Below are 139396 nucleotides of genomic sequence, written 5' to 3'. Positions count from 1 at the left end.
CATGCAGGCCGGTTCCCTGAGGGGAAAAGAAACAGACTTTACTAGTTGCTAGGGCCTAGCTCAATCAAGCTCCAATTATGGAATTAGTTAACAAATTCTGACTACTGAAAACAGGCCCTGAGCACATATAACCCTGGAATAAGCATTAAAGGAACCAGCTGTTTTTGCCCTGGCAGAGAGGCATCAGGGTTAATGGAAACAAAGCAAACAGAACAAAAACTAGAAGCTTTTTAAGTTGAACAGCACAAAATACTAGAAAAAGGCTGAACCCCAAGAAAAGGGGGCACATAGAACCTGAGGATACCTAGAGCCATGTATCAACTCAAGCTTTTGACTAGTAGGCTTGGGGAGCAGGGCATCCAACTCTGGAAAGACTTTTTTTTTTTTTAAAACATGGGCAGGCAACGGGAATCAAACCCGGGTCCTCTAGCATGGCAGGCAACCATTCTTGCCTGCTGAGCCACCATGGCCCAGGTTTTTTCTTGTTAAACCTCTTAACAGCTCATTAGATAGAACTCCAAGCACTCTCAGGCTCCAGCACTTAACCCAGGCAAGGGTGGAACTAAGGTGTGTCTGAGAGACAAAGTAACCAGTCAGGTGAAAGAAGTTAATTTCCTAAAGGATATATCTTCCCCTAAGAAAAGGGAGATGGGGCCTAGCTCAGGTGGAGGACCTCCTTCAAGGAATTCAGGCCCTAGGGTCTAGACAACAGGAACAATCAAAGCTATTGCAGGTGGTCTCAACTATGCCCCTGGCAGGGAAAATCTGCTGAAACTAAAGACACTGCATTGCTTTATGCTGGTGGGAAACTGCGGGTAGGCAAGCGCCACATGCTGGGCAGGATAGGAAAAGCGCAGAGTCTAGAGGCTTCACAGGAATGTCTGACAACCTGCTGGGTCTACCCTCAGGAAAACTGATACTGGCTACTCTCTCCTGTTGAGACATGGGCCAGTCTAGTCTGGGAAAATCTGACTGGGATCAATAGTACCTGAGGAGAACCTCCTAAAAAAAGGCTCCATATAGGGAGGGCAAGAAACAGAAAAACAAGGACTGAAAAGTTCTGATTAATTAAACAGAGCCTATGCTAGAGGTCTAGAATAAGTTGCACTGAATGTCAAAGAACAGATGGAGAACAAAGCCATCCAGCAAGAAAACCTTAGGTAAAAGAGTGAAAACAACCTCCAGAATAAACTAATTAAGTAAATCAAATACTAGATGTGAACAGAAAATAATGAGTCATATTAGGAAAATCTAAGATATGGCCCAGTCAAAGGAACAAACCAACATTTCAGATGAGATACAGGAGTTGAAACAGCTAATTAAGAATGTTCAAACAGGTATACAAAATTTCATCAGAAATCAAATCAACGAGTTGAGGGAGGATATAGAGAAGACATTGGGTGAACATAAAGAAGGACTTGAAAGTTTGAAAAAAAATCATAGAACTTATGGAAATGAAAGGCAGTAGAAGAGATGAAAAAACAAAACAATGGAAACCTGCAACAATAGATTTGAAGAGAGATTTTAAAAGGCAGAAGAAAGGTGTAGTGAACTAGAGGACTAGACTTCTGAAATCTAACACACAAAAGAAAATACAGGGAAAAGAATTGAAAAATATGAGCAGGTTCTCAGGGAACTGAATAACAACATGAAGCATATGATTATACATGTTTTGTGTGTCCCAGAAGGAGAAGAGAAGGGAAAAGAAGCAGAAAGATTAATGAAGGAAATAATCACTGAAAATTTCCCGTGTCTTATGAAAGATCTAAAATTACAGATCAAAGAAGTGCAGCATGCCCCAAAGAGAATAGGTCCAAATAAACATACTCCAATACTCTTACTAATCAGATTGTCAGGTGTCAAAGACAAAGAGAGAATGTTTAAAGCAGCAAGAGAAAAGCAGTCCATCACATAAAGGTAAGCTTGATCAGACTGTGTGGATTTCTCAGCAGAATCCATGGAGGTGAGAAGGCACTGGTATGATGTGTTTAATTTTCTAAAAGAGAAAAACAGGCAGCCAAAAATTCTATAGCCAGCAAAACTGTCCTTCAAAAACAAAGGGGAGATTAAAATATTTTCATGCAAACAGTTACTGAGAGATTTTGTGACTAAGAGACTGGCTTTACAAGAAAAACAAAAGGGAGCACTACAGGCAAATAGGAAAAGACAGGAGAGAGAGAGAGAGGTCTAGATAAGAGTATAAAAATGAAGGATATCAGTAAAGGTAAAAAGATAAAAAAAAAAGATATGAGACATAAAATCCAAAAGATTTTATGGTAGAAGAAAGTACTGCCTTTACAGGAATAACATGTTAATGGATTAAACTCCTCAATAAAAAAGCATAGATTGGCAGTATGCCTCTGAAGGTCAGTGTGGTGGTTCTACATGATGCTAGGGGTGAGGTTGCCATACGATCTTACTAACCTGCTGCTAGGTCTGTACCTGGAGGAACTGAGAGTGGGGACATGAATGAACATTTCCATAGTGGTGTTTATGGCAGCAGTGTTCCTGACTCTCAATGGATGGAGATGGCCTAAGGGTACAATGACTGAGATGGAGGGGGGTACTGAGGTGTTTCCATACAGTGGACTACTGAGCGGCTGCAAGAAGGAATGGAGTTATAAGGACTGCAACTAGGTGAATGAACTTTGAGGAGAATATATTGAACGAAATGGCAGAAACAATAAGACAAATATTATCATGCCTCATTCATATGGACTAAATCTCATGTACAAACTTGGTGAATTGAAGTTGACAGCATGGGTTATTGGGTTGGGAACTACTGTTAAGGGTCCTAGATTGTAAGCTCTTACAGGAGTCACATATATTCAGGAGTTGTAACAGTTATTTTTAAATTCTGAGATACTGAGTTGTTTCTATATAACCTGGTCATTCCCAGAAACTTTGGGTATTTATGCAACACCTGAGACTTAAGAGTTAGAGCTCTGAAGCTATGAAAGTCAGCATTACCCCATGCAGAAACTGTTTAAAAAGTTGAAAGAGTGATCAGACTTTGATTAGAGATATGAATGAAACTGATCTGGTTATGACTAAAATAAATCAAAATACAGGGTAAAGGATTATATGGTCCATATTTTGAAACTCCAGCTTCTGTGTGAAATCAAAGGGAGAGACGTTTATTTGGTGCAAAATTTATATTTTGGATAGCACATTACCTAATTTAACTTGTATAGTCAATTTAGTTGAACACCATAAGTACATGGAATCTTGAATTGGACATGAGATCTTATTGGTTTGTACAAGTTAGTATGATGCCCCATTATATCCCAGAGTAATTTGGGCAGTGAATGAAAAAGTATTTGCAACGTCCCCTTCAGAGACTAGGTAGAAAGGAGGAAATATTCAACTTCTCTATTTGGGGAATTCCTGATATTCTTGCAAGCAGTGGGACAACCAAAACAATAGGTTGAGCCCTTGATCTTGGGGTTTGCCTTTATAAAACGTATGCCTGAAAATGATAAGCTAAGTTTGGTTATAATTATACCTAAGAGTCACTTCCAGAGAACCTCTTTTGTTGCTCAGATGTGGTCTCTCTCTCTCTACACCAACTTGGCAGGTGAACTCTCTGCCCTCCCCCCATATGGGACATGACTCCCAGGGGTGCAAATCTCCCTGGTAACATGGAACAGAAATCCCAGGATGAGCCAGACCTGGCATCATGGGGTTAAGACAGCCTTCTTGATTAAAATGAGGGAGAGGGAAATGAGACAAAATAAAGTTTCAATGGCTGAGAGATTCCAAACAGAGTTGAGAGGTTATCCCAGAGGTTATTCTTATGCATTATGTAGATAGCCCTTTTTAGTTTATGGTATATTGGAGTGGCTGGAGGGAAGTACCTGAAACTTGTACTCCAGTAGCCTTGATTCTTGAAGATGATTGTATAATGATATAGCTTTTGCAATGTGATTCCGTGGTTGTGAAACCCTTGTGTCTGATGCTTCTTTTATCCAGGGTATGGACTGATGAGCAAAAAAAAGGGGGGGGGATAAAAATAAATAATAGGGGGAATAAAGGATAAAATGAAAAAAACTTGGGTAGACAGAAATACTAGTGGTTGAGAGAGAAGAGTAAACCCATACATATGGGATGTATGTGGTTTTTCTTTTTTCTTCTTTCTTTTTGGGGTGATGCAGATGTTCTAAAAATAATTATGGAGATGAACACACAACTATCTGATGATATTGTGAACCATTGATTGTACACCATGTATGGACTGTGTGTGAAAATTTCTCAAAGAAAATATTTTTTAAAAAACAAAAACACAGACTGGCAGTATAGATTAAAAAACCGGATCTGTCTATATGCTCTGTACTGGAGACTCACTTTAGACACAAGGACAAAAATTGGGTTAAAGTGAAAAGATATTTCTTGTATACAAGAATCAGAAAAGAGCAGGGATATCTATACTAATATCTGAAAAATTAAACTTCAAATGTAAAACAATTAAAAGAAACAAAGAAGGACACTGTATTAATAAAAGGAACAATTCAATGAGAAGACATAGCAATCATAAATATTTATGCACTGAGCTGCAGTGCTCCAAAATATGTGAGGCAAACACTGACAACACTGAAAGTAGAAGTAAAAGCCCCTAACGTAATATTTGGAAACTTCAATTCCCCACTCATCACTGGATAGACCACCTAGACAGAGGATCAATAAGGAAACATTTTGAATAATACAATGAATGAACTAGACTTAATAGATATTTACAGAACATTACACTCTGCAACAGCAGGATGCACATTTTTCTTAAGTGCTCATGGAACATTCTCAAGGATAGATCATATGGTGGGTCACAAAGCAAATCTAAATTTTAAAATATTGAAATCATACAAAACACTTAGATCATAGTGAAATGAAGTTTGAAATCAATAACAAGCAGAGGGCCAGAAAATTCACAAATATATTGAGGCTAAACAACACACTCTGAAACAACCAGTGGGTCAAGGAAGAAATTACAAGAGAAATCAGTTAATATCTTAAGGTGAATGAAAATGAAAGCACAACATATCAATATTTATGGGATGCAGCAAATGCAGTGCTGAGAGGGAAATTTATTCTCTTAATGCCTATATTAAAAAATAAGAAAGGGGTTAAGGACAGTTGAGTGGTAGAATTCTTGCCTACCATGAGGGAGGCCCAGGTTCAATTCCTGGCCCATGCACTGTTTTCCTTCCCCTAAAAATCAACAAACTGATTTCCAATAATGGGATAGTCACATAGAAAAAGAATGAAATGTGACCCCCCCACCATACAGCATACAAAAAAGAAGAAGAAGAATGAGAAAAAACAAAGGAATTAACTGCTCACTTGGAAGAACTAGAGGAAGAACAGCAAACTAACCCCAAAGCAAACAAAAAGAAAGAAAGAATGAAGATTAGAACAGAAATAAATGAAATTGAGAACATGAAAACAATTGAGAAAATCAACAAAACCAGAAACTGGTTGTTTGAGGGGGAAAAAAAAATCAATGGGCCCTTAGCTAGGTTGAAAACAAAAGAGAGAGGATGCAAATAAATAAAATCACAAGTGAAACAGGAAACATAAAGCCCCATAGAAATAAACAAGGTAATGAGAGGATACTATGAGCAACTATATGCTAATAAACTAGACAACATAGATGAGATGGACAACTTCCTTAAAAGGCATGAACAACCAACATTGACTCCAGAAGAAATAGATGACCTCAACAACCAATCACAAATAAAGAGATTGAATCAGTTATCAAGAAATTCCCAATAAAGAAAAGTCCAGGACCAGCTGGTTTCACATTTGAATTCTACTAAGCATCTAAGAAAGAATTAGTATGAATTCTGCTCAAACTCTTCAAAAAAATTGAGGAGGGGGGAATGCTACCTAACGTGTTCCATGAAGCCAACATCACCCTAATACCAAAGTCAGATAAAGATACTACCAGAAAAGAAAATTACAGACCAATCTCTTTAAAAATATATACATGCAAATATCCTCAACAAAATATTTGCAAATCAAATCCAGCAGCACATTAAAATAATTATACACCATGACCAAGTGGGATTTATTCCAGGTATGCAAGGCTGGTTTGACATAAGAAAATTAGTGAATGTAATACAACATATCAATAAATAAAAGCAGAAAAACCACATGATCATATCAATTGATGCAGAAAAGGCATCTGATAAAATTTAACATCCTTTCTTGCTGAAAATACTTTCAAGGTTAGTGAACATCCTCAACATGATAAAGGGAATATATGAAAAACCCACAGCTAACATCATCCTCAATGGGGAAAGACTGAAAGCTTTCCTTCTAAGATCAGGAATGATACAAGGATGCCCACTGTCACCATTGTTATTCAAAATTGTGCTGGAAATTCTAGCCAGAGCGCTTAGACGAGAAAAATAAATAAAAGGCATCCAAATTGGAAAGGAAGAAGTAAATCTCTCACTGTTTGTAAATGACAAGATTCTAATATTGAAAATCCCCCCAAATCTACTAGAGCTAATAAATGAGTACAGCAAGGTGACAGGTTACAAGATCAATACCCTAAAGTCAATAGTGTTTCTATACATTAGTGATGAGTAATCTGAGGAGGAAATCAAGAAAAAAATTCCATTTATAATAGCAATCAAAAGAATCAAATATTTAGGAATAAATTTAACTAAGAATACTAAAGAACTATACGCAGAAAACTTTAAGAAATTGCTAAAAGAAATAATAGAAGACCTAAATAAATGGAAGGGCATACCCCTGGATTGGAAGACTAAATATAGTTAAGGTGTCAATTCTAAACAAATTGATATTTAGATTCAATACAATACCGATTAAAATCCCTACAACTTACTTTGCAGAAATAGTAAAGCCAATAACCAGATTTATCTGGAAGAGCAGGGTGCTCCAAATAGCTAAAAATATTTTGAGAAAGAAAAAGGAAGTGGAGGTCTCACACTACCTGACTAAAAGCATATTTTTAAGCTATAGTGGTCAAAACAATATGGGACTGGCATAAAGCCAGATCTACCAACTAATGGATTCACATTGAGCGTTCAGAAATAGATCCTCTTATCCATGGACAATTGATCTTTGATAAGGCAGTGAAGTCATCCTACCTGGGATAGAGCAGCCTCTTCAATAAATGGTGTTTGGAGAATAGGATATCCATATGAAAAAGAGTGAATGAGGATCCATGTCTCACACCCTATACAAAAATTAACTTACAGTGGATCAAACACCTAAACATCAGAGCTAAAACCACAAAACTTTTAGAAGAAAATGAAGAGAAATATCTTATAAATCTTGTAATAGGAGACAGTTTCCTAGACTTTACACTCAAAGCATGAGCACTGAAAAAAGAAACAGACAAATGGGATCTCCTCAAAATTGAACACTTTTGTGCACCAAAGAAGCTTGTCAAGAAAGTTAAAAGTAAACCTACACAATTGGAGACAATATTTGGAAACCATATGTGCCTGTTTGAAGGGATTTATGTGCCCTAGAAAAGCCATATTTTAATCCTAAACAATCTTGCGAAAGCAATGGTTTCTTCTAATCCCTATTCAGTACTATAGGTTGGAAACTTGATTAGGCTATATCCACGGAGATGCAACTCAATTAATTGTGGGTATTAAACCTGGTTAGATGGAGATGTGTCTCCACCCATTCTACATGGGTCTTGATTAGTTTACTGGAATTCTATGAAAGGAGTATTTTGGAGAAAGCTTCTAATGCTGCAGAACCATGAAGCAGAGAATCCACTAGCCAGTGACTTTTGGAGATGAAGAAGGAAAGTGCCTCTGAGGGAGCTTAATTAAGCAAGAGGTCTGGAGAGAAAGCCAGCAGATGCCACCATGTTCACCATTTGCCCTTCCAGAAATGCTGAATGCCATCATCCTTCTTGAACCAAGATATCTCTCGCTAGATGCCTTAGATTGTATATTTCTATAGACTTTTTTTATTTTTAAAAATATATAACAACAAACACATTCTTAATTTTTGATCATTCTGTTCTACATATATAAGCAGTAATTCACAGTATCATCACATAGTTGCATATTCATCATCATGATCATTTCTTAGAACATTTGCATCTATTCAGAAAAGAAATAAAAAGAAAACAGAAAAAAATTATTCATACATACCATACCCCTTACCCCTCCCTTTTATTGATCACTAGCATTTCAATCTAAATTTATTTTAACACTCATTCCCCCTATTATTTATTTTTGTTCCATATGTTTTACTCATCTGCTGATAAGGTAGATAAAAGGAGCATCAGACACAAGGTTTTCACAATCACACAGTCATATTGTGAAAACTATATCATTATACAATCATCTTCAAGAAACATGGCTACTGGAATACAGCTCTACATTTTCAGGTAGTTCCTTCCAGTCTCTCCACTACATCTTGACTACCAAGGTGATATCTACTTAATGTGTAAGAATAGCCTCCAGGATAACCTCTTGACTCTGTTTGGAAACTCTCAGCCATTGGCACTTTATTTTGTCTCATTTCGCTCTTCCCCCTTTTGGTCGAGAAGGTTTTCTCAATCCCTTGATGATGAGTCTCAGCTTGTTCTAGGGTTTTTCTCAATCCCTTGATGCTGAGTCTCAGTTTATTCTAGGATTTCTGTTCCACGTTGCCAGGAAGGTCCACACCCCTGGGGTCATGACCCACAGAGACAGGCGGAGGGTGGTGAGTTTGCTTGTTGTGTTGGCTGGAGAAAGAGGCCATATCTGAACAACAAAAGAGGTTCTCTTGGGGATGACTCTTAAGCTTAATTTTAAGTAGGCTTGACCTATCCTTTGTCGGGTTAAGTTTCATATGAACAAACCCCAAGATTAGGGGCTCAGCCTATAACTTTTGTTCTCTGCACTGCTTGTGGGAATATCATGAATTCAACTTGGGGAACTTGAATTTTCTCCCTTTCTCACCATGCCCCGAAGGGGACTTTGCAAATACTTTTTTATTCACTGTTCAAATCACTCTGGGATTTATCGGGGCATCACTCTGGACAAACCAACAAAATCTCCTGCCCTACTCAAGGTTCCATGTACCTATGGTGTCCAATTAAGCTGTCTACATAAGTTATATTAAGAAATGCACTAGTCAAAATGTAAATTTTGTACCAAATAAACTTTTTTTTGCTTTAGTCTCACACATAAGTTAACATTTTAAAATATTAATTACCGTCTATTGTCAACATCCTACAGTAATGACATTCCTTTGTTCTTCCTTATGCAAAAACATTTTTTTTAATTTGTACATTTAGTCACTATCATTATACACTCTAGGCATTCCTAGATTATACCATCTCAGTCTTTATCATCTAACTTTCTTTCTGATTTCATTTGTGCCCCAGTCTTCCTCCCTCTATCATTCTCACATTCAGCTTCATTCAGTATTTTAACCTAATTATATTACAATTAGGTAGTATTGTGCTATCCATTTCTGAGTTTTTACATTCAGTCCTGTTGCACAATCTGTATCCCTTCAGCTCCAATTACCCAATATCTTACCCTATTGCTATCTTCTGGTGGTCTCTGTTACCAATGAAATTCTCAAAGTTTATTCACTAATGTCAGTTCATATCAGTGAGACCATATAGTATTTGTCCTTTTGTTTCTAGCTTATCTCACTCAGCATAATGTCCTAAAGTTCCATCCATGTTGTTACATACTTCTTAACTTTATTCTGTCTTACAACTGCATACTATTCCATTGTATGTATACACCACAGTTTGTTTAGCCACTCATCTGTTGATGGACATTTTGGCAATTTCCATCTCTTCACAATTGTAAATAATGCTGCTATAAACATTGGTGTGCAAATGTCTGCTTATGTCCTTACCCTCATGTCCTCTGAGTAGATACCTAGCAATAGTATTGCTGGGTCATATGGCAATTCTATATTTAACTTTTTGAAAAACTGCCAAACTGCCTTCCACAGCAGTTATACCATTTGACATTCCCACCAACAGTGGATAAGTGTGCCTCTTTCTCCACATCCTCTCCAGGACTTGTAGTTTTCTGTTTTATTGATAATGGCCAGTCTGGTGGATGTGAGATGATATCTCATTGTGGCTTTGATTTACATTTCTCTAATAGCCAGGGAAGTTGAGCATCTTTTCATGTGCCTTTTGGCCATTTGTATTTCCTCTTCTGAGAAGTGTCTGTTCAAGTCTTTTGCCCATTTTGTAATTGGGTTGGCTGTCTTTTTGTTGTTGAGTTGAATAATTTCCTTATAAATTCTGGATACCAGACCTTTATCTGATATATCATTTCCAATTGTTGTCTCCCATTGTGTAGGCTGTCCTTTTACTTTATTGATGGAGTTCCTTAATGCGCAAAAGTGAAGAGTTCCCATTTATTTATTTATTTCTACAATGCTCTTGCTTTGGGTGTAAGGTCTATAAAACCGTCTCCATGTATAAGATTTATAAGATATTTCCCTACATTTTCTTCTAACAGTTTTATGGTCTTAGATCAACTGTTTAGGTCTTTGATCCATTTGGAGTTAACTTTTGTATAAGGTGTGAGATATGGGTCCTCTTTCATTCTTTTGCATATGGATAGCCAGTACTCTAGGCACCATTTATTGAAGAGATTGTTCTGTCCCAGGTGAGTTGGCTTGACTGCCTTATCAAAGATCAATTGTCCATAGATGAGAGGGTCTATATCTGAACACTCTATTCTATTCCATTGGTCAGTATATCTGTCTTTATGCCAGTATCATACTGTTTTGATCACGGTAGCTTCATAATACACCTTAAAGTCAGGTAGTGTGAGACCTCCGACTTCATTTTTTTTCTCAGGATACTTTTAGCTATTTGGGGCACCCTGCCCTTCCAGATAAATGTGGTTATTGGCTTTTCTATTTCCGAAAAGTAAGTTTTGGGGATTTTAATTGGTATTGCATTGAATCTGTGAATCAATTTAGGTAGAATTGACATCTTAACTACATTTAATCTTCCAATCCATGAACATGGTATGCCTTTCCATCTATTTAGGTCTTCTGTGATTTCTTTTAACAATTTCTTGTAGTTTTCTTTGTATAAGTCTTTTGTCTCTTTAGTTAAATTTATTCCTAAATATTTTATTCTTTTGGTTACAATTGTAAATGGAATTCGTTTCTTGATTTCCCCCTCAGATTGTTCATTCCTAGTGTATAGGAACACTACAGATTTTTGAGTGTTGGTCTTGTAACCTGCCAATTTACTGTACTCATTTATTAGGCCTAGTAGTTTTGCTGTGGATTTTTCAGGGTTTTCGACATACAGTATCATATCATCTGCAAACAATGATAGTTTTACTTCTTCCTTTCCAATTTTGATACCTTGTATTTCTTTTTCTTGTCTAATTGCTCTGGCTAGACTTCCAACACAATGTTGAATAACTGTGGTGATAGTGGACATGCTTGTCTTGTTCCTGATCTTAGGGGAAAGTTTTCAGTATTTCCCCATTGAGGATGATGTTAGCTGTGGGTTTTTCATATATTCCCTTTATCATTTTAAGGAAGTTCCCTTCTATTCCTATCCTTTGAAGTGTTTTCATCAGGGAAGGATGTTGAATTTTGTCAAATGCCTTTTCTGCATCAATCAAGATGATCATGTGGTTTTTCTGCTTTGATTTGTTGATATATGGTATATTACATTAATTGATTTTCTTATGCTGAACCATCCTTGCATACCTGGGATGAATCCTACTTGGTCATGATGTATAATTCTTTTAATGTGTTGCTGGGTTAGATTTGCTAAAATTTTGTTGAGGATTTTTGCATCTATTCATTAAAATGATTGGTCAATAGTTTTCTTTTCTTGTAATATGTTTGTCTGTCTTTGGTATGAGGGTGATGTTGGCTTCATAGAATGAGTTAGGTAGCTTTCCCTCCTCTTCAAATTTTTTTGAAGAGTTTGAGCAGGATTGATACTAATTCTTCCTTGAATGTTTGGTAAAATTCACATGTGAAGGCATCTGATCCTGGACTTTTCTTTTTGGGGAGCTTCTTAATGACTGATTCAATGCCTTTACTTGTGATTGGTTTGTTGAGGTCCTCTTTTTCTTCTTGAGCCAAATTTGTTGTTCATGCCTTTCTAGAAAGTTGTCCATTTCATCTAAATAATTGCATTTATTAGCATAAAGTTGTTCATAGTATCCTATCATTACTTTCTTTATTTCTGTGGGGTCAGTGGTTATGTCTCCTCTTACATTTCTTATCTTATTGATTTGCATCCTCTCTCTTCTTATTTTTGTCAGTCTTGCTAAGGGTCCATCAATCTTATTGATTTTCTCATAGAACTAGATTTTAGTTTTGTTGATTTTCTCAACTGTTTACATGTTCTCAATTTCATTTATTTCTGCTCTAATCTTCATTATTTCATTCCCTTTGCTTGCTTTGGGGTTAGTTTGCTGTTCTTTCTCTATTTCTTTCAAGTGGACAGTTAATTCCTGAATTTTTGCCCTTTCTTCTTTTTTAATATAGGCATTTAGGGCAATAAATTTTCTTCTTAGCACTGCCTTTGCTTTATCCCATAAGTTTTGATATGCTGTGTTTTCATTTTCATTTGCCTCGAGATATTTACTGATTTGTCTTGTAATTTCTTCCTTGACCCACTGGTTGTTTAAGAGTGTGTTGTTGAGCCTCCACATATTTGTGAATTTTCTGGCACTCTGCCTATTATTGATTTCCAACTTCATTCCTTTATGACCTGAGAATGTTTTTTGTATGATTTGAGTCTTTTTAATTTTACTGAGACTTGTTTTGTGACCCAGCATATGATCTTTCCTTGAGAATGATCCATGAGCACTTGAGAAAAAGGTGTATTGTGGGGTGTAATGTTCTATAAATGTCTGTTAAGACTAAGTAATTTATTATATTATTCAAATTCTCTGTTTCTTTATTGATTCTCTGTCTAGATGTTCTGTCCATTGATGAGAGTGTGGAATTGAAGTCTCCAACTATTATGGTAGATATTTCTGTTTCTCTTTTCAGTGTTTCCCTCATGTATTTTGGCTCTTGCATAAATATTGATGATTGTTACATCTTCTTGTTGAATTGTTCCTTTTATTAACACATAGTATCCTTCTTTGTCTCTTTTAACTGTTTTACATTTGAAGTCTAATTTTTTGGGTATTAGTATAGCTACTCTTGCTCTCTTCTGATTGTAATTTGTATGAAATATCTTTTCCAAACCTTTCACTTTCAACCTGTGTTTCTCCTTGGGTCTAAGATGTGCTTCCTGTAGACAGCACGTAGATGGGTCTTGTTTTTTAATCCATTCTGCCAGTCTACCTCTTTTGATTGGGGAATTTAATCTATTAACATTTAGTGTTATCACTGTATGGGTAGTAATTTCTTCTACCATTTTGCCGTTTGGATTTTAAATGTCCTTCTAATTTTCCTTCTTTTTACCTTTACTGGTAGTCTTCCTTTCTATAGTATTCACTACACCTCTCTCTCTCCTGTCTTTTTGTATCTGCCTCTAGTGCTCCTTTTAGTATTTCTTGCAGAGCTGGTCTCTGGGTCACAAATTCTCTCAGTGTTTTTTTTTTTTTTTTTTTGGTCTGAAACTGTTTTAATTTCTCCCTCATGTTTGAAGGACAATTTTGCTGGATATAGAATTCTTGGTTAGCAGTTTTTCTCTTTTAGTAATTTAAATATATCATCCCACTGTCTTCTCACCTCCATGGTTTCTGCTGAGAAATCTATGCATGGTCTTATTGGGCCTCCCTTGTATGTGATGAATTGCTTTTCTCTTGCTGCTTTCAAGATTCTCTCTTTCTCTTTGACCTCTGACACTCTGATTAGTAAGTGCCTTGGAGTATGTCTGTTTGGTTCTATTCTCTTTGGGGTACGCTGCACTTCTTGGATCTGTAATTTTAAGTCTTTCATAAGAGTTGGGAAATTTTCAGTGATAATTTCCTCCATTAGTTTTTCTCCTCCTTTTCCCTTCTCTTCTCCTTCTGGGACACACACAACATGTATATTCATGTGCTTCATATTGTCATTCAGTTCCCTAAGTCCCTGCTCATATTTTTCCATTTTTTCCCCTATATTTTCTTTTGCTTGTTGGATTTCAGATGTTCCATCCTCCAGTTCACTAATCCTATGTTCTGCCTCTCGAAATCTAACATTGTAGGTTTCTATTGTTTTTTTTTCATCTCTTCTACTGTGCTTTTCATTCCCATAAGTTCTGTGATTTGTTTTTTCACACTTTTGATTTCTTTTTGTTCTTTCCTTGCCTTCTTTATATCCTCTCTCAGTTCATTGATTTGATTCTTGATGAAGTTTTCCATGTCTGTTCGAACATTCTGAATTAATTGTTTCAACTCCTGTATCTCAGTTGAATTGTTGGTTTGTTCCTTTGACTGGGTCATATCTTCAATTTTTCTGGTGTGATTCATTATTTTTTGCTGGCATTTAAGCATTTAATTACCTTAATTAGTTTATTCTGGAGATTGTTCACTTCTTTTACCTTTGGTTTTCCTGCTGGATGAATTTGTTTTCTGTATGTTCTTTGACATTCAGTTCAACTATTTCTGGACCACTAGCTTAGGTTTTGTTTAACAGCAGAGAATGTTTCAGTTCTTTTCTTATTTCTTGCCCTGCCTGTATGGTGCCTCCCCCCCCCCAACTCTTAGGAGGGTCTACTTAAGTAGTATAGATCCCAGCTGTATTTTCCCAGACCAAACTGGCCTCCTATCAGGAGGAAAGAGTCACCTGTGTCAGTTTTCCCTGAGGGTGAGACCCAGCAGGTTAAAAGACTTTCCTGTGAAGTCTCTGGAGTCTGCTTTTCTTATCCTGCCCAGTATGTCATGCTTGTCTGCCTGCAGGTCCCACCAGCATCAGATGATGTGGTACCTTTAACTTTGGCAGAGTCTCCCTGCTGGGGATGTGGTGGAGACAGAGGAGAGGTAGTAGGCTGGTTTTATTCGCTTCAAATTACCAAGCCCTGGGGTCTGAATTATTTGAGGGAAGGATTCCACCTGAGTTGGGCCTCACCCCTCCCCTGGGGAAGGCACAGGCTCCAGACAAGCTCTCAAACAAGCTTGTTTCTGCCTATGCTGGGACAGTTGCAGCCTGAGAAGCCCTACAGCTGTATCCAAAGGCAGTCAAGCCATAGCCATAAAAACCTGTTTCTCTTTTTTTCTTTTTCCATCAGCCATGTCCCCTTGGTGCTGGGGCAAAAATTAGCAACCTCTGCTTTGACAAGGTTCACCTCAGCTGGGGGCCTATTTTTAGTAGTCAGAATTTGTGAATTAATTCCACACTTGAAGTGTTGTAGGGCCCACCAAAAGAGAGACCACACAATTGAATGAAATCTGCAAGCCAGTTTGAAGTCTTTATTAGCCTGCTGGTGACTGCCTCAGAAACCCCCAAGAAGGGAGATTCAGAGAGGAACCCTGAGAGGTTCTCAAATGGGGCTTATAAAGGCAAAAAATGCAAACTTATCCACAGAAGCAGGAAAGGGGCATTGTCTTTTTAGAGCCACATCTTGGTTTGCAGCTGTAAGCAAGCAAGCTTATCTACAGAAGCAGGGAAATGCTGTTAGCTCTTGCACAATACATCCCATTCTTTTAGTGTCTTAACAATGATTATTGTTCAATTTTTAACTCTTGGAAACTTTCCGCCCTGGATCTTGTGACTCTGGATACCTTCTTCTTGCTAGGGCCTGATTTATTACTCCTGACCCATCACAGAAGCTTAGTTGCACTCAGACCCTGCTGCTGGAAAAGTCTCCTTTCTTTCCCCTCTGGGAAGCAGCCTGTGGGGGAGGGGTACCGGCCACTGCAACTTTGGGAACTCACGGTTCTGGGTGGGTTTGCATCCGGTCCAGCTGGTTCAGACTGGGGTACACTGTGTGTTGGGTCACTGACATGGCCCCAGGAGCTGTTTCATACTGTTTCTGGTTATTTAGTAGCTGTTCTGGAGGATGAACTAAATCTCACACCTGCTAAGCTGCCATCTTGGCACCTTCTCCTAGACTTTTAAAATTGGGACATTTTCTTGGCCTTAGAACTGTAAACTAGCAATTTATTTAATTTCCCTTTTTAAAAGCTGTTCCAATTCTGGTATATTGCATTCTGGTAGCTAGCAAACTAGAACACCTTATATCACAGAAGGGTTTCATATCCAGAGTATATAAAAAGATTCTTCAATTCAGCAACAAAAAGAGAAACAACACAATTTAAAAATGGGCAAAACACATGCTCGATACTTCTCAGAAGAGGAAATACAAGTGGCTAAAAGGCACATTAAAAGATGCTCAACTTCATTGGCTGTTAGAGAAATGCAAATCAAAACCACAATGAGATGCCATCTCACACCCATTAGAATGGCCATTATCAAAAAAAACAAAACAAAACAGAAAATAACAAGTGCTGGAGAGGATGTGGCTAAAGAGGCACACTTATCCACTGTTGGTGGGGATGTAAAATGGTATAACCACTCTGGACGGCAGTTTGGTAGTTGCTCAGGAAGCAAAGTATAGAATTGCCAAATGATCCAGCAATCCATACTAGGTATATATTTACAGGAACTGAGGGCAAGGACACAAATGGACATTTGCACACCAATGTTTATAGCAGCACTATTTATGATTGCCAAATGATGGAAACAACCCAAATGTCTATCAACAGATGAGTGGCTAAACAAGCTATAGTATATACATATAATGGAATATTATGCAACTGTAAGACAGAATAAAGTCATGAAGCATGTAAGAACATGGATGAACCTTGAGATCATTATGCTGAGTGAAATTAGCCAGAAACAAAAGTACGAATAGTGTATGTTCTTACTGATATGAACTAGCATTAATGAGTGAACTTTGAGAGTTAAATTTAAAAATGCAAGTTATCATGGGATAAAAGTAGGGTAGAGATTGAGCAGTTGGTGCTCAAGGAATACAGATTGTGCAACAGGACTGTGATGGTTAGGTTCTGGTGTAAACTCGTCCGAATAATTATGCCCAGTTGTCTGATCAGGCAAGCACTGGCCTAACTGTTGCTGCAAGGATAATTCCAGGCTGGTTGATTAAATCATCAGGGCTGGTGCATTAATTATTCAGTCAGTTGATTGTATCTGTGGCTGATTACATCAGCAATCAACTAAGGCATGCCCCCTCCAATGAGATAATCCAATCAGTAGAAGGCTTTTAAGGGAGAAGAGAGACTCTTTCAGTTCTTGTTTAACCAGCCAGCCTCTCTTGTGAAGTTCATCCAGACCCTTTATTGGACATGCCAGCTTCATAACGTGCTCTACAGATTTCGGACTCTTCCATTCCCATAGTTGCATGAGTCACCTTTATAAATCTCGCATTTATAGAACTCTCCTGTTGGCTCTGTTTCTCTAGAGAACCCTGCCTAACACAAGTAGTGATTGTAAAATTAAGAAACAGATAGCACAATACTACCTGAATGTAGCACAATGATATAGGTGCAGTGAATTCAACTAAATGTGAGTATGATTGAGGGAGAAGGGCTGGGGGCACATATGAAACCAGAAGGAAAGTTAGAGTACAAAGACTGAGGTGGTATTACTTAGGAATGCCTAGAGTGAACTATGATGGTGATTAAATGTACAAATATAAAAATGTTTTTGCATGAGGGTGAACAAATGAATGTCAACATTGCAAGGTGTTGAAAACGAATGGTATACAGGAAAAAATACAATCAATGCAAGCTAGAGTCTATAGTAAACGGTAACATTGTAATATGCTTCCACTGAATGTAAACTAAATGTCAACAAGTGGGGAATACTGGGAGGGGCATGGATTCTTTTTTTTTTTTTTGTATTTTTTTAATTGTGAAAAATAACATATATACAAAAAAGCAATAAATTTCCAAGTACATTTTAACAAGTAGTTATAGAACAGATTTTAAAGTTTGGTATGAATTACAGTTCCATGATTTTTCATTTTTTTCTTCTGGCGCTCCAAGACACTGGAGACCAAAAGAAATATCAATATATTGACTCAGCAGTCATATTCATTTGTTAAATACTATCTTATCTAATATACTCTTCCTTCTCTTTTTCTTTTTTGTGAAAACTAACATATAAACAAAAAAGCAGTAAGTTTCAAAGTGCATTGCAACAATTAGTTGTAGAACAGATTTCAGAGTTTGGAATGGGTTATAATTCTACAATTTTAGGTTTTTATTTCTAGCTGCTCTGAGGTACTGAGACTAAAAGAAATATCAATATACTGATTGCGCTCTCATACTCATTTGTTAAGCCTGGCATTCTCTGTATAACTCCACCATCATCTTTGAGCTTTCTCTTACTCTTTTAAAAAATTTTTTTCTATTATATAATATAACATATATACAAAACAAAGAAATAAAAAAGCAATAGTTTTCAAAGTACTCTTCAATAAGTAATTACAGAACAGATCCCAGAGTTTTTCATGGGCTACCATATGATCCTCTCAGATTTTTCCTTCTAGCTGCTCAAGAATATAGGAGGCTAGAGGGCTTAAATACTTTTTTATCATCACGATTGACTTTTTTTCCTCTTTTTTTTGTGAACAATAACATATATACAAAAAACCCTATAAATTTCCAAGCACAGCACCACAATTAGTTGTAGAACATATTTCAGACTTTGACATGGATTACAATTTCACAACTTTAGATTTTTACTTCTAGCTGCTCTAAAATACTAGAGACTAAGAGAGATATCAATTTAATGATTCAGCATTCATATTCATTTGTTAAGTCCTATCTTCTATGTATAATTCCACCATTACCTTTGATCTTTCCATACCTCTCATTGGGGTTGTCTGGGCTATGGCAAGTCTAAATTTTTGCTATTGGAAGGGTCTGATGTTCTGGAGAGGCTGGGCTAGGTTTCAGAATTTATCTGGACCAGAGGGGCATGGATTCTTTGTGGAAGAAAAGGAAATGTCTTCATATAGATTATGGTGGTGAAGACATGTATCTTTACTTAGGTTGGATTGTAGGATGTGTGAATAAAACTGCTTAAAAATAAACAGAGAAACAAGAGCTAGAGAAAATTTGAAGAAGGAGATGTACCTATTCACTGTTGGTAGGTGTCATGGTCAGGTTCATGTCAGCTTGGCCAGGTGGTGGTGCACGGTTGTCTGGTTGGGCAAGTGCTGGCCTGTCTGTTACTATGAGAACATTTCATGGACCTAAGTCATGACTAATTGGACCTAAATCATCCACAGCTGATTTCATTTGCAATCAGCTAAGGGGAGTCTTTTCTGCAATAAGTGATGCTTAATCTAATCACCCGAAGCCTTTTAAGGAGAACTCAGAAGAGACAATCATACTTTCTGCTTCAGCCAGCTATCCCCTCATGAGAATTCATTGAGGACCTTCATCAGAGCTGCCAGCTTATGGCCTGCCCTACAGACCTTGGACTCTACATCCCCTTGGTTATATGAGACACTTATATAAATTTTATATTTTCAGATATTGCCTGCTAATTATATTTCTCTAGAAAACCCTAGCTAATACAGTAGGGAAGCTGAGAGTTGCAGCCCCTCTGGAGGGCAGTGTGGTGGTTCCACAGGAGGCTGGGGTGGATTGTCATATGATCCTGCAATCCCATTGCTTGGTATATACCTGGAGGAACTGAGTGTGGGGATACCTATGGACATTTGCATACTTGTGTTTATGGCAGCAGTGTTCTCAGTTTGCCCTGCATGGAGGTGGTCTAAGGATAGAATGACTGAGGAATGGAAGTGGGTACTATGGTGTATACATACAACAGACTACTGAGAGGCCACAAGAAGGAATGAAGTTATAAGGCAAGTAGGAATATGAACCTTAAGGTTCATATTCAACCTTAAGCTGAATGAAATGGCAGAAACAAAATGACAAATATTATCATGCCTCACTCCTATGGACTAAATCTAGTGTATGGACTCGGTGAATTGAAGTTGAGAGCATGGATTATTGGATTGGGTCCTATTGTAAAGAGACCTAGATAGTATTATCTTACAGCAATCATGTGTATTCACAAATTGTAACTATTATTTGTAAATTCTGTGATACTGAGTTGTTTGTATATAACCTTGTGGTTCTCAGAAACTTTGAGTATTTGTGTGACACCTGAGACTCAGAATTAGAGCTCTACAGCTATGAAAGTCAGCATTACCCTGTGCAAAAAGTGTTTAAATAGTTGAAAGAGTGATCAGACTTTGACTAGAGATATGAATGAAACTGATCTGGATAGGACTAAGGTAAATCAGAATACAGGGTAAAGGATTACGTGATCCATATTTCAAAATTTCAACTTCTATGTGAGACCAAAGGAGAGATTTGTTTGGTTCAAAATTTATATTTTGGTAGTTGCATTTCCTAATTTAACTTGTATGGTCAGTTTATTTGAACACAATAAATACATGGAATCTTGAATAGGCTATGAGATCTTGTTGTTTCGTACAGGTTAGTGTGATGCTCTGATATATACAAAATAGTTTGGGCAGTGAATAAAAAAGTATTTACAGAGTCCCCTTGGGGGGCTGGGGAGAAATGAGGAAATATTCAACCTCCGTTTGAGGAATTCCTGATATTCTTCCAAGCAGTGGGGACACCCAACTTAATAGGCTGAGCCCTTGATCTTGGAGTTCTCCCTTATGAAACTTATTCCTACAAAGCATAAGCTAAGCCTACTTATAATTATGCCTAATTATCCCTGCTCAGCCCAGGAGTCATGTCCCACATTGCCAGGGAGATTTATACTCTTGGGAGTCATGTCTCACATAAGGGGAGGGCAGTGAGTTTCCCTGCAGAGTTGACTTAGAGAGAGGCATCCTGCTTTCTGAATTGTTGTTGCCCATACCATCATCCTTGAATGTAATATCATTCACATGATCAATTCCCTATTGTTGGTACTATTTCATCTGTGTTTCTCTTTTATTAAAGTATCTTTTGTTAAGTATATGTGTTTTAGTATCTTCTGACAAATTTCTTTGGGATTTTTTGATAACTTGAGGGGTCCAGAGGTTTTCATGGGAAATAGATCTCTGAAATTATCACTGTAATTAGATAATAATGTGTCAACTTATTGGAATAGTGATTTGACATATAAAAATCTCATTTTTTAAACAAAGCATACCTACCATTGACTTTATTTACTTCTCTATAGACCAGAAAGCAAGGCATTAGGGTGGAATTCAGTGTTTTTATGTCATTTTGAATTCAAACATTTGATGCATTTTCTTTGAATATAAAATTATTATTAACTGTAATAGTTTGAGACTTCACCATGCTCAAATGCTGTTCTATTTTATACTTTTACATTCTTTCCTCACATCCATTCCTAATAAACCTGTATATATTTTTTCTGATGTGTCTTTCATATTTTCTCAGTCTTGTCTAAAATTTCACACCTCATATTTGATTTATTTTCTATAATCTTACCTTCTGTGTTGTCCTCATACTAGTTACTAGCTTTTGTCTGTTTCATTTATTTTTAATTTTTTTTATTTTTGGGTGTATGGTCTGGGAATTGAACCCAGGTCTCCTGCATGGAAGACAAACATTCTACCACTGAACTGTCTGATTTATTTTATTTAGTTTTTTCATCTTTTTAAATACATAGCATTGTTACTAAAAAATCCTTTGCAAACTTTCACTTACCCAAATCTTAAGAATATGTTTTTAATTTTTTGTTTGTTTTAAACTGTTGATGACAAGCTATGAACTTATTGTGAATTTCCAAGTTGTCAGTTTTGGCCATCAAAGAATTTTTATTTTCCTCTCAACTGGTAATATCTGTTGTCACCACAGTTTAAAAGGGTTGACGTCAGCTCACTCCTGCTTCTTCAGTGATGTTCTTTTCCTCAAAAAGTTAATTTAGGTGAAAGGAAGGTAAAAGTTCCTGCCTTTTGACTTTACTTAAAAAGTATGTATATACTCAACATTTTCCTCTTCTCTTCCTCTCTGCTTCTACCACCCAATTCTGAGCCACCAAGGCTCTCACCTTATCTTTCTGCTTTAATTCCCCTTTCCCCAAAGCCTCATAGTGATGCTTCAAACATAAATCAGAGCCGAAATCCATCAGTAACTTTCAATTATATATAAATTAAATCATAACTTGCTACTGCGAGTTATAAGGCCGTCACTAAATCCTCCGTGTACTCTTTGAGCTCCAGTCACACTCCTTTTTCTTTTATTGTAATTCTCTGAGCTTATTCCCATCTCGAAGCCATTGTACTTGCTGTTTCTCTGCCTAGACACTCTTCCTCCACATTTTTGCCTGGTGCATTGTTCCTGGCTCAAAGGTCATCTTCAGAGGCCAGTCAGTCTAGAGCCAGCCTCCCAGCCCTAACCCACGAGTGACCTCAATCACATTACCCTGTGCTATGTCCTTCTCACTACTTATGACTATATACAATGCCCCTTTTGTTTTATTCAATAATTGTTCACTAAATTAAATATCAATTCTAAAATATCAAACTTATATTTTGTTCGAAGATGTTTGCCTTGCACTTGAAGTGCTTAGCATCTGATAGGCTTATAATAAATATTTGTTAAATTAATTACAGTGTGGTTGGCCCATCCTCCAGCCTCTTTATATGAATTTGTCCAAATATTAGTTGCTGCCAGTTACATTTAGACCAAGAGGGATCTGTGTCCCCCACGGGACTGCCCAATTTCAATGAGGAAATGAGGAATGTCCTGCTTTACTCAGGTTGAAATGCCACGTTACAATTATCTCAAGTTGCTAAATCTAGCTACTAAATAACCCTTCTTAAAAAATTTCAGACACGTATTTTATTTCTGTCTTTGCTGACAAGTGTTTTATTTTACAGAAGAAAGGGGATCTTGCCTGGGGCGAAAGCAAGAGGCTGTGTCTTTGCAGAGCTTTTCTTTCTGGTTTGGAAAGAATTTCTTTTTATCCACTCTGTGTCATGGTAATGCTGAGTCTCCATTAGAAGGCAAGGTCTCTTGGTTTCCCCGATGTTCCTAAGTGGAGGGTTTTGTTTAAGCTTTGTGTATTTGGAAAGAATATTTCCATGGTTACAACATCCTTGGGAAAAAAAAAAAGAGTAATCCAATTCCTGGATTACTACACAGATGTCTTTTGTATCTACCTACGCATGAAATTGTTGGACAAGTGCCATTTCCAAGCATTTATTCCATTGAACTATTTTTTTAATGCAACATGTTTTACGATGAGGAGTAAAAACCTGGGATTGGCAAATTAAACAGAGAATGGTCTATATTATGTTAATGGTCTAAGCTCGGTGTAGGATGAATTTAGAGGTGCAGTATATGAAGGGAAAGATTGTGTCGGGGAAACTAAATAGCTATTTCAAGAAATTATCACACGCATATGTGAAGAATTAAGACTCTGTGTTCAAAATTGATTTTCCCGTTAATTTATTTTCAAATATAAATCTTCATGTCAAAGTATTATAAAAACCCTAAGTATTTTTACTGACATGGAACAATAAAACTCACTTTCCTTTGGAATAGCTCATCTGCATACTGCTGCCTACTTCAAGCCTAGTCTAGAGGTGCTTCTCTAAGCATTGCAAAACATTCGCACAGACATGTTTGAATTTATACTCATGAGATAATTTCAAATGATAATGAAGGAGTAAGTGAGGAACCATCTTCTCTGAATTAATGGAAAGTCTAATCATGAAGTAGTAGTGCAGCTTCTTTTTTTTAATTAAAGTTAAGATGGTGGTTAATTTATATTACATTTCTTAATGAGTATATGAAAATTTTAATTTCCATATCAATATTTGTAAGCAGGCAGCCTTGCTGGAGTTTTAGTTTTTTAAGTGTATAAAAGGAACTTGAGGGTGGGCCATGGTGGCTTAGTGGCAGAGTTCTCGCCTGCTATGCTGGAGACATAGGTTCGATTCGATTCCTGGTGCCTGCCCATGCAAAAAACAAACAAAAAAAGGAGCTTGACAGTCTTGTGTCTGCCTCTATTTTTTTTTTTTTTGAGCAAAATGAGATCCTATCTCTTTTCCTCCCGAGAAATCACCTCTCAAACTTTACTATCCCCTGCTCCCCCAATAATTATAAATTATTAAAAATAAGTATTAGTTTATAAATGCTTGTTGTTTAAACATAAAATAGCATTAAAAGTAAAAACAAAAAGCTCTATAATTTTAACCTCTATAGGTAAATATTTTTCTATGATATGAATATATTTACATATATATAACTTTTCTTTTTACCTAAAGAATGTCTGTGCGGGGTTTCAGAAAACCTATAGTTTCTGCAACTACTTCTAACATCAACTATTATATCAGAAACGTCAGTTAATTCAATTATAACTCCCTGGAATTAGGCCTCACCCCACAGGAGAAAGGCAATCCTCTACAAGACTGTCCTTCAGATACCAGCGACAAGTTTGGGGGCCCTGGCTACCTGTACTTATGACCAACTGGCTACAAAGTTGGGGTCTCCCCTCCCCAGTTTCGATAATTCACTAGAAATACTCGCAGAACTCATGGAAAGCACTGTACTTACAATTATAAATTTATTATAATGAAAGGATACAAAAAGAACCAGACAAAAGAAGGAATGTAGGGCATTGCCTGGGAGGGTCTCAAATGCAAGCTTCTATGTCCTCTCCTTGTGGAGGCAGGATGTGTCACCCTCCCAGCATAGCGATTCAGTTTTTCTATCATGGAAGCTCACTGGAACTTCAAGGGTCCCAAGTTTATATGGGGTCTTATTACGTAGTCATGATTGATAGGATCATTGTCCACTTAGTTGAGTTCCATCTGAAGTCCCCCTTCCCTTCCCAGAGGTCAGTGAGATGGGCTGATATGCTGTAACTCAGAGTTCCCATCCCCTAATCACATGGGGTGTGGCTAGTCCCTCCCTGTTTCACATTAGCATATGAACTGTCAGGTGTGGTCCTCAGCCCACCCTGAAGAGCAAAAGACATTCATATCACAGGGATTTCCAAAGATTCAGAAGTTAATTTCCCAGGAATTGGGGGCAAAGTCCAGAGAACTTTTTCATTATGCCACAGAGTCATACTACACAAATTGCTGTACAACCTATTTTTATAGTAGATCTCAAATGTTTATAATAGTATTTCTCGATATACGTCATTATTTGTAATGCTTGGTTTTGCCTGAAACCATTCTTGTAAATACTATATGTTTTGCATCCTTGAATAAATATTTCTGTAGGATAAATTCCTAGGAAACTGTTAGGGAAACAAGTGGGAACATTTCAATTTTAATAAGCACGAATATATCACCTGTAAAAGGGTACCAATTTATAGTCCCAATAAAATGTAGGAGACTGATTCTTTCACTACATGCTTACTAGCTCAGGGTGTTATCACTTAATTTTTTTAATGTTTGCCAGTCTGATTGTACAATCATATATTTTATATTTCTAACTATTAGTGAGGTTTTGCATTTTTTCATATAATCCTTAACCAATGCTGTTTCTACTTATTCAAGCTGTTTACATACTTTATTCCTTTTTAAAGTATACATTGCTTTGTTTTTACTTATTAAAAACACTTATGGGTGTTTTTAATCAAATGTGTGATCTTTTTCCTTGCACATATTGAATTTTACATTTGCTAGACCCTGTGCTAAATGCTTTACATAAATTACCCCATTTCTTCCTCATATCAAACCTGTAGAATGTAGATAGTACGGTGTGACTCTCATTTTTCACACAAGGACATTTACTTAGAGAAGTTCCTAGGTGTTCAGAGAGATAGGGAGTTTGCAAAAATTCACAGCTATGTTTAGAGCAGGCATTCAAACACAGGCCTCCAGTGATAGCAGAGGTGTTCCTTGAACTATGCTGAAACATTGCCTCCCAGAAGGGCTTTTATCTTTTAACTTTAGGGAGGGCTTTTATTTTGTTTTGTTAGAAAGACATTTTAAATTATTAGTCAAATTCCCTTAAGACTTCTGCTTTCCATGCTTGTAAAACCCTTCCCTATTTCCATGATTATAAAAAGAATTAGTGGGTTTTTTTCTTATAATACTTTATATTTTCACTTCTTTTTAAGTCATTAATATATTCCAAAATAATTTATGGTAAGATTCATATTTATATGTTTTTTTCTCCAAAAGGCTAACATTTGTCCTATTTTTTCCTCTCTTACCACATATTATATACTACATTCCCTATATATTTGAGTCTATAGCTGGGCTGTCTTCTGGTGTAAATATTGTGGTTGACTTTTGTACAACAATCTTATACCTATCCACTTCGTTAAACTCTCTTATTATTTCTAACATGAAGTAAAATGAAATAGCCTCCTGCATTGGGTATGCCTGGAGGGACCCCTTTCCAAGAAAGAACTTTCCAGAAGACAAAAGCAGCTGACCTGCAGGGCCTTCCTGAGGAAACAGAACAGTGGAACATACCCTGCGGAAGTGCAGATAAATAACACCTTGTGACCAACTAGTATATATCTGCTCCCTACTCTGTAAGACCTCCCGCCCCATGTGAAATGGAAGCTTAATGTTATCTGTTTGACCCTGAACCTATAAAATAGGTTCTGCCAAAGTGTGATGGCACTAAAATCAAAAAACAAAGCAGGCCGCTCCATATAGCAAAATAATAACAGTTTATTAGGGAAGCTGGTCCTGGAAGGCCTCAGGATGTTCAGAATAGTGCCCTGCACCACCCAGAGCGTTACAGGGGGTTGGATGGGGAAAGGACAAAGAAGGCCAGAGCCACATGGGGACCTGTAAGATTATAAACATATTTCTTTGAATTTAGGGATAGGTAGCAAGAGTAATTCAGTGCAGATAGCTATTGTGCTTAGGAATGTGCATGTGTACTTTAAGACACACCTACGGGAATTTTTTTCTTTTTTTTTTTTGGTCTTATCTAGGAATTTATGGCTCCTCTGGTTTATGGTGTCACATCAGCTAATCAGAATATTTCCTCACTTGCTTCCACATTCACCATTGTTCCAATTAAAGCAAGTCTTTAATTGTTCCAATTAAAGCAAGTCTAAAAAAAATGTCCAAATTAAGGCACCAACAAGAGATTACCTTCACTCAAGAAATGTTGATGATGTTCAGGGTTTTTCTCTCAATTGGAAAGGTGAACATGGTGACGTCTGCTAGCTTTCTCTCCAGGCTTCTTGTTTCATGAAGTTCCCCCAGAGGCATTTTCCCTCTTCAAAGTTCTCTGGCTGTGTGGGCTCTCGTAGTTCTTGGGTCTCTTATGGATCTCATGGCTCTAAAATGTTTCCTCTTTTAAAGGATTCCATTAAACTAATAAAAAACCACCTAGAATGGGTAGAATCATGCCTCCCTCCAATCAAAAGTTAATACCCACAATTAAATGAGTCCCATCTTCATGGAGTTAATCTAATCGAAAGATTCCAATTTGCATTATTGAATAGGGATTAAAAGAAACCTTGCTCCCACAAGATTGGGTCAGGATTAAAACATGGCTTCTGTAGGGTACATAATCCTTTCAAATGGGCATAGCCATATAAGATCCCCCTTTCCATGCTCTCTGTGGAGCTCCCTTCTACTTTCTGAATGGGATGCTGTTTGTTTCATGAATCACTCAATAAAGCTGTGAACTGCAAAATGCATGAATTTTTTCTTTTAACATTAGCAATATGTCTGTAAATTCTTTTCTGGTTTCTATTAAATAATCATACCATTCTTTAATATATTTAGTCTTTAGTACTTTTCAATACTTTCCAATTCTTTTGATTTCAATTCATTTTTTTAATCTTATGTGTTAGGTTCTTCAATTTGGTGTTTTTTTTTATTTCTAAAAACAAACAACAAACAAAATACCTGCTTACATCTTGCAGCCACAAGGCTGAGGTAGCTGAAAACTAAATTTGAAATTACATTTTTTTAGGTTGAATTACTCTGTCAGTTAAGTATACCAGGTCATGTAAATAAAAGTTAATCAGTTAAAGTGAGGATTCTGAAAGTTGGAATGAGAACTCAGTGACCTCCAACACAGAAGCTCTTCCTTCTTCTAGCTCCCTCTCCCTCTTTAATAGATGCCATAACTCCTTTCTCTAAGGAAATTACTTTGCAAGAGAAAATAAATTTTCCTAATTATTCCCTCCAACCATTACGTAGACCTATAGATGGTGTTCCACTTGTATGGGGGGCCTTCAACCTTCTGTCCAAGGTAGTTACATTTTGAAATTAGCATGTGTTTTGATTTGCTAAAGTTGTTTGCATGCAATCTACCAGAAATGGGTTGGCTTTTACAATGGGGACTCTGGCAGTTTGAAAGGATGTATGTACCCTAGAAAAGCCATGTTTTAATCTTGATTCCGTTTTGTAAAGGCAGCTGTTTCTTCTAATCCCTATTCAGCACTGTATGTTTGAAGCTATAATTAGATCATCTCCCTGGAGATGTGACTCAATCAAGAGTGGTTGTTAAGCTGGATTATGTAGAGATGTGTCTCCACCCATTCAGGTGGGTCTTGATTAGTTTACTGGAATTCTATGAAAGAGGAAACATTTTGGAGAATGTGGGAGATTCTGAGAGAGCAGAGAATGACATAGTCATGAGAAGCAGAGAGTCCACTAGCCAGTGACTTTAGAAGATGAAGAAGGAAAATGCCTCCTGGAGAGCTTCATGAAGCAGGAAGCCAGGAGAGAAAGCTAGAGATGACGTGTTTGCCATGTGCCATTCCAGATGAGAGGAAACCCCAATTGTGTTCTCCTGAACTTCATTGGCCTTCTTGAATCAAGGTATCTTTCCATGGATGCCTTAGATTGGACATTTCTATAGACTTGCTTTAATTGGGACATTTCCGTGGCCTAAGAACTGTTAACTTGCAACTTATTAAACTTCCCTTTTTAAAAGCTGTTCTGTTTCTGATATACTGCATTCTGGCAGCTAGTAAAGTAGAACAGGGACTTTTTAGTTTACAAATGTACAGTTCTAAGGCCATGAAAATATCCAATTTAAAGCATCAACAAGATGATAGCTTCTCTGAAGAAAGGACACTGGCATCTGGCATACTTCTGTCATATGGGAACGCACATGGCTGGCATCTGCTGTTCTCTCCTGAGTTTCCTTGCCTTCAAGTTCTGGCTCTTTCAGTTTCTGTGGGTCCTTGCTTGCTTCTGCCAGGGTTTTTTCTCTAAGTCCTCTGGATGTTTCCTTCTCTGAGCTCTCTCCAAACTTCTCTGCCTTTTGTCCTCTCATAAAGGATGCCAGTAAAGGATTAAGGCCCCCCTGAATTGGGTGGGTCACCTCTCAGTTGAAACAGCCTAATCAAAAGGTTCCACCCACAATAACTCTGCACTCAAGAATGGATTAAAAGAATGTGGCCTTTTCTGGGGCATGTAACAGCTTCAAACCAGCACAGCATCCTACTCAATATCAGAATAGATGGGTGTCAACTTGCAATTCTTTTGATCGGGCCAAATACCCTTATAGCTAGTAAATATTTTTCAGTCTTCAGTTTTAGATTATGTTTATTCTCATTTCACTATAGTTTTCTTCTTCATTTGTGATTCATTTCCATGCATTTTGGGGAAAGGAGATAGATAAGAGCACACTTATCCAGCTACTCTCTGGACAAGAGTAACATTTTTCCCCTCTACTTTTTTTTTTTTTTATGCTGTATGGCAGGGGTCACATTTCATTCTTTTTCCATGTGAGTATCCCCTTATTGCAGCACCATTTCTTGAATTTTTTGTTTGTTTGGGCTTTTGTATGTTTACTTGTTTTGGGGGGAAGTGCATGAGCTGGGGATTGAACCTGGATCTCCTGCATAGCAGACGAAAATTCTACCACTGACTACCCTTGCACCCCTCCTCTCTACTTTTGAATATTCTTTGGATTCCTCTATCTTGGAAAAAAGAGGGGAATTGTTTAAAGATCACATTGTTAGAAAACCAAAAATAATCTATAGACATGTGTGCTGGTTTAAAACTATTGTGTACCCCAGAAAAGCCATGCTTTTTTTTTTTTTAACCCTGATTCAGTATTGCTGGGTGGGATCTTTTGATTAAGTTGGTTCTATGGAGATGTGACCCACCCAATTGTGGGTGGGACCTTTTGATTTGTTGGTTTCCATGGGGATGTGCTCCACCGTTCAAGGTGGGGGTTGCTTAATGGAGCCCTTTAAGAAGGAACCATTTTGGAAAAAAGCTTCAGAGGTCACACAGCCAGAGATCTTTGGAGTTGCAGAAGGAAAATGCCCCCTGGGGAAGCCATTTGAAGAAGCTGGTAGAGAATGCTAGCAGATGGTGCCATATACCTTCCCAGCTGAGAAAGAAACCTGGAATGCCATCAGCCTTTTCTTTGGAGTAAAGGTACCTGTATCTGGATGCCTTAGTTTGGACATTTCTATAGCCTTAGAACTGTAAACTTGCAACCTAATACATTCTCTCTCGCTCTCTCTCTTTTTTTTTTTTTGACATGGGCAGGCTCCAGGAATCAAACCCAGGTCTCCAACATGGCAGGCAAAAACTCTGCCACTGAGCCACTGTTGCCTGCCCTAAATTCTCATTTTAAAAGCCATTCCATTTCTGGTATATTGCATTCTGGCAGCATTAGCAAACTAAAACAACATGTTTTTAGGAATAATAAAAGAGGTTGATAAAGTGGGTAGGTATAAGATTGTTTCACAGTTTTTGGTATAGAAGTTAGTTTTTGTGGCCTTACTGAGCGCAGTTTTACTGACCTGGTGATAGCAGAAGCCACTTTGCAGTGGGTTGGCTGTAAAGAGGACAATGTGGAGAAACATGTGTCAGGAGAAGTTTTCTCCTTTAATGAGCATGGAGTGAAAGGAAGGAAAATGAGTGGCAGCTAGAGTAAAGCCAGGAGAAAGGAGTGTATACTTCCATGCTGTGCTAGAAAGTGATTCTAGGAACATTACTCAGCTGTAAAAAGGAATGAAGTCCTGCTACATGTGACAACATGGATGAACATTGAAGACATCATGTTGAGTGAAAAAAGCCAGACACAAAAGGACAGATATTGTAGGATCTCACTGATTTGAAATAATTATAATAAGCAAACTCTTAGAATTAGAATCTGCAATATAGGTTACCTGGGGACGGGATGAGGATAGGGAATGAGAAATAAAGGCTTAAAATGTACAGTATACTTATTGAGAATGATGGAAATGTTTTGGTAATGGATCGTGGTGATGGGAGTAGAACATTGTGAATACAGTTAACAGCACTGAAATATATATCTGAATCTGATTAAAAGGGGAAATATTAGATGGTATATATGGTAACAGAATAAAAAAATTTTTTTAAATCCATGGAAGTATATTATACAAATAGTGAAAACCAAGTTAAGCCACTGACTATAGTTAACAGTACAATTACAAAAATGTGCTATCAGTTGTAACAAATGCTCCACACCAATGCAAGATGTTGGTGGTGGGGCAGTATGTAGGAATCCTATATTTCGCATGTGATTGTTCTCTAAACCTGCAACTTGTTTAATAAAGAAAAATAAGTGATCCTAGGAGAGGTTGGAGTTGGGGGGACCCAGGGCACTGTGAAAAGACTTGGGGAGGGGGCAAGGCTCTTCCTTCTCTGCCTTGGAAATAGGGATGGGTCAGGATGCAAATGGATTTTTTTCATGTTAGGACTGGAAATGGAGGAAGTTTGTTTCCAGAATAGTTTGCTTCCATTCTCTCTCTCTTTTTTTAAACAAATGGTCTCTTTATTTGGTTAATGATGTAACTTAGAGATTGTTCCATATCAGTAGAGTTTCCTCAGTACTCTCTCTTTATTTTTGTAGTACTATCAGAAATCCTTTTTTTTTTTTTTTTTTTTTTAAAGAAAAGACAGAGAGAAGGAAGGAAGGATAGAAGGAAGGAAGGAAGGAAGAAAGGGAAACATTTTTTAAACATTTTCTTGTTTTATTGTATTCTGTTTCTCCGTTTTTGTTACATGGGCTGGGGCCGGGAATCGAACCGAGGTCCTCCGGCATAGCAGGCAAGCACTTTGCCCGCTGAGCCACCGCGGCCCGCCCCAGAAATCCTTTTTTAAAGTTTTTATGTATTTATTTATTTTTATTGATACAGCAACGTTAGTAACATACATTCTTAACATATAAACATTCCATACATGGTGTACAATCAGTGACTCACAATATCATCACATAGTTGTATATTCATCACCATGATCATTTTTTAGAACATTTTCATCACTCCAGAAAAAGAAATAAAAAGAAAAAAGGAAAAACTCATACATACCCTACCCCATATCCCTCCTTCCATTGACCTCTGGTATTTCCATCTATCCAATATATATTCTATTCTCTTTTAATTGGGAGTCAAGATCATTAGTAAGATGAGAGAAGGGACAGTAGAAATAGAAGAGTCACCATGGGGACTGAGAGGAAACTGAAGACAAGTAAGGAAATTTCTGCTATCAGCATGGAAGACTGAGCTGTGCTATCAGATCATGAGGGAAGTGCAATTTTTTTTTTCTAGTTTCCTCTAACAACCTGTATGAAAATGAAGAAGATAATGATGCTTTGGGTATGAGAATTTCCAGGATGGCTGATATGGGAAAACAAAGGCAATGGAATAACACAAGGTACCATTTCAGAGAGTGGTTGAAGAGATTTACAGTGAGATCTAGGCCAGAAGTTAAAGGTCCAAACAAGTAGAAGAAGTACTGTCTCAGTGGAGATATAAGGAAGAAGGACTAAGAAAACTATAGGCTGGAAGGTTGTGATTAGAGACCAGGATATTGAGAGTAAGATTTCAGAGGTAATATTTTAAAATAGAGATTGTTCCATAGAACCAAAAAGAGCTCACTGAATAATTTTAAAAATTGGTAATTTATGTGTGGTGTTTGTATAGCTTTTTGAGCAACAATACAACCTTGGATAGAGCTGTAAAGAACACAAGTGAAGGAAGAGAAACTCCTTCCAGCTGCAGCATGTTGATCCTTTAATCCCTGGTTCTTCATTTTGAATCCATTGCTATACATTTCACGAGAGCACTAATTTCCAGCAAAGAAGTATATGTTCCTTTGATCATATATTATTCTTACAAAATTAGACTCTCTAAATGCCACTGTTTATTTCAGTGGGCCTAACACATAAGGTCTTCTATACGTAAAAAGTACCACATTAGATGATTCTTTTTTTTTAAAATTTTTTTATTCAAAAAAAAGAAAAGAAATTAACACAACATTTAGAAATCATTCCATTCTACACATGCACTCAGTAATTCTTAGTATCATCACATAGATGTATGATCATCATTTCTTAGTACATTTGCATCGATTTAGGAAAAGAACTAGCAAAACAGCAGAAAAAGATATAGAATGTTAATATAGAGAAGAGAATTAAAATAATAATACTAATAAAATATATATATATAAAAAGGAAAAAGAAAAAAACAAAAACAAAAGATACAAACACACAAACAAACAAACAAAAAACCATATTTCAGGTGCAGCTTCATTCAGTGTTCCAACCTAGTTACATTACACTTAGGTATTATTGTGCTATCCATTTTTGAGTTTTTGTATCTAGTCCTGTTGCACAGTCTGTATCCCTTCAGCTCCAATTACCCATTATCTTACCCTGTTTCTAACTCCTGCTGGTCTCTGTTACCAATGATATATTCCAAGCTGATTCTCGAATGTCGGTTCACATCAGTGGGACCATACAGTATTTGTCCTTTAGTTTTGGGCTAGACTCACTCAGCATAATGTTCTCTAGGTCCATCCATGTTATTACATGCTTCATAAGTTTAGTCTGTCTTAAAGCTGCATAATATTCCATTGTAGGTATACGCCACAGTTTGTTTAGCCACTCGTCTGTTGATGGACATTTTGGCTGTTTCCATCTCTTTGCAATTGTAGATAATGCTGCTATAAACACTGGTGTGCAAATGTCCGTCTGTGTCTTTGCCCTTAAGTCCTTTGAGTAGATACCTAGCAGTGGTATTGCTGGGTCGTAATCCATTCTGCCATTCTATGTCTTTTGATTGGGAAATTCAGTCCATTAACTTTTAGTGTTATTACTGTTTGGATAATATTTTCCTCTACCATTTTGGCTTTTGTATTATATATATCATATCTGATTTTCCTTCTTTCTACACTTTACTCCATACCTCACTCTTCTGTCTTTTCGTATCTGACTCTAGTGCTCCCTTTAGTATTTCTTGCAGAGCTGGTCTCTTGGTCACAAATTCTCTCAGTGACTTTTTGTCTATAAATGTTTTAATTTCTCCTTCATTTTTGAAGGACAATTTTGCTGGATATAGGAGTCTTGGTTGGCAGTTTTTCTCTTTTAGTAATTTAAATATATCATCCCACTGTCTTCTAGCTTCCATGGTTTCTGCTGAGAAATCTACACATAGTCTTATTGGGTTTCCCTTGTATGTGACAGATTGTTTTTCTCTTGCTGCTTTCAAGATCCTCTCTTTCTCTTTGACCTCTGACATTCTAACTAGTAAGTGTCTTGGAGAATGCCTATTTGGGTCTAATCTCTTTGGGGTGCGCTGCACTTCTTGGATCTGTAATTTTAGGTCTTTCATAAGAGTTGGGAAATTTTCAGTGATAATTTCTTCCATTAGTTTTTCTCCTCCTTTTCCCTTCTCTTCTCCTTCTGGGACACCCACAACATGTATATTTGTGCACTTCATATTGTCATTCAGTTCCCTGATTCCCTGCTCAAGTTTTTCCATTCTTTTCCCTATAGTTTCTGTTTCTTTTTGGAATTCAGATGTTCCATCCTCCAGTTCACTAATTGTAGCTTCTGTCTCTTTAGATCTACCATTGTAGGTATCCATTGTTTTTTCCATTTTTTCTTCTTTGTCCTTCACTCCCACAAGTTCTGTGATTTGTTTTTCAGATTTTCTATTTCTTCTTTTTGTTCAGCCCATGTCTTCTTCATGTCCTCCCTCAATTTATTGATTTGGTTTTTGAAGAGTTTTTCCATTTCTGTTCGTATATTCAGCATTAGTTGTCTCAGCTCCTGTATCTCATTTGAACTATTGGTTTGTTCCTTTGACTGGACCATATCTTCAATTTTCCGAGCATCATCCATTATTTTCTGCTGGTGTCTGGGCATTTGATCAGATTTCCCTGGGTGTGGGACCCAGCTGGTTGAAAGGTTTTTCTGTGGAATCTCTGGGCTCTGTTTTTCTTTTCCTGCCCAGTAGGTGGCGCTCATGGCAGTCGTTTGTCTGCGGGGCAGTCGGCCTGGGAAACCGTGCATGGAGGCGGGGGTCGCTGGCCACGGCTTGGGGGAGTGCGGGTTCAAATTGCCCAGCTGGCCCGAGACGCTAAGCGTGATGGGAGGGCCCCGCTATCCAATGTTCCCAGTCAGACCGGGGAGCCACGTGCCTGCAGGGGACCCCAGTCGCCAGCCGCCCCGGCCGGGAAAATGTGTGCCCCTCGGGTATCTCACCGCAGCGGATTCTCCCTGCCCGTTCAGCCGTACCAGAATGGGGTACGCTGTCTTTTTGGTCTCTGTCGTGACTCCGGGAGCTGTTTCGTATTGTTTCTGTTTCTTTAGTTGCTTTTCTGGAGGAGGAACTAAGACCCGCGCATCTTACTAAGCCGCCATCTTCTCCCAGATGATTCTTTTTAAATATATAAATTATCTATAAAAACACATGGAAATTGAATACAAAACATCTCTCAAAACTGGTTAGGTTTCATTTCTTTTCAGGAAAGGGAAAGTACTCTAGTAAGGGGTCAGGGCCATATGGCAACACCGTAGACACAGATGAGATAAAGAAAGAGCTAAAAAATTCAGATAACGACATTCTATTATGTTTTTATTCAACTCACTGCTTATCCTTGAGCATGAGGTGGTTGTTGTTTTTAGTGAGAAAATATCAGTTTTCCTTCTTAAGTAATAAGAATGACACTTGCTGGGTAAGTTTTAGTGTATGGGACCCCTATAAAATAATTACATAGAAAACAGTGATGGAGAAGATTGGTAAGAAAATAACTGCTTTTTTTTTTAGCTTTTCTTCTCAGTTTTTTTTAAAACTTTTTTTATTAATTAAAAAAATTAACAAAACATTTAGATATCATTCCATTCTACATATACAATCAGTAATTCTTAATATCATCACATAGTTGCATATTCATCATTTCTTAGTACATTTGCATCGAAAATAACTGCTTTTTAAAAATGAAACTTTCTGTGAGAAAGGGCAGTATATTCCTTAAAGCAAAGATAAACAGAAAAAAAAAACATCATCCATATGACTGAATTGTAGATACCGTCAACAACTTGAATACTCTTTCACTTTGATTTAAGGTTCTTAACGGAACTTAAAACTATGACTTTACAACAGGGTGATTTCTCATCTTTGCATGGTGGTTAAAGCTTGCTTATTATTAAAATATGAGAGTCTTGGCCTTAGATAAGAAGCTTGGTAAGGGGCGGGTCACGGTAGCTCAGCAGGCAGGAATGCTTGCTTGCGATGCTAGAGGACCCGGATTTGATTCCCGGTGCCTGCCCATGTAAAAAAAAAGAAGAAGCTCGAAGCTCGGTATGCCTGTGTTCTGCACGTGGGCAAAACCTACTCCATTAGCACATTGCTATTCCAAAAACCTTAAAGAAGAGATGATATCACAAGTATGTTCGTTCTTTATTATTCTGCTAGAAAATCTGATGTTAAGTCCTTGAACTAGTAAACAGGACAGATATTTAGTAAAAGCATTGTATATAGGAGGCCTTTGAGTTACAAAAATATTTATCTCAGTGATCCAATTGGACATGTTTATAATTCTATTATTTTGACAGTGTCAACCTTTTGTTTCTGCTTTCATGAACATAAAGCCTTTAATTAACTCTCCTTGAAAGACACAATAGCACCATTTTAGTTAGAAAAAACAAGTTTTACTTCATCTGAATTAGTCAGTGAAGAACAATATGGCTTCTTTTTATAAAACACCAGTGTGCATTTTATGAGCTATTGGAATGCATCCTTTGGCTTCATACTTGCAGATAGTTTCAAGTTAAATTTGTGGCATGTTGGGGAAAATTACTGGTATAACACATGTCCTAATATTTATGTGTTGATGTTTGAACTGGAGCTTAACTTACTAAATAATGTGGGTTTTTAAGCTATATGCAACTAAACATATTTTTTTTCTCATAACTAACATCTCTATCAATGGATGTTATTCAGTGAGTGAAAATATAAGTCAGGTGCTCACAAAGCCCCTCCCCGCCTTTTTTGTTTGGATTCTTATGTCCTCTTTTCCAGCTCTCCCCTCCTGTAATTTTGTTCTCTCCTAGCTTATTTCTTTCACTCTCAGGAAAGAACCTCTATGCTGGGTTGCTGGGTGTTCTAGTTTGCTAGCTGCCAAAATGCAATATACCAGAAATGCTTTTTTTTTTTTTACATGGGCAGGCACCAGGAAGCGAACCTGGGTCCTCTGGCATGGCAGGCAAGCATTCTTGCCTGCTGAGCTACCGTGGCCCACCCGACCAGAAATGATTTTTAAAGGGGGAATTTATTAAGTTGCAAGTTTACATGTTCTAAGTCCATAAAAGTGTCCAAATTAAAGCATATCTCTAGAACTGTCCAATCTAAGGCATCCAGGGAAAGATAACTTGGTTCAAGAATGCCGATGATGTACAGGATTTCTCTCTCAACTGGAAAGGCACATGGTGAACATGGAGGCATTGGCTAGCTTTCTCTCCCAGCTTCTTGTTTCATGAAGCTCTCCCAGGGGTCATTTTCCTTCTGCATCTCTAAAGATCTCTGGCTGGTGGACTCTGTGATTCTCAAGCTGTGCCATGGCTCTCTTGTGGCTCTGAAAGGGATGTTCTCCAAAAATGTTTCCTCTTTTAAAGGATTCCAGTAAACTAATAAAGACCCACATGGAATGGGTGGAGTCAGAACTCCATGGAAGCCATCTAATCAAAGTTACCACCCACTCCATGGAGATAACCTAATCAAGTTTCCAACCTATAGTGCTGAATAGGGATTGGAAGAAATAGTTGCTCCCACAAAATTGGTTAAGATTAAAACATGGCTTTTCTAGGATACATAAATCCTTTCAAACTGGCACACTGGGCTTAACTCAACAAAGCATAGACTGACAGTGCTGGTTCAAAATCAAGGGAAATATGAAAAAGGAGAATTTCTGGATCTGTTTAATACTTCACTTGTTGAATAATATACTTGTATAGAATGCAATATCCCACTGACCTGTATGCATCACCCATTTGGGGGCAATTTCCTTATTGTATAAACTGAATTATGCATGTATTGCTCCTCATTTTGGCTTCACTTTAGAATGAACCTGTGTGGTAGATTGAATTATGTATCCCAACAATGATATGTTCTTAATCTGTTCCTGTGGGGCAGGAACATTTATAAATGGACACTTTAAAGATGTATTATCAGGAAGATGTGGACTCATTTGTGAATAAGACCTTCTAAGATCCTATTTAGTTGTGGCCAAATAGATAAACCAGACTTCATCAAAATGAAAATCTTTTGTGCATTAAAGGACTTCATCATGAAAGTAAAAAGACAATATACAGAATAGGAGAAAATATTTGGAAAGCCATGTGACTAATAAGAGTTTGATGTCCAGAATATATAAAGAAATCCTGCCACTGAACAACAAAAAGACAAACAACCCAATTTAAAAATGAACAAAAGGTTGAAGACATTTTTCTAGAGAGCTTATAAAAACGCCCCAAAAGCACATGAAAAGATGCTTAACATCCCTAGCCCTCAGAGAAATGCACAGCAAAACCACAATGAGATGCCATTCATACCCACAAGAATTGATAGTATTTTAAAAATAGAAAATAAGAGTTGGAAAGGATGTGAAGAAACAGGAACACTCATTCATTATTGGTGGGAATGTAAAATGCTCAAGTGCTATGGAAAACAATTTAGTGGTTCCTCAGATAGTATAGAATTACCTTATGACTCAGGAATCCCACGTCTAGGTAAATACCCAAAAGAATTAAAAGCAGGGACTCAAACCAATATTTACACACCAATGTTCATAGTAGCATTATGCATAATGGCCAAAAGATGGAAACAACCCAGATGTACATCAATAGATGAATGGATAGACAAAAATGTGGTATATACACACAGTGGAATATTATTTAGCTGTAAAAGGGAATGAAATTCTAACATATGTGAAAACAAATGAAGCTTAAAGATGTCATGTTGCATGAAATAAGCCAGAAATGAAAGAACAGATTTGTGTGATCTCACTGATTTGAAATAATTAGAATAAGCAAATTCATGGAGTCAGAAACTAGTATACAGTTTACTCTGGGAAGGAGCATGGCCTTCGGTGAGACTGCACTTTTCAGCCAAGGCAGTCCTTGAAGAGGGCTGGCAATTGAGGCTTTCTACTGGCAGCACTTGCAGCTGCTGGTGGAAAAAGCCTGAGTTCCAGTTTCCTGCTCTCATTAGGTAGCTTCAACCCAATCTCTTCAGGATAGTCAAGGTTAATTACCATACCACTAGCAGAATCATTTGTTTCTTTGCCTGCTGATCTATAATTATAAGGTATCCCAGATGACCAGGTGGCATGCATAACTTTAGATTTTTTTTTAAATACAAAAAACATCAAATAAATGCAAACATTCCTATTCTGATCATTCCGTTCTACATATATAATCAGCAATTCACAATATTATCACATGGTGGCATATTCATCATCATGATCATTTCTTGGAACATTTGCATCTATTCAGAAAAAGAAATAAAAGGAAAACAGAAAAAAAATTATACATACCATACCCCTTACCCCTCCCTTTGATTGATCACTAGCATTTGACACTAAATTTATTTTAACATTTGTTCCCCCTATTATTTATTTTTATTCCACATGTTCTACTTATCTGTTGACAAGGTAGATAAAAGCATCAGCACAAGGTTTTCACAATCACATGGTCACATTGTGAATGCTATTTCATTTTACAATCATCTTCAAGAAACATGGCTACTGGAACACAGCTCTACATTTTCAGGCAGTTCCCTCCAGCCTCTCCATTACATCTTGAATAGCAAGGTGTTATCTACTTAATGCATAAGAATACCCTCCAGGATAACCTCTCAACTCTGTTTGGAATCTCTCAGCCATTGACACTTTGTCTCATTTCACTCTTCCCCCTTTTGGTTGAGAAGGTTTTCTCAATCCCTTGATGCTGAGTCTCAGCTCATTCTAGGGTTTTTCTCAATCCCTTGAAGCTGAGTCTCAGCTTGTTCCAGGATTCCTGTCCCACCTTGCCATGAAGGTCCACACCCCTGGGAGTCATGTCCCACGTAGACAGGGGGAGGGTGGTGAGTTTGTTTGTTGTGTTGGCTGGAGAGAAGCCACATCTGAGCAACAAAAAAGGTTCTCTTGGGGGTGACTCTTAGGCCTAATTTTAAGTAGACTTGACCTATCCTTTGTGGGGTTAAGTTTCATATGAACGAACCCCAAGATTGGGGGCTCAGCCTATAGCTTTCGTTCTCTGCACTGCTTGTGAGAATATCACGAATTCAATTTGGGGAACTTGAATTTTCCCCTTTCTCACCATGCCCCGAAGGGGACTTTGCAAATACTTTTTTATTCATTGTTCAAATCACTCTGGGATTTATCGGGGCATCACTCTGGACAAACCAACAAAATCTCATGCTCTACTCAAGGTTCCATGTACTTATGGTGTTCAATTAAGCTGTCTACATAAGTTATATTAGGAAATGCACTAGTCAAAATATAAATTTTGTACCAAATAAACATTTTTTTGCTTTAGTCTCACACATAAGATGAAATTTTAAAATATTAATTACCATATATTTTCAGCACCTTGCAGTAATGACATTCCTTTGTTCTTCCTCACGTAAAAACATTAAAAAAAATTGTACATTTAGTCACTATCATTATAGATTCTAGGCATTCCAAGATTATACCATCTCAATCTTTATTGTCTATCTTTCTTTCTGGTTTCATTTGTGCCCCAGTCTTCCTCCCTCTATCATTCTCACATTCAGCTTCATTCACTGTTTGAACATAATTGTATTACAGTTAGGTAGTATTGTGCTGTCCATTTATGAGTTTTTACATTTAGTCCTGTTGCACAATCTGTATCCCTTCTGCTCCAATTACCCAATTTCTTACCCTATTGTGATCTCCTGATGGGCTCTGTTACCAATGAAATTCTCCAAGTTTATTCACTAATGTCAGTTCGTATCAGTTGAGACCATACAGTGTTTGTCCTTTTGTTTCTGGCGAATCTCACTCAGCATAATATCCTTAAGGTCCATCCATGTTGTTACATACTTCATAACTTTATTTTGTCTTACAGTTGCATAATACTCCATCATATGTATATACCACAGTTTGTTTAGCCATTCATCTGTTGATGGACATTTTGGCAGTTTCCATCTCTTTGCAATTGTAAATAATGCTGCTATAAACATTGGTGTGCAAATGTCCATTTATGTCCTTACCCTCATGTCCTCTGAGTAGATACCTAGCAATAGTATTGCTGGATCACATGGCAATTCTATACTTAACTTTTTGAAAAACTGCCAAACTGCCTTCCACAGCAGTTGTACCATTTGGCATTCCCACCAACAGTGGATAAGTGTGCCTCTTTCTCCACATCCTCTCCAGCACTTGTCATTTTCTGTTTTATTGATAATGGCCAGTCTGGTGGGTGTGAGATGATATCTCATTGTGGTTTTGATTTGCATTTCTCTAATAGCCAGGGAAGTTGAGCATCTTTTCATGTGCCTTTTGGCCATTTGTATTTCCTCTTCTGAGAAGTGTCTGTTCAAGTCTTTTGCCCATTTTGTAATTGGGTTGGCTGTCTTTTTGTTGTTGAGTTGAACAATCTCTTTATAAATTCTGGATACTAGACCTTTATCTGATATATCGTTTCCAAATATTGTCTCCCATTGTGTAGGCTGTCTTTTTACTTTCTTGATGAAATTCCTTAATACGCAAAAGTGAAGAGTTCCTGTTTATTTATTTATTTCTGCAATGCTCTTGCTTTGGGTGTAAGGTCTATAAAACCGTCTCCATGTATAAGATTTATAAGATATTTCCCTACATTTTCTTCTAACAGTTTTATGGTCTTAGATCAACTGTTTAGGTCTTTGATCCATTTGGAGTTAACTTTTGTATAAGGTGTGAGGATATGGGTCCTCTTTCATTCTTTTCATATGGATAGCCAGTACTCTAGGCACCATTTCTTGAAGAGATTGTTCTGTCCCAGGTGAGTTGGCTTGACTGCCTTATCAGAGATCAATTGTCCATAGATGAGAGGGTCTATATCTGAACACTCTATTCTATTACATTGGTCAGTATATCTATCTTTATGTCAGTACCATGCTGTTTTGATCACTGTAGCTTCATAATACGCCTTAAAGTCAGGTGGCGTGAGACCTCCGACTTCATTTGTTTTCTCAAGATACTTTTAGCTATTTGGGGCACCCTGCCCTTCCAGATAAATGTGGTTATTGGCTTTTCTATTTCTGAAAAGTAAGTTTTGGGGATTTTAATTGGTATTGCATTGAATCTGTAAATCAATTTAGGTGGAATTGCCATCTTAACTATATTTAGTCTTCTAATCCATGAACACGGTATGCCCTTCCATCTATTTAGGTCTTCTGTGATTTCTTTTAACAATTTCTTGTAGTTTTCTTTGTATAAGTCTTTTGTCTCTTTAGTTAAATTTATTCCTAAATATTGTATTCTTTTGGTTGCAATTATAAATGGAATTCATCTCTTGATTTCCCCCTCAGATTGTTCATTCCTAATGTATAGAAACACTACAGATTTTTGAGTGTTGGTCTTGTAACCTGCCACTTTGCTGTACTCATTTATTAGCTCTACTAATTTTGCTGTGGATTTTTCGGGGTTTTCAACATATAGTATCATATCATCTGCAAACAGTGAGAGTTTTACTTCTTTCTTTCCAATTTGGATGCCTTGTATTTCTTTTTCTTGTCTAATTGCTCTGGCTAGAACTTCCAACACAGTGTTGAATAACAGTGGTGATAGTGGACATGCTTGTCTTGTTCCTGATCTTAGGGGAAAGTTTTCAGTATTTCCCCATTGAGGATGATGTTAGCTGTGGGTTTTTCATATATTCCCTTTATCATTTTAAGGAAGTTCCCTTCTATTCCTATCCTTTGAAGTGTTTTCATCAGAAAAGGGTGTTGAATTTTGTCAAATGCCTTTTCTGCATCAATCAAGATGATCATGTGGTTTTTCTGCTTTGATTTGTTGATATATGGTGTATTACATTAATTGATTTTCTTATGTTGAACCATCCTTGCATACCTGGGATGAATCCTACTTGGTCATGATGTGTAATTATTTTAATGTGTTGCTGGATTCGATTTGCTAGAATTTTGTTGAGGATTTTTGCATCTATGTTTATTAAAGAGATTGGCCTTTAGTTTTCTCTTTTTTGTAATATCTTTGTTTGGCTTTGGTATGAGGGTGATGTTGGCTTTGTAGAATGAGTTAGGTAGCTTTCCCTCCTCTTCAATTTTTTTGAAGAGTTTGAGCAGGATTGGTAATAATTCTTTTTGGAATGTTTGGTAGAATTCACATGTGAAGCCATCTGGTCCTGGACTTTTATTTTTGGGGAGCTTCTTAATGACTGATTCAATTTCTTTACTTTTGATTGGTTTGTTGAGGTCGTCTATTTCTTCTTGAGTCAAAGTTTGTTGTTCATGCCTTTCTAGAAAGTTGTCCATTTCATCTACATTGTTGTATTTATTAGCATAAAGTTGTTCATAGTATCCTGTCATTACTTCCTTTATTTCTGTGGGGTCAGTGGTTATCTCTCCTCTTCCATTTCTGATCTTATTTATTTGCATCCTCTCTCTTCTTCTTTTTGTCACTCTTGCTAAGGGTCCATCAATCTTATTGATTTTCTCCTAAAACCAGCTTCTGGTTTTTGTTGATTTTCTCAATTGTTTTCATGTTCTCAATTTCATTTATTTCTGCTCTAATCTTCATTATTTCTTTCCCTTTCCTTGCTTTGGGGTTAGTAGTTTGCTATTCTTTCTCTACTTTTTTCCCAAGAGGACTGTTAATTCCTCGATTTTTGCCCTTTCTTCTTTTTTGATATAGGCATTTAAGGCAATAAATTTCCCTCTTAGCACTGCCTTTGCTGCATCCTATAAGTTTTGATATGTTGTGCTTTCAGTTTCATTTGCCTCGAGATATTTACTGAATTCTCTTGTAATTTCTTCCTTGACCCACTGGTTGTTAAGAGTGTGTTGTTGAACCTGCACATATTTGTGAATTTTCTGGCACTCTGCCTATTATTGATTTCCAACTTCATTCCTTTATGATCTGAGAAAGTGTTTTGTATGATTTCAATCTTTTTAACTTTACTGAGACTTGCTTTGTGACCCAGCATATGATCTATCATTGAGAATGATCCTTGTGACCCAGCATGTGGTCTATCCTTGGGAATGATCCATGAGCACTTGAGAAAAAGGTGTATCCTGCTGTTGTGGGTTGTGATGTTCTGTAAATGTCTGTTAAGTCTGGCTCATTTATTTTAGTATTCAAATTCTCTGTTTCTTTATTGATCCTCTGTCTAGATGTTCTGTCCATTGATAAGAGTGGTTAATTGAAATCTCCAACTATTTATGGTGTGTCTATTTCTCTTTTCAGTGTTTTCAGAGTTTGCCACATGTATTTTGGAGCATTCTGGCTCGGTGCATAAATATTTATGACTGTTATGTCTTCGTGCTGAATTGTTCCTTTTATTAATACATAGTATCCTTCTTTGTCTCTTTTAACTGTTTTACATTTGAAGTCTTATTTGTTGGATATTAGTATAGCTACCCCTGCTCTTTTCTGATTGTTATTTGCATGGAATATCTTTTTCCAGCCTTTCATTTTCAACCTATATTTCTCCTTGGGTTTAAGATGTGTTTCCTGTAGACAGCATATAGATGGGTCCTGTTTTTTTAATCCATTCTGCCTGTCTATGTCTTTTGATTGGGGAGTTTAATCTGTTAACATTTAGTGTTATTACTGTATGGGTAGTACTTTCTTCTACCACTTCGATTTTGGTTTTATATGTCATATCTACTTTTCTTCTTTTTATCTTTACTCATAGTACACTCTTCTCCATTTCTACACTCTTCTCCACCCCTCTCTCTTCTGTTTTTTTGTATCTGTCCCTAGTGCTCCCTTTACTATTTCTTGCAGAGCTGGTCTCTTGGTCACAAATTCTCTCAGTGATTTTTTTGTCTGAAAATGTTTTAATTTCTCCCTCATTTTTGAAGGACAATTTTGCTGGATATAAAATTCTTGGTTGACAGTTTTTCTTTCAGTAATTTAAATATATCATCCCACTGTCTTCTCACCTCCATGGTTTCTGCTGAGAAATCTATGCATAGTCTTATTGGGCTTCCCTTGTATGTGATGGATTGCTTTTCTCTGCTGCTTTCAAGATCCTCTCTTTCTCTTTGACCTCTGACGTTCTGATTAGTAAGTGACTTGGAGTACGTCTGTTTGGGTCTGTTCTCTTTGGGGTACACTGCACTTCTTGGATCTGCAATTTTAAGTCTTTTATAAGAGTTGGGAAATTTTCAGTGATAAGCTCCTCCATTAGTTTTTCTTCTCCTTTTCCCTTCTCTTCTCCTTCTGGGACACCCACAACACATATATTCATGCACTTCATATTGTCATTCAATTCCCTGAGTCCCTGCTCATATTTTTCCATTTTTCCCTATATTTTCTTTTGCTTGTTGGATTTCAGATGTTCCTTCCTCCAGCTCACTAATCCTATGTTCTGCCTCTCAAAATCTAAAATTGTAGGTTTCCACTGTTTATTTCATCTCTTCTACTGTGCCTTTCATTCCCATAAGTTCTGTGATTTGTTTTTCAGACTTTCAATTTCTTCTTTTTCTTCATTCCTTGCCTTCTTTATATCCTCCCTCAATTTATGATTTGGTTTTTGATGAGGTTTTCCATGTCTGTTCATATATTATGAATTAATTACTTCAACTCCTGTATCTCATTTGAATTGTTGGTTTCTTCCTTTGACTGGCCATATCTTCAATTTTCCAAGTATGTTTTATTATTTTTTGCTGGCCTCTAGACATTTAATTACCTTAATTAGTTTATTCTGGAGATTGCTTTCACTTTTCTTACCTAGGGTTTTCTTGGTGGATGCATTTGTTGTCTATGTGTTCTTTGACATTCAGTTCAGCTTTTTCTGGACCTCTAGCTTAGGTTTTGTTTAACAGCAGAGAATGTTTCAGTTCTTGTTTTTTTGTTTCTTGCCCTGACTGTATGGTGCCTTTTTCGCCCCACTCTTAGGAGTGCCTACTTAGGTATTATAGACCCCAGCTGGATTTTTCCAGACCAAACTGGCCTCCTGTCAGGAGGAAAGTCACCTGTGTCACTTTTCCCAGAGGGTGAGACCCAGCAGATTGAAAGACTTTCCTGTGAAGTCTCTGGACTCTGTGTTTTTCCTTTCCTGCCCAGTATGTGGTGCTTTACTGCCTGCAGGTCCCACCAGCATATGATGATTCGGTACCTTTAACTTCGGCAGACTCTTCCTGCTGGGGTTGTGGAGGAGACAGAGGAGAGGTTGTAGGCTGGCTTTAAATTACCAAGCCCTGGGGTCTGAATTCCTTGAGTGAGGGAATCCAGCTGAGTTGGACCTCACCTCTTCCCTGGGGAAGGGACAAGCTCCAGACAAGCTCTCAAACGATCTTGTTTCTGCCTATGCCTGGGGCAGTTGCAGACTGAGAAGCCCTGCTCTGCATCCAAAGGCAGTCAAGACTTTGTAGAAACACAGCCACAAAAACCTCTGTTTCTTTCTTTCTTTTTTTTTTCCTTTTTTCATCAGCCCTGTCCCCTTGGCGTGGGGCAAAAATGAGTGACCTCTGCTTTGACCAGGTTCACCTGAGCTGGGGGCCTGTTTTTAGTTGTAAGAATTTGTTAATTAATTCCACAATTGGTGTTTGGTTGTGCTCAGCCCCGCTGCTGGTAAAGTCTCTTTTCTTTCCCCTCTGGGAAGCAGCCTGTGGAAGAGGGGTGCCAGCCACCAGCCGTTGCAGCTTGGGGAATTCACGGTTCTGGGGGGGCTTGTACCCCATCCAGCTGGTCCAGACTGGGGTATGCTGTGTGTCCGGTCACTGACATGGCCCCAGGAGCTGTTCTGTACTGTTTCTGGTTATTTAGTAGCTGTTCTGGAGAACTAAATAAATCACACACCTTGCTAAGCCGCCATCTTGGCACTCATCCCATAGCTTTAGATTTAACAGAATTCTTCCTATGTTCTCCAGTGGAGGTTTTTTCTCTTGGATAACAGAACATCTAATCCCCAAAGCCTAAAGTTGTGGGAAGAGAAGCTTCAATTCCCAAAGCGAGTCACTCAACATGGTGGAGAGATGAGCTAATTCTATTTCCATTCCTTGGTTCCCAGACCCATATATTCTAGCTATTGGGGACATAGAACCATATAATGGCCATTGATTCAATAGATAAATCCTGCATCCTGGAGGATAGTGCCTCAATCCTGCAAAGTATCATCTCCAAGCTGGTGTCTTACCTGAGCCATAAGAGGTGATCATACCAACATTCTATCAGGCAGCAACTTCCGGGTGACATAGTTTATGGTAGGACCAGGGAACCCAGTGATCATGTGCCTATTGCTACAGCTTCTTCATTATAAAATGGATCCCTTGGTCCAAGGCAATATAATGTTGGATCCCATGTCAGTAAATCAGGTACTCTGTCAGCCCTCAGATAATGGCACTAGCAGAATCATTCCAGGAGGGGAAGGCAAACCCATATCTAGAAAAATGATTATTCCTGCTAAGGCAAATTTCTGCCCCTTCCAGAATAGAAGGAATCTTTCCACAAAGTAGCTGGTTGGTCTTCCAAAGGCAGAGTACTTTATCAAGATTGTAATATTTCTCTCCCATGGGCAGGCCCAACATTCAGTAATAGTCCTTGCTAGATCAGCATTGGTGAGGAGAAATCTGTGCTGTTTGGCCCATGCAAAACTTACATCCCTGCCTCCATGGCTACTCTGTTTATGAGTCCACTGGGAAAGTACCTGGTTCACCAAGGAGAGTCTGCTTGGTCTCTACTCAATGAGCTATCCCATACATTTGGCTGTTCAGTGTCTCCTCTGTGGTGGATGCTTTCCAGCACACTAATATTAATGTAAGATATAAAGATTTGCATAATATAAGTCTGATCCTGTAGATCCATCCACATTCCTCTTCTCCGAGACTCTCTTCCAATCTGGTTCCTTTCAGGCCCCTGGCCAACCAGCCAAGCCATTGGCTATTGCCTAAGACTTTGCGTTATATCTTTACCTCAGAGCACTTCTCCGTATACACAAAGGAGAGGACTAGGTATACTGCTTATGAAGTTCTGCCTATTGTGAGAATTTCCCCTCACTACTGTTCTTTGGGGTTATCCCTATCTAGGGCTATAGTGTGACAGCAGCCAATATTTGGCTTGCACCAACACATTGAACCAACCCACTCTAGGCCCAAGACTCTTTCTTTACCCATGGTCATAGGAACTTCCCAGGAGGCCACAGATGTGAACCAAGGGAAATACATTGATACAATAGAGGCAGGTGACATGGAATCTGAACCATCCATACATCTGACTTACTCAGGCCCCTAGACCTGCTCAGGTCCCATCCTATAATGGATTGCTGCTGTGCCTAACTGATCTTATGGTTCAGTGGCTGTGACAGTATCCTGTTCACATGGTCTCATATAGCCAGGAGTAGAGCCTTTATCAGGGTGGCTAACATACCAGAACTACTTTGCAAAATGGAGAACAGTTCTCTGCAGCAAACATGGCCTTAGTTTAGAGTCTTAGTGCTGTACACTGAGATTCTCCTAGTGGAGTTTGCCAGACTCCATGGTGTCCTTATCTATCAACGAGTTCTTTATACTCACGTGATGTGTCAAGTCATATTGTCCAGACAGCTTGCATCACAGTCTGGACTTATTTTCTCTGGGTATCACAAAGCCCAGCAGCCTTCAGAATCTTTGCAATCACTCAGTAAATGAGTGGATGCACTAAGTACAATATGTGATGTCACAAAAATCCAAAAGGATGAATTTGTTTATTCACCCAAAGAGCTCTGAAACTTGGCAGAACCTTCTCTGCTCAAGCTGCGTTGAGAACTGATCCCAGGTATTGGTCAGTGGGCCACAAGGAGAGGCTGGAAAGCATGCTGTAAAGTATTTGGAGAGGGGAGGCCTTTGCATAGCCCGCAGGTAGTGGGAACCAGCCCTCATTAGGCATAGTGAGGGAACTGCTTCTACCAGCCTAGAAGATCTAGGGAGAGCCTAAAGGTTCAGGGTTCTCAAGAGCATTCCCTCAAATCCCTTACCCATTTCCTTACTTCTTCCTGACTCAGATTCTGCTGTTAATAAGGCTTGTATTCAGCCTACTGGCTCCCCACCCCCATGCAAGCAAATCCTATGCCTGATAGTCAGCACAACTGGCCCCCTAATTTCTACCACATGCCCTGAGTTGATCACTGGCTGACCTGAACCTGTCATTCTCCTTTGAAGTTTAGAGGGCAGTTACTAAAAACCAGCCAATTCTGCAGTTAGTAAAAACCAGCCAACTCACACTTATCATTGTCCCAGATGTTTCCAGTACTAGAGCGTCCACTTCCACCTGTCCATCTTATCAGTCCACTATAGTTGAGAGTCTTGCCACCAGCAACAAGGTGCTCGTTGCCATCTGCCCAGTGAGCAGCCCAATTTCAGAATCTCATCCTAAGTGTGCTATCTATGTCCACTTCCATGTCCCCAAAACAGACCCTGCGACAAGTACATGCAGGCAGTGTATTTGGAAAATGGTCCTAGAAAGCACCAGCAAATAAGTGAGGAAAGCGAGATAGGAAAAGCCACTAACGGCTGCACTGATGAGTCAGTTATTGCTTTGGACAACTGGCCTTCATGCCACTGAGGATGCACTGAGAAACCGTGTGGAACATGCCTCAGAATTGTCCAAGGAATTGTTCTTCCTCAGGACGTGGAGGCCGAGGCATTTAGCCACTGATTCCCATCCCCTCTTCACTGGGGTTTGCCCTTGGGATCATACTCCCTGATACCTCCACACTGCACCAGTGTATGGCAAAACAAGTTCCCACGAAGTGAGAAGGCACCTTCCAACAAAGGAGAAGCCATGTCTGTGGCATAAGCTAATACAGAAATACATTCTCTTCAATAAAAATAATCCAAAAAAAGATAAAGCCACAGTCCACACTCCTTCCCAGGAAAAACTATCATTAACCAGGAAGGGATACTTCCTGATCTTTCTCTGGGTATTTATGTACATATATAGATATATTTATGGATATTACTCAGAATTTTCAGTTGCTTTTTTAAAGTTATTTTTATATAATGAAATCAAAATAAGTACGTATTGTTTCGTAGCTTGTTTTATTATCATTTTTACTGTATACCAGAGAACATCCTATGTTCATGTCTTTGTTTTCTCTTTCTATACTATATTCTGTCAACTTCCTTTCTACTGCTACTCTCTTGGGTCATCCTAAACCTCTGGGGTGAAGAAAAGGACACGTTGCCCATTTTGGGTGATAATAAGTGATAGGGAATGCAATCTGAATGGAGACTTTGGCAGCTGCACCATATGCAAGCAGCATAGACCAGGAGAATAAGCTTGTCTGATGAAAATACAGTCCAAACACTGATACCCATGGACAGACTAGAACAGACCAGGCAGGACTTCGGTCAAAGTGTTTATTGTCTGCACAGAAGCTCTCAGGTACACAGGCTCAGTTTAACCCTGTTATAGATAATCCTCACCCTTTTTCTGGGGTTCAAAATCTCCACCTAATTCATCCTCTAACTTACTACCAAGATGGAGCTAACTAGACACCAAATTGGATTACATCCAGATACTATCCACTCTATTCATATGGGATTTTTCTCATTATAATATCATTACACAAAGGTGGAGGCCTTGTTGCCAGGACAACCAGGAATGGTGTAGATGCAGCTGAGCCTTTACTAAAACTTTTAATTCTCCTTGTTTAAACTCCCACTGAGTTCTTGGCTTCTCTTTAAACTCCCACTGAGTTCTTGGCTTCTTCTATTCTTGTAGCGGCAAGAATGTAAACATTCTGGAATTTGCACTTCTGTTTTTCTGTTCCTTCTGTTTCTCCGAAAGGACATGGTAACTTACACAATTTCTCCTAAGTCAACTAACAATTCACTTATTTCTACACTACTTTTGACACATTTTCTCCTCCAATCCAACTATTCTCCCCACTCAACATAGTCATAGCCTGGCTGCACTTCACCTGCTGCTAGAGTTAACATGTAAATTCTTTACCATTCGTCTCTATCATATATCTTGTGGCACTGACTGTTCTTTGTGTACTACACATTTTTTTTAAATGCTAGGTTTAAAACTAAATATGTAATGCTGAATGTCCTTTCAAAAAAGCTGTTCCAACTTCTTTACTCTTTTTTTCATGGTGTAGGACAATTGGCTGTCCATTTGTCAAAAATAAAGTTAGACCTCTTTATCCCACCACTCACAGAAATAGATTAAAGATGGATTAAGAGCTAAATGTAAAAGACAAAACTATAAAAATTAGTCTTATATATTAAGAGGAAGCAGGTTTTTTTTTAACTTTTTAAAATTGTAAAATATAACATATATATGCAAAAAAGCAAAAAATTTACAAGTACATTTTAACAAATAGTTATAGCACAAATTTTAAAGTTTGGTATGGGTTACAGTTCCACAATTTTTTGTTTTTTCTTCTAACTGCTCCAAGACACTGGAAACCAAAAGAAATATTAGTATAATGATTCAACAGTCACACTCATTTGTTAAATCATACTTTTCTGTTATATTCCTCCTTCTCTTTCTTTCTTTTTTGTGAAAATTAACATATATACAAAAAAGCAATAAATTTCAAAGTACATCACAATAAATAGTTGTAGAACAGATTTCAGAGTTTGGTATTGGTTACAATTCCACAATTTTAGGTTTTTACTTCTAGCTGGTCTAAGGTACTAGAGACTAAAGGAAATATCCATACAACGATTCAGCAACCGTACTCATTTGTTAAACCTACCTTCTCTGTATAACTCCACCATCACTTTTGATCTTTCTCCCACTCTTTAGGGGTATTTGGGCTATGCCCATTTTAACTTTTTCATGTTGGAATGGACTGTTGATAATATAGGATAGGAGGATGGATAGGAGGATGGAACTAGTTGATGTTCTGGAAAGGCTGGGCTCTCTGCATTTCAGGACTTATCTGGTCCAGAGACCCATCTGGAGGTTGTAGGTTTCTGGAAAGTTACCTCAGAGCATGGAACCTTTGTAGAATCTTATATAATGACCTAGTTATTCTTTCAGATTGGCAGGAATAGTTTCAGTTGGGGTTTGGCAAGTTATGATAGGTAGCAATGTCTAACTGAAGTTTGCGTGAGAGTGACCTCCAGAGTAGCCTCTCGACTCTATTTGAACTCTCTCAGCCACTGATACCTTATTTGTTTCACTGCTTTTCCCCCTTTTGGTTAGGATGGCATTGTTGATCCCATGGCACCAGGGATCATCCCTGCGGGTCATCTCCTACATCACCAGGGAGACTTTCATTCCTGGATGTCAAGAGGAAATAGTGTTAAAAGCTGTTTTTAAGCTCGAGTTAGGGAGTAGCTTCTTAAATAAGAAAAGAATACTGGAACACTGGCAAAAAAGCCTGGCAATTCTGACTTCATGAAAATGTCTTATCCTCAAAATTAAAAGACTATCCACTCTCTTCCTTGCTGCTGCCTATAGAGGTAGTAGTCATCTCCTGCCTGGCGTCATGGCTGCTCTCATGAAGTCTAAGATCATCAAAAGGAGGACCAAGGAGCCAAACTGACACCAGTCAGACTGATATGTCAAAATTAAGTATAACTGGGCCAGGTGCCTTTCCAATTGAGAGAGAAACCCTGAATGTCACCGGCCTTCTTGAACCAAATGCCATTATTTATTTATTTTTAAGCTTTTTTCTTATTGTATAGTATAACATATATACAAAGCAAAGAAATAAAAAAGCAATAGTTTTCAAAACAGTCTTCAAAAAGTGGTTACAGAATAGATCCCAGAGTTTGTCATGGCCTACCATATGATAAAAATGGTTCACCCATCTCTAGCTTCTATGTATCTCTAAGTCCCTGTATTCTGTATTATAAGTCCCTGATTATACCTTTATGCTGGTCATAAAAGTGGAATCGTACAGTATCTGTCCTTTTGTGTCTGGCTAATTTCACTCAGCATTATGTCCTCAAGGTTCATCCATCTTGTCATGTGCTTCAGGACATCATTTTATCTTACTGCTGTATAATGTTCCATCATTTGCATATACCACATTTTGTTGATCCATTAGTCCGTTGATGGGCATTTGGTTTGTTTCCATCTTTTGGCAATTGTGAATAATGCTGCTATGAACATCGGTGTGCAAATGTCTGTTTGTGTCACTGCTTTCAGCTCTTCTGGTTATATACCAAATAGTACTATTGCTGGGTCATAGGGCAGCTCGATATTTAGTTTCCTATGGAACTGCCAAACAGTCTTCCATAGTGGCTGCACCATTGTGCATCCCACCAGCAGTGCATAAGTGTCCCAGTTTCTCCACATCCTCTCCAACATTTATAGTTTCCTGATTGTTTAATAGCAGCCATTCTTATAGGTGTGAGATGGTATCTCATTGTAGTCTTGATCTGCATTTCCCTTATAGCCAGTGAAAATGAGCATCTCTTCATGTGCTTTTGAGCCATCTGTATTTTTTCTTCAGAAAAATGCCTATTCATATCTTTAGCCCATTTTATAATTGGATTGTTTGTTCTTTTGTTGTTGAGTTGTATGATTTCATTGTATATACTGGAAATCAAACCTCTGTCTGATATGTAATTTCCAAATATTTTCTCACTTTGAGTTGGCTGCCTTTTCACCTTTTGACAAGGTCTTTTGAGGTGCAGAAGCATTTGATTTTGAGGAGCTCCCATTTATCTATTTTTTTCTTTTGTTGCTTGTGCTTTGGATGTAAAGTTTAGGAAGCTATCTCCTATTACTAGGTCTTAAAGATGTTTCCCTACATTTTCTTCTAGAAGCTTTATGGTGCTAGTTCTTATATTTAGGTATTTGATCCACTTTGAGTTAATTTTCATGTAGGGTTTCATTCTCTTGGCTATTGATATCCAGTTCTTCCATGCCCAGTTATTGAAAAGACTATTTTGTCCCAGTTCAGAGGATTTGGGGACCTTGTCAAAAATCACTTGACCATAGATTTTCTGCACTCTCAATTTGATTCCATTGGCTCAGGCTTCTGTTTTTGTGCCAGTGCCATGCTGTTTTGACCACTGTGGCTTTATAATAGGTTTTAAAGTCAGGGAGTGTTAATCCTCCTGCTTTGTTCTTCTTTTTTAGGATGCTTTTAGCTATTCGGGGTCTCTTTCCCTTCCAGATGAATTTGGTAGTTAGCTTTTCCAAATCTTCAAAGTAGGTTGTAGGAATTTTGACTGGTACTGTGTTGAATCTGTAGATCAATTTGGGTAGAATTGACATCTTAAGTATATTTGGTTGACTATATTCCCATGAGCAGGAAATGTCTTTCTACCTATTTAGATCTCCTTTGATTTCTTTTAGCAATGTTATGTAGTTTTCTGGGTACAAGTCTTTTACATCCCTAGTTACGTTCATTCTTAAGTATTTGATTCTTTTAGTTGCTATTTGGAATGGAATTTTTTCCTTAACTAACACCTCAGCTAGGTCATTGCTTGTGTATAGAAGAAGAATGTATAATCTTGTGCTGTAGGGTGCAATGACCTATACACATCTGTTAGGTCTAATTCATTTATCAAGTTATTTAACTTGATATTTCCTTGTTGATCTTCTGTCTGGTTGTTCTATCTATAGAGGGGACTGGTATATTGAAATATCCTACTATTATTTTGAAACATCTATTGCTACCTTCAGTTTTGCAAATGTCTGTCTCATGTACTTTGAATCTCCTTGATTGGGAGCATAAACATTTATGACTGACTGTTATATCTTCTTGGTGAATTGATACTTTAATTAGTATATAGTGCACTTCGTTGTCTCTTATGATGTCTTTGCATTTAAAGTCTATTTTGTTCAATATTTGTATAGCTACTCCTGCTTTCTTTTAGTTACAACTTGCATGGAAGATCTTTTTCCGTCCTTTCACTTTCAATCTATTTGTATCCTTGTGTCTAAGATGAGTTTTTTGTAATCTGCATATAGCTGGATTATGTTTCTTAATCCATTCTGCCAATCTGTATCTTTTAATTGGTAAATTTAGTTCATTAACATTCAAAATTATTACTGAAAAGGTGTTTCTTGAATCCACTATCTTGTCTTTTTTATTTGTCAGTTCTATATATTCTTTTCCCTCTTTCTCTTTGTATTCTTTAAATTACCCTTAATGGCATTCTTCAATTCTGTGCCCTTCTCCAGACCTCCCTCTCCTGTCTTTTTTTTTTCAGCTGCAGAACTCCTTTTAGTATTTCTTGTAGGGTTGGTCTCTTGTTGACAAATTCTTTCACAACCTTTTTGTCCGTGAAAGCTTTAATCTCTCCCTCAATTTTAAAGGGCAATTTGGCTGGGTACGGAATTCTTGGCTGGAAGTCTTTCTCTTTCAGGATCTTGAATATATCATACCGCTGCCTTCTCGCCTCCAGGGTGCTAGTTGATAGTCTGAACTCAGTCTTATTTGGTTTCCCTTGTATGTAGTAGAGTTTTTTTCTCTTGGCACTTTCAGGATTTTCTGTTTCTCTTTAACATTTGACAGACTGATTAGTATGTGCCTTGGGGAAGGCCTATTTGGATTTATTCTGTGTGGAGTTCTTGGGGTTTCTTTGTCTTGTATAATTATGTCCTTTTTGAGGGCTGGGGAGTTTTCCCACATTAAATCTACAACTACTGTTCCTAGCCATTTACTCCTCTCTTCTCCTTCTGGGACACCAATAACTCATATTTCTGTACTTTGTTTTGTCTATCATATCCCTGAGTTCCCATTCAATTTTTTCCATCTTTTTTGCCATTTGCTGTTTTGAGTCTTCAAAGTCAATTATCCTATTCTCTATATCACTTATTCTTTCTTCTGTCTCTTCAAATCTGGTGTTGTGTTCCTCTTGCATGTTTTTTATTTCGGTGACAGAGATTTAATCTCTGTGATTTCTACTGTTTTTCTATTTATTCCTTCAAATTCCTCTTTGTGCTCTTTTACTGTCTTCCTAATTTCCTTTATGTCATTTGCTATCCTGCTTATTTTATTAAGTAGAGTTCTGTGAACATCTTTCATTAGTTGTTCTGATGTCTGTGTATCCTCAGGTGTTTTAATTTGGTCACTAGGCAGGGCTATATCTGTCTGCATTGTGATATGCTTAGTGATCTTCTGCTGTCTCCATCGCATGTGGATATCTTGATTGATTTATTTTGGGGGTTGATTTCTTTCAGTAGTCTCAGGCCTTGTATTTGCAGGATGGTTGTACAGCAGGGAGCAGTGCACAAGGCACAGGGTGGAATAGTCAGTTTGGTGATTTATTTCAGGGTAGGTATGGGCACAGGTTGGGGATGTTATGCTGGTGCTTGTGAATGTGGGCACCAAGCAGCTAGGGAGGATATAGCTGTGCGGGTGCACTGGTCTGGGGGACATAACCCAAGTGTGCGATGGTCTAAGACATGGGGCCCTTTGTGTGCATATGTAGAGCTGTGGCGGCAGGTCAGCGTTAAGCCTTCATGGATTGGGGGCAGCTGTGAACTGGCACTTTCTCAGAGCTGGGAAGTGAGGCTGAGGGCTGTGCGCATGCACGGCTCTAGGACTGCTGTAACATGCAGTTCTCAGAGCTGAATGACGTGATTCGGGGCCCGTGCACATGTGTGGGTCCCGAAGTGCTGTAAACGAATGCACAGAGCTTAGGAAGTGGGGTGAAGCTGTGCGACACTATGGGACAGGGGGTAACCTAGGTATGGAGGTTAGTGCCCGTAGCCTTTATGCGCTAGTAACAGCCTGCAGAGAACAGGGAGGGGTGGTAGTGCTTGGGAGGGGTGCAGGAGAGGTGGGTTGGGTTGCACTTGGGGTGGGGGGTGGGGGGCAGATATGTGCACATGGGGCTGGTGGGGTGGGGTTGCCTGGAGTGCTGGGAATGGGAGCAAGTAAGGGGGTTCAGGTGTGTGGGGTGTGGGGTGAGTAGCCGGTCATGGGGTTGTGCAGGTGAGGGTAGTGGACCCAAGGAACACAGCCTGGCTTGCTTCCTAGTCCTGTCTACCTATCTGTGCACTCCTGTGGGCTCCACCGCTCTGTGCCTCCATGCCAGGCTTCAGCCCTCTTCCTCTCAGTTCCTCAGCCTTTGCAGCCAGGGCTGCCACATGTGGTTCAGAAGGCTCTCCCAGGTCAGCCACATTCCTGAATTGCTACCTCAGTCACCCTCCTGTCCCTTCTCCAACTTTTCCATGGAGCAGGGCTAATTTCAACCTGCTGTAGTTGGCCATCTTCCCAGAAGTCCTCCCAGGTGCCATTTTGTGACAAGGTTTTTATGAACCAAGCTTTCCTTCAAATTCATATTCGATGTCACCATCCTAAAGATTCTCACCTTGAGTATAAGAAAAAGGTGCAGACTGATAAGCCCCAGGATGAAATCAGTATGTTGAAGGAACAGCCGCAGCTCACCAAGTCTCAGAGGCAGCACAGCATGCACATGCAGTCAGATTCTCGAAGGAGTATGAAATGCAAAAAACAAAAGAGAAGAATTTCTGAAGTTGTTTGATAGATAGAAAGAAGAAGAAAAGGAAAAACTAGTAGATGAGATGAAAAAAATTAAGGAGATGTTTATGAAGGACTTTAAAGAATTAACTTCCAAGAATTCAGCATTAAAATATCAATCGTCAGAAATGCAGCTGTCCAATATGTAGACGAAGTTGAACATGGGCATGTTAAAAGATGCACGTGGGTTTAAAGAAGACCATCCTCAGTATCCTCAGGATTTCCAAAATGTGATGCAATTTCTTGATAGTCAGACTTCAGGATTGATTGACGAGGGACATATTCTCCTTTCACAACATCAACAAAGACTCTGTAAATGTCAGCAGGAGTCCCGATGGCTAGCAGCTCCTGGGCAGAATTACCACTTCCAGAACTGTTCTTTCGTTAACATTTGGCTTCTTCTTTCTTTTCACTAAATTTTTAGGAGGTATTTTTTCCAATATTTATTTGGACCCGCTTAGGTTCAGCAGTATGAGAAAAATATATTGTTGGCACGGAACTCTCTCCAATTCCTAAAGCATCAAGGTCATTTTCATTATCACTATCATTGTTATCATCATCGTCTTCATTACTGTGACAAGGATTTGAGCCATTCACTGAACAATTCAACTGACTGTTCACTTGACCATCGAACAGTTCTGAATTTGTAAAATCCTTATGACAACTGCTGGGAATAAGAGAGTCTGTTACTTGATGAGTTGCATTCCCGTTCATGTTTTCATCTTTTTTCACTTCAGAAGACGTTGTACCATCTCCATTTGCAATTCCAAAATCAGGCTTGCAATTAAGTTCACTCAGCAATTTTTCTTGTCACTTTAGTTGGTCAGGTGGAGCTCACAGTTCCTCTTCAGAAAGCAAATCGTTGGATTTTACATCATTTGAAGCAAAATCTGCTTCAGAAGTATGTGAAGTTTTGGTTTTGGAGTGAGGTTTATGAACAAGTCAGTGTTTTACTTTAAATTCAAAGCCACTTTTAATTTCTTCTCTTATGTCAATGATATTACCTGCAGCTTCATTCATTTTCTGCAAATCTGTGGATTCACCTCCCTATTAAAAATTTTCATCACTTAAAAAAAAAATTGTGTAACTGGTGAAAATCCAGAGGCATGGACAACAGGGTATGGAGAAGATGCAAGGGCCAGACCTTGATGCCCACTGCGCATCAAGGGAGCAGCAAGGAAAGGAAGCACTTGCTGCCTTATGGCTTCTGAAAATTCCTGTTCCCCTATCTCAAGGACCTGGAAGTGCTGCTGATGTGCAAGAAATCTCACTGTGTGGAGATTGCTCACAACCTTTCTTCCAAGAACTGCAAACTTATCATGGGAAGAGCCTTCCGGCTGGCCACCCCCAGACCCCAAACCCAGCTTTGCAGTGAAGAGAGTGAATAGACAGCTCATTTATTTGAGTGAAATAGAACCATAACAACTCTGCCAAAAATAAACTCAAAGACAAATGACAGACTGGGAGAAAATATTTGCAACATATTTAACAGAGAAAAGATTAAATTCCATAACTGATTCTTAAAGCTCCGTAAGAGACAAATAATACAATAGATTGTAGAATTAAACATATAAAGTGAATTGAAGAAGGAATAAATGAATGGAAGTGTTTAGAAGAGAAGGTGAGAAAAGAGATATCGACTAGCACCTGAGAAAACTTGTTTTCTCAGAGCTCAGTGGAACAGAGCTTTTACAGTCTAGCAAAGGAAATATGCATTCTTCCACAGAATCACATTTCTCTGGGGCTGAATAGGAAGATTTAGCATTTGGTGTTTTGGGTATGGAACACTGATTTCCTGAGCAGTGGATAATGTCTTTAGTAGTGCTCTTCCTAAGAGATAGGCAATTCAGATCAATGCTTATTTTATTCTTTTTTTAAAATCATTTTAAGTTTATTTATTACTTTAGTAAAACTAATATATAATCAAAATTTTAAAAAATCTACCAATGCAGAAATGCCTCAATCATCCCTGCCACTATTCACAATTTCCAGATATAAATGCTTTAAATGTTTGGGGGCTATTTCTTCTTGTAGTTACTTCCATAGCTCTCAATGATATGCTTTTGTTACAATTCCTTGATTTCTCAATATTAAATATTTTCTCTGGCTTCCCGCTCTGTTAGAAGAGGTTAAATCACTGATGCCATGAACCTCACCTTCTAATACAGTCATGTTACTATTCTTAAATCCTATTACTAATTTTTGTAATCCTACACCTTTATTTTTGGCTTTCTACAATATTAATGCCCTGCTTTGTAAAGTTGGGATTTAAAGTAAGTATATTAGTTTCTGCCTCTCCTTTTTAGCTCTCCTGCATCCTAACTCAACTTCGATCATTTGTTTTTTTTCTGTTTTGCATGGGCAGGCTCAGATCTCCGGCATGGCAGGCGAGAACTCTGCCTGCTGAGCCACTGTGGCCCACCCAATCATCTGGTTCTGTTTTGTTTTCCATTGATAAGTTGGAGAATTTTATACTGTTCTATAAACAACAATAAAATATTTTGTACTTTATATGTTGATTCTAAAAATCAATCAACAGTTCATATTTTTGTTTTCTTGAAGTTTCTAGTTGCCTTTTGTGACTTGTATTGCCTACTTTTATCACTGCCTAAATTTCCCTTTCCAGGATAGTGTCAGATCTCTCAAATCTCTGCTTTTATTGGTCACCTCCATCTGGAAATCTTTTGAACTGCTTTTTCAGTGTTCACTGATCTCCAGATACAGCAGACATTTGGGGACTTTTTCTGTACCTGCTTGGATAAAACCTACTCTTTTCTGGATCCCATGTCTTTTTCCTTTTTTGTACTGTACCTTATTTTTTTCTGGAGCATATCCTTAATTAAATTCTTTAAAAGGGTCTGTAAGCAAGACAATTTCTTCTGAGCTTTTTTTGTGTCTGGAAATGTTTATTCTACCCTTAGATTTCTCTGGTAATTTTGCTGTATGTGAAAATAATTTCCCCTCAGAATTTGAAGGCTATTCATTATTGTTTAGCAACCAAGGATATCCCGTGGTCTGATGCCAGTAAGATGCTTGTTACTTTGTAAGTGGTTGGTTTCCCCTATCTGAAAAGTGACCTGGTCTTTCTTTATCCTTGGGTGCTGAAATTTCAATATGATGTGTATACTGTACATCTTTTTTTTCATTCATTGTACTAGCATTCCTTGGGTTCATTAATCTTGAGATTTAAATAGTTTTGCTCTGGGAAATGACTTTCTATCATCTCTGAATATTTCTTCTGGTCACCATAGGAATCCCTCATATTTAAATGTTGTGCTTTCTAGATTAAGCAACATATCTTTTCTTTATATTTTCCATCTCTTTGTACTTTTGTTTTTCCTTCTTGGGTGTTTACTCAATTTTTTCTTCCCAACTTTCCTGTTGAAAATCATATTTTCCTAACTTTTAGAGGCTGTTTTATGGCTTCTGGTTGTACTTTTACTTTGTACCACATTGATGATTTTTTGTTATCTATAATTTTCATCATTCTTTTGACATTTTTTTTTTTTTTTGCTTATTTATCATAGTGTCCCTTTTCCTCAGTGGAGATATTCCTCAAATGCCTGGTGATTTCTTGGTGTCCATTCACATTTAAAAATGGGTTAATAAGCAGATGATTGAGAGCTAAAGTCAAGTTCCTGAAAACATGTTGAACTTTCTCATATTCATTTGAGAGATGCACTGGATGTCAAACTACAAAGTGTGGTCTGAAGGAACTGAAGCTGTGGCAAAAAACCTGCCCTCTCCTAGCAGGATCTTCAACATCATGACAGAAACATGGGCAGTAATCCCAATCTATCCCTAACCTGCCACCACCACCAGCCTTCCTTTCTAACTTGCTCCGGGCTCCAAGCCCAGTGAGGCTTTGAGAGACTCCACAATGGCCTGAGCTCTTCTGTAAGGCTTTACACAGTATGCCATGCTCTTCCTTCCACTTCTGGGGAGGCCACATTGAACTGTGGCATTCCTGAGAAATAAATCTGTATTGTACTAAACCATTGAGATTTGGGGGTTGTTTGTTACCACACCAGAACCTAACTTATCCTTACTAATACACTACGTAATTCCTCTACAGTGAAGCTAACCAGTCATGAAGCTCTTCCAATAAAGTTTTAAATATGAATGCATAAATAAGACTCATCAGATATAAGGAAAGTGTTCACATGAAAAAAAGTCTCAAATAAACAAATATAAACAGAGGAATGCATAGGAAATAGACAATACAAGGAAAAAAACATTTTTCAAACTGTAGTTAATATCTTCAAAGACAAGAGAACATATTGTAGCCATAAAAAAAGAAAAACACACACACACATAACAAAAATGATGCTGACCATTGAAATGATGACAGAACAATGAAAGAACAGGAAAGAGTTTTTGGAAATTAATAATAATATAGTTGAAACAAAGATAAATAGATGCATAAGTGTTCATAGCAGTTTTATTTGTAATAGCCCCAAACTGGAAACTACCCAAATGTCCTTCAGTGGATGAGTGGTTGAACAAATTATAGTACATCTATACTATGGAATACCCCCTAGCAATAAAAAGGAACAAGCTATTAATATACGCAACTTGGGTAAACCTCAAGGAAATTGTGCTGCAAGAGAAAAGCCAATCTAAAAGGATACATACTATATGATTCTATTTATGTAACATTCATGAAATATTATCATTATAGAGATGGAGAACACATTAGTGATTGCCAGGGGTTAGGGACTGGGGAAAAGGGCATGGGTCTGTAAAAGGGTAATGCAAGGGAGTCTTATGGTTATGGTACAGCTGAGCATATCAATTGCAGTGGTGGTTATACAAGACTACAAAAGGAAATATTACATAAAGCTATACACACACATACACAAGAGCATCTGTAACTGCTGAAATCTGAATAAGCTCAATCAATGTCAATTTTTGTTTTTCACATTGTATTATCATTAGGCAAGATAGGAAAAACTACATGAGGCTTCCCTGTACATTCCTTTGCAACCTCCTGTGAATTTGTAATTATTTCAAAATAAAAAGTTATTAAAAAAACAAACAAACTAGATAAATAAATAGGTAGATGGTAGTGTTGGAAAGTAATGTCAAAGAAATGTCTCAGAAAGAACAAAAAAGGACAGGAGTCGGGAAGAAGAGGGAACAGAAGGGAAAGGAAGGGTTGGGAAAGAAAGGGGGAAGAAAATAAAATCAAAGGACCAAGCCTGGAGGTCCATGACACTATTCGGAGTTCCAGAGAAAGCATAGTAAACAAAGAAGAAATTTTTTGAAAAAAATTTTTCTAAGCCCCCAAGAACATTGAGGTTGAGTGTTTTTGCAAAAACGACCTCACCAAGAGCCTGTTACAGTGAAAACCCTGACCAAAGCATTTCACCAAGACCTTTCAGAGTGTTGGAAGGCAAATGCTAGATTCTGATGTCAACTTGGCATCACCGCCACTCCCTTCTGAGGACATCCTTCCCATGGAGACAGGGATGGAAGTTGTGTATAAGTTCAGTAATGTGGTGAACTCACCAAATCTGCTCTGGCAATGATCCTGCAGGACATTCAACCTGAAAACAACAAAGACTGACGTTTAGCCCATAATGTGGCATTTTTGTTTGATGGAACCAGCCAGCCATCTGGGAACAGTTTGAGAACGCTGGACCATTTCTGTTAAGTCTTGAGCAATGATTTGTTGTCACTGGAAATAACTTTGCCTTCCCTGCCCATTATGCTCCTGCCAACATGATCATCCCTGGGCTTTTCAAATGCCTAAATGTGATTGTGATAATCCTTATAGCTTTGCTTTGGACAGGAATTCATTTTATAGCCAGTGGGCTTGTGAAAGCATGAGGCTGTTAATATCTTTCTTTGGAAGTCGCTGCTCTTTCCATGTTTCCCATCATCCTGAGGCTTGGCCTGACTTTTGGAGATTCAGTTATGGTGCCAGGTAGGTGAAATCACTTTGTGGAGCAGGCATAATGTCCCATGAAATGCAGTGTGTATTCAGAACCAGTGGCTACTTATAATGCATATCACAGCAGTGATATACAATTTTGGGCATGAAGGGGTGAAAATGGAAATTGCTCCTTTCACTGTTACATCTAATGTTCTACCAGCAAAATTTCAGCTTTCCATCCCCCAAAATATAGGGCCCTACTGGCTTAGAAGTCTTAGTTTCCAGAGTGGAAAGTGCATCCAGTAGGGGACACAGAAATCGTCCCACTGACCTGGAAGCTGGCACTGCCATCTGGTCACTCTGTCAGGCAAATACGAGGGGCAGTTGATCTTGATTATCAAGAGTGAGTTGTTTGCTACCACACAATGGCAGCAAAGAGTAATAGCTGGACCCAGGAGAATCTCTTGTTAACCTTTTCATACTCCCGTGTTGTGCTGGTTTGAAAGGATGTATGCCCCTAGAAAAGCCATGTTTTAATCTAAATCCTATTTCATAAAGGCAGAATAATCTTTATTCAATGCTGTATGTTTGAAACTGTAATCAGATCATCTCCCTGAAGATGTGATTTAATCATGAGTGGTTGTTCAGCTGGATTAAGTGATGACATGTCTCCACCCATTTGGGTGGGTCTTGATAAATTTCTGGAGTCCTATGAAAGAAGAAATATTTTGGAGAATGAAAAAGATTGAGAGAGAGCAGAGCAGAATGACATAGCCACGAGAAGCAGAGTCCACCAGCCAGCGACCTTTGGAGATAAAGAAGGAAAATACCTCCTGGGGCGCTTTATGAAACAGGAAGCCAGGAAAAGAAGCTAGCAGATAGTGCTGTGTTCACCATGTGCCTTTCCAGATGAGAGAGAAACTCTGTGTTTACCATGTACCCTTCCACTTGAGAGAGGAACCCTGAACTTCATCAGCCTTCTTGAACCAAGGTATCTTTCCCTGGATGCCTTTGAGTGGACATTTCTATAGACTTGTTTTAATTGGGACATTTTCTCAGCCTTAGAACTGTAAACTAGCAACTTATTAAATTCCCCCTTTTAAAAGCCATTCTGTTTCTGGTATATTGCATTCCAGCAGCTAGCAAACCAGAATACATGTTCTGTGGTTAGAGTTATGGAAAACTATAGCAACCTAGAGCAGGCAGGACAATTTTATGGTACAGAAAAGTCAGGAATAAAAATTTAGTGTGCTCTACCAGGACTCCTCTCCTGCCTCCACCTCACCCAAAAAGGGACAGGTGGAGGTGCTTACCAGAGACATATAGATAAAAGAAGAGTGATAGAAGAATGGGTGATAAAAGAAGAGAATTGTAAATACTAATCATGCACTGTAGTAATAAAAGATTTTTCTTTCTTACTTAAGTATGGATATATTTGTACGTATTAACAGATATTTTTCTTTTTCTCCTCTCCCATTCCCACACCATCTGATTTACACCATTATATGTAAATCATGGCTATTTCTCAATCTCAGTACTAAGTTATAGGATAGGGAAAGGGATTGTAAATCAGAAGATAAAGGAATATTTATTCAGAGATAAGGTGGGCTGCTGGGTTTTTTCTTTTGGGTTTAGTTGTAAAGGGAGAGTCAAATAATACACTATGAAGGCATTATGTTATTAATATAATACCTTTATTTGGAAGCTAATTGTTAAAATGGGTATATATGGACCTTGAACTGACTGGACTTATTTTTAAGGCTAAGAACTACATTTTTCAGAATTCTTTTCCCTATGTGGTGTGGTGGTAGCCTATGCTGGAGAGAGGAACTTGTGTGTGACTTAGAAGACAGAAGTGAGTCTGTGGCAGCCAATTGTGGGCAGACAAGAGAGTCAACAGTGGCTTCCTGGTGAGCTGTTGGGGAAATATTAGTGAATTCTGAGAAGATTGGTGGAAACGTCTCGAAGATTCTGGAGAAAATCAGTCAGCTATTGAGAACCAACCTCCTCAGCACTTCAGACTGAGATACTTAAATTTAGCAATGTACTGTTCTGACTTTTGGGAACAGCTCCTGTGACCTCTGCTTCTTCAGCTCTTCCAACAGTTATGACACTCTCTAATTCTACACCAAACTCCTTATACCCAGAATACTTAAAATGACTTCTTTTTTTCCTGACAGCACCCTGATTTATACAAGATTTTAGAAGCTTCTATAGAGAAAAGAACAAATTAGGTTCAAAGAATGAGAAATCAACATGTCCTTGAACATATCAACATTGGGAGCTAAAAGAAAATGGAGCAAAGTCTCTTATAATCCTGAGGAAAATTGAGTTCCATGCCCAAATTCTATATCCAACTAAACTATTAATCCATACTAAGGGTAAACTAAAGATGTGCAAAGTTTCATAATTTTATTTTTTGTGAACTTTCTCAGGATGCTCCTAAAGGATATGCAACATTAAAATGAGGAATGAGGGTGAAAACCGAGAAAAAGATATGGGATTTGGGAAACCAGGAAGCCAACACAGTGGAGAAGAGGATTTATAGGGTTATGATGGAGAGAAAGCTCAGCATGGTGGCTGTACAATAAGCCTAAAGACCACGTAGGCTTGGGGCAGATTGGGGCAGGAGGATAGAAAGCTATAGGAGAGATGTTTCCAAGGGGAAAATAAGTGGAATCAATAGATGACCTGATGAATTTGGTCACATGGAGAGGAGTTCTGTGCTCCTTCAGAGAGTTTAGGAAGAACTAGTGATAGAACACTCAAAAAATGAAGCAAATGAACAAACTGTCCTGTTACTAATTCCTGGAAGAACAAGATGTTGCATAGGAAAGGAAATAGAATTACACTACACTATGCTATTGTTACTCACAGCAATATGAATTTAACCAAAAAATCTGATGCAATTGTATTAGGGGAAGGGTTCATATGTGTGCATGAGGTGAGTGGTGTTTTATAAGAGTACTGAATTCTTACCTCCAGCTAAGAAAGTCAGTATTTAATATCTTTAAAAATAAAGCAAGAAGTAGAAATTAAAGAATATTATTTAGAAATAAGGAGATTTCAGAGGAAATAGCTAATAGGGTCAAAAAAGTTGTAGGGCGGGGGCTGCTATTTTTTCCCTACAATCCTTGAAGTACTCTTTGATTTTTAAAATTAGATATATTTCTTACTCCAATGAAAAAATAAACATCAGAGAAAAGAGTAAGAAAAATGAACACCATAATAGAAAAAAAAATGAGCAAAGAAGATTAAAATACAATTCACAAAAGAAATACAAAGGACCAATTGACATGAAGAAAAAAATATATATACTCTCACTCACTGAAAAATCAGAGAAATAAAAATAGTCATGACAACAATACAGATTTTCCCATCAGATTATTAAAAAAAAAAAAAAAAAGCTTACTTTCCTGTACATTGTTTTCCCTGTTCAGCAAATTGGAAATGTAATGATGGTTATCTTGATGAATTTATTTCAATGACAGGATGAGATAATGTGCAAGTCTAAATGCTTGCATGACTACCAAGGAATGAAAGATAAGCTGCTTCCATATGGCAACACTCAGAGATGGCTAAAAAAATCCATCCATTTTCTCAGTTGACATTCTTTTATTTAAATAACTATATAATTTCAAATGTAAAACCCTTCCCCCATGAGAATGTTTCCTGATAGTGCCCTGTGCAGAAATATTTACTCTCCATTTATCGATCTGATTACAGTGATGAAAGGAAATTGGGAAGAATGAATTGGTACCATGCACAGTAGACTCATCAAATGTTTGAAAGATGCTGGGTTATGTTTAGGGTGACCAAACAACTTGGTTTTTCTGGATCAGTCCCGGTTTATGCTTGCTTTCTGGGGATAATTAATAGCCCTGCTTTCATTCTCAAAGTGTTCTCTTTTGGATAATATTTTATATAGTTTTCCTTGTAATCCCTTAAAAGGCAGCTATTAATTTATGCTAATTATAGGAAAAATGCTTTAGGGTAAATTTGTTATATGTCAATGTTTTAAGGGACTGAATTATATTCTTGATGACACAAAAGACTTTAAATGTGTGTGTTACTAATGCAGTTAGAATGAGGTTTTTTGTTTTGTTCTTTTTCTCAAAAGATAATTTGGGATTTGCTCAAGGAATTGTATAAATTCCCCATTGTGAGCCTACATTCTGCAGTATATTGACATGGAATGAGCCATTTAATCCTGGAAACTCAAAATCAGATATTGCAAGGAAACCTTGTCTATGAAAGAATGACAGGGAAGCTCCTGTGGAATTTGGAATTTTTAGAACTTTCTCTAGTGGTGCCCCCTGATTAACTGCAGAATGAACTGCTCTATACAAATGATATTCATAATGGTGAGATTCTACAAAATTCTAAACCTTTTCGTACATCATTAAGGGAAAATTAAATCATGGTTATAACATCTACCTCTCCTATCAATCAAAACTTCTTGGAATAATTGAAGAAAATAACGACGTGCTTTAATAACCTATCAGTGCACTGGAAATAAGAAAGAATGCTATCAGTGTGTCAGAAACGGAGACATCCCTAAGAAAAAGAGAAAGCAGACAGGGTCAAATCTATAAAGAAACAAGTTTTATCCAACACTGGTGCCAGAGAACCTCTGAAAAAGTTGAGGGTGCACCCTCAGGAAATGGAAGGTACAAGGAGAGGCCCCCTGGGACATTCACTGGGGAGATTCATTTCTGAGTCAGTGTCTGCTTGGGTTGAACATCAGACAGCAGTCACATTTGTTCTCAGGATGAAGCTGACACTCTGGGTTCTGGGGATGGAGGGGCAGGGAAGTGGGCTGGTATCAAATGAACCCCTGAATGTCAGACTAGCAATGCACATTTTCTAATAATATTGCCTTCTCCACAGTCATTATCAGCAAGCTGTGTCCACAAACCACAACCACAAACAAACAAATAAGCATCCTCAAACACAAACAGCAACAGAACCAAGAATTACCGTATATTGGAGGAAACACATATCATGAAAGAGGGAAAAAAATGCAATGAAAAGAACTAGCATCTAAAGAAACAGAGCTAGTAGAGCAAGCAGGAAAAGACTTAAAGATAAGTATAATAATATCTTCAAAAATTATTCAAAAGCATGTTGGTGTTGATGAGAAAGAAATAACAAAAAATACTGGAAATGAGAAGTTATTCACCTTTCTCCACCACAGCCATCTCCTTTTGCTGCTACTCCAATGAGCACATCAACTACTTCTTGAGATGAGCAGCTGAAGAGCCCCTGGTGCTCAACATGGCTGGTGTGCAAAAGGACTTGACAGGCAGAGCAATTTTCAAGGTGACATGGGATTGCATTAACTCCCTTGTATTTAATTATTAATGACTTCCTGATATTCTGATGATTTATTGTTAACATGGCCTTTAAAAATCTACATAAGGCTACTTATCCTTAAGTCTCAGCTTGCTCTGGGCTTCCTCTACTTCTCTCTGCCCCATCCTCTACTCCCTCTTGGGCCTTTTTTGTGTCATCTATAGAAATGCATTTCCTTACATTCAGTAAAATGAACTCTTATTCTTTTCAGACCCTCATATCAGTCCAACAGAGTTTTTTAGTGGCCATGGTTGGTCCAACTCTTCCTGTTATTCCTAAAGCCCTGTACATCAATTTTTGGAGCATTCGTCACAGTTTTGCATTTACATTTATCTGTTTGAGTATAACCTCCTGGAGGCCCAGATATCTGATCTGAAGTTTTTTTTTTAAATCTGATTTTAATTGTGGTAAAATATTTATAGCATGAAATTTGCCATTTTAACCATTGTTATAGTTTGCTAGCTGCCAGAATGCAATATATCAGAAACGGGATGGCCTTTAAAAGGGAGAATTTAATGAGTTGCTAATTTACAGTTCTAAGGCCGAGAAAATGTCCCAATTAAAACAAGTCTATAGAAATGTCCAATCTAAGGCATCCATCCAGGGAAAGATATCTTGGTTCAAGAAGACCAACGAAGTTCAGGGTTTCTCTCTCAAGTGAGAAGGCACATGGGGAACAGGGTCAGAGTTTCTCTCTTATCTAGAAAGGTATGTGGCAAACACGGCATCATCTGCTAGCTTTCTCTCCTGGATTCCCTTCACGAAGCTCTCTGGGAGACATTTTCCTTCTTCATTTCCAAAAGTCACTGGCTGGTGGACTCTGCTTCTCATGGCTGTGTTGTTCTCTGATCTCTCTGAATCTATCATTCTCTAAAATGTTTTCTCTTTTGTGGAACTCCGGTAAACCAGTCAAGACCCACCCAAATGAGTGGAAACATGTTGTCACCTAATCCAGTTTAACAACCATTCTTGACTAAATCACATCATCCAGGGAGATGATCTGATTACAGTTTCAAAGATACAGTATTGAATAAGGATAATTCTACCTTTATGAAATGGGATTTTGATTAAAACATGGCTTTTCTCGGGGGATACATCCTTTCAAACGAGCATATAGGGCCCTGTGGCCCCTAAAAAAGACATGTTTTCCCCATATACAAAATACATTAATTTCATACAATATCAGAAAACCTTAAACCTTTCAGTAGCGATACAAATGAAGTACAAAATTAGAGACAGTATAAAATCTTATCAAGTCAGTTACAGGCATGATCTGTCCCAAGGCAAAATTTTCTCCATTTGCTCTGGACCTTTGAAAACTCATAACAAGTTATTTGCTGCCAACATATCAAGGAGGAACATTCATAGGATACATATACACATTTTCACAGGGAGGAAGGAACACAGGGGTCACCAGACCCATACAGTTATGAAAACCTGCAGGGCAAAGTCCATTAGATTTCAAAGTCTGAGAATCATTTATCCTCAGGGCTTCCGAAAGCGGCAGTCCCATCCTTTCCAAACGCCTACACAGAGTCCTGCCTCTCTCTGAACACAACCTTGGGGTGACACAACCTTGGGGAGACGACCTTTTTCTCGGCTCCACCCTTGCCAAACATTGGGGTTGCAGCCGGGCTCTCTGCCTTCTCCAGGGCACATACTCAACCCCACCATGAGGTGGCAGCCAGGCTCTCCCCAAACTCCAAGGAATGTGCTTCACCCTCTCCAAGGCCTGAGGCAGCATGACTCTTCCACTGTGATGAGGTGGAAGTCCCATCCTCTGCCTTTGGAGCAAACTCACCCTCTCCACTGGCTTGGGTGGGTCCGCTCTCCTGGCCTGAGGCTTCTCGACTTCAGACCCCAGCCTCCATGGTTTTGCCTCTGAAGTTATTTTTCCTCCAGTGTGCCCCTTCTCTAAACCCCCCAGTCCTGACCGGCAGCAGCTCTGTTTATACAGATCCCACAGCACTCTCGTTGGCTTTCTATGCAGTAGCCTTGGATCATGCCCATCAGACATAAGGAGTTTCCGCACATTTTTCCTGGATAACTCCATGTCCGATCCTGGCTTCCTCTGAAATGGCTGAGTGGTTCCACATTTGGTTAAATCCTCACAGAGAGCACTATTCTCTGTGGTCTCCCTTCTGGAGGCCCAGAATTTTCCAGGACATTAGTTTCTGGTTTCTTTGTACTCAAGAGTTCGGTTTTCAGCTTATCTTTCTCCTGTCACATTTCACCATTAAGCTATGAGGAGAAACCAGGCTACACTTTCGACATTTAACTTGGAGATCTCTTCTGCTAAATATCCATGTTCATGGCTTTTAAAATCTGCCTTCCAGCCAAAGTCACTAGTCAATTTTGCCAGATTATCTGCCATTTTAAAACAAGGATCATCTTCCTTCCAGTCTGCAATAGCACACACCTTATTTTTGTCTAGAGCCTGGTCAGAGGTATCTTTAGAGTCCACATTTCTACCAACAGTCTCTTCAAAGCATTCTAGGCCTTCTCTATCAAGCTTCTCACAACTCCTCCAGATTCTTCCCCTTATCCATTTAAAAAGCCCTTCCAATATGTTTGGTATCTGCAAACCACAGCAGCACCCCACTCCTCAGGTTCTAGTTTGCTAGCTGCCAGAATGCAGTATACCAGAAACAGAATGGCCCTTAAAAGGGGGAATTTAATGAGCTGCTAGTTTATAGTTCTAAGGCCAAGAAAATGTCCCAATTAAAACAAGTCTATAGAAATGTCCAATCTAAGGCAACAATTTTTTTCTAGAAATTTGCAATTCAGTGGCATTAACTGCATTCACAGTGTTGTAACCATAAACACTATCTCTTTCTAAAATTTTTCATCACCTCAAACAAACTCTATACTCATTAAGCAATGACTCCTCATTCTCCTCCCCTGCCTCCAACCAATCCCTGGTAAACTCTAAAATACTTTTTGTCTCTGTGAATTTGCTTATTCTAGATATCTTATATAAATGGAATCATAAAACATTTGTCCTTTTTTGCCTGATTTTCAGCCACCCTCAGAAGCCAGGAAACATTAGCATAATGTTTTCAAGGTTCAACCATATCCTTGCCAACAATTGTGATTTTCCATTTCTTTGATTATCACCATCTGGGTAGATGTGAAGTAGTGCTGCAGTATGGTTTTCATTTGCATTTTCCTAATGACTATTGATATTGAGCAATGGTTTGTGTCCCTATTGGCACTTGTATGCATATCTTCTTTGGAGAAATGTCTATTCAAGTCTTTTGCCCATTTTCTAATTGCGCTTTTGGTCTTTTTGTTGTTGAGTTGTAGGAGTTCTTTGTATATTCTGGATATTAAATCCTTATCAGATATATGATTTGGAAGTATTTTGTCCCATTCTGTGGATTATCTTTTCACTCTTTTGATAGAGTCCTTTGATGTACAAAAGTTTTTAATTTTAATAAAATCCAACTTATCTATGTTTACAAAGATTTACTACTGTTTTCTTCTGAGAGTTTTATAGTTTTAGCTCTTATACTTAGGTCTGGTCTATTGTAAGTTATTTTTTACATATGGTGTGAGGTATGGGTCCAACTTCATTCTTTTCCATGTGTACATCCAGTTGTCCCACCACCATTTGTTGAAAAACTATTCTATTCTCCATTGAATTGCTTTGTCCCCTGTTATGGGTTGAATTATGTTCCTCCTGAAAGATATGTTGAAGCCCTAATCACCAATACCTTATTTGGAAATAGAGTGGTTATAGACGGAATTAGGCAAGTTAAAATGAGGTCATACTGGAGTAGGGTGGGACCTTAATTCAACATGACTGTGTCTCCTTAAAAGAAGGAACAAGGAGGCACAGAGGGACACAAGGAGAGAAGACAGCCAATGGGTGAAAGAGGCAAGATTGAGTTATGACACAGGCCAAGAAATGCCAAGGATTTTCAGCCACCCCCAGAAGCCAGGAAACAGGCATGAAACAATTCTTCCTTACAGACTTCAACACCTTGATTTCAGACTTCCAGCCTCCAGAAATGCAAAACAATGAATTTCTGTTGTTTTAAGGCACCTAGTTTGTGTTGGGTGCTTTGTAATGAAAGCCCCAGGAAACTACGACAGTCCCTTTGCTACCCAGAAAAGGCCATGGATTCTTTTGCTGGTCATGCTCAACTACCAATTCCTGAGACACCAGGGTTTCAAAGAGGGAAAGAGTTTATTACTAGGTGTGTAGTAGGGCAGCAGATGGTCTAGCAGCCCCAAATCTATCTCCTGAACTGTGGTATTTCTGATAGTTTTATTAGAGAAATCATGGGCAGGGTTTAAGATAATGAGCGCAGTAGTCCCAGATGAAGTAATTAGAGGTGATCTAGTTATTGAGCATGTGCAGATTGATTCCATACTTTGTCACAGAATATATGTAAGAAAATGGCAGAATTGTAGGTTAAAGTCTAAGCTACTGCGCATGTCAGACAGGCCCACTTTGTTTAGATCCAGTCGCAATCATCAAGATAACTTTGGACTTGGAGTGAGTTAGTTCTGGGTGGACTCAAGACTCTTTATTAATAATATTAGGGGCTGACTTTAGTGATTAAAAGGCTCTAAAGTTGAAAAACTGGATAACTGGCTACAAATGAAGGTTAGTCACAAGGTTTTTATAATCACAGAGGTAGAAGATAAGGGCTATACAATCATTAGAGATCAAGACAGCTGGATTTCAGTTCAGAGATTTCATGTATTTCCCTCTGTCTATTCTAATACACTTAGAAAGTAGAAGGAAATATCTATATGCAATTTACTAATCATAATCATTTGTTAATTACTAACTTCACAGTTACATCTTTGTCAAAAATCAATGGTTTTTGGATTCTCAATTCTATTCCATTCATCTATATATCTGTCCTTATGCCAGTACCATAATTTTTGCTTATAGAATTGACCCTTATTATTCATAGATTATACATTTACAAATTCATCTACTTCCTAAACTTCATTTGTAACTCCAAAATCAACATTTGCAGCATTTTTGTGATCATTCCTGGACATGATCATATGAGCAAAAAATTTGAATCACCTGACATGAGTGTTCCTTGCTAAGGTTGAACCAGGTAATGCACTGCTTTCTTGTTTCTGCTCTCATATTATAAACAAATACCCTTTCCATAGTATATTTATTGTTATGTATTTTGCATTTTTCTGCTTTTTCTTGGTGATTTTACTGTTTAAAGTGGTCCCAAGCATAATACTGTCAGGCTGCCTAGTGTTCCTAAGTGCAACAAGGCTAGGATGTACTTATGTTTGTATTGGATAAGCTTCTTCAGGTGTGAGTTAGAGTACTATTAGCTTGAGTTCAATGTTAATAAGTCAAGACCTTATTTAATGCGCTCCCCCCATACAATTTGTGATTAAACTTGCCTAAATTTATGTTCCAGGCTTTCTTTAAACTTGCTCTAAAATGTTCTGAAGACAAAGATACTGTGTTTAGATGGGGTAAATGAAGGCAGTCTCTAAAAGGCTGATGAAACAAAGAATTTCCTAGATAACCATTGCATGCAAATTTAAGGGGGAGACAAAAGCTATAACTTGCCTTTCAACAGAAATACACATTAAACAAAGTTATGTATTGATTGGTTGAATGTTGTGACCAGAGGCTCGCAGGCATTAAATCCTGTATTTCCCCAGGGGGCAATGGTTCAATATTGTTGACTTCACTAGTTCACCGGTTAGGGCAGCTTTATAGGCTATACCTACCACAAATAATGCAAATTAACTAAGCTTCATTCATTTAGTATATTCATAGTGGTATTGTTTGGAATTGTTGATTTAAAAAAAGTAAAATGCTGGTCATTTAGCATTCCATCACTGGCAGTTCTTTCCAGTCACTTGAGTTTTAAAAGACAAGTAAATTCATTTGGTCACAAACCGATCTCAAAAAGACATTAAACAATTCCAAATCATAAATGATAAATGCTTGACAGATGAAATCCTTTCTGAACAAGTGATGTTGCAAGCCATTTACCTTTATCTCCAGTTATTAACTTGTAAGGATGGGAAACCCAACCCTTATTGGTCTATCTGCAAATATAAAATAACTATGCTGAGCTACAGAGAGTAGTGTTTTACTAGAGCAAATATCTCCATTTTAAGGCTTTTGAGTTAATTTACTTTTTAGATTCTATCTTGGAACTGATAGACAGCTCTTGATTATTATTTCCCTGGTACAAACTTGTTCTTACAAATGACTATAGTTATTTGGGAGTAGGTACAGCTGTCATCATTTCTCTGTGAAGTAGTCATCCTTTTTAAAATTGTATCCCATATTTATTCATTCACTTGTTTGTTTGTTCAAAAATAATTACAGGCTACCTGTTACATGCCAGACATCACATTGGGCATTGGATTCTGTTAGCCAATATCCATCTGAGTTAGGGGAAAGTTGCTGATGAGAGATATATTAACCCCTCTGGAACATTAGAGTACTTTTAAATAAATCTTATCACTTAGCTTCCTAAGCTGCATCTTTAATATAATAAATAAATTTTTATAATAGCTTTCTGACCTTCCTGACTTAAAAATGTGGAGGGATGCCCCCAACAGGTATCTTCCAATACAGTGATCAGGTTTTTCCCAAACTATTTTTGTTCAACAATTATAATTTAGGTACTATGTTCGACTTCTTCAAAAAAGTCTGGGAAAGAAAATCTATGCTATGCAGAAAATGATCTGTGAGTCTAGATGTAAAATTCATACAGGAATGTGCAATATTTCACACTTCCATCATCAACAATAAGACTGAGAAACCAAAAAAAAAGAGCCCTTGACTAACAACTCTTGAGTCCTCAAGGAATGGAATAGACACATTAGAACTTCTGCTCAAAAAGATTTCAGTATTTTAGCTCCCAGACCACAGATGAGTACTCAGCTTTGAGTTTAGTTTTCTTTCTTTAGGCAAGGAAATGGCCATTACTTTTGAAAGGCAGCAAATTAAGCACCAGGAGCAAGGGAAAGAGTCAGCAAGAAATTGTGACATCAAGAAATGAAATAGAGTCAATAGGAAGCTATAGCTTGTAGAAAAGCTTTCTTTGTTCTTCAGTTAATATTGATTTATATTATGAAAGCTAGGAGAGATGTTTCAAATAATGAATTTCTTTTGAAAAGTTGAGAATCTACTTGTTCTGGTGGAGCAGTGTGTGGTGATTCTCATTCTAGGAAATCTGGGAGTAGGCTCTGATTATGTGTACGTTGTGCAACCTCAGTGTGTCTCTGTCCTTAACTTCACCGTGCTTGCCAACATACCCCACCCCCTGTTTGTCTATCTGTCCTCTATTGTCAATGAAAGGGTATGGTTTCTGCTGGGCTGTCAGAGCCAAGTGAACTAGGCGACCAGGCCCTTGCTTGCCCTCCCAAATCCCCCATCCTGTACTCCTTCCCTCCTTCCCTTGTCACCCTCCCATTAGAAAATGCAGAGTAGTCAAAGATTAATTTGAGAAACTCCCATATTCACACCATCTGGAATGAACAACTATTAATATTTAGTCATGCTTGTTTCCTATCTTTTTTTTTTTTTTTTTTAACATGGGCAGGCATCGGGAATCAAACCCGGGTCCTTGGGCATGGCAGGCAAGCACTCTTACCTGCTGAGCCACCGTGGCCCACCCTATCTTTTTAATTCTCCTTTAAGAAATAAAAAAGTAATAATCTCATTTAATCATTACCATAAATCCCAATTCCCCCTCTCTCCAAAGAGATTAATTATCATAAGTTTAGTGGGGTGACCTTTGATCGTTGATTTAATACACATACATATATATCTTGTTTTCTCTGCAGGTTTTACATGGATAACATTTTCATATATGTAACATTCAGCATCTGCTTCTCTCACTGAATCTTGTTCACACTTATTATGACTGCTCATGCTTAGACCTACATTTACCATCTTATTTTGTTCTTTTTATTTACAATGCTGCTTCTTTATTATCTTTTTCTCTCCCTTTTCCCGATTTCCTGATTTCCATTGATTGGGATTTATGTTATTTTCTTTGCTCAATTTTTCCACCTCCATTGCTTTAAAATGTATGCATTTTGCTTCTAAGTGTTATACTTACAGTAACCATGCATGTGCTTCAACTTCCCTTTTTCTAACATCTAGAGTTACTCAGTCTCTGCATCTCCTTATCAAAATAGGACCCTAGCCACACTTTTGCTTCAATATTTTACATGGAGCTTCCCTCCCACACAAAGTTTCCACTTTGGTATCATTGAGAATATTAATTCTAATTTTAAAAATTGCAATAAGTATTTATTTAGACCACACCACATTTTGCTGAAAATATTTAATTTACCATTAATTCTTCTATTTCATTGTGGTCTCCTGGATTAATTTTTCTTCAAGCTTGGGAAATAGTGTATACCCCTCTAAAAGGAAATGTGGGTAGTAAACCTTCTAAATCCTTGGATGCTTAAAAATGTTATTATTTTCTGCCCTTACATTTGACTGATATTTTCCCTGAATATAAAATTTTAGTACCATTTTTTCCCCTTCATTCTTTTTTTTTTTTTTTTTTTTTTTTAAATTTATTTACCTTTTTACATGGGCAGGCACTGGGAATCGAACCCAGGTCCTCAGGCTTGGCAGACAAGCATTCTTACCTGCTGAGCCACTGTGGCCTGCCCTTTCCCTTCATTCTTGATGGTAGTGAGTACTCCATTATCTTCCAGCTTCCAGTGCTACTGATGAGCTGTCAAATGTCAGTTTGATTCTTGTTCTTTTTAGGAAATCTGGTTCTTCCCTGATCACATTTAGAATTTTTTTCTTTATCCTTGGTATTCTGAAATTTCTATGCCTAAGTGTTTTATTTTTCCTTTTTATTTATCCTCTCATATTCAGTGTGGCTTTTCTATCTGAGGATCTATATTTTCATTGATCCTGGGAAATTCTCAGCCTTGTTTCTTCAAACATTGCTGCCTACCATTATCTCTGTTCTGCTCAACCTATGAGCTGGATGTATCATCCATGTCTTTTGACTTTTTCTCTTATAATTTTTATCCAAAGACTCTGGAAGAATTCCTTGCAGGAACTTTCACCCTATGAATCCACTTTTCTCTATATCTATTTTCCTATTCAAAACATCTTTTCAATTATTTTTTAATTTCAAGAATTATAATTTCATTTTCAAGATCTCTAATCTGTTGTTTTTCTCTTCTTGCATCACAGATACGATATTTCCTGTTTTCTCTCTGAGATTGGGGTCCTGAAGTGTTTATAATTTGGATTGCCTCCTTTAAGAAAAAGAATACAAAGTTGCTTTTTAAAAATGGATATTTATTTAGGATAAGAAAATAAATCACAGCAAATTACAAGACTCTTGGAGGCGTAGTTCCTTTCTTCTGAGATTGCTTTAGGAAGTTTGCCAGAAACACTTTACATACACATGTTTCCCTCCTCATGTAGACCCCGCTATGCCTCCCAACAAATCTCAGCCCTCCCAGGTGCCCTGAGGCTCAAGCTTGAGATATAAAATCTTCTCAGTCATTTCTAGTGTTTTATGTGGGAAAGAGAGTCTGGGGTATGTGGTTGTGAAAATAGAAAGGTTGATGACTACACTAACCATCCTGATCCGTTCAAGTTCCCACATCATCCAGGGAATGGTTGAGTCAGCTGGGAATTGGATGGAGCTGAGAGGCAAAGCGGCTGCTATTCCAGCTTGACATACCAGTTGCCCATCAAGTGAGCCTAGAACACTTCTGCATTCACAGGCCAAAGCAACCAGTTTAAGTTAGCCACACACACGAAAAGACCATGAACAAACATCCTGCTTCTGTTGTGTCTGAAATAGCCAGATCCAGGGACACTGTGTCCTGAGACCAACCCTAACAATGCCCTACCCCCCCAACACAACCCAAGTCCCATACAAGCTGGTCCCTAAGCCCCAACCCTGCTTAGGCAGGGACCAGCTTATATGGAACTTGGGTTTCTTATCTCTGCTCCACAGGCATGTTTGTTCTTGATCAACAAAATTTCATTCTTGCCTTTGCAGCAAGTGTCCTGGTTATTTCTGTCATCGACATCGTCAATCCACTATTTTGAAACCAGAATTCTGATTTTAGCCAAAGCTTATGGAAATAATTTTCACCTCTCCTTTTCCCTCTTCACTGTATTTTCAACTCTTATTGTAGGTTAACAGTTTCTGATCCCTATTCTGCTTGTATTTTTACTGTAATCTATGTCACTTCCTTTTTTGAAATTCGGTAACACACATACACACATACATATAGATACAGTGTGAGAAAACAAATTGATCCCATGCATCTAATAATATTTCTTTTCCAGGAATATATCAAAATACAGAACTGCTTTAAAATGCCATTTGTGTTTAAGTAAATATACTGCTTTGGCGAGATAAAAAGATAATCTAGTATCCTAGTAGTTAAAAAGATGCAACTTTTTTGTTGTTTACTAATTCCCTAGTGTTTCAGTTTACTAAATGCTGCTCTTTGAAAAATCTACACCCTCTAAAGGGATAAAACATAATTAAATTAAAATATGTTCATTGTTTAAAAATGCAAATCAGATTTCAAGGATTGGCTAAATAAAAATAATTTCATTCTTTAAAAGGCTTGGTTTTTTTTTTTTTTTTCATTTTTACATGGTCAGGCACCCGGAAATGAACCCAGGTCTCTGGCATGGCAGGCAAGAATGCTGCCACTGCGTCACCATCATACTGCCCAGGTTAGGTTTTTTTTTTCCTCTTGTTTCCAAGGAGATAAATTCTTCTTTCCATTCTTTAAAGTGAAAATTGCTATCAGGGCTGCAGCCCCTTTATGCAAATTAGACAAGGTCCTTTTCTCTGGTCACAGGCCAGCACCTGAGCACCAGACAGGGCCAGAAGTACCCCAGTGGGATTCAGCCGGGACCTACCCCTTGGTGGGTGTCTTGTTCAGACACAACCTACAGGTTTATGCACTGCAGCACTGAGTGCAACGTTGTAATCACCAGCAAAAGAGTCCTTTCTTATATGGTAATTTCCCATTTGTTGTTGGAATGTTATATCTCTCCTATGAACGTAAACACTTGTTTGTAAATAAATACTCTACAATCTTGCTACTCAAAATGTAGTCTGGACACTGGCAGCCTCAGCATCACTTGAGTCTTGCTAGAAACAAGGACTCTTGGATCCCACCCAGAGTCAGACAGGATGCCCCAGGACATGCACAGTAAAGTTTTTATTAAAGTTTGACTCAAAGCACTGCTCTAGGTTACTTTATTTATTTTTTATTAGAGAAGTTGTAGGTTTTCAGAAAAACCACACAATAAATATAGTTTGCATATACCGCCCCCCGTTATTAACACTTTGCATCAGGGTGGTACCTTTGTTACAATTGATGAGAGGATATTATCATAGTTGTATTATCAACTATAGTACATAGTTTAGTCCAGCGGTGTGTTTTTTTTAATTTTTATGTTCATAACATATATTCCACCTAAGATTTCCCCCTTTAATCACATTCAGATGTATTATTCAGTGGTGCTAATTACATTCACAACGTTGGGCTACCCTCACCACCTTTCATTACCAAAACTTTTCCATCAATCCAAACAGAAACTCGGTACCCACTAAGCATTAACTCCCCATTTCCCATTCCCGCCCCTACACCCTGGTAACCTGTATTCTAGTATCTGGCCCTATGAATTTGCATATTCTAGTTATGTCATATCAGTGAGATCATACAATATTTATCCTTTTGTGTCTGGCTTCCTTTCATTTAACATGATGTCTTTAAGGTTCATCCATGTTGCGTACATCAGAAGCTCATTCCTTTTTACACCCGAATAATATTCCATTCTGTGGATACACCACATTTTGTTTATCTATTTTTTGAGCATATATTTGCACACTGATGTTCATAGCAGCAATATTCACAATTGCCAGAAAATGGAAGCAACACAAGTGTCTAAGTTAGTTGTAGACATGTACTCCAGACACAGGGGAGAAGGTAGCAAACTCTGAATGAAGCAGTTCAAAATAAACAAAGACTGCTTTGGAAAATTACTATTAGCAGTGCCTTTTGCTGAATAACAATGTCCCCACAGATGAAGGTGTTGAGTTCAAAGTTATTAATTCATGCTCAGCTCACCATCATAGGTTTTTAGATTTACGGGGTAGTAAAGGCAAAAATAGGCCACGTTGTTTGGAAAGAAGTTTTGCTTAAGGCATGTCAGAAGTTGCTGCTGTGCCACACACAGTATTTACAAGAAATTGTGACCATTTTCCCTTTATCTTCACTGGGGGCTGGTGCAGAAAGCAGACAGTTCAGCACTGAATGGTTCCCCAGTGGCCTGGTGAGTGCCTCTGTCTCACTAAATGCCTAACATCCTGAAGGATCAGAACTGACTTAGGACATGGGGAGACTAGGGCTAAATGCATTCCAGTTTATCATATTACCCCAAAGAACTGGGGCTTGTTACCTTCTGACATGCCCTATTCACTTTCTTCTAGTTCATAATACTTTGCGCTTTCTCAGAATAGCTGCCACATCGCTAAATGAACAATCTAAGCTGCACCCTCATCATTCTTCAAACTGCATCAGTAGAGTGCAGTGCCTGGAAATATCCTGCAATTACCCATACTCACGCGTGCTTTCCTGCTTTTGAGGTTTATTAGTTTTGTTATTTATTTCTTTACAGAGAAGTTGTGAAGCATTTTATTTAGGTACCCAGCGACGGCTATGAGTCATGCTTAGCCAGTGTTCCTTGGAATTCACACACATATTGCCAATAATGTGTTATATAGAATATCACAGTACTGTTCTTCTCTTTAAAGAGCTTAACTCTGAAACCCTGTGTAAATACAACACCTGTCAAGACACCACAGAGATACCTAAGTATTTTCGTAAACAATGTTCTTACAAGTTATGGAATCCTAATAAAATGGGATTAACACCCAATATGAACAAGGAGAAAGGTACAGACCTCTGGTGACTGCAGGTTCACACCTACGTGGGGAAGCACAGAGTCCCACCTCTGGAATTCTGAACCCCTCTAGCATTGTGAGAGGTGAGTGGGGCCACCTGAAATGACCCGGACAAATGGATTTCACTCTCTGGGTTCATAATAGCACCCCTATATTACTTGAGCCATGCTTCCCTTCCCTCCCTGGCCATACACTAACTGGGAAACTATCTCAGAAAGGCTAGAGGCATCCTGGCTTGGGAATGGTCTCTAATGCCTCTATGCCTTTAAAGCCAGCTGAGATGGAATTTATTGACAGACTGAACTCAGAGCAAATTTGCAGTTTAGTTTTTCCTACCTAAACGCACCGGGCATGAAATCCGGCTTCACCTTTCACGTTAATGATCTCTCATCTGTCTGCCATGCAGTTGATCTGTGTTAATACCTTACATTTGCTCAGAGGTCTTTAGTCATTTTTTTCCATTAAAAAATAACTAGGGAATGCTCTTTTGTCTGAGATAATAAGCTCTCCTCCAGAGACTACTTTTACTAGTCAGTTTTACATGTACTTTATTTGAAGAGAGTCTGATTGACTCCCAGACCTCTTTTCCTCTCAATTAACTCAAAATGTCCCAAACCAAACTCATCATCTTTGCTTGCAGAAGTCAGCCCCCTGCTGTCGCCCCCCATTTCTGTAAGGAGTGCTGTCATTCTGCTGTATGGCAGCCTAGAAAATTTAAAGGTACCTTTAAACCTTCTCTCTTAGTCTTTTTTGTTCTACTTTCTGAGAAATTTTATCAAATTTATCTTGCAACCCTAATACTGAGGTTAAAAAAAATACTTCTCCATCATCATATTTCTAGCTTCTTAGAACTCTTTTGTGTTCTTTCCCATTTTTATAACATGCTGTTCTTTTTTTTTCATGCATGCAATATCTTCTCATCTATATGAAGATGTAAACGACAGACTTTTCAGACTTTCTTCTACTCTCATTATCTTTTTCTCTGTTTGTGTTTGGATGTTTTTCATATTAGATATTTACCTCAAATATATGTTTTCATATTCAATACTTACCTCGAGTATCTGGTGCATCTTTGCTATCTGTCCACCTTTAAGTGGGAACACCACCAAGCTGATTACAAGTTGCATGGCGGGGGTGGGGGGGCAAGTTTTTCAGCTGTGGTGTTTATTGCAGGGAAGGCTGACGAGGTAATTTCATTGAAGAACTTTCAAAGTCAGTATTGACCTCTGTTAGTTTGCAAGCTGCCAAAATGTGATATACCAGAAATGGAATAGCTTTTATAAAGGAAATTTAATAACTTACAAGTTTATAGTTCTAAGCCTATAAAAATATCCGAATTAAGGCATCCAGGAAAAGATACCTTAACACAAGGAAGGCCGATGGTTCTAGAACACCTCTGACAGCTGGGTAGTCATGTGGCTGGCATCTGCTGGTCCCTTGCTTCTGGGCTCTACTGCTTTCAGCCTTTGTTCCTGTGGGGGTGCCTCAGTTTGCTTATCCAGGGCTGACTTTCATATCTTGGCTCTCTCCAGCGTTGGCTTGCTTAACATCTCATGGTGATGTCTTCTGGTCTCCAAACATCTCCAAACATCCATGATTCTGTTCTCCAAGAATTGGTATCTGTGTCAACTCTGTTCTGAAGTTTCTGTTGGCTCTGTCATTTATGAAGTCTCTCCAAAATGTTTCCCTTTTTAAAGAGTCTAATCAAGACCCACTTGGGTTGGATGGAGTCACATCTCCATCTAATCAAAAGGTCACACCCACAATTAGGCATGCCACATCTCTGTGGAGATAATCCAACCAACCATTTCCAACCTACAGTGTTGAACATTATTCATTGTTTATCTGAGATTCTAATTTAACAGGGTAGCTTGTATTTTATCTAGCAACTCTAAATCTGGGGCTCTAACTGCTTCTGAAAATACAATACAAATGTATATGGTGGGTAGACACCACTATAATCAATATATAGACTATACCTGCCACCTGGAAAAGTTTCCTTCTGCTTCTTTAGAGTAAGTCCCCTCCTCCAAACCCTGGCCCTTGGCAATGATTATTTACTTGGTGTCATTTTAGTTTTGACTGGTTTAAAATTTCATTAAATGGAATCATACAGTATGTAGACTTTTGTGTCTAACTATATCACTTTGCATAATTGTTTGATATCCATCATACATTCTTACTTTTCAGAATTTTGTTTCTTTTATTGCTGAGTAATAATCCATTATGTATATATATTACAATTCATTTATCTATTTACCAATATTCTAGCTTGCTAGCTGCCAGAATGTGATATACTAGAAATTGAATGGCTTTTAAAAAGGGAGATTTAATAAGTTACAAGTTTACAGTTCTAAGGCCATGAAAATCTCCAAATTAAAGCAAGTCTATAAAAATGCCCAAATTAAGGCATGACCAAGAGGTTACCTTCATACAAGAAAGACTGATGAAATTCAGCATTTCTGGAAAGGTGCATGGTGAAGTCTGCTAGCTTTCTCTCCTGACTTCTTGTTTCATGAAGCTCTCTGGGGGCATACTCCTTCATCTCCAAAGGTCTCTGGTTCCGTGGGCACTCATGGTTCTCGTGATTCTATTGAATCTCATCATTCTGAAGCTTTCTCCAAAATGCTTCTTCTTTTAAAGGATTCCAGTAAACTAATCAAGACCCACTTGGAATGGGTAGAGTCACATCTCCATCTGATCAAACAGATGAGACACAATTGGGTGTGTCACATCTCCGTGGAGATAATCTAAATTTCCAGGCTATAATAGTGAATCGGGAGTGAAATGTGACCCCACCATACAGCATACAAAAAGAAAAAAAAATCCCACTCAGCAATAAGGACTAAAGAACATAGCTTTTCTGGGGTACATGACAGTTTCAAACAGGCACAGGGGCTGTTTGAATAAAGCTGTTATGAACATTGGTGTACAAGTCTTTGAGTGGTCCTACACCTTCATTTATCTAGGACTGTGATTTCTGAATAACATGGTGTGCCAGTTTGAAAGTATTGTGTAGCCCAGAAAAGCCATGTTTTAATGCTGAGTCAATCTTGTGGTGGCAGGCACTTCTTTTAATCCTGATTCAATAAGGTAGTTTGGATACTTTTGATTAGATTGTCTCCATGGAGATGTAGCACAACCAATTGTGGGTGTGACCCTTTGTTTAGATGGAGATGTGGCTCTACCCTTTCCAGGTGGGTCTTGATTAGTTTTCTGGACTCCTTTAAAAGAGGAAACACTTTGGAGAGAGTCAGAAATGACAGAAGCCTCAGAGCTGACAGAAACAACAGAGCTGACAGAGAGATTGCTGACATAGATGCTTGGAGCCCAACAGACATTGCCATAAAATGTTAAGCAAGCCAGAACCTGAAGAGAGCCAAGAGAAGTGAAGAGTTGAAAGTCATCCCTGGAGAAACAAAGTGAGGAACCCTCACACAGACAGAGGCTGAAAGCAGTGGAGTCCAGGGGCAAGGAACCAGCAGATTTCAGCCATGTCACTACTCCGCCAACAAAAGTGTTCCTGACCCATTGGCCTTTTTGAATTAAGGTATCTTTCTCTGGATGCCTTAGTTTGGACATTTTTATAGGCTTAGAACTATAAGCTTGTAACTTATTAAATTCCCTTTTAAAAGCCGTTCCAGTTCTGGTATAGCACATTCTGGCAGCTTGCAAACATTGTATTTGCATGCTTAACCTTAAGAGAAACTGACAGACTTTTCCAAATTGGCTTCACCATTTTACATTTCCACCAGCAGTATAGGAGGGCTGCAATTTCTCCACATCTTTTTCAGAGCTTGGTATTTTCAGTTTAATTAATATTAGCTATTTTAGTGCATATGTAGGCTATCTTTTTGTGGTTTTAATTTGTATTTCCCTAATGATGAATGATTTGAACATCTTCATTCACCTATTTGCCATATAAATATGTTATCTTTAGTTAAAATGTCTGTTGAAATGTTTTGCCCAATTTTAAAAATTGGGTTATCTTCTTATTTGTTCTGTATGAGTTCTTTATACATTCTGGATACAAGTCCCTTAATAGATAAATGATTTATGATTTGTGAATACTTTCTCCTAGTCTGTGGCTTGTCTCTTCATTTTCTAACATTGTCTCTTCTTTAAAAAATATGTTTATTGATAAATCTTCCCGCACTATATTCCATACATGGTGTTCAATCAATGGCTCACAAAATCATCACGTAGTTACATATTTGCCACCATGATCTTGATTAGTTTACTGGAATCCTTTAAAAGAGGAAACATTTTGGAGAGAGTCAGAAATGACAGAGCCTAAAGAAATGACGGAAACCTCAGACCTGACAGCAACTTAACAGCAACGCTGACACAGATGTGGACATGTGGAGAACAGAAAACATGGGTGTTTGGAGATGTGTGGAGCTTAGCAGATGTCACCATGAGATGTGAAGCAAGCCCAGACCCGGAGAGGCAGATACCAGCCACGTGACTACCCAGCTGACAAGGGTGTTCCTAAACCATGGACCGTTTTTGAATTAAGGTAACTTCTTGTTGGTGCCTTAATTTGGGCATTTTCGTTGCCTTAGAACTGTAAACTTGTCATTTACTAAATCCCCCTTTACAAAAGCCATTCTAGATCTGTTATATTGCATTCTAGCAGCTTGCAAAGTAGGCTTAGTCTATCTTTCTAACATTGTCTTTTGAAGAGCAAAATTTCAATTTTGATACAGTCCGCTTTTAGTTTCCTAGTTGCTAAAAAATACAATGGCTTGACTTAACAGCAGGAATTTATTGGCTCATGACTTCATAGGCTTGAATGCTTGTCTCCTTGTGGGGTCAGTATGGTTGGCAGTCTTCGGGGTTCCTGGCTGTTTTAGTTTTCTAATGCTACCAAAATGGAATACACCAGAAATGGATTGGCTTTTATAAAGGGGATTTATTTAGTTATAAGTTTACGGTTTTTTGGAGGGAAGACAGGTAGCTTTCAACTGAGTTTCTTTGTCACATGGGAAGGCACATGGTGATCACTGCTGGCCTTCCTTCCTGACTTCTGGGTTCAAATGGCTTTTCCCAGGCAGTTCCTTTCTGCATCTCCAAGTGTCTGGGTCTGAGCTCCTGAGCTCTCTCTTAAGCCTCTAACTAATTAAATGAAATGTCGCTCATTGTGGAAGGCACTCCCCTTAGCTGACCGCAGATGTAATCAGCCATAGAAGAAATTCACATGCTGATGATTTAACTCCATAGCAAAGAACAACTGGACACCATCACCTGACCAAGTTAGCACCTGAACCTAACTATTACACTGGTTTTTCTGTCACAGGATAGTGCACATGGCAGTGTCTTCTCCTTTCTCTTGTGGGTTCCACTGACTTCCAGCTTCAGGCTGCTCCCTGTAGCTTTTTCTCTGTGTCCAATTTCCTTTGCTTAGAAGAATTTAAGTCGTATTAGTCTAAGGCCCACCCCCGTTCAGTGAGGGCACACCTTAACTAATAATGTCTTCAAACGTCCTATTTACAAACGGGCTCATACCTACAGGTCCAGGGGTTGGGGCCTGAACATGCTTTTTGTGGGGGACTTGGTTAAATCCCCAACAAAGTTTTTTTTAATGTTTTCTTTCAGAAGTTTTCTAGTTTTAGCTTTTCTATTTAGGTCTATGTTCAACTTTGAGTTAATTTTCATATACATTATGAAGGAAGGGCCAAGGTTGTTTTTTTAAACTTCCATATGGATATCCAATTGTTTTAGAACCATTTTTTGAAAAGTCTGTCTTTTCCCCCATTGAATTACCTTGGTAACTTCATTCTGTCAAGGAAAACCAAGATCCGTGTTTCGGTTTGCTAAAGCTGCCAGAATGAAATATACTTGAAATGGGTTGGCTTTTACTATTAGTTATTATCAACTTATAATTTACAGTTCTTAGGCCACGAAAATGTCCCAATTAAGGCATCAATGGGATGATACTTGGACTCTGAGGACAGGCTGTTGGCATCTGAGACACCTCTGTCACATGGGGAGGCACATGGCCAACGTCTGCTGATCCCACCCCTGAGTTGTATTGCTTTCAGCTTCTAGTTCCAGGGACTTCCTCTGTGGGGTCCTCTTTGGGGCTTTTCTCTTTCAGCTGTCTTGGCTTTTTCTGTCCTTTATCATCTCATAAAGGACTCTAGTAAGAGGATTAAGACCCACCTTGAATGGGGTGACTCACATCTCAAGTTGAAATAACTGATCAAAAGGTGCCACCCACCACAAGTCTGCACCTGCAGGAATAGATTAAAAGAACATGCTTTTCTGGGGTACATAACAGCTTCAAAGCAGCATAGCCAGCAAGCGATTTTCTGTAGGAAACAACTCTACTAAAAAACCATGAGAATAGAAGTTAACTAACTTAAGATGTTTAAGAAATATTAAATCCATTGTGACTTCAAATTGCCATTTTGTTTTCTTGGTATTATAGGACATAAAAACTCTCCTCCCACCAACCTGTGGAACATTAAACTGGCAGTCAAATGTTCAAATACCCCCTTTTTTCAATAACCTATTATTTTCTGCTTGTTCCTGAAAATAAACAACTGGCACATGTTTTTACTTCTTTAAAAAAAGAAAAAGGTATTGACACTTTACTTACATATGTTAAAAAAAGATGATATGGAATTCCTTCTTTCTTAGAAATGTGTTTCTAAAGCTGTGAAGACTTATACTTACAAAAGAGTTGACGAAATTCTTTCTCTGGATTGTGCTGGAAGGGAGACTCAGGATCTTTGATAGGATTTCTTGCAGGATGTCATCAGGTTTGGCTTCTTTCTCTCTCCTTTTTCAGAGGCTGGACTCTCCCTGTCTGTAGTTTCTCTTGTATTTTACCTGTATTTACAAATGAGTCTTCTTCAGTTTCTTGGTTGGCTGCTTTGTCCTTTTGTTTCCCTTTGGTCAGACTTTTCTTGTAAGAAGGTTTCTCTTTCCCTGATGCCTTTCTGGACTATTTCCACTTTTTGCAGGAGTGGGTTTAGCTGACAACCATTTGGTTCTCATCTGGGGCTCTTCCTTTACTGCCTCCCGGGCTGAACTGAACTTCTTCTTGGACATCTCAGAGTGCCTGTGCTGGGAAGGGAGGGGACTGCGTATCTGAGGCTGCAGCTTGGCCACTGTATTTTGCACCCAAGCTGCTAGGACCTACCCACATGGGTTACTTTTTAAAATTTCAATTTCCAATTGTTTCTTGCTAGTATACAGAAAAACAGTGGTCTCTTTAATAATAGCTGATTATTCTCTATCTTGATTCTGTACTAAGCTCACTAAAAGGCACTTTTTTTGGCTTATTTTTTTTAACTGCACATTTTATTGAGATATATTCATATACCATATAATCTAACCAAAGAGTACAATCAGTATCTCGTGGTATCATAGCCTAGCTGTGCAATCATCATCACAATCAATTTTAGAACATTTTCATTATTCCAAGAACAACAATAACAAATAGACATAAAAAAAGAAAATTCTAAACACCCCATACCTCTTATATCCCCCATGATTGACCTCTAGTATTGGTGTGGTACATTTGTTACTGTTGATGAAAGAATATTAAGATATTACTGTTAACTATAGTCAATAGTTTGCAATAGGTACTTCCCCCCCATATACCCTTCTATTTTTAACTCTTTGTTCAAGTATTGCACATTTGTACTAGTCCATGAAAGACCTTGTTCTAATTTGCTAGGTGCTAGAATGCGATATACCAGAAATGGAATGGCTTTTTAAAAGGGGAATTTATTAAGTTGCAAATTTACAGTTCTAAAGCCGTGAAAATGTCCCAAATTAAAACAAGGCTTTAGAAATGTCCAATCTAAGTCATCCAGGGAAAGATACCTTGGTTCAAGAAGGCCGATGACATTCAGGGTTTCTCTCTCAACTGGAAAGGCATATGGCGAACATGGTGGCATCTGCTAGCTTTCTCTCCAGGCTTCTTGTTTCATGAAGCTCCCCTGGGGGTGTTTTCCTTCTTCATCTCCAAAGGTCTATGGCTGTGTGTGCTCTTGTGGTTCTCGTGGCTCTGTTGCTCTCAAGCTGTTTTCGAAAAATGTCTCCTCTTTGAAAGGATTCCAGTAAACTAATCAAGACCCGTGTGGAATGGGTGGAGTTACATCTCCCTCTAATCAAAGGTTAATACCCACAATTGGGTGTGTCACACCTATGTAGACATAATCTAATCAAAAGATTCCAACCTGCATTATTGAATAGGGATTCAGATAATCAGTTGACCCCACAAGATTGGATCCGAATTAAAACATGGCTTTTCTAGGGTACATAATCTTTTCAAACCAGCACAGAACTTATTTACATTTTTAGTGTTAATCATAAATATCGACCACCGCAAGGTTCACTGTGTTATACAGTCCATTAATGGACACTTTATGTCCATTGTATTAACAAAGTGAATCTGCAAGGTAGCAGTTACAGTGTCCATTTTACAGGTAAGGAGATGGACCAAGGCAGTTAAAGTGACTTGTCCACAGTCGCACAGCTAGTAAGTGATAGAGTGAAGATTCAGAGTCTGGCTCTTTCCGCTTCCCTGTGCCCTTGGCCTCCCATGCCTGCTGCTGACTCACTGCCTATGAGGTAATGTCTTTTTGGCTTCCCAACCACAGGCTTGGAGGAGTGTAGGAGCTCCCGAAAGCAGAACTTAAGGACCGACGTCTAGAAAATGGCTAAATATCTTTTATTTGCAAAGAAGAAACTATCCTTTTCATCTACTTACGTAAAGCAAACTGCTTTGGCTTATGAAAAACATATACACTATCTTTGCTCCCAAGCTTTGCCAGAGATTTGGGGGGTCTGGGGTTGTCCAAAGCAGAGCCTTTTCTCTCTAGGTTGGCTTCAACCTGGGCAGCTCTTGCCATTCAGACTTGTGCTTGTCTCTCAAACACTGTGGCATTTCCTTGGGGCAGGATTGCCTGCTTCCCAGTTGGGTGATAGGGCTGTGATTTTGATGAGGTGCTGGTAGGTCTCACTAGCCTGGACACTACATTTTAATTGTAGGTGGGTTTTATTAAGGGTATAAATGAAAAAGTGCCTAGAAGATAGTATGTGCTCAATAAACATTAGCCACCAATTGCTATGATGTTGGTCAGCCTCAAAATTTACCCCTTGCCTCTCTTCATGGTGCCTCTGCCCAATGAAAGAGGTTGGTCTTTATTATCTAGTCTCATTCTATTTGTACTGTCACTTCCAACATTCTGTTTCAAGTCACGTTGAAGTAAGTATTCATTTAGCTGACAACTTATCATGAGGCATCTTTCCACATATAATGAATCAATTTGTCGTCATTGCTGACAGCTGTTTTTGAAGGAAAAGCCCTTTTCCTAAGTTGATTGAGAAGAACAGTGATTAATTGAGCTCGTTGGCTCGCAGCAGCAATTGCTGAAAAGGGCCTTATTGTACGAAAGTGCACTCTTCCCCAGCTCTCTTAAAACCCCCATTTCTGAATTCTTCAGAGCTCTCTGGGCCCAGGCTGGACTTTAAGAGGTCATGTAACACCCTCGTTTCCTTTCATGCTATTTTTAAAGACGTCTAAGAAAAGTCAGTCCCTGCTTTTCCTTAGCAAGAAAGGGGGAGGTGGATTTGGCAGCGTCTGTGTTTTAGCATTCTGAGGACATTAGCATTCCGAGGACAGGCCACTTGCCAGTGCCTGAAAGGGGACAAAGTCTGGTTCTACAATTAGGGGAAATGTTTAAAGCGCACTCGGCGGGCGGGGGTGGGGGTGGGGGCTTTCTTTTCCCCTCCTTGTCTGTGGTGGGGAGAGGGTGTGTGTATGCTAAAACAGCGTCCAGACAGGAACTTTGTTAGCATGAAGGGATTTTGCCACAAGAAGCACCAGTATGGGTGAGAAGAGAAGTTGAGGAAGGTGATGGTTAATTCCATGTGTCATTGTGGCTAGGCTTGGGGTCCAGTCATTTGGTTAAACCTGGTGTGGTAGTTAGATTCAGTTGTCAACTTGGCCAGATAAAGGTACCTAGTTCTGTTGCTGTGGACATAAGCCAATGGTACATGAACCTCATCTGTTGCTCATTACATCTGCAGTCGGCTAAGAGGCGTGCCTGCTGTAATGAATGATGCTTGATCTAATTGGCTGGTGCTTAAATGATAGAACTCAACCGTAGCACAGCCCAAGCAGCTCAGCATGCCTCATCTCAGCACTCACAGCTCAGCCCAGGCCTTTGGAGATGCAGAAAGGAATCACCCCAGGGAAAGTTGTTGGAACTCAGAGGCCTGGAGAAAAGCCAGCAGAGATCGTCCTATGCCTTCCCACATAAGAAAGAACCTCAGTTGAAAGTTAGCTGCCTTTCCTCTGAAGAACTATACATTAACTAAATAAATCCCCTTTTATTGAAAGCCAGTCCGTCTCTGGTGTGTTGCCTTCCAGCAGCTAGCAAACTAGAACAGATTCGGTACTGGAGAGTGGGGTGCTGCTGCAGTTTGCAAACACCAGATATGTTGAAATGGTTTTTTGGATGGCTAAGGGGAAGATTTTGGAGGAACTGTGAAGAGAATGATGGAGAAGTCCTGGTGTGCTTGAAGAGACTGTTGGTATAAACGGAACTACTGCTAATCTGGACAAACAGAGACACAAAAGGGACAAATTGGAGTTTGCAGAGTGAGAACCATGGAATCTCAGATCTGAAGCCAAGAAACCTCAGCCAAGAGAGTGGACCCACCCATATACATGGAGAAGGTACGTTTGCCCTGAAGGGCGAGGATGAGTCTCCCACCTTGTTGCAGTGGAAGAGTTGTGCAGCCTCAGGCCTTGGAGAAGGTACAGCATGCTCCTTGGGGAACTGGGGAGAGCCTGGCTGCCACCACATGGAGGAGTTGAGCGTGTGCCCTAGAAATGGCAGAGAGCCCAAGTGTGGCCCCAATGCCTGGAGAGAGTGGAGCCAAGAAAATGATGGTCTCCTCAATGTCCCCCAAGATTGATTCAGAAAGAGGCAGGCCACTGCATAGGCCCTTGGAAAGGGTGGGACTGCCACTTTCTAAAGCTGAAGGATAAATGACTTTCAGACTTTGAAATCCAATGTTCTTTGCTCTGCAGGTTTTCAGAACTGTTTGGGTCTTGTGACCCCTGTGTTCCTTCCAATTTCTCCCTCTGGAAATGAAAACCTATATCCTATGAATGTCCTCCTTAGCATATTGGCTCCAGATAATTTGTTTTGAGATTCATAGGTCCACAGCCAGAAGAGAAGTTTTTGTACCTTAATATTGTTAAGGTGATGTGTGTAGTTTCTAAGTTGACAAGGGGTCACCTTGGCTAGGTGAAGGCACCCAATTCTATTGCTTTGGACATGAGTCAATGTATGCGAACCTCATCTGTTGATCATTACATCTGCAGTTGGCTAGGAGGCATGCCTGCTGTAATGAATGATGCTTGATTTGATTGGCTGGTGCTTAAATGAGAGAACTCAATGTAGCACAGCCCAAGCAGCTCAGCATACCTCATCTCAGCACTCACAGCTCAGCCAAGACCTTTGGAGATGCAGAAAGGAATCACCCCGGGGAAAGTTGTTGGAACCCAGAGGCCTGGAGAAAAGGCCAGCGGAGATCATCCTGTGCCTTCCCATGTAAGAAAGAACCTCAGTTGAAAGTTAGCTGCTTTTCCTCTGAAGAACTATATGTTAACTAAATAAATCCCTTTTATTGAAAGCCAAACTGCCTCTGGTGTGTTGTATTCCACCAGCTAGCAAACTAGAACACCTGACCTTGTTATTGCTGAGGAGGTATTTTGTAGATGGGATAAGCATCCATGGTCAGTTGACTTAATGTAAAGGAGATGACTCTCCACCATGTGATTGGGGCTCATCCCACCAGTTTTAAGTCCTAGCAAGAACGAAGAGTTTCAGGGATGAGAAGAATTTCTGCCTCAAAACTGCAACATGGACTTTGTGCTGGTTTGAAAGGCTGTATGGACCCTAGAAAAGCCATGTTTTAATCAAAATCCCTTTTCGTAAAGGCAGAATAATCCCTATTTAATACTGTATGTTTGAATCTGTAATTAGACCACCTCCCTGGAGATGTAACCCAATCAAGAGTGGTTGTTAAGCTGGATTAGGGGAAATGTGTCTCCACCCATTTGGGTGGGTCTTGATTAGTTTCTGAAGTCCTATAAAACAGGAAACATCTTGGAGAAGAGAGATTCAGAGAGCAGAGCAGAATGACATAGCCACGAGAAGCAGAGTCCACCAGCCAGAGACCTTTGGAGATGAAGAAAGAAAATGCCTCCTGGGGAGCTTCATGAAACAGGAAGCCAGGAGAAGAAGCTAGCAGATGATGCCATGTTCGCCATGTGCCTTTCCAGATGAGGGGAAACTCTAACCGTGTTCATCATGTGCCCTTCCACTTGAGAAAGAAACCCTGAACTTCATCGGCCTTCTTCAACCAAGGTATCTTTCCCTGGATGCCTTAGACTGGGCATTTCTATAGACTTGCTTCATTTGGGACATTTTGTCAGCCTTAGAACTGTAAACTAGCAACTTATTAAATTCCCCTTTTTAAAAGCCGTTCTGTTTCTGGTATAATGCTTCCGGCAGCTAGCAAACTAGAATAGACTCTTACTGGAATTTCCAGCCTGCCAGCGCTGTCCCTAAGGAATTCGGACTTAGGACTTCAACTTCAGCTTTACTGGAGTTTCAGAGTTTCCATCTGTGACCTGCCCCATGGAGTTTGAACATGCCAGCCCCAGTGGTTATGTGAGCCAATTCCATATAAGAGATGATATATATACACATGCATAGATCCTGTGGGATCTGTTTCTCTGGACCACCCTGACTGATCAGAGTTCATATTCAGCAGGACCTCAGGACCTGGCTTTCCCAGGAGCAGGAGAACTGTGGGGTGAAAAAAGACTTTGGAAAATGTAAAGAAAGCAGAAAAGGGAGCAAGAGCAGAGAAAAGAACTGGCAAACAGCAATCTATGTGGAGTGGAGGCCAACTTGATGGGATAAGAGCAGTTTGTACTGTGTTCTGGATTCTGTGATCAGCTAGCCCGGTCGCTGTTTTCTTTCTGATAGCAGACAGACCTGCCCACCCGACCAGACATTCTGGACATTGCTGATGACTTCAAGTCCATCCTCTTCACTCTACAGATTAAAGCTGAGACTGAAAGTATTGGAGCCAGTCTGGAGGATAGGTTTCACCGGAGACCACAGGAAGACTCCAATGCTGATCTAAGCTCATGCATGTTCATTTTCCGTCCTTCTTTATTTCTCTATGAACTTGAACATTTTGTCACATCCCTCCTTCAGTGCTCAACATGGCTGTCAATAGTTTTGAATCACTTGTATGTGCAGTTCTGCTACCTGTTGAAGATGTCTGGAAACCATGTTTGCAGGTGAGTGAAAAATCACAGTGGTCAATTTGTTAAATTCATCATAAGAACAGGTTACATCTTTTTTACTAAGTGTCCAGGGAGTTTGGTTTTCTTTTATGGTGGTAACGTCTATAAATTCAAAATTTCCCTCTTAGCCATGATTAAGTGTGCAATTCCGTGGAATCAATTACATTCACTGTGCTGTGCTGTCGTCATCATAAGCCATTACACAAACTTCTCCATAACCCCAAACTGAAACTCTATACACATGAAGCCATAATTTCCTGTTCTTCTCTCCCCCAAGCCCCAGTAACCTCTTATCCACCTTTTATCTCTAAGAATTTTCCAATTCTGGACATTTCATATAAGTGGATTTATACAATATTTGTTTATCTGTATCTGGTTTATCTTATCTTGCATAATGTTTCCAAGTTTCCTCCATATTATAGCATGTATCAGAAAAATCATTCCTTTGTACAGCTGAATAGTATCCCATTGTCTATATTTGTCACATTTTGCTTATCCTTTCACCTGTTAATGGACACTTGGGTTGCTTCTACCTTTTAGCAATTGTGAATAATGCAGCTGTGAACATCGTGTACAATAGTTCAGTAATACAAAGATATTTTGCTCCTGGAATTTACAAGTGTTCTGCCATATTTTATTTCATATGTTTTTATTTACTGGCCACACTGAAGGAAGTATGCTTAAAATCCCCATTTCACAGATGTGGAAACCACAGCTCAGAGAAATCACCCTGCTTGTTTGCAGTGGGACCAGAACCAGGGCCTGATTCTGTATCTCCTACTCTCCCCCTAAACTCACTCAGGAGGAGGAAACAGTTCCCATCATCTCCAGGAGACCCGTTACATTCATGTGGGCTAAAGATGAATATTCCCAACAGCTGTTGTTTCTGCAAAAATGACCGAGATGCTGACCTTTAAAATTGTTGGCCACCTGTAGCAGTGGGAGGACAAGCTGAAGGTAGGATCGTTTTTCCTGTAAGAAGAGGCAACTTGGGCACTTACTATTTTGCACATCTGTAGAACCATACAGTATTGTGGGGCTCAGGTTTCTAGGACCCTTGGCTAAGAGCCAGGCTTTGTATTTCCTAGAGACAACATGCTGTTTGTGAAAAGAAGAAAGAGTTGGTTCTTCTCTAGTTGCTTAGCTGTTAAGCAAGAAGCCTCTTTCTCCAAAGGCAGCGGCAGTCCCCGGAGAAATCAGTTGGACCCTCACTCATTATAAATGAGAAAAGTCAATAAATGCGCTCCCCCCTCCCCCTCAAGCCATCCACAACTCACTTACAACACTGCTTTCCCTAAGTTTTCCCCTGGTCTTTCTGGGATGCAGTTGCCTAAAAAAAGCCACAGGTTCCAGGCAAAAGATGGCATCGCAGGCAGGTAGAGATATCTTCCCCACCCTGGATTTGTGCCCAGGAGCTCCTAGCAGGCTGAGCCGGCTTATGAGACGACCACATTTTGCCCTAGATAGAGCAAAGCAACATCTTCCTATTACAGTTGAATGTAATAGGTGCTGGTAATGAGCAATTTCATACCTTTTCCTCGGCTTCCCAAGACATTAAAAAGAAAAATGCTAGTGTGGCTGGCAGTAATTTCCAGAAGCCTATGGATGGGGTGGCAGTTGGGTCTTTATTTAGGGGACTCTTTGTGCCCACTAAAGCAGTGGTGCTTAATAAGTGGCTCCGAGTAGCTCAGGAACCAGTCCCAGTACTGGTTATAAAGCACCATCCTACATATTATCCAGCAAGTGTGAAAGTCTGACCGTGAAGCATTGGCTTGATGGATTTTTTTTTCTTCTCCTGGAAACAGGAAAAAGAATCTCAGTTTTCTCCCCAAGCCTCAGTCAGTGTGGGGTTCACTGAAGCAAGGCGCTTTCTCTTCCTTGTCCAGCAAACAAAGATGTATACAAGTTCCCCTAGCGAGGCAAACACAGCCCCACTTTCAGCAGCTGCTGGATCCCTGGCTCACCTCCCCCTCCCCCCGGGCTAACCCCAGTATAAATCATCAGATCTTTGGGTTTATGCCTTCTTTTCACACAGGCTGCTTTGTAAGTAGGAGAAAGAATCTATGGAATCTTTCACTGAATCCCTAAGATTGTCCCAAGCTACCTGGTTCACATGCCAACCAAGAGAGAAGGTGATCCAGCCAATTCAGAAAGATTTGTGCCACAAAGCTGTCAGACTCAGCAAACCTCCCTATCAGCTGGAAACTCTTCCTTATGGCCAGAGGTAAGGGAGACTGGACACTGAGAACTCCCCGGCCAGGCCACATCACAGCTGTGCCCCTGCAGGCTGGGTGGGCTCCCCAAAGTGCTTCCTGGCACCACTGGTCCTGCCCACATCCCCTCAGGGAGTAGCCAAGAGATTCTGAGCAGTGGAAAGTAGAGACCCCAGAACCCATGCAAAGGCTGTTGTAGCACTTATTGCTGCACCTTCACACAGTCTTTTCCTACATCTCAGGAAGCTAATTTGAACCACAGAGTAATTTTTTAATGAGTTAACGGACTGAATTCCTATTGTGAAGCATAGAACGTAACTTGAAGCCATCTCCCATCGGTAGTGCCCTCAGGTTCTGGCAGAAGCAAATGTGATTCCTCTTAGATAGAATTAAAGAGGTGACAGCAGTTGTTGAGTTGTTTTGCATTTCAGAGATCTTAGAATATGAATCCAGGATGTATGGGAATGGTATAGTGATATAATACTTATTTCTCCAATTTACAGTGGAGATTGAAGAGAGAACACACACAGCCTGGTATATAAGAAGTTCAGTAAACTTTAGTCCCCATCTTTTGTGCTTATGAATGGGTAACCTTGAGACCCCTATAACTCCAGTCAGATAGTAGAAAGGTGACACTGGAGAAGACCCTGAGGCCTTAATAAGTCTTAAAAGATGGACAGATTTGAACTAATAAAGGGGAGAGAATATTACAGGTTGTGTTTGGTGGATCCAATTAAGTACCCCATTTGAACAAGTTCTTGGTCTGGCTCTGCATTCCTGTGTGTATGAACCCATTGTAAATAGGGCCACTGGACAATGTTATTTAGCTAACGTGTAGCCCAGTTGAATGAGGGTGGGCTTTAATTTGGATCACTGGATTTTGGGTATGGGTGTGTGTGTGGAGGGGGTAGGTGTGGGTGTCACGGGGTAAAAGCGTGTGTGGGGTATGAGTATGGGTATATGTGGGTGTGTAGGTGTGTGGAGGTGAGAGGGTGTGGGTGTGTGGATGCACGTGGGTGGGTATGTAGGGGTATCTGGGTGAGTGGGTATGGGGAGTTGTGTGTGTGTATGTGGGTGAGTATGTAGTGGTATAGAGTGGAGGGGCATTGGTGTGTGTATGGCTGGATGTGAGCCCCAGATGGGGGCTCTTTCTATATCTGTAATATTTTATTTAAAAAAGAGAGTGCTACCTGCAGTTATAGAGTAAAATGCTGGCATCTCTTTTATTTTAGTGGTGGGCATATAAGTGTCTGTTATGTTATTTTCTGTATGTTCAAAAGGTTTCATAATTTGTTCTCAAGTAAATAATGAAAAGCAGCAAAACAATTTAAAAATGTGCCAGCATGGAAGTACTGCTGGTTCTTCTCTCCCTCTTTTTCCAAGTTTTGTGTTATATGACTATAGTATTTTCAAAACAAAGAAATTACAGATGATTATTTTGGTTTCTTTAAGAAGTAGCTATATGGAAAAGAAAGACAAATAGCAGACCATGGCAGAGTTCCCGAACCCTTAGCAGAGAGGGAACCCTTTGTAAGGTGTGCTTAATAAAATCCATTGGGGAGGGTATTAGAGGGCTCCCTGTCATACAATGAGCGCAGTGTTGCTAATTCTGACACCAGTATTTCCGCAGGACTGGGATAGAATCTTTAGAATGTGTATTTATGGTATCCAGCGAAAAAGATCTTATTCATCAGCCGTAGGGTTCATTGAATGTTGATGGGACACGCTCCAGACTCCAGGCCCAATGAAAAGCCTGCATTCTCATAGAAACCAGAATGAATTCAGGACTGATTTTGCTAACTTAAGTCCTGGGCCACTGAGTGAGGGTGTGACCCAGGCCTCTGTCTTCCAGCTGCTGGGGCCATTCTACCTTTTTAATGAGATAAAGTGCCTCAAACCCCCAATTTTCCAATGCTGGGAAAACCAGCATCCTTCACCATGTTTCCGGGCAGGAGGGAATGTTTTGAGATGTCCCTTCTGGCTTTTTGTTCTTCAATCCTTTTCCCAAAACGGAGCTTACCTACTCTTGGTTCAAGTGGAGACCTGGAGACCTGTTTGTCCTCTCATGCCATCCCTTGAGCTCTCTCTACTTTCATTTATCCATCCCCATCTTGGTTTTAGTCTTGGGCTTCCTAAGGAAATTTCTTTTTTTATAGTTTTTTTTTATTAATTAAAAAAAGAATTAACAAAACAATTAGAAATCATTCCATTCTACATGTACAATCAGTAATTCTAAGGAAATTTCTTAAGCAGAACAATTTTGTTCCCATGGTCTCACTGTCATCCTCTTGGATTTGCCCACAACAAAATGGTAACCCCAGTGGTCCTGCCAACAAAGAATTCTCTCTGCTCAGTGAAATTCTGCTTGCAGAAGTTGCATGATCACCCTTGTGCTGTCCCCACCAGCCCTACTACCCCATCATCCCTTGAGGATCTAGTGTTGCAATCTGAACATATCCAGAACAAAATTGAGCGATATTGTGCCAAGTGTCCAATGAGCGATAGAAGCAGTAAGATTTGAAGACGTTGGTAGGGGGTGGGAGTGAAAATTAAGGCATTATATGACCTAGTTAAGAGATTATTTAAATTATTGAAAGGGTATAAACAGTTTTCAGCAACAACATCTCCAAATGGGTTTTTGCTTCTTTAGGCTGATGTGACAGATTGGGGCAGTTCCTTCTCTTCTACAAGATACAGTGGATCCAGAGCCATCAGCCTCTTCTGGGTGGGGGGTGGGGATAGAAATGGTGGGAGAGGAGCAAGGCTCTGCTCTAGTTGGATTGCCAAAAACAGAGACAGGTCTTTGTTTTCCTGCTGAAAGATGGAAGTAAAGAGTATTTTAGCTATGCAAAACCCTGGAGTTCCATCCCATCTGGGCCAGGAGCTAATTTCTGTAGGTGGAGATGCAAGAGCCACCTGTGCCATAAATGCCTTCTTATATTAAAAGACTTGAAAACCAAGAACTGAAAGAAGCAGAGACCTTCCCACAATGCCAATGCAGCCTTACGTCTACTTTGGAAATGAATGAGCCATGAGCGAATATTACCCAGCACAGACTTAAGGAATGATAATTCCTCAAAGTGTGTGAATGAGGAAAGGGTAAAGTGGGTCCTTGTTCACCAAACCTGAAAATCTATGGAATAAAGCATGATATAACCCATAGCAGCTCCTGGGCTCAAGATTTCTTTGGGTGCCACCCCTGGTTGAGATGGGACCTGCCCTGTTACCCCAACCACAGACTCAAGCTGCATCTGAGACTCCCCTTTGCCTGCTATCATCCACCCCATTTCTAGGGGTTGCAGGTGAGATGAGGCTGTGACTTTGGCAAAGGAGGAAGTGTCTTCATTTACCTGATGGGAGAAAGGAGTGACAGCACAACTGTTCCACCCAGGGATAGTTGTCTTGGCTCTGGTTTTCCCTCTGTGCATTTGCTTTATTCTGGTAATGATGAGTGTTTTCCAAACTCTTTCCTCTGTGCCCAGATTCAGGACACAGTGGAGTGGCCACAGCATCTAGTGAACTGAGAAGGAGCTGTCTCTGGAAACATGTTCACTTGAAAGCAGTTAGAAGAACCCCGAGTCTTTGGAAGGGGTGTCCTAAGAAAGAGAACCAATGAAAGTGGCTAGCAAGTCCTCCAAATTTGATCCTACCAGAGACCCCTAAGACCCAATGCAGAATTAATCTCAAAGGCAGCAGTGCCCAACACGCTGACCCCTATCCAAGCACATATCACCCAATGTCTGGAAGCACAGGCAATGCTTGAAAAGAGGGGAAGCATTTACACACATAGAGTTCTTGCTTACTTTTGCTTTTGAGAACTGTTCAACAGTGCCTGCTTTCCTCCTATAACTGCAACTTCAGCTTCTCTTTATATCATCTCCTCCAATAAAACCAGGGAAATGGATGCAGGACTTGAAAGAATCAATCATTTGCTGTGGGGCACCCTGTTTTCTCAAGGGCATGTGGCAAAGCAGAGGTGCCATTTCCAGACTACCTGGTGTGGTGGTTTAAGGGAGGGTCTCCTGCACTCCCATGCTCATTTACCAAGCACTTCCTGAGAGAAGCCTGTGGTCACTTTCATTTTGGTGCTGATCCTAGAGAAACAGAGAGGAAAAGGATAAGGACCTTGTTTCAGTTTGCTAAAGCTGCTGGAATGCAACACATCAGAAATGGACTGGCTTTTACAAAGGGGATTTATTAGGTTACAAATTTACAGTTCTCAGGCCATGAAATTGTCCAGATTAAGGCATCCACAAGAGGATACTTCATATTCTCTTTTCACTCACAAGTGGTCGATCCCATCTGGGGTTTCTCTGTCATAAGGAAAGGCACATGGTGATATCTGCTGACTCTTCTCTCCTGGGTTGGTTTGAAAATGGATTTCTCAGCTCCTGTGGGTCCTTCTGGCTTCTCCTGGGGCATTTTCCTTTTCTAAATATTTCTGGCTCTCATAAAAGTCTCCAGGAAAGGATTTAGACTCATCTTGAATGGGCATGGTCACACTTCCATGGAAACAACCTAATCAAAATGTCACACCCAACAACGGATCTGCACCTACAAGATTGGTTTAAAATAACATAGGCTTTTCTGGGGTGCATAACAGTTTCAAACTAGCATAGACCTGTTGGTACAGACCATGAGAATACAATGTTCATTCTGACATTCTGGCTGAAGTCATCTTAGTCCATCTGCAATGAAAGTCAACTGAATGAAAACACCTAAAAGAATGAGTTAGATGCAGGGGCGGGCCGCGGTGGCTCAGCGGGCAAAGTGCTTGCCTGCTATGCCGGAGGACCTCGGTTCGATTCCCGGCCCCAGCCCATGTAACAAAAAACGGAAAAACAAAATACAATAAAACAACAAGAAAATGTTTAAAGATGTTTCCCTTTCTTCCTTCCTTCTCTCTGTCTTTCCTTTAAAAAAAAAAAAAAAAAAAAAAAAAAAGAATGAGTTAGATGCAAAGGGAATTTGAGAGGAAAGACGGTGTCTTCGGTCAGGACAGTTCCTTGCAAGCTGGTTATGGTAAGAAGGGGACGTGTCACATCCTGAATGACACAGGTGGTGCCCCTTGGCAATATGTGAAACCTTTACTTGATGCCTTCTGGTAAATAGCACCACTTAAGAGCACACATTTCCGTGGAGTTGTTTCTTGTCTGAACAGTGGACTGTAAGCTACCTGTGACCAAAAATCACTTCTTACACATGTTTCACGCTTAACAGAGTGTTGAACTGAAATCTGCTTATTTTGTGGACACTTGCCAAGTCCACCCTCCTAGGAGCGAGTGCACTGCTAACCCAGGATGGGAAGCAGAGCCCAGACATGTTTATCATTCCTCACCAACCCCGCTAGCACTGATCTACACTAAACAAAACATTTACAGACTGGAACATGTATGGTTTATCCTAAGGATAAACATCTTTAATAGGTAAACTTTACTATGGAAAATTTACATAAAATTTTCATGAATTCCAAGCAGAGAAATAGTATACTATAGTAAATACTCATGTATCCATTACCCAGCTTTGACAATTATCCACAAAGTCACCATCTTTTTTTTCTTTATACCCTCCTTCTGTATTATTTTAAAGTAAATCCCAGATATCACATCATTTCGTATGTAAATCTTTCAGTATGACTGTCACAAATAGTAAGACTCTTAAAAAAGTCTGACTTTTTTTGAGTATTACTGTTTTTAAGTAAAAAACACCCAAATGATCAGCAATAATTATTTAATAGTATCACATATGCCTTCATTTTTCAAATTTTGCTGATTGTTTCATTATTATTATTATTTTTTTTACAATTTCTTTGAATCAGGATCCAAAGAAGGTCAAATAACTGCAATGCATTGGTATACTTCATCTATTTTAATTTATTGTTTCCCCCTTTTAACAAATTTCTCCTTTCCTTTAGAATATACTTGTTGAAGAAACTAAGCTGCTGATCCTGCAGAACGTGGATTTTGCTAATTGCATTCATATGTTATCTTTTAACATGTGTCTCTGTCCTTTACATTTCTGGTGATTAGGTCTTGGGTTCAACTTTTTGGTCAAGAATGCTTTTCTGATGAAGTTGGGTACTTCAACTGAGGAACACAGACTACCTGGAGGTTTCTTTCGCAATGTGAGCAGAGCCACTGATGACCACTGCCTAGACTATTGGGTTAGTGGTTTCAAATTGGTGACTTTCTAACTTTCAAAATCATTTTTTGCCTTCATTTTGTTTGCTGGAATACTTTCATAAAGAAAAACTTTCTCCCATCAACTAATTTGTTACTGTTGTAGATTGAATCATATCTCCCACAAGACAAGTTCAAGTCCTAACCTGGTCCTGTGGGTGTGGACTCATTTATAAATGGGTTCTTCTAAGATCCTATTAAGATGAGGGCAAAATGGATCAGGGTGGGCATTAAACCCATATGGCTGGAGTCCTTATAAAGAGAGGACATGTAGATAGAGATACAATGGTTGAGTAAGAAGAGGAGAAGCCAAAAGAGGAGATCAATGGTGGCAGGCAGCCATGTGACAGAGGCAGACATTGAGTTACAAATTTGCTGACAAGCCACCACCAGAATGTTACAGACTTTGGAAGAGAGCCTGGTTCTGCTGATATCTTTTTTCTTTAATTTATTTATTAATTTAAAAAATTTAACAAACGAACTAAAACATTAACATATATAATCAATAATTCACAATTTCATCACTTAGTTGCATATTCATCATTTCTTAGAACATCTGCATCAATTCAGAAAAATAAATAAAAAACAACAGAAAAAGAAATAAAATGAAAACAGAAAAAAAAAGATTATACATACCATACCCCTTACCCTTTGCTTTCATTGATCACTACATTTCAAACTAAATTTATTTTAACATTTGTTCCCCCTATTATTTATTTTTATTCCATATGTTCTACTCATCTGTTGACAAGGTAGACAAAAGGAACATCAGATACAAGGTTTTCACAATCACACAGTCACATTGTGAAAGCTATATCATTAGCCAATCATCCTCAAGAAACATGGCTACTGGAACACAGCTCCATATTTTCAGGTAGTTCCCTCCAGCCTCTCCATTACATCTTTAGTAACAAGGTGATATCTAGTTAATGCATAAGAATAACCTCCAGGATAACCTCTCAACTCTGTTTGGAATCTTTCAGCCATTGACACTTTGTCTCATTTCACTCTTCCCCCTTTTGGTTGAGAAGGTTTTCTCAATCCCTTGATGCTGAGTCTCAGCTCATTCTAGGATTTCTGTCCCACATTGCCAGGAAGGTCCACACCCCTGGGAGTCATGTCCCACGTAGACAGGGGGAGGGTGGTGAGACTGCTTGTTGTGTTGGCTGGAGAGAGAGGCCACATCTAAGCAACAAAAGAGGCTCCCTTGAGGGTGACTCTTAGGACTAAATTTTAAGTAGACTTGACCTATCCTTTGTGGGGTTAAGTTTCATATGAACGAACCCCAAGATTGAGGGCTCAGTCTATAGCTTTGGTTGTCCACACTGTTTGTGAGAATATCAAGAATTCAACTTGGGGAAGTTGAATTTCTCCACTTTCTCACCATTCCCCAAAGGGGACTTTGCAAATACTTTTCCACTCACTGATCAAATCACTCTGGGATTTATCGGGGCATCACTCTGGACAAACCAACAAAATCTCATGTCCTACCCAATGTTCCATGTACTTATGGTGTTTAAACAAGCTATCTACATAAGTTATATTAGGAAATGCACTAGTCAAAATATAAATTTTGTACCAAATAAACATTTTTTTGCTTTAGTCTCACACATAAGTGAGATTTTAAAATATTAATTACCATCTATTTTCACCCTGCAGTAATGACATTCCTTTGTTCTTCCTCATGCAAAAACATTTTTAAAATTTGTGCATTAAGTCATTATTATTATACACTGTAGGCATTCCTAGATTATACCATCTCAATCTTTATCATCTATCTTTCTTTCTGATTTCATTTATGCTCCTAACCCTCCTCCCTCTATCATTCTCACATGCAGCTTCATTCAGTGTTTTAACATAATTGTATTACAGTTAGGTAGTATTGTGCTATCCATTTTTGAGTTTTTATATTCAGTCCTGTTGCACAATCTGTATCCCTTCAGCTCCAATTACCCAATATCTTACCCTTTTTCTATCTCCTGATGGTCTCTGTTACCAACAAAATATTCCAAATTTATTCACTAATGTCAGTTCATATCAGTGAGACCATACAGTATTTGTCCTTTTGTTTTTGGCTAATCTCACTCAGCATAATGTCCTCAAGGTCCATCCATGTTGTTACATACTTCATAACTTTATTTTGTTTTACAGCTGCATTATACTCCATCATACGAATACACCAGTTTGTTTAGATACTTGTCTGTTGATGGATATTTTGGCTGTTTCCATCTCTTTGCAATTGTAAATAATGCTGCTATAAACATTGGTGTGCAAATGTTTGTTTGTGTTTTTGCTCTTATGTCCTTTGAGTAGATACCTAGCAATGGTATTGCCAGGTCATACGGCAATTCTGTATTCAGCTTTTTGAGGAACCGCCAAACTGCCTTCCACAGCGGTTGTACCATTTGACATTCCCACCAACAGAGGCACACTTATGCCTCTTTCTCTACATCGTCTCCAGCACTTGTCATTTTCTGTTTTACTGATAATGGCCATTCTGGTGGGTGTGAAATGATATCTCATTGTGGTTTTGATTTGCATTTCTCTAATGGCCAGGGAAGTTGAGCATCTCTTCTTTTGGCGATTTGTATTTCCTCTTCTGAGAAGTGTCTGTTCAAGTCTTTTGCCCATTTTGTAACTGGATTGGCTGTCTTTTTGTTGTTGAATTGAACAATCTCTTTATAAATTCTGGATACTAGACCTTTATCTGATATGTTGTTTCCAAATATTGTCTCCCATTGTGTAGGCTGTCTTTTTACTTTCTTGATGAAGTTCTTTGATGCACAAAAGTGTTTAATTTTGAGGAGTTCCCATTTATTTATTTCTTTCTTCAGTTCTGCTCATATCTTGATGTTGGACTTCCAACTTCCCAAACTGTGAAACAATAAATTCCTGTGATTTAAACCAATCAGATAATGGTATTTGTTATAGTAGCTCTAGCAAACTAAGGCAGGTTTCTAAGGTACAGTTCATCCAGGAAAGGCAGAATAAATGCTTGATTCTCCTTACTTACCAGTTTTCAAAACAACAAGCTGGTTTCCTACTGTTCTTCAGAGTTCACTAATGCATAGTACTTGTTGACTATCATTATGAACAATTATATTTAAACTGAGAAATGTGTTTTGGTTCATTTCTATTATTCTAATTGTTGTTTGTCAGTTGTCAAACAGCTTTGGCATGTGGTAGCCTTAGAGATTGTTTTAGTTTGCTAAGGCTGCTGGAATGCAATATACCAGAGATGAACTGTCTTTAATAAAGGAATTTATTTAGTAACAAATTCACAGTTCCTTAGAGAAAAGGCAGCTAGTTTTCATCTGAATTTCTCTGTCATGTGGAAGATACATGGTGACATTTGCTGGCCTTCTCTCTTGGCTACTGGGTTCCAACTGCTTTTCCAGGGGCCTGTCTTTTCTGTATCTCCAAATGTCTGGGTCTGAGCTCCTGAATTCTCTTCTGACCTCTCTCCTTTAGGCCTCCAGCTAATTAAATTAAACATCACTCATTGTGGAAGGCACTCCCCTCAGTCAACTGCAGATATAATCCACCATGATGAATTTCACATGCTGATGCTTTAAATCCACAGCAACAGAACAACAGGGTACCATCATCTGGCCACGTTGACACCTGAACCTAACTACTACTACTCCACAGAGATAGTAATGATACTTTCCATTAGTTTAGCAGTTTTACCTATAGTTTTCTTGTTGAGAAGGGGCTTCATCACAAAGTGCACGAAATAATGAACATTCATGCATGAGCATCAGGCCAAACCACATGTGAAATACTCTATGGTCTCATCATATATTTATCTGCTTTACTCATTATATGCTTCAGGTGAGAGAAAAATGGGTGGAGAAATTTCCGTGGCCCATCATGCTGAAGGGTCAGCTGCTCTTAAAAAGACCTTGTATAATAACCATTCACTGTCATAATAAACCAGTAGTCCTAAGATAGTGAGCTGAAAGTGGCAGGCAGGAATTTGGCAACAATTTTTGTGTACCGATTATGTAGGTACATGCGTCATATATGGCTCCAGGCCCTTAAGATATATCTGAATAAACAAAGATCCTCACTTTCATGGAATTCACATTTCTAGTTGGCAGAGATTGTCATTAAACCATAAATGACAATGACAAAATAAAGTAGATCATGTTAGAAGATGACAGTACTATGAGTGCAATGGAAAATAGAAAAGGCAGAGTAGAAATGTGTGTGTAAGGAGGACTGCAATTTTAAATAGAATAAGTGGCGTTATTTTAGTGAAGACCTGAAGGAGGTGAGTGAGTTATCTGTGCAGAACTCTGGGAAAAGAATGTACCAGGTGGAGGGAAATTCCAGTGCCAAGACTCTAAGAGGGGCGACTGTTTTTGAGTTTTAGAAAATATGGGATCATACTGTATATCATTATCTCACTTTTTTCATTCAACATTATTTCTAAAATTCACCTATATTTTTGGATGTAGCTGTGGTACATTAATTTTCACTTATATTATTCCATTATATGAATATGTCACAATTTACTTAACCATTTAACTTTTGAGTGGTTTCTTATTTTTTTGCTCTTATGAATAGTGTAGCTATTGATGGCTTCTCTCCTGAGGAACATGAGCAAAAGATTCTCTATCTCAGTGTTTCCCAGCCTTTTCCACATAATTTCTCTACCCGGAAAACAATAATTTACACACATGGTGTAAACTGAGGAAATATGGCATATTTAGAGGGATATGGTGAAAAAAACCATTACATTACAGTTGCCATTTATTATATAATTACAGTACATAATTATCCCACTTTTCTCCTTTAAAAATTTTTTTCCTTCTTCTTTTCACCCTTCAATATCTTCATCAATAAAATTTCCATTCCCATAATTTCTGATCACAAGTAGGATGTTAGATATCAATGCTATAAAACAGTGTTTCTCAAAGTGTAGTCTGTGGGCACCAAGTAACACTAAATTCTTTTTCACTGGCTAATGGGAAAAGAGTCGATGACTTAATTCATGCCAAGTGCAAGCTAAGTGGCATCACAGTTTCCAGGATGAACAAAGCTCTTCAGTGATATGAATAAAGGAACAGAGGAAGAGAACTGGACTATACAGTGACACACTGCTATAGCAGGTGTTGTAGCCACTTGTTCATGTTGGGAATGGCTGCTAGTTTCAGTAAAGCCATGCCATAACTTTTATCCATGGCTTTAAATTAATTTTTATTGGTTTTGGAACTTTGCACTTAATTTATAGATTGATTTTAATTTTGCAGCTATTGATGAACTCTAAGAAGAACAGTAAAATAAATATAATAAAGTCCACACCCATTTAGGAATTTTTTTTTCATTTAGAACTTGAATCCTTACCCGAGTTTGAAAAAAATTGGTAATAATAGTGGACTTTTGGTAGGTGACACAATATACATGACTTCCCCACCCCGCCCCTTTTTCACCTCCTCCATGCTGCTGTATGCTTTAGGGAGGCCTGGCCCAGTTGCCACCCCAAGGTCCTGACTGGTCTGAGTCAATCACTGGGATGCCCTGTACCTTGCCAATAGGATTCATTTAAACATAAAACACATGATACCAATTTGGCCAGGATAACCCAGGGATAGTCTGGTAGCAGGGGAGGGGTGTTTCAAGGGAAAATTTCTTCACTCATAATAAGAGATACAAGGAAGAGACAGCTCCTCTCTTCCTCCTGTGAAATAGTTGGGTCTGGACATGTGACTTGAATCCACTACAACTGTTTATGACCCCAGTGGGGTAACAGCTCCCAAGAAAAAGCCAGCATGCCAATGTGTGGGGCAGAAAAGTAAAAATAACTTGAGTCCTTGGGGGGCACTCTAAAATTTCTGTAATAATGAGCTCTGAAAAGCTGTATCTATTGGACTTCTTGCTATAGGAGCTGATAGATTTCTCTATTGTTGGATGCAATGAGTGTGGGTTTCTGTTGCTTGTAGCTGAAAGCATCCTAACTGGTGCAGAAACAAGAAGTGGTCATTGAATGATGGACTCCCAGGCTTCTCTTGTGACTATTTGCTCATGAGGCTATGAGCTTGTCTTAGTTTCTTAGCTGCTAAAACAAATACAATACAATGGGTTGACTTAAACAACAGGAATTTACTCTCTCATTGTTTTGAGGCTATGAGAAGTTCAAAAAATTAGGGTGTCAGCTGTGCAATACTTTCCCCCTGAAGACTGTGTTCTGGGGCCAGCTGCCAGCAATCCTTGGTCCTTGGCTTTTCCATCACATGACAATGCCCATAGCTTTGTCTTTCCTTTTCTCCTCTGAGATCCATTGACTTTCAGCTTCTTCCCATGGCTTTCTCTTTCTATGTCTGACTTTCATTCTCCTATAAAAGGCTCCATAATTCAGATTAGAACCCAACCTGATACAGGTGGACCACACCCTAACTGAAGTAACATCTTCAAGAAACCCTATTTACAATGTGTGCACACCCACAAGTATGCAAATCAAGGCCAAGAATATGCCCAAACTGAGGTACACAATTCAATCTACCACAGTGCTCACTCACTCCTATTACCCCAGCACCTGGCATAGCCTGGAAGTCAGTGGGTGTTCCATAAATATCCATGTGATGAGTGACAGAGTAATGGACTCTTTGTAGATGGAGTATACCACTGGATGTGGCAAAGAGGCCATTTCTGTGTTCTCTTTAGAGGCAGGAGAGATGCCGGGTGGCTGTATTGTCTTAAGCCATACCAATTTAAAGGAAGCTGCATCAACCATAAGTCACTCAACACAGGGAGCCAACACTGAATGGGAACGAGATAGCATAATGACAGGGAAATTAAAACGATTAATAGGAATGCAATCAGAAACTCTGCAGGAACAATGTAGGATAACAGATCATAAATGAAGAAGGGAGCTGGCTCTCTGGGTATATTTTCAGCCCGGCAGGCAGCACGCTGTATTCATGCTTCACATCAACAATAGTTGCAGAAAATAGATGGGATTTTACAAAACAATGGGTCTAACTAACCAGGCATATTTATTTCCCTTCAAAAAGCAAGAAGGAAAGCACAGCTGACTAAAATAATTTGACTGCTCTCAATCTCCAGCTGAAGATTTCAGAGTGCAGCAAAACCAAATTTTCATCTTTTGTTAACTTAGTAAAACTTGCTTTTATTCCCTTAACTGGGTGCGAATGGTAAGATAAGATATTACAATTACACTGGTAACTGAAGGTATACAATTAGACATTATAAGAACTGCTTAAAGATTCATAAAGTAGTAAGCAGGCAATTGAAACTCATTTTAGTTTTCTAGGCTGCTTAAAGCAAATACCATGAAATGGTGTGGCTTGAACTATAGGAATTTTTTAGCTTATAGTTTTGAGGCTGAGAAAATATGCAAATGAAGGCATCATCAAGGCAGTGCTTTCTTTCCAAAGACCAGCTGCTAACAATGGCAAGGCACGTGACTGTGTCAACTGACCTCTTTTTCTCTTGGTTTCATTGATTCAGATATTTTGCTTCCATGGCATTCTCTCTCTCTCTCTCTCTCTCTCTCTCTCTCTCTCTCTTTCTCTTGCTCTCACACTCTCGCTCTTTCTTTCTCTCCAGTCATTTGTCCATAAAGGGCTCCAGTAATAGGGTTAGGACTCATCTTGAATGAGGTTGGGTCATACTTAACTGAAGTAACCTCATCAAAAAATCCTACTTTTGAGCAGCATGACAGTGGCTCATGCATAGAATTCTCGCCTGCCATGCTGCAGACCTGGGTTCAATCCGGGTGCCTGCCCATGCCAAAAAAAAAAAAAAAAAACTTGAAATGATCCTACTTACGATGGATTCACACCCATAGAAATAGATTAGATTTAAGAACATACTTTCCTAGGGTGCATTCAGTTTCAAACAACTGCAATATTATTTATCTTTGTGATAGAACAGTTCAATTTAAAGGGCTTACAGCCTTGAAACCCAAAAATAAAACTCTAGTAGGGTACAGAGAAGAAATAAGTAAACACATAGATTTCTGACCTTCAGGTAATAGAAGAGAGTATGGAAAAATAATTTAAAAAACAAAAACAAAAAATCCAAAGCATGCCAGAAATAAAAAGTAAGCATTTCTTCCTCTCCCTCCTCAAAACAAAACAAAACAAAAATGAGGTAAGCCAGTTTGTACAAGATGCATTTCAAGACTTGAAGATAGGACTTTGGCAGGAAACTTGGGTAAGCGTAGACTGTGGAGCCTGGCAGAGATCATTTGTCCTGCTTCCAACAAGGTGTAGCAGGTTGAGTTACCCCAATTTAAACATGTTAATCTGGGTTCCTGTGGGTGTGGACCCACTGTAAGCAGAGCCTCTTGAAGATGTTATTTTTAGTTAAGGTATGGCCAACTGAATGAGGGTGGGCCTTAATCCAGATTTCCAGAGCCTTAGAAAGAGAAAGCCATGGGGAGGAGCCAGAGGCAGGAAGTCAGAGGAAACTGGAGGAGCATGAGAAAGGAGAGGGCATTGATATTTGATGCGGAAACCAAGGAAACCGAGGATTGCTAGCCAGGCAGTCCCAGGACACTGCTGACCCCTGGAGGAAACATGCCTTCTAGCCTCCGGAACTGTAAGACAGTACGTGCTTACTGTTAAACCAACCTATTGTGTGGTATTTGAGAGTCATAGCAGCTCTGGCAAACTAAGATACGAGCTAACACCACTCTCTGATTGGAGGCAGAGATCCCTGAGGTCCGAGTCAGGCTGGCTCCTGACTGGAGGGAGAATACCACCAGTGGACAGAACATGGGGCCTGGAACTCCAGGAACATACTGATTTTGAGAGTTTCCTGGTTTGTTGAAAAAAATTACTTGATTTTGGTTGACAGAAAGTATAATGGTTAAGGCTACAAGATCTGGAGCCAGGCTGCCTGGATCCTCATTCCACCATTTGCTGGCTGTGTGACTTCAGACTAGTTGCTTAAACTCTCTGTGCTTTGGTTCCCTCAGCCCTAAACTGGGATTAATAAAAGTACTTACCTCATAGGCGTGTTGTAAGGATTATATGAGTTAATGCCCGGACAGCACTTAAAACAGTGCCTGACACACAGTGAGTACTTAACAATGCCAGCGGTAGTGACTCAGCTCTGAGTCATGGCACCTCCAAGCTTTTCTAGTTTAGAAGTGTCAGGCCCTTGGAGTATGTATACCCTCCATCAGGCTGTAGGGGATCTGCTTGTGGAAGGGGATGCCTAAGGTCATCATCTCCTTTGAGATTTGTCATTTTACTGCCTAGAGAAAAAGTGAGACACACCAAGATGGAGCATTTAAACTACTGTTTATTGGTCAGGTGCTCATGTGCCTGCAAATAACAAAAGCCCTCTCAAGATCTGCTTAAAGGCAGACAAGGTGTGTTTTTCTCACCAAAGAAGTCTTGGTGGTGGGTGGGTGGGGCATGGGACAGAAATTAAGCGGCCTGCTCTGAGATGTCTCAGGGGCTAAGTCACTTCCTGTTTTTTTTTTCTTTCTTTCCCCATCTGTCTTTCTTTGCCAGGGCTGCTATAAAAATACCACAGACTAGTTGGCTTAAACAACAAGGCTCACCGTTTTGGAGTCCAAAGTCAAGGTGCTTGCAGGACATGCGCTCTCTGACATCATAAGGTTCTGGTGCTGGCTCAGTCTCTGCCTCTGTCACATGGCCATCTGTCTCATTCTCTTTCTTCCTCTGGATTCTGTTTCCATGTTCAAACTTGCTTTGCTTATAAGGACTCCACTCATAGTGGATTCAGACTGTGATGGTTTGAAGCTGTATATACCCCAGAAAAAACATGTTCTTAAGTTTAATTCATTCCTGTGGGTGTGAACCCATTATAAGCAGGACATTTTGAGAAGGCTACTTCAGTTAAGATACGTCCCATCCCAATCAGGATGGGTTTTTTTGGTTGTTTGTTTGAATGCATGGTCTGGGAATCGAACCTGGATCTGCTGCATGAAAGGTGAGCATTCTACCACTGAACCACAGGACGAGTTTTAATCCTGTTACAGGAGTCCTTTATAAGTGGAATGAAATTCAGACAAGCAGAGAGAAAGCCATGGGAAGCAAGAAGCTAAAACAGAACCCAGAAGAGAAGGAAGAGACCAGGAGATGCTGTGATGTGACTTGCCATGTGACTCAGGAACCAAGGATCACCAGCAGCCAGTCCTAGAATCCCACAGACTTTAGAAAGAAAGCATTGACTTGATGATGCCTTGACTTGGACATTGTCCTGGCTGCAAAACTGTGAGGAATAAATTTCCATTGTTTAAGCCTAACCATTTCATGGTATTTGCTTTAGCCACCTAGGAAACTAAAACACAGTTCCACCCTAATTCAATTTAGCCTCATTAATTGGATCTTCAAAGATCCTATTTGTAAATGAGCCTCCACTCACAAGACAGGGGTTAAGACTTGAAGATCCCATCACACTCACAGGACTGGAGAACAGGACTTGAACATGTCTTATGGGGGGCATGATTCAATCCCCAACACCCCCCTTAGCTTATTGGATTTCCCTTCCATATTTTCCACCTCATGGTTACAAGATGGCTGCTGTATTTCTGTCACAATTTCATTCCAGGCAGTGAGAACTGGAGAGAACAAGAAAAGTACTTTTTTTCTAGAGGGGTATCACCTTTTTATTTTGGAAGGAACACCCTATCTAGAAATTTCCATCTATATCTCATTGGCTAGGTCTGTATCACATGCTGCCTTTAGTATCCCCTCAGTCTCAGCTTCAAGGGAGGCTAAGAAATTGAGAATTTTTGTTTTTGTTTTCGGAAATGAAGAAGGCAAGAGGTAAAGGGGAGTTCAATTCCCTTTTTGAGAGCCAGTCCACAGGATTGGCTATAAATGATAATGCTACAGAAGAAGATATCTGCTTATATTTCATTTTAAGTCATTGACATATCACTTAGCCTTTTTACCATTAAGGATTTTCTGACTGAAAATGGTTTCATTCCTGGGAAAAGGGCTAAATATTATTGTCTTTGGGAGCCCAACATGGAATCCTCCCCCTAAAAAAAATTTCCTCATATAATTATATTTTGCAATGAAAGATTAGGCTTAAAATGCCAATCCTCCTGAAAAAGGTGATATAGAAACTTAAATATAGACATAATAGAGGAACTTCTAGAACAGAACATGATCTGAGACCAGAAATGTGGCGAGGGGATTTGCACTGAATGAGAAAGCCAACTTTATCCCTGTGGAACATTTGCCACTCCGTGATTTTGCCTAAGCCAAGACAACTTCATCAGCTTGGCAGTCATAAGGACTTATTTCAGGAAACCCAAAGTCAGTCACGATGGTGGTTAACTTTGTGTGTCAACTTGGGCAGACGTTGGTGCCCCAGCTGTTTGGCCAAATACCGGCTGAGATGTTGCTATGGAGGTATTTTACAGATGGAATTAAAATCTACAGTCAGGGTAGGCCACGGTGGCTCAGCAGGCAAAAATGCTCACCTGCCATGCCAGAGGACCCGGGTTCGATTCATGCCTGTCCATGTAAAAAAAAAAAAAATCTACAGTCAGTTGACTTTAAGCAGAAGAGAAGCCCCCAAATGTGGGTGGGCCTCATCCCATCAGTTGAAAGCCTTTAGAACAAAAACTGAGGTTTCCTGAAGAAGAATTTCTGCTTCAAGACTACAACATCAACTCCTGCCGAGTTTCCAGTGAGCCTTCTTGCAGAATTCAGACTTGCCAGTCCCCACAATCTTGTGAGTCAATTCATTTGAATGAATCTCTTAATATATATATATATCCCATTGGTTCTGTTTCTCGGGAGAACCCTGACAGATACAGTCAAAAAGTGGATTAAAAACAAAATAAAATCTTTGTTCAAATCGTCTTACCCAAAGCCCTGATATCCCAATGTCTTGGAGCCCAGGCATTCTGGTTGGTGCAGGCTGGAGGCTGTCATTTGCTCTACTTGATTTCCCCTACCTTCAACTTCAGCCCTAGACCTGGAAGTTTCTGTCTTAGAAGATGCTTGCATCGTTAGCAAGCAGAATTTATGCACATGTGTAGAGTGTCTTCAAGGACTTTCTGCAGCCCTTTTTCACCACAAGTCATTTCTCATCGCCATTACACAGATGAAGCAAGGAGTGATTTGCTTGTATTTTCCTGGGGTCACAGGTCCAAGGGTCGTTTCCCACCAGGTTTAGAACCTACAAGTGAGATGTTTGTTGCTTTCCTTCTGGAAGAGTGGTTCTCAAACCTTGGTGTGTGTGAGAATCCTGGAGCACTTGTTCAAAATGCAGATATTGAATCTCACCCTGGCTATTTTGGCTTCATAGTTCTTGGGTGGGGCCTGGGAATCTATATTTTTCACAAAGCCCCCAGGTGATTTTCCAGGAACCACACTTTTGAGAAACCTTGTTCTCAGGCCAGGGACTTCCAGATGCTTCATTTCCCCAATGTTCTAGTTTGCTAGCTGCTGGAATGCAATATACCAGAAACAGAATGGCTTTTAAAAAGGGGGATTTAATAAGTTGCTAGTTTACTGTTCTAAGGTGGAGAAAATGTCCCAATTAAAACAAGTCTATAGAAATGTCCAATTTAAGGCATCCAGGGAATGATACATTGGTTCAAGAAGGCCAATAAAGTTCAATGTTTCTCTCTCAGCTGGAAGGGCACATGGTGAACATGGCAGTGTCTGCTGGCTTTCTTGTGGTTCTAAAAAAAGGGACTCTCTCCAAAATGTTTCTTCTTTTAAAGGATTCCAGTAAGCAACTCCACCTTCAATGGGTGGAGACACACCTTCATGGAAATCATCTAATCAAAAGTTACCACTCACAATTGGATGGGTTACATCTCCATGGAAACAATCAAAATGATCCCACCCAGCAATACTGAATGGGGATTAAAGGAGATGGCTTTTCTGGGATTCACCACAGATTCAACCCGGCACACCCAACATCTGGCCACTACCATTGAAACTGGTGCCAGACTCTATCTTTTGCCTTCTGCGAGGCTGCTTAGGTGGGAACGTCCTCCTAGGTGGTGGTGGGGACTCAGTGGCCTGGACTTTGGGTTTCTGGTAATGGCAGCCTTGGTCATTTGGGGCTTGAAAAGCTGGACAAAAATATTAAAATTTTTATTCATGTAAGAGGCAAGATAACCAAGAGGACATTCAAGAGGCAGGAGAAAGAACCCCAGAGAGTAGGCCTGCTTGGTGGGCTTCTCCCAGAGGCACCTGCAGACTCTGTTGGGAGGGCATTAAGGATTTTGGGGTGCAGGTAATGTTCTATTTCTGACATGGGGGCAGTTACATGGTCTGTTTGCTTTGTGGTAATTCACTGGGCTGAACACTTGGGTGTCCGGCGCCGTCTCGCTCAGCTTCTGATCCCCGGCCGGCGGAGGGAACAGGAGGGAGAGAGAGACAGACGCAGACAAACCGACTCAAGTGACAGACACGGGTTCGAGACACGCTGCAGTTGTGAGCACAGACCTTTACTGGAGCTAAGCTTGCAAGCTCTGTTACAAATTCCGCGCGGGACAGAATACCCCGCGGGGGAACAACCTCTATGCGGCCGTCAGGTACGGCTCCCTATGGGTCGTCTCCCTTTCCCCGTCCGGGCAACGCCCTTATATACAAAATCCAAACCCAATGGGCTAACGCCACGTATACAAGGGTGATTGGTAGACAGGGTTGACGGGCGCGTACGTCATACGCGGAGGCAGGATGCGGGCGCCATCTTGGCTCACTTGATGGGCGGGGGGAACTCTAGAGCAGGCTGCGGCGTGTCCACTAGGCCCGACCCGGGAGGCGGCTCTCCACATCTCCCCCTTTTTTATTCATTTTGACCCAGTGTCTCCATTGATGAGTGAGCTCCCGTGGGCCACTCAGGCCCACTACATGTTTTGGTGCTTTGGGGAGTCTGGACTAGGCTTGCTAGGCACCAACCAGAATGCCACCTCATATAGAGACCGGAGAGCCTGTGAGCTGGAAACCACGTGACTCTCCCTGCAGTGCTTCGCCTCGCAACTGGGTTATGAGGGGGGGCAGGAGAGCGGCAACCAGAATCGAGAGTGTCGCTAGGTGTCTCTGTGCAATGGCTGGAGTCTAGTCTGGCCAGGACTGCGACTTCGCCTAAGAGATCAGCCTACGACCAAAATTATGACTGCTGGTGCCGCCTTTTATACCCGGGACACAGCCATGGGCCTTGCAGCGGGTCTTGCTTTCGAGCGTCCCGCCCTGAGTGGCCGGGATGGGTCATACGGTGAAATGGGGGACTGGGCAGCAGGGCGGTCGTTGTCAGGAGCACCAGGGGCGAGTGACATAGCCAACATGGTAGTAACACGCAATTGCTGCTGTGTCTGGAACAAGCGTTCTAACAAGCATTTAACAGTGACTAATCCCACTAATAGTCCCACCGCTACGAGAATCCAAGTAGTCAAATTGGGCCAAGAGAACCAAGAGGTGACTCGGTTCCACAGACTTTGTACAGTCTCGCCCAGTTTGGAAAGGTCGAAGGCAACGGGGGTTAACTTGATCTTCCCAAGCACTTTAAGGTCTGATTCCACCTGTTGGGAGAGCGGGGGGTATTAAAACTGGTCCCCCCTTCTAAACAGTCGAAGGGTGACCGGCGTTTTCGTTGCCATCTCGTCAGTCGCCGCCGTCATCAGCAGAGTTGGAGGCCTGATCTGATGGTTCAGGTTGAAGGCTTGTTGGTTTTTTGGGCAACAGCTCCGTGGCCTCCTCGGGCGATGTCACGGTTCTCACCAGTCTTTCCGGAACCCACACAGGTTGACATCCTGGTTCCTGGGGAAAAACACAAACAGAGCCTCTGGCCCAGCTGAGCACTGGGTCAGGGCCTTGCCATTGTCCTGACAGGACATCCTTCCAACGGACTAGACCTCTATGTGGAGGACTCGGAGTAGTGTGCTGAAGAGCAGGTGTCATTCCTAGTGAATTTTCATTTAAAAAATTATATGTAAATAAAGCCACAGATAGTTGAGCTTTTGGAGACAGGCCATGGCTTATTCCCTCCTTCTGTTTTTTAAGGAAGTTTTTGAGGGACCTATGTGCTCTTTCAATGATTCCCTGCCCTTGGGGGTTATACGGGATGCCATGCTTCAGCTGTACTTCCATATTTTCACAAAATTTTTGGAAGGTTTTGCTGGTGTAAGCAGGTCCGTTATCTGTCTTTAATATTTTTGGCTTGCCCCAAGCCGCCCAAGCGGCGAGGCAATGAGCAATAACCTGGTGGACTTTCTCTCCTGTTTCAGCAGATGCGAATATAATTTGAGAACATGTGTCTATTGACACATGTAGATATTTGGCTTTGCCATACTCTGGATGATGAGTGACATCCATCTGCCAAATGTCCCCCGGGATGAGGCCCTTGGGGTTAACTCCAACTGAAGGGACTACCCTCTGTTCTGCACAATTATTGCAGGCTCTGACTATATCTCTGGCAGCTGCACGCGGTATGTGAAACCGTCTGGCTAAGGTGCTTGCATTGACATGAAATTTAGTATGAAACTCTTGGGCCTGTTGATACGGTGTCAGCGCAGGGAAGATATGTGGCTGTCGAGTGGCCACATCCACTACGTGATTTCCCTGTGCCATGGGGCCTGGCAGACCTGTGTGGGCTCTAATATGGGTTATGAAGAAAGGACATCGTCTGGCATATATTGTCTCTTGAAGTTTGAGAAAGAATGGTCTGACTGAGGAGGAGTGGTTTATAATTCCCACCGTTTCTAAAATTGTTACAGAGTTCACTACATAAAGGGAATTGGATACAATGTTTAGGGGGTCGGTAAGTTCTTTCAGGACTGTGATAACAACTTGCAGCTCTACCCATTGAGGTCTCTGTGGTTGGAAGAACACAGTTTTAGGAGAACCTCCTTCTACGCAATATGCTCCTGAACCGGAGCTGGAACCGTCTGTGTACACGGTGAGAGCGTTCGCTAGTGGCTTAGATGAAGTCACCTTAGGAAAGATTACTGGGTGACGGGTAACGAATTGCAAGAGGGGATCTTTTGGGTATTGGTTGTCAATACTTCCTAAAAAGGTACACCGGAGAATGGCCCATTGATCTATACATCCAGTAAGTGTCTCAAGTTGCTGGGAAGAGTAAGGTACTCTGAGGTTTTTAGGTTGTTGGCCAAAATGTTGTACGGCCCTTTTTATGGCTTCTAAGGCAAACTCTGCAATCGCCGTAGGATAATGCTCTAAACTCTTCTTAGGAGAAACTCCGGGGTGGACCCAGAGTAATGGTCCCTGTTGCCACAGCACCGCCGTGGGCTGTAGCTCTGTTGGCAGTAAGCAGGCCTCAAAGGGCTCATGGGGGTTTATTCTTTTTAAAGCAGCGCTACTGAGTGCCTGTTCTACTTGATATAGTGCTTGCCTCGCTTCGGGAGTGAGGTGCCGGGGCGAAGTTATGTTCGAATCCCCTTTTAGCAAGTCAAATAAAGGCGCTAATTTGGCATTAGGTAATTTCAGGTACGGGCGAATCCAATTGATATCTCCCATGAGTTTTTGCAAGTCATTGAGGGTATGTATGTTGTCTAGCCTAAGAGACACCTTTTGGGGGGATACATGAGTAGGTGTAATTTTTGCCCCCAGGAAGGTGGTAATCTCTGCTATCTGGACTTTTTCAGGGGCTACTTCTAGGTTGGCTTTTCTAAGTGTAAGGACTAAATGTGACAGAGCTGTCTTAAGGAGATCTGTGTCTTTATGAGTCAGCAAAATGTCATCCATATAATGAAGGATTTTTACTTGGGGGAAGTGCTGCCGGGTATCGGCCAGTTTTGCAGCAACATACAGTTGGTACATGGTAGGGCTATTAGTCATGCCCTGGGGCAGGACTGTCCACTCAAAACGGTGACAGGGCTCCTCTTGATTTAGAGAGGGCACAGTAAAAGCAAATTTTGGGGTATCCTCAGGGTGAAGTGGGATAGAAAAGAAGCAGTCTTTGATGTCTAAGATGAAAATAGGCCAATGCTCTGGCAGAGCTGAGAGAAGGGGCAACCCCATCTGAACAGGTCCTAAGGACTCCATGCAATTATTAATGGCTCTTAAATCATGTAACAATCTCCATCTGCCTGATTTTTTCTTTATGACAAAAATAGGGGTGTTCCAAGGTGATGTGGAGGGAATGATGTGGCCCTTTTTTAGCTGATCTGACACTAGAGTGTGTAATGCTGAGAGTTTTTCCTGTGATAAGGGCCACTGAGGCACCCAGACTGGAGTCTTAGTTTTCCACCTTAGTTTTATAGGTGTGGGTGGGAATCTCTCCTCAGTGGCCCCTAGGAAAAACCCAGGCCTCGTCTGTCAGAATTGGAGACAGCTTGTATAGGCCTTGCGCGCCCGTGCAATGAGGCTCCTAAGCCTTTGCCGGGGACATATCCCATTCCTTTTAACAAGCGCTTAGAAGTTGGAGAGCAGCCACTGGTCAAGGTAACGTCCATCTGGGTTAGAATGTCTCTTCCCCACAGGGAAACGGGCAGGGCTAATACATAAGGCTGAAAACTACCTTGATGTCCTTCCTCATCTGCCCAGTGGAGGGCAGTGGCACTCAGCATGGGTGCTGAGACCTGGCCTATTCCTCTAATGGTGTCCTCCGCCTTGCACGTCGGCCAGGTGGAGGGCCAGTCTTGTTGTCTTATAATTGATCGATCGGCCCCGGTATCTAGCAGGCCCAAGAAGGATCTGCCTTGTACCTTAATAGTCAGCATGGGTCGAGACTCCAGAGACATATGGAGGCCCTCAAAAACTTCTCCAGAAGACCTAAATCCCTTATCTCTTCTCTGTCTGGGTCTACTCGGAAAGAATGTATGTAAGCTGGGTAAGAGCAAGAGCTGTGCCAGCTTATCACCTTTTGCAATGACCAGAGTACCTTGCTGAGATTGTACCATAATTTGGGCGTAACCTGTGAAATCTGAATCTACAACGCCTGGTATGACTGTTAGTCCTTTCAGGGCTGTGGATGCCCTCCCTATTATGAGCCCAACAGTCTTCGTTGGTAAGGGCCCTTTAAAGGAGGTCCCTATCAACTGGACACCCATGGAGGGGGTCAGTACGAGTCTGGAGGTGGCACAGAGGTCCAGTCCTGCTGATCCAGGGGATGCGCGAATTTGGACGGGTGTTGTGTCGCCGGATGGCATGCAGGGGGGAACTCTTCTTAACTGAGATGCCCCGCTGCTTCAAAAGGGTCTTTAAGGGAGCTAACAAAGGTGAACTTCCGGACTGCCCCATGTTTGCAGTCGGCACTGTACTTTAATCACTCGGAGAGCTCTTCCGAGTCCCCGGGGCTACCTGAAAGCCCGCGGGCCTTAACTCTCACGTAATAAGAAGTACTCACCTTCTCGCGGTGATCAGGCGCGGGAAGTCCGCTGCGAGCTCAGGATGCACGTCCTTCTCAGTTCAAGAAGAGACAGTACGGCTCTCCTTGCAGAAGAGGTGTCGAGAGAGGAGGGTCCCCGTACGGGCCACCACTTGTCCGGGACTTCTCGCTCAGCGTCAAGCCCCCGGCCGGCGAAGGGGACAGAGGAGAGAGAGACAGACGCAGACAAACCGACTTGAATGGCAGACACGAATCCGTAACACGCGGCGGTTGTGAGCACAGACCTTTACTGGAGCTAAGCTTGCATTCTTTGTAACAGGTTCCGCGTGGGCTAAAATACCCCACGGGGGAGCAACCTCTATGCGGCCGTCAGGTACGGCTCCCTGCGGGTCGTCTCCCTTTCCCCGTCCGGGCAACGCCCTTATATACAAAATCCAAACCCAATGGGCTAACGCCACGTATACAAGGGTGATTGGTAGACAGGGTTGACGGGCGCGTACGTCATACGCGGAGGCAGGATGCGGGCGCCATCTTGGCTCACTCGATGGGCGGGGGGAACTCTAGAGCAGGCTGCGGCGTGTCCACTAGGCCCGACCCGGGAGGCGGCTCTCCACACTTGGGATTTGAGGATTTCTCTCTATATGTGTTTTGCCTCAAAACAGAACAACTCATTTAGACAAATCCTTGACAATCAGTAAACTAATGTTTCAGGGCTAGCTCTGCTACTTGGCAATGTGCCCCCATGAAACTTCATTTTTGACAACCCCTGATTGTTCAAGTGTAAAATGCAGAGTGGAGATATCTCATAGGATTGTCATGAGATTTAAATAGGAGCCTATCAACCACCGGGAAGGCATAGGTGTTCAGAGAGTGGTAGCAGCAAAAATTTTCTTAATTTACTTTTTTTTCCATTTATATACAGTTTTACTCAACTTAAGTAAAAAAATCAGTGGTTCCCCAATGAAATTTTCTGAAATTGAGTGTTGATGGACTGTTGTCTTTATACATGATGTCCAATGAATAGAGGTGGTTGAAGGATACACTGACTGAGAAGTAGGTTGGTGAATGATGGTGTATTAGTTAGGGTTCTCTAGAGAAGCAGAATCAACAGGGAACACTTGCAAATATAAAATTTATGAAAGTGTCTCACGTGACCGTAGGAACGCAGAGTCCAAAATCCACAGGGCAGGCTGTGAAGCCGATGACTCCGATGGATGGCCTGGATGAACTCCACAGGAGAGGTTCACCAGCCAAAGCAGGAATGGAACCTGTCTCCTCTGAGTCCTCCTTAAAAGGCTTCCCATGATTGCATTTAGCATCACTAATTGCAGAAGACACACTCCCCTTTGGCTGATTACAAATGGAATCAGCTGTGGATGTAGCTGACATGATCATGACCTAATCCTATGAAATGTCCTCATTGCAACAGACAGGCCAGCACTTGCCCAATCAGATAAACAGGTACCACAACTTGGCCAAGTTGACACCTGTCCCTAACCATGACAGTCCACCCCTTGTCAACTTGGCACCTATATATATATATATATATATCTCACCTTAGACCATACTTAATTTCCAAATGAAAACAAATAAGCACACATTTTTTCTTTTACCTGACAATACTCAACTGTCCTGCATATAACTGGAAACACATTAAATCTCTCCAGAATAGGGTGCAAATCCTTGGGCAACATTCATTCTTAAACTTGATATCTTACAACTTAAATAGTATAACATGAACAAAACAGCATTACAGTCCTCATTTCTGTAACTGATCACGTGGTCAAAGTTCATATTTATCACTACCTTCTTCCACTACCCATTCCATGTTCCCTTTCCCCTCAGCAAGCACTTCAGCTGGCCGTGGTTCTTTGCCTGGTGGGCTGACCCAAACCTTCATTCGTGAAGTTTCAGAGCCATTAGTAGTCCTGCCTGGATTGTGTTGTTGCAGTTTTCCATTGATTTTAATCACAGGGCATGGTAGTACTAATAGACGCCCCAGGGGATTTCCTATATTCCAAGAAAACTCTTCTTTACCTCCATTATGTAGTTGCAGTCCTACTTCCTTCTGATAGTCAGGGTCAATTACCCCAGACAATAATGTAATCCCCTTCTTTGTGTGTTGATCCAGAGGCATAAGTAGCCCAAAGTGACCAGGTGGCAATCTCAACTTCCAGTTCAGTGGTATCACTGTTGTTTCTCCTGGAGGAAGCACACCCCGTTTTGGAACTAAAACCTGTAGACCAGCAGAACTCAGGGTAGCAGGGACAGGAAGCAAAAATTTTCCTAGTGGATCACTAGGGGTAATAGTGAGTGGCACCACACCCATTTCCACCCCTTGGTTCCTGGACCCATGGATCCTGGCTATGGGAGAAACAGCACCATACAGCGGACGCTGATTCAGAGCATACACAGCTTCCTGGAGAACATTACCCCAGCCTTTCAAGTATTTGCCACCTAGTTGGCACCGTAATTGAGTTTTCAAAAGGCCATTCCACCGTTCTATCAATCCAGCTGCTTCTGGATGATGGGGAACATGGTAAGACCAGAGAATTCCATGAGCATGTGCCCATTCCCGCACTTCATTTGCTGTGAAGTGTGTTCCTTGATCCGAAGCAATGCTACGTGGAATACCATGACAATGGATAAGGCATTCTGTAAGCCCGCGGATGATAGTTTTGGAAGAAGCATTGTGTGCAGGGAAAGCAAACCCATATCCAGAGTATGTGTCTATTCCAGTTAGAACAAATCACTGCCCCTTCCATGAAGGGAGTGGTCCAATGTAATCAACCTGCCACCATGTAGCTGGCTGGTCACCTCGGGGAATGGTGCCATATTGGGGGCTGAGTGTGGGTCTCTGCTGCTGGCAGATTGGGCACTCAGCAGTGGCTGTAGCCAGGTCAGCCTTGGTGAGTGGAAGTCCATGTTGCTGAGCCCATGCATAACCTCCATCCCTACCACCATGACCACTTTGTTCATGAGCCCGTTGGGCAATAACAGGAGTTGCTGGGGAAAGAGGCTGACTGGTATCCACAGAATGGGTCATCTTATCCACTTGATTATTAAAATCTTCCTATGCTGAAGTCACCCTCTGGTGTGCATTCACATGGGACACAAATATCTTCATGTTTTTAGCCCACTCAGAAAGGTCTATCCACATACTTCTTCCCCAGACCTCTTTGTCACCAATTTTCCAATTATGGTCTTTCCAAGTCCCCGACCATCCAGCCAAACCATTAGCAACAGCCCATGAGTCTGTATACAAATGCACCTCTGGCCAGTTTTCCTTCCAAGCAAAATGAACAACCAGGTGCACTGCTTGAAGTTCTGCACACTGGGAGGACTTCCCCTCACCACTGTCCTTCAAGGACACCCCAGAAATGGGTTGTAATGCTGCAGCTGTCCTCTTTTGGGTGGTACCTGCATATCATGCTGAACCATCTGTAAACCAGGCCCGAGTTTTCTCTCCCTCAGTCAATTCACTGTAAGGAACTCCCCAAGAGGCCATAGCTCTGGTCTGGGAAAGAGAAGGTAATATGGCAGCAGGAGTGGAAACCATGGGCATTTGTGCCACTTCTTCATGTAACTTACTTGTGCCTTCAGGACCTGCTCTGGCTCTATGTTGTATATACCATTTCCATTTTACAATAGAGTGCTGCTGTGCACGCCCAACTTTATGGCTTGGTGGGTCAGACAACACCCAACTCATGATAGGCAACTCAGGTCTCATGGTAACTTGGTGGCCCATGGTTAAGCGTTCAGTCTCTACTAAGGCCCAGTAGCAGGCCAAAAGCTGTTTCTCAAAAGGAGAGTAGTCATCTGCAGCAGATGGTAAGGCTTTGCTCCAAAATCCTAAGGGTCTGCATAGTGATTCTCCTATAGGGGCCTGCCAAAGCCTCCAGACAGCATCTCTATTTGCCACTGACACTTCCAGCACCATTGGATCTGCTGGATCATTTGGCCCAAGTGGCAGAGCAGCTTGCATAGCAGCCTGGACCTGTCGCAGAGCCTCCTCTTGTTCAGGTCCCCACTCAAAATTAGTAGCTTTTCTGGTCACTCGATAAATGGGCTGGAGTAGCACACCCAAATGAGGAATATGTTGTCGCCAAAATCCAAAAAGACCAACTAGGCGTTGTGCCTCTTTTTTGGTTGTGGGTGGGGTCAGATGCAGCAATTTATCCTTCACCTTAGAAGGGATATCTCGACATGCCCCACACCACTGGACACCTAGAAATTTTACTGAGGTGGAAGGCCCCTGTATTTTTGTTGGATTTATCTCCCATCCTCTGACATGCAAATGCCTTACCAGTAAATCTAGAGTAGTTGCTACTTCTTGCTCACTAGGTCCAATCAACATGATATCATCAATATAATGGACCAGTGTGATGTCTTGTGGGAGGCAGAAACGATCAAGGTCTCTGCGAACAAGATTATGACATAGGGCTGGAGAGTTGATATACCCCTGAGGTAGGACAGTGAAAGTATATTGCTGACCTTGCCAACTGAATGCAAACTGTTTCTGGTGGTCCTTACTAACAGCTATTGAGAAAAAAGCATTTGCCAGATCAATAGCTGCATACCAGGTACCAGGGGATGTATTGATTTGCTCAAGCAATGAGACTACATCTGGAACAGCAGCTGCAATTGGAGTTACCACCTGGTTGAGTTTACGATAATCCACTGTCATTCTCCAAGACCCATCTGTTTTCTGCACAGGCCAAATAGGAGAGTTGAATGGGGATGTGGTGGGAATCACTACCCCTGCATCTTTCAAGTCCTTAAGAGTGGCAGTAATCTCTGCAATCCCTCCAGGAATACGGTATTGCTTCTGATTTACTATTTTGCTTGGTAGGGGCAGTTCTAGTGGCTTCCACTTGGCCTTTCCCACCATAATAGCCCTTACTGCATGAGTTAGAGAACCAACGTGGGGATTCTGCCAGTTGCTCAGTATGTCTATGCCAATTATACATTCCGGAACTGGGGAAATAACTACAGGATGGGTCCGGGGGCCCACTGGACCCACTGTGAGACGGACCTGAGCTAAAACTCTATTGATCACCTGGCCTCCATGAGCCCCCACTCTGACTGGTGGTCCAGAGTGACGTTTTGGGTCCCCTGGAATTAATGTCACTTCTGAACCAGTGTCTAATAATCCCCGAAATATCTGATCATTTCCTTTTCCCCAATGCACAGCTACCCTGGTAAAAGGCCGTCGGTCTCCTTGGGGAAGACTTAGAGGAAGATTAACAGTATAAATTTGTGGCAGTGTAACAGGTTTCTCCCCCATAGGGACCTGGCCTCCCCTTCATTCAAGGGGCTCAGGGTCTGTAAACTGTTTCAAGTCAGGAAATTGATTAAGGGGCCATGACTCTGTGTTTTTGTAATTCAGGTTAGACTTCTGTTCCCTTGACCTAGAACTTTTTTGTTTATACAGCTCCAACAAGAATTTAGTAGACTGCCCTTCTATTATATTTCTAGGTACCCCATGATTTACTAGCCAATGCCACAAATCTCTGCGTGTCATATAATTTTGATGCCTCCTTTGAGTTTGTTGTCTATTATAATAGCCGCGTCTACCCTGTCTTTGGTGATTAAGTGCTGCCACCTGGCTTCTGCCAACTCGGGATCCTGTCATCCCCATTGTGTTTAAGGATTACAGCTCAGTGAAAGCAGTTCCTACAGTAATATCTGACCTACAGAGAAGTGCAACCACTGAGCTCTTGAGGGATGATGGTGCTAGTCTCACAAACTTATTTTTCACTGTTCTGGTAAAAGGTGCATCCTCTGGACATTCCTGGGGTGTAAGAGCAGGTTTTTCATGATAAATCCACTCTAACATTCCAATCTCTCTAAGCCTCTGGATCCCCTCATCTGCATTATACCAGGGCAGTTCTGGTATTTCAACCTCAGGTAATGTTGGCCACCTTTTGATCCATGTTTCAACCAACCACCCAAACAAGCTGTTAACACCTTTTCTAACTGTTTGAGCTATAACATTGAATGCAGAATCTCTGCTTAGTGGGCCCATATCAATAAATTCAGCCTGATCCAGCCTTATATTCCTCCCACCATTATCCCACACTCTTAAAATCCATTGCCACACATATTCCCCTGACTTCTGTCTATATAAATTGGAAAACTCACACAGTTCTTTTGGAGTGTAATGTACCTCCTCATGTGTGATACTTTGTACCTCATCTTTAGGGGCCTGTTGGGACTTTAGTCTAGTTATAGGTCTAGAAGAAATGAGGGGTGGTGAGGGTGGGTCATGAAAAGAATTAGAAATATCTTCCAAGCCATTTGCTTCAGGGCCTTCATTTGCAGTTTCATCTGGTGAAACAGGATTAATACTCTAGGGCTAATCCCTTCAGGAGGAGATTGGATGGCCAATTCCTCAAGGCAGGCTGGAGGTGGGGCAGCTATGTCCTCAGGGCAGACTATTACAGGGTTATATAGAGAAGGCTCAGCATGGTCTAGGGTTTCAACCTCACCCCCAACATCATTATCAATCCATATGTCACCATCCCATTTTTCAGGGTCCCACTCCTTTCCAATCAATGCCCTCACTTTAACGGCAGACACCATGCAAGACTGAGATTTCAGTTTACGTTGTAAAGTTGCTACTCTAACAATAAGATTCTGAGTCTGCTTTTCAGAGATCTCAAGTCTATGGCTACAGGAAATAAGATTTTCCTTCAGGATACTCACAGAAACGTCTACATCTTTCAGACGGCGCTTAAGCTTCTTGTTTGAAGTCTTAAGCCCATCCCTTTCACCCTTTAATGTAGCCAGTGTATCTACCAACAACCAACCAACATCTCTATAACTCTTATTTCTACAAAACTCTGTAAAGGCGTCAAAAACATTATCCCCCAGAGTCCGGCTTCGTACAAGCGAAGCATTAGGAGAATCGAATGATGATATTTTGACTATCTCCTTTGCCAACTCACTCCATGGATTGGGAGTGTCATTCTAATTACGGGAATCAGAGTCCTTAGTGTCTCTGAGCCCAGTCAGAGTAGAAAACCATTCATAAAAACCCATTTTTAAGATTCTGTTCCTTAAGAACCACTCCTGATACCAAGATGTATTAGTTAGGGTTCTCTAGAGAAACAGAATCAACAGGGAACACTTGCAAATATAAAATTTATGAAAGTGTCTCACGTGACCGTAGGAACGCAGAGTCCAAAATCCACAGGGCAGGCTGTGAAGCCGATGACTCCAATGGATGGCCTGGATGAACTCCACAGGAGAGGTTCACCAGCCAAAGCAGGAATGGAACCTGTCTCCTCTGAGTCCTCCTTAAAAGGCTTCCCATGATTGCATTTAGCATCACTAATTGCAGAAGACACACTCCCCTTTGGCTCATTACAAATGGAATCAGCTGTGGATGTAGCTGACATGATCATGACCTAATCCTATGAAATGTCCTCATTGCAACAGACAGGCCAGCACTTGCCCAATCAGATAAACAGGTACCACAACTTGGCCAAGTTGACACCTGTCCCTAACCATGACAAATGGTGTATACATATGTTCTAGTTTGTTAACTGCCACAGTGCAATATACCAGAAACAAAACGGCTTTTATAAGGGGGAATTTATTAAGTTGCAAGTTTATAGTTCTAAGGCCATGAAACTGTCCCAATTAAAGCAAGTTTATAAGGAGGTCCAAATTAAGGCATCAATAAGAGGTTACCTACACTCAAGAAAGGCTGATGAAGTTCAGAGTTTCTTTCTCAACTGGAAAGGCACATGGTGAATATGGCAACCTCTGCTAGCTTTCTCTCCAGGCTTTTTGTTTCATGAAGAGCCCCCAAGGGCATTTTCCTTTTTCATCTCCAAAGGCTGTGTGGGTTCTCATGGTGCTCATGGCTCTGAAACATTCTTCAAAATGGTTCCCTCTTTTAAAGGATTCCAGTAAGCTAATCGAGACCCCTATGGAATGGGTGGAGTCACATCTCCCTCTAATCAAAGGTTAATGCCCACAATTGGGTGGGTCATGTCAGGGGAGATAATCAAATCATGTTTCCAACCCACAATACTGACTAGGAGTTATAAGAAACAGCTGCCTCCACAAGATGGATTAGGGTTAAAGCATGGCTTTTCTAGGGTACATAATCCTTTCAAACCAGCACAACAAATTATTGAATATTGTGCTGCTACAAAAAGTAACGAAGTTGTGAGGCATGCAACATTGTGAATGAACATGTGGGACGTTGGTGAGGCAAAATAAGCCAGGAACAAATGAAAAAATATTGCATGGTCTCATTTAGAAAGTACTTATAAGAAAACTGGGGCCTAGAATGTAAGCTCTTACAGCAGTCACATTTAGTCTGGAGTGGTAGTTGTTATTTCTGGATTTTGATAGCCTGTTTTATAAATCTATAACCTCGTATTTAGAGATAAGAATGAAGCTGATCAGGTCTGGATTAAGATAATTCAGAATACAGGGATAAGGAAGACATTGTCTATATTTTAGAACCTCATCTATTCCTTGAGACCAAAGGAAGAAAGATTTATTTTGCCCAGAACCTAAATTTTTTGTAGCACATAATGTAACTCAACCTGTCTTAATACATCACTTAAACAATCTACACACAGAGAGCACAGAATAAGAATGAGGGCCTTTAATCCTCTATAGCATAATATAATGCCTGGATACATCCTAGAGTATATTAGGCACATATAAAAAGTTTTGGCAAAGTCCCTTGAGGGATGGGATAAAAAATATGGAACTATTAAACTTTACACTGGGGAAACTACTGATACTGTGTCAAACATTTAGGGACAGCCAGATCAATAGGCCAAACCCTTGATCTTGAAGCTTGCTCTCGTGAAGCTGATATATGCAGCAGAATAGTTTAGCCTATCTATAGGTATGGCTAAGAGTTACTTCTGGAGGACCTCTTTTGTGGCTCAAATGTTGCCTCTCGCTCTCTAAGCCCAACTCTGCAAGTGAAATTATTGACCTCCCCCTTGCATGGGACATGACATCCAGGCGTGAAAGCCCCCTGGCAGCATGGGAGATGACTTCCAGGGATGAACCTAACCCTGGCATCATGGGATCAACAATGCCATCCTGACCAAAAGGGGGGAAACAAGAGTAACAAATAAGGTATCAGTGACTGAGAGAGCTCAAATAGAATTGAAAGGCTACTCTGGAGGTCACTATTAAGCAAACTTCACTTAGACATTGCTACCTATCATAACTTGCCAAAGCCCAACTGAAACCATTCCTGCCAATCCTAAAGAACACCTAGGGTGATATGTAAGATTCTACAAAGATTCCATGCACTGGGGTAACTTTCCAGAAATCTAGAACCTTCAGATGAGTCACTGAACCTGATAAATCCTGAAATGCAGAGGGGCCAGCTTCTCCAAACATCACCTAGTTCCATCTCCCTATCCCATATTACTGACAGCCTCTTCCTCCAAAAAAAAGAATAGGCATAGCCCAAATAGCCCTAAAGAATGGAAGAAAAATCAAAGGTGATGATGGAGTTACACAGAGAAGGTGGGGTCTAACAAATGAGTATGATTGCTGAATCAGTATATTGATATTTCTTTTAGTCTTCAGTACCTTAGAACAGTTAGAAATAAAAACCTAAAATTGTGGAATTGTAACCCACACCAAACTCTGAAATCTGTTCTACATCTAATTGTTGCACTGTGCTTTGAGATCTAATGCTTTTTTGTGTATATATGTTATTTTTCACAAAAGAAAAAAGAAAAAAAAAGAGAAGGAAGAGTATAATAGAGGGGATTTAGCAAATGAATATGACTGCTGAATCAATATATTGATATTTCTGTTGGTCTCCAGTGTCTTGGAACAGGTAGAAGAAGAAACCTAAAATTGTGGAACTGTAACCCATACCAAACTTTAAAATCTGTTCTATAGCTACCTGTTAAAATGTACTTGAAAATGAGTTGCTTTTATATACATATATTTCACAACAAAGAAAACGTTCAAAAAAATCATTAGTTCCCAACATAATTATAGAGCTATGCCTTCATGATCTAAATGAGGACATTTCCACTTCTTTCCAAAAAGAATTCCATACCCCTCCCCCCATATCCCCCACTTATTAATATTTAGCTTTGGCTTATTGCCTTTGTTACATTCAGTGGAATCATATTACAATGTTACTGTTAATTGTAGACCCTAGTGAACGATTTTTCCTGTATGTTTTTCCTTTAAACCATCCCATTTTCAACACTTTGCAATGTTGGCATTTATTTGTTATCCTTCATGCAGAAACACTCTTATAATCATCATCATTGTTCACTCTAGGCATCACTAAGTTATACTGTCACAATCATTATCCTCTCTTTCCTTCTGGTGTCACACATGCCTCCAGCCCTCCTCCCTCAATCATACTCACACTCAGTTTCATCCAGTGTACTTACAATATTGTGCTACTATCAGAGAGTATTGTGCTATCCATTTCTGGGTCTTTCTAATCAGTCCTGTTGAACATTCTGTACTCCATCAGCATCAAATGCCTAATCTCTATGCTCTATCTCCTGATAAACTGTGTTCTCAACTTTAACTTTCAAATTTCATTCATTAACTTACTTCATATTAGTGAGAACATACAATATTTGTCCTTTTGTTTCACTCAGCCCTCAAAGTTCATCCACATTATTACATGCTTCATGCCTTTATTTTGTCTTACAGCTGCATACTATTCCATCGGATGTATATCCCACAGTTTGTTTAGCCACTCATCTGTTGATGGACATTTGGGCTGTTTCTATCTTTTGACAATCGTGATCAATGCTGCTATAAACATCAGTGTACAAATGTCCTTTTGTGTCCTTGCCTTCAGTTCCTCTGAATATGTACCTAGTAATGTCATTCCTGGATCATATACTTAGCAATTCTATACTTAGCTTCCTGAGAAACAGCCTAACTGCCTTCCAGAGTGGTTACACCATTCTACATTCCTACCAACAGTGAATAAGTGTGCCTCTTTCTCCACATCCTCTCTGGCACTTGTCATTTTCTGTTTGATTTTATAATGGCCATTCCAGTGGGTGTGAGATGATATCTCATTATGATTTTGATCTGCTTTTACATAATAGCCAGTGATGTTGAGCATCTTTTCATATGTTTTTGAGCCATTTATATTTCCTCTTCAGAAAAGCATCCACTTTTAAATTGTCCATTTTTAAATTGGGTTGTTTGTCTTTTTGTTTTGAGTTGTAGGGTGTCTTTATATATTCTGGATATTAAACCCTTATCTGATAAGTGGTTTCCAAATATTGTCTCTAATTGTGTAGGCTGCCTTATTACTTTCTTGACAAAGTCCTTTGATGCACAAAAGCATTTGATTTTGATAAGAACCCATTTATCTAGTTCTTCTTTCATTGCTCATGCTTTAGGTATAAGGTCTAGGAAACCACTGCCTATCACAAGATCCATAAGGTATTTCCCTACATTTTCTTCTAAACGTTTTATGGTCTTAGCTCTAATGTTTAAGGCTTTGATCCATTTTGAGTTAATTTCTGTATAAGGTGTGAGATAGGGGTTCTCTTTCATTCTTTTGGATATGGATATCCAGTTCTCTAAGCACCATTTGTTAAAGAGGCTGCTCTGTCCCAGTTGATTTGACTTGACTGCTTATCAAAGATTAATTGCCTATAGATGTGAGGGTCCACCTCTGAACATTCAGTTTGAATTCAACAGTCAGTAAACCTATCGTTTTGCCTGTACAATGCTGTTTGATCACTATAGCTTTGTAATACGCTCTGAAGTCAGATAGTTTGAGACCTCTCACTTCATTTTTCTTTCTCAAGATATTTTTAGCTATTCAGAGCATGCTACTCTTCCAAATAAATTTGATTATTGGTTTTTCTATTTCCGTAAAGTAAGTTGTTGGGATTTTAATTGGTTTTGCATTGAATCTGTAAATCAGTTTGGACAGTATTGATATCTTTACTATATTTAGTCTTCCAATCTATGAACATGGTATGTCCTTCCATTTATTTATGTCTTCCTTGATTTCTTTTAGCAAAGTTTTATAATTTGCCGTGTATAGGTCTTTTATGTCCTTGGTTAAATTTATTCCTAGATATTTGATTCTTTTGGTTGCTATTGTAAACCGAAGTTTTTTCATCTTCAGATTGCTCATTGCTGGTGTACAGAAACACCACTGATTTTTGCGTGTTAATCTTGTATTCCATCACTTTGCTGTACTCGCTTATTAGCTCTAGTAGCTTTACTGTAGTTTTTCAGGATTTTCTATATACAGAAGCATGTCATCAGCAAACAGTGAAAACTTTGCTACTTTCTTTCCAATTTGGATGCCTTTTGTTTCTTTTTCTTGGCTAATTTCTCTAGCTGGAACTTCCAGCACAATGTTGAATGGCAGTGGTAGAAATGGGCATCCTTTTCTTGCTCCTGATCTTAGAGGGAAAGCTTTCTATCTTTCCCCTTTGAGTATGATGTTATCTGTGGGCTTTTCGCATATTCCCCTTATTATGTTGAGGAAGATTTCTTCTATTCCTATCCTTTGAAGTGTTTTCATCAAGAAAGGATGATGAATTTTGTCAAATGCCTTTTCTCCATCAATTGAGATGATCCTGTGGTTTTTCCTCTTTAATTTATTGATGTGGTGTATTACATTAATTTATTTTCTTCTGTCAAACAATGCTTGCACACCTGAGATAAAACCCCCTTGGACATGCTGTATGATTACTTTAATGTGCTGCTGGATTTGATTTGTAAGTATTTTTGTTGAGGATTTTGCATCTATACTCATTAAAGTGATTGGTCTGAAATTTTCTTTCCTTCTAGTATCTTTATTGGCTTTGATATTAGGGTGATGTCAGCTTCATAGAATGAGTTAGGCAGCTTTCCCTCCTCTTCAATTTTCTTGAAGTGTTTGAGCAGTATTGGTACTAATTCTTTCTTGAATGTTTGATAGAATTCACATGTGAAACCATCTAGTCCTGGATTTTTCTTTTTGATGACTGATTCAATCTCCTTGCTTGTGATTTGTTTGTAGAGGTCTTCTATTTCTTCTCAAGTCAGTGGTGGTTGTTCTTGCTTTTCCAGGAAGCTGTCACTTTCTTCTAAGTTGTCTAGCTTTTTAGCATATAGTTCTTCATTGTACCTTCTCATTATCTCTTTTGTTTCTGTGGGGCCAGTTCCCCCTCCCATTTCTGATTTTATTTATTTGCATCCTCTCTGTTTCTTTGTCAACCTAGCTTAGGGGCCATTGATTTTGTAGATTTTCTGAAAGAACCAATTTCTGATTTTGTTGATTTTCTCCATTGTTTTCATGTTCTCAATTTCATTTATTTCTGCTCTAGTCTTTTTATTTCTTTCCTTTTGCTTGCTTTGGGGTTAGTTTTCTGTGTTTCCTCTAGTTCTTCCAAATGAATAGTTAATTCCTTGATTTCTGCCCTTTCTTCTTTTTTAATATAGGCATTTAAGGCAATAACTTTCCCTCTTAGCACTGCCTTTGCTTCACCCCATAAATTTTGGTATGTTGTGTTTTCATTTTCATTTGCCTCAAGATATTTGCTGATTTTGATTGTAGTTTCTTGCTTGACCCACTGGTTGTTTAAGAGTGCATTGTTTAGCTTCCATATATTTGTGAATTTTCTGGTCCTTTTACTGTTATTCATTTCCAACTTCATTCCATTATGATCTGAGAGAGTACTTTGTATAATTTTGATATTCTTAAATTTACTGAGATCTGCTTTGTGTCCCAACATGTGGTCTATTCTGGAGAATGACCCATGAGTGTTTGAGAAGAATGTGCATTGTGCTACTGTTGGGTATAATGTTCTGTAAATGTCTGTTAAATCTTGTTCATTGATTGCGTTAGTCAATATCTGTTTTCTTATTGATCCTCTGTCTACATGTTCTATCCATTGATGAGAGTAGTGTATTGAAGTCTCCAACTACTATTATAGAAGTGTCTACTTTTTCCTTCATTGTTCTCAGTGTTTGCCTGATGTATTTTGGGACACTCTGGCCCTGTGCATATATATTTATGATTTTTATATCTTCCTGATGAATTCTCCCTTTTACTAATATATAGTATTCATCTTTCTCATTTTTGATTGTTTTACATTTGAGGTCTAATTTGTCTAAATTAGTATAGCTACCCCGACTCTTTCCTGATTGTTTCCATAGAATATCTTTTTCCAAAGTTCACTTTCAACTTGTTTTGTCCTTTCAGTCTTAAGTGAGTTTCTTGTAGACACCATATAAATGGATCTTGCTTTTTTTTTAATCCATTCTTCAGATCTACATGTTTTAATTGGGGGAGTTTAATCCATTAATATTTAATACTATTACCATAAAGACTTTACTTTCTTCAGCTATTTTTCCTTTAGATTGTAACAGTCATATCTTAATTTCTTCTCTCTTTTAACCTTATTAATTACCTTTCTTGCTAATCTTCATTTCTACATTAATCTCCAAACCTCTCTTTCCTATCTGCCTGTTGTTCTCCTTTCAGTATTTCTTGTAGAGCAAATCTCTTGTTCACAAAGTTTCTCAGTGTCTGTTTGTCTGTAAATATTTTAATCTCTCCCTCATTTCTGAAGGACAGTTTTGCTGGATATAGAAATCTTTGTTGGCAATTTTTATCTTTCATCATCTTAAATATATTATTCAATTGCCTTCTCACCTCAATGGTGTCTCCTGAGAGATACGCACTTAGTCTTATTAAGCTCCCCTTTTACGTGATGGCTTGCTTTTCTCTTGCTGCTTTTAGAATTCCTTCTTTGCCCTTGACATTTGACAATCTGCTTAGTAAGTGTACTGGTGTAGGTCTATTTGGATCTATTCTGTTTTGGGGTATGCTGCACTTGGACCTGTAGTTTTGTCTTTCATAAGAGTTGGACATTTTTCCTTGATTATTTCCTCCATTATTCTTTCTGCCCCTTTTCCCTTCCTTTCTACTTCTGGGATATCCATAACATTTATATTCCTGTGCTTCATGTTGTCATTCAGTTCCCTGAGACCCTGCTCAAATATTTCCCATTTTTTCCCTATCTGTTCTTTTTTGTGTAGAATTTCAGATGTCCTGTCTTCTAGTTCCCTGATCCTTTCTTTTACCTCTTCAAATCTGCTGTTGTATGTCTCCATTTTGTTTTTCATCACTTCTGTTGTGACTTTCATTCCCATAAGTTCTGCCATTTGTTTTTTTCAAGCTTTTGAGTTCTATATGGGTATCCTGTGTCTTCTTTATATCCTTTTATGTCTTTTTCCCATATTTTCCTTCAACTCCTTGAGTTGATTTAGAAGATCTGCTTTAACATCATTAATTAGTTATTTCAATTCTTGTTTCTTAGTTGAGTTGTTAGCTTGTTCCTTTGGTTGGACCATATCTTCATTCTTCCTGGTATGAGTCATGATTTTCTGCTGGTGTTGAGGCATCTGATTTTCTTGTTGAGTTTATTCTACAGGTCATTTTATCTATTCTGCTTTTGGTGTTTTTGTTGGTTGGATTTGTTCTTTATCTGTTCATGTCTCCCACCAGCCAGTTGTCATATTTTTTCTGTCCCCCAGTCTCCCCCAAATCCAGGCACCTACAACAGCCTGCCTCATGGATGGAAGTAGGCATTAGGCACCACAGCACTGTCTCTGTTTGCGGGTAAAACAAGTCCACTGTCTCCAAGTGGTGCTGTTTTCACTGTCTGGCAAGATCTGGATTTGTTTTAAGGCACTGCTTTAACAGTTGGGTTGTATGTGTTTCTCAACCTAAACAGGGGCTGGTTCTAGTCAGCCTGAAATAATTTACTGGGTAGTCCCTGAAAAAAACCTTCAGTTCTCTTGCACTTTCTGTTCTGCCCAGCAGATGGCAGTGTTCAATAATTTTCTCTCCCTCAGAGCTCTGGTTGCATTTCTCCAGTTCTAGCTAAAAAGCAGGTTTTCTGTCCTCTCTCTTTGCTGGCCAAAATCTGACTCAGTATGGGTCTGGGTCCCCCACTTTACTTGTGACAGAGTACACCCCCATCTGACCCAGTCTTTAGCCTTCCCCCAGGCAGGGAGGACTTCAGGACTCAGAGCTGGAAACATAGCTTCTGTCCCTGTTTTCTTAGAGTCTCTGTCTCTCGCTAACCTGAGCCTTGAAATGCTCTCTCCTGTCCCCCAGGTCTGAGGGTCTGTCCCACTGCTGTGAAAGAATACATATTCTGTATTCCTGTTGGGAGGGATCCCTGCTGCTCTTTCAATGTCTGTCCTATGCTGTGAGACTAAGTGGGGGGAGGGGAGAGGATCAGTCAGTCAAGAACGGAAATTTCTTGCCTGCTATTCCTCTACTTCTTCATTTCAGGATTTGTAGGGTCCCTCTCCTGTCCATACCCTCCTCCAGATTTCTAATTCAGAATTGTTCTTTTTAAATGCTGAATCTCTGAGGAGGGATTTTCAGTAGGTGTTTAAGTTGTTGATGATGTCACTCCTTAATTTACTTTTTAAATTGTACCAAAAAACGTGTCAGTAATCACTTATTACCTTTTTATTGGACACTTATTATATGCAGGCACTGGGCATATGTCTCTGTTCTTATATCGCAGTATATCCCCATTCTTATATTTTGGCATATTCCGGTTCTTACATATCTACAAGATATAACTATTCTTATATCTAAAAATATCCCTATCCTTATATCTCATGCTGTATGGTCTGTGCCATTTTATAGATAAGGCTTAGTGTGTTGAAGTACCTTGCTCAAAGTCAGACAAATGGTAAGCAGCAGAGCTTGAACTCAAACTCAGTTCTCATTGCAAAGCCAGTGCTGTATAACCCTGTTTATATGGCCTGCTGATCACCCATTAAACTGAGGACACCATTTCACTTTCAGATCATGTCCTTTGTTTTTTCTAGACAAATACAATCTCAAGGCTAACTTCTACAACACTGCACTGCTTCACTTTATTTCCAATTTTCCCAGACAAAATTTACTTGCTGTTATTAACTCACTATAGAAGATGTTTTAAATTTTCTTATCTTGTGATAATATAGGAAAAAAGTGCAGTGTTACAAAACAAAGTCTATCCCAAAATAACAAAAAAATAAATCTTTGCCAAAGTCAGATGCACTTCTAATGTCCATTAATTTCTTGAAGAGAAGGAGGAGTTAAAAAACAACAAAACAGGAAAAACTAACCATGATGGTATGAGCTTCAAATTTTAGGGAACAGGCTCTACTGGAACTGCAATGGAATCCAGAGAGTGGACGCTTGAGCCCTCCAAGAGCAGAGTAAGGAAGCAACTTCTGGAATGTATCGCAGATCATCCCAGGTCCGGGAGTGATGGGGACCTGAATCTGCCTCAGTTGGGCTTGACTGCAGCATGTCCTAGCATCCCTGGAGACACACATGAGAGGAAAATGCAAAGGACCCGCCTCAAGGAACTCACCCAGCCAAGCCAATCTATGCCAGAATTGAAGCTCCTGTAACATTGGGATAAGATGCTTTTGTTCAGCAAACTGGTCTGTTCATATACTTTTTAATTGTGAAAAATAACATAT

The 139396-nt window shown here is 39.7% G+C and overlaps 1 pseudogene; it reads right to left on the bottom strand.

Moving 5' to 3' along the window:
• Positions 1 to 57890: 57890 nt before the first annotated feature.
• LOC143668757 (unconventional prefoldin RPB5 interactor 1 pseudogene) lies at positions 57891 to 120390 on the bottom strand (annotated as a pseudogene).
• Positions 120391 to 139396: the final 19006 nt, after the last annotated feature.

This window comes from Tamandua tetradactyla, chromosome 25 (genome assembly GCF_023851605.1).
Source record: "Tamandua tetradactyla isolate mTamTet1 chromosome 25, mTamTet1.pri, whole genome shotgun sequence".
Classification (NCBI taxonomy): domain Eukaryota; kingdom Metazoa; phylum Chordata; class Mammalia; order Pilosa; family Myrmecophagidae; genus Tamandua; species Tamandua tetradactyla.
The sequence above is the reverse complement of the archived record's forward strand: the minus strand, read 5'-3'. Positions and strand labels throughout refer to the sequence as shown.